The 144,179-nt window shown below is 38.9% G+C and overlaps 4 protein-coding genes across 4 annotated transcripts in view; 2 read left to right on the top strand and 2 right to left on the bottom strand.

Annotated features, from left to right (window-relative positions):
• Positions 1–2,118: 2,118 nt before the first annotated feature.
• On the bottom strand, positions 2,119–42,905 carry LOC140243730 (ceramide synthase 6-like). Its single transcript, XM_072323394.1, has 8 exons — positions 42,680–42,905; positions 25,256–25,492; positions 23,137–23,245; positions 22,046–22,138; positions 7,485–7,613; positions 5,930–6,036; positions 3,893–4,049; positions 2,119–2,888 (listed from the first exon to the last, which is right to left on the bottom strand). Exons 1-8 carry the CDS (start codon positions 42,847–42,849, stop codon positions 2,742–2,744), a joined length of 1,149 nt encoding a protein of 382 aa, XP_072179495.1. The 5' UTR covers positions 42,850–42,905; the 3' UTR covers positions 2,119–2,741.
• Positions 42,906–50,621: 7,716 nt separating this feature from the next.
• On the top strand, positions 50,622–72,810 carry LOC140244097 (cilia- and flagella-associated protein 69-like). The gene is made up of 23 exons (XM_072323744.1): positions 50,622–50,852; positions 53,764–53,826; positions 54,785–54,850; positions 55,676–55,862; positions 56,481–56,653; positions 57,157–57,317; positions 58,008–58,103; positions 58,599–58,664; positions 59,749–59,809; positions 60,631–60,723; positions 61,263–61,340; positions 62,678–62,897; positions 64,060–64,224; positions 64,569–64,684; positions 65,289–65,489; positions 66,375–66,567; positions 67,702–67,839; positions 68,205–68,353; positions 69,435–69,560; positions 70,356–70,442; positions 70,997–71,058; positions 71,653–71,695; positions 72,114–72,810. The coding sequence occupies exons 1-23, from the start codon at positions 50,772–50,774 to the stop codon at positions 72,246–72,248; spliced, it is 2,760 nt and encodes a 919-aa protein (XP_072179845.1). The 5' UTR covers positions 50,622–50,771; the 3' UTR covers positions 72,249–72,810.
• Positions 72,811–75,513: 2,703 nt separating this feature from the next.
• LOC140243503 (transcriptional repressor NF-X1-like) lies at positions 75,514–99,386 on the bottom strand. Its single transcript, XM_072323173.1, has 19 exons — positions 98,171–99,386; positions 97,342–97,581; positions 95,229–95,378; positions 94,353–94,452; positions 93,418–93,629; positions 92,668–92,891; positions 91,617–91,725; positions 89,954–90,153; positions 87,630–87,734; positions 87,041–87,160; positions 85,221–85,309; positions 84,188–84,292; positions 83,488–83,529; positions 82,190–82,282; positions 81,766–81,797; positions 80,776–80,822; positions 79,502–79,647; positions 78,663–78,770; positions 75,514–76,474 (listed from the first exon to the last, which is right to left on the bottom strand). Exons 1-19 carry the CDS (start codon positions 99,384–99,386, stop codon positions 76,381–76,383), a joined length of 3,432 nt encoding a protein of 1,143 aa, XP_072179274.1. The 3' UTR covers positions 75,514–76,380.
• A 27,473-nt stretch (positions 99,387–126,859) lies between these two features.
• Positions 126,860–144,179, top strand: part of LOC140243809 (formimidoyltransferase-cyclodeaminase-like) — a 17,809-nt gene continuing 489 nt past the window's right edge. Inside the window, exons 1-14 of the mRNA XM_072323476.1 lie at positions 126,860–126,926; positions 128,626–128,809; positions 129,317–129,445; positions 130,247–130,335; positions 131,119–131,298; positions 132,008–132,145; positions 132,894–133,025; positions 133,750–133,811; positions 135,556–135,682; positions 136,844–137,005; positions 137,614–137,657; positions 138,396–138,534; positions 139,603–139,698; positions 144,093–144,179. The exon at positions 144,093–144,179 is cut by the window's right edge and continues 489 nt beyond it. Of these exons, the coding sequence (XP_072179577.1) occupies positions 126,873–126,926; positions 128,626–128,809; positions 129,317–129,445; positions 130,247–130,335; positions 131,119–131,298; positions 132,008–132,145; positions 132,894–133,025; positions 133,750–133,811; positions 135,556–135,682; positions 136,844–137,005; positions 137,614–137,657; positions 138,396–138,534; positions 139,603–139,698; positions 144,093–144,179 (1,623 nt within the window). The 5' untranslated portion in view covers positions 126,860–126,872. The remainder of the gene's footprint in view (positions 126,927–128,625; positions 128,810–129,316; positions 129,446–130,246; positions 130,336–131,118; positions 131,299–132,007; positions 132,146–132,893; positions 133,026–133,749; positions 133,812–135,555; positions 135,683–136,843; positions 137,006–137,613; positions 137,658–138,395; positions 138,535–139,602; positions 139,699–144,092) is intronic.

Raw genomic sequence — 144,179 nt, forward strand, 5'->3', positions numbered from 1 at the left:
ATATCATATATCCATCTTACCCAGTAGCAAAAGAAGAGCCAGATAATGTGAGTTACTTTCACAGCACAAAATTTACAAATATCTTCTATGATGTCATTGGGTAAATATGACTACGTTTCCACTTTCACCCATTTCTGTCTTGCTGGGGGAAATGCTTGATAATCTGAACACACTCAAGATTCACACTGTAAATTTTTCAACAATGCACAATAATTATTCAGCAGAGGATTATGATATCATGTTCTGCATTCAAACTCCAACAGAGCACGATTCCACTCACTCACTCACTTTTTGTACTGAATAGCAAAAAGAATATGACTGTCAATTCGAAATCACCAAAATTTTTCCACTGGGTTTCACACCAACTGTGGTGCAACTGCGGAACACATTTCAAGGTGTCAATGCAAATCCTCACCAATCCTCAAAAGCGATAACCAACAAGAATGAAAGCTAGCTGGTACATGTACAAATGTACATGAACTTACTGTTAACTCCATCTGAAATTGTACTATCCCACCCTACAACATTTGGATGGTTCCTCTTTCATCCCTTATAACTCTCCTGAGACTTAAAGACATGAATGTAAGGCATATTTCTTCATATTTATATATAACTTTCTTTTGACACCCGTGCTGGTAATTATTTCTGGTGGAATTCTCAAAACTCATGCCATTCTCAAATGTTTGAATTGGACACAGAAATCACCCCATTCAAAAACACACCACAAAATGCACAGTGTTCCCCCCCCCCCTTTTTTTTTTTGAAATTCCAGTCCTCGGCAACAACCTGCCAAAATTGGATACCTAATACCCATATCATCACAGCATCTGCTCCTGGTCAATGGCCAACAACAGCCTGTGATATGCTAGTTAAGCCTTGGTTTTTTGTTTGTTTGTTTGTTTGTTTTGTCAAAATCATTGTGTGTTTGGTTCACCTTCAAATGAACAAGTAGAATGTGACCCAGTTACATATCATACTTTGTCATAGATAATAATGCTTTCCTATATTAGACAATCGTACAGTGAAACCTCCACAAGAATTGTATTAAAACAGATATTATTTCAGGGGTAGGAAATACCAAATTTGCAGATACATAATATATGTGCATTATGTGGCAACAAGCAGTTTTTTGGTGAAAGCTTTTTAAAACAAAAAACAAAAAATAAAGGACAAAATCATGATAAATAGAGAATGTATGAAGAGAAATAAAGCTCGGCTGCAGACAGATACAGCGAAGTTTGATTTATAGGTGGACCTTGGAAAGAAACATCTTAGGAATGTAAGGTATATGACAGCTGGTAGTAAAAAAAAACAACAAAAATGTCAATATTATGTACTTAAAGACACCAGGATACTCCGGTATTCATGAGATATACAATGCACATCCTTTTTGGTATAGAGTTGACTACATTGCAAAGTCCAAGTGTCTTTGAAAAAAAAAAAAGAGAGAGAAAAAAAAGAGTGTAACCCATGTCATGTAAACATTAGATTAATATTTGTGATGAAATTTCCACCTGAAGAAATGCAACATTACTCTCTTTAATAAGAGACAGCAGGAAGGCACCTGAAGCACATAGTGGCATCCTACATAATATTATGTACATGTATATGGGGCGATTCCCTTTCTTTGTTTTTGAACTGAAAATAAAACACAACACAACAAAAAGGCAATGTTGTTTATGATTAAGAATATTTCTACACTGACCCAAACTGTCACCTATGGATTGAGACCTTGTTTAAAAAAAAACATGGTGAAAGTAGACCACTACCTCATGTATCAAAGTGCAATTGAAGACTACATGTATGTATCAAAGAACAATAAAACCTACATAACCTATAAAAATCTACACGAGACAAAATGCTATCTGAATACCTTTCAGTTTGAAAAATTAAGTACTGTATTGAAATGCTCTGGAATTCTCAAAGATGTCCGTTTTCTAATGGGCCAACATTTTACAGCTGAAAGGTCATAGCACACATAAAGTCGGGACGGTCAGCGTCATATGATGGTCATCATCAGCTGACCATCCGCAAGACTGAGGGACCCTTGACGCATGGTTGGCTCAAGCTTACCTCCTTGGTAATTCTATTTCTAAGAAAAATGACAACACTCGATCATTATCAAAAAACAAATCACTTCATCTTTTAATGTTTTGAAAGCTCAGCATCACTAATCCGTGGATGGAAAGGCATAGCAGTATCAGGCAAATGAACAATTTTGGACAAAAAGCATGTGACTTACTTACGGAATACACGAGCAAACTATAAAGCAGCTATATCTAAGATGCTTGGACTGATGAATGCGATAATCACTACAAAAAATGGGAATAGGGGTGAGGGATTCAGTCAAATTCATAATTCACCTTTAATACATCATCATATCAATGGTGATAATTCCTCTTCCTGAACACGTTACACTGCCGTGAGGCAAACAAATTATTTCCCATGGCTCAAGTGCCATGAACTGGGAATGAGCTCAAACGACTCATGCTTGTCCTACTCGGTGGGAGAACATCATATGGAATATAGCGAAGCCTCTTGTGGCCGCTTTCGTATGCCTTCAAATCTTTACCACGTATAATTCAAAGACGAACGGGGGTGACGCGCACTTGAGGTGGTATCATCGAATGCATGACATGTAAATAATGCTCTCTCGGGAGTAGAAAAATGCTTGTGTTTCACACTGGGATCGAACGTTTGGCGATTTGCCTGGATGGATGAGGCGGGTGGAGGAGCGCCCTCTAGTGGTGGTTGTTTGCAGTAGCTTTGGAGCTGGAGTAGGCGTTGTGGGTGTACTTGGTGTTGTGGTTGTTGATGCCGTTCTCTTCCTGCAGGGCGTCTGAATCTGACATGCTCTCGTCAACATCACTCCTGGCATCCTTTTCCAGCTGGGGTGGCGTTGAGATCCCACAGGATATGAGAAATGAGACAGGATAACACAAGTTTAATATTTAGCAATGTCATCTGCATTCCACTGACCACATCCTCGTTATATTAAAGGAAAACTCCACTTTGCATTCATGCTACAAAGCATGTAGCTTTAATAAAAAGAGTACGGCTCAGCAAATACAGAGGAACCTTGTTATAACGAGGACCTAAATAAAATCCATGACAGTTGCCTTGTTATATCGGGTTTCTCACTACAGCACAGAGCAATAATAGAGAAATATAAAGAGTTTGGGCCTCTAAAATCACCTTGTTATAAGAGGGCACTGTTAGATCAAACCTCTTTAGTACCAGGTTCCACTGTAAAACAGATTAATCTGATACCATTACATACACACAAAAAGAAAGTTATGGCATGTTCAAGTTAAACTTGTTCCACAAGGCAGTGGTATCATTCAAAATTACATACATGCAAATTAGAGCATGCAAATCAGCTCATTACCTTACAACTGTGTACATCAAAATATTACTTCATTTTTTTTTTGCCAATAATTCTGCAACCATAACCCCATTCCCTTAGAAATCTATCATTGCCAAATAGTTGCAACACTACAACAACAACAAAAAATTATTGTTCCTATTCTTCTGACTTTGATAAACCTTTCACTGTACTGTTCCACTTCTTTTTCTGCTTCCATTCACACAAAAGCAATGTTCAGGATGGACTTCCCCTCTAACTCGACTTGAGAATTAGCTTGAACAGCCAGTGGATTTTCCACTTTCAATGGATAACAACTTTTAATCTTTCACTTTCACAACTTAATCGCTCACTCAGGATATGAGCTCTTTTGGGTATTGAGAAGCCATAAGCTTTTGATATTTTTTGTTTTACTATTGTATCTTTACTATCAAAAAGGGCACAAGACCACACACATGGCCCCCAACACCACAGTGGTTCTGAGATCGCCTGAGCAAAACCCAATGCAGGGTGTGGGACCTCTCGTACCTTGCCATGCCACAGGGCCTTGTAGGCCATGGAGACGATGAGATAGAACCAGTAGCAGTGGAGGCCCAGCAGAGTGACCAGCAGTCCGTTGAAGAGGTAGTAGGCAGGGAAAGGGCCCATGATGGACATACTGTGGAATGTGGAGCTGTAGATCACCCTGGTGGGTATAGAAAAGTCAAAGGTCAAAGAACATGTGTTTAAGGGACAGCAGTACCATGGACATCATCTAATACCCCGTTTATACTGCTAGCGGGTTTCAGAGCCTCCTCGAGGAGGTTCGAAAGCCCACTCTGAAAAAGCAGCCTCTCATCTGTTTATACTGCTCACCAAAAGCAGGCCCTAGCAGGCCCTAGCAGACCCACCTGGCTCCTTCCCTCTGATACATGGTGCAGGCTTTTGCATGAAAGTGTGCAAGTTCAAAGGCTTTCTTCAGCGGGGATTGGTCGAAACGGCTGAGTTGTTTATGTAAGCAGGCGATGACCTTCAGCAATTACACGTACCTCCGGGTCGGCTAAAAAGCAGCTTCTCGAACCCCCTAGCGCTGATACTGGTTTCAGAGGCTGCTATAGCAGCCTCTGAAACCAGCCCCTGTAGGTGGTTTCAGAACCTGACCTGATTGGATCTCCTTTTCTGAATTCTGTCTGTTTATACTGAGCTGAAAGGCTGCTTGAGGCCGCTATAGGAGGCTTCAGAACCCCCTTTTTGCTTCTAAAGTATAAATGGGGTATTCGATGTAATCCCTGAGCTGAATTGAATAACTGAACATGTTCCTCTTCTCCCTTCCTTAAACTGACGCCTTTACATTTGTTCTCCCCCACCCTTCTCTCCTTTTCTTCCCTTATATCCTCTGCCTTCCTTCTTTCTTTCTTCCTCTTCAATCTCCTTTTTCTTCCCCCTCCTTCATATTCTTCTAGTCAGAGCTACAAATATGTGATCCAGGAGAGCAGAGCTTGATTTCACAGGCCTGCATTAAAGGTACTGTTTACCCTTGGGAGCAGTTTATTTATAAAGTGTTCTAGTCATCACATTTGATGCATATGTGTAGGTCAGTCGTATCACAAAACATCCACCATATAAAAATTTTGCAATACACCCTGAAATAAGAGGAGATATCACTATTTTTTTCTGAATAAACCATAACCATAACAATTTTATTATAACTACTGTTCACTGTTTGTATATTTAACAATACTTCACATTGATCATACTGACAAACATTTTTACATTGTTTTTATCCCAACTCACATTTTAGAACTATTTTGAAGCACTAAAGCTGGGTTTTTGTTTCATCTGCAAATGGCAAATAATGCCTTTAACAGGGATTAATTGAAATTTTGAAGAGTTGCTGGTTACACAGTATACTACAAATGTACCAACAATACTCAGTAATGTGCACTTTTTTTTCCATTCTCACAAACAGCATTCAATACCAGCTCTGCAGACAACATCAGATCAATTTACTAAGTAGAAAAGCACTCTGAGAGTGCAGACCTCCGCCAAACAGCTCTACTTTCCACTGATGATCTTGCTCTTCCATAGAGATCAGTGATTTCCACCTATAATATGCATGCTGAAAAAATTGCCCAATTTCCCAATATAGAAGCCTTTGTTACGTCATAAACCCTCAGCTGTGCGGCGCTAGCAGAAACTAGAGCACGCACTTTAGTGCGCGTATGGAAACCTGAAAAATACACAGCTTGAACTCCCAAGTTCATCGACCCTACCTGCCAAAATATCGAAAATCCTTCAAAAAATCCATTAACATTTCTGGATCACTACCAAAATTTAATCATCTGTTCCTTGTGTCATTCTCAACCTTCTCTGCAAGTTTAATCCAAATCCGTGCACAACTTTTTTGAGTTATTTTGCACACGGACAAACAAACAAACCAAAGTTAATAAGAACATAACCTCCTCCCTTGGCGGAGGTAATAAGACCAATGCCTGCTGCAACGTCTATGAAAGCAGCATATAAAGACAACCTATACTGAGGACATGGGTGTCCTGACGTTGCTGGGGGGTCAAACCCAAGACTCACCAGAAAGGCAGAAAGATGATGCGGGAGACAAAGAAGGCCACAGTGAAGATACCAAACATGGTGTTGGCTGGGGTGTGGGCCTTGGCATAGTTGCACATCTTCGCAAACTGCACAAAATCAAAGAGATACAAGATTCCCACTCACATTTATAATTGCCAAAGCTTTACGATCCAACAATAAATCACATCTATTCAAACTAGCAAATGATTCTTAATACATGGGTAATTCCATGAAGTTGGGGCAGTGTCCATGTAGCATCGTGATACAATGTATTTAAAAAACTACATTTCAGCATAACTCAATATCATTATATGCTATACATTTATTGTTTGTAGGCTTTACATTTGCATTGAGGCCACACATTTTCCTGGAAATTTTGTGCCATTCAGACTCAATTTTGATGAAGTTATTAAACAATATGTAACAGTGTCCTGTAGCATCGTGACGTGTCCATGTAGCATCGTGACGTGTCCATGTAGCATCGTGATATTTTAAAATTTGGTCGTGAGAGACAAATTGTGGCAATTAGCCTGACCAAAATTTGATGCAATATGCATTTACAAGATATGAATGAGATAGCTAATTATCTCAAATTTCCTGTACACAGTTTTAATTTTAAAAGAAAATTACAAAATGTATCACGATGCTATGCGGTGTCCTTTTTTGTTACATTTGGTGGACACCGCATAGCATAGTGACACATTGTGTAATTTTCTTGTAAAAGTAAAACTGTGGAAAGGAGAGTTAAGATATATAGCTATCTGACTAATCTAGTAATTATGCATATTATATCAAATTTTGGTCAAGCTAATTGCATTAATTTGTCTTTTAGGACCAGATTTTAACTATCATGATGCTACATGGACACGTCACGATGCTACAGGACACCGTTACATATTGATTTAATAACTTCATCAAAATTGAGTCTGAATGGCACAAAATTTCCAGGAAAATGTATGGTCTCAATACAATTGTAAAGCCTATAAACAATATATGTATAGCATAATTAGTATTGAGTTATGCTAAAATGTAACACTTTGTGCCCCAACTTCACAAAATTACCCATGTTATACATTTTGTCTAATCTCTTCATTTTTGTTTTTCCTTCCTCTATACATTTGTATCGTAATGCACCATATCTAATCTCTAACATGCAACGTGGCTATGTACTATAATGCACTGAACTTTGAGTACCTCACTTATGTGGAATAATTGTACTCGTTAATGTTATCATTATAAGGAAAGCAGCACCATGTATTGTCACAGCATAAGATTTTATTTGAATCAGTTTCAATCTCATTGTAGTGAAATACAGTCTGTATGCTGTAATCTACTGCTTAGTAATATAAGCTCACTTGCCCACGGCAACTAAAACTCATTGTTGGTCTAGTAAAACAGTTGGCCACTTGCTCGATGCCCTTGCCAAAATGGCCATACAGGCAAGTGGCAATTATTTATTTATTCATTTATTCTTCTTTTGTTTTTTTGTTTTTTTGTTGTTTTTTTTTTGGGGGGGGAGGGGGGTACGGGGTTAAAGATGACATAATACTCTCACCTCTAGGAAGATGTCTGCCACATCATGCGTTACCATGACGATGCATCCGATTCTGGTAAAGTTGCACGTCCAGGAGAAGCTGATGAGCAGGAGTGTGGTGAAGTGGTGGATGGATTGAGGAACGAAGTCCTGTAGAGGGATTAGAAACAGAGAACATCAAACATAGAGATGTTAGATACAATTGCAAACAAATGTGAAATTCTTGAAGTACAATCTGGTTTTAACAAGCGAGAGCTTGTTATGAACCCATAGGTCTCTTGATAAATCAATGAGGTGTTTGTAAGAATTGACTCCACATCCGTGCTGACACAGAGCTTAAAGATCAATTTTCAGTGTATGACATGTATCCTCTATCAAAAAAGAAAGAAAGGAATTTACAGATTTTAATGCCCTTTTGCATTACATATATTTTGCATCGCTGTACAGATGCTTTACTATGAGAAGGAAAAACACCACACAGTCACAAGAAAAACACCTCACATAGTACACAGTATACATACCAGGTTTACCTTTGAAAGGGTTATCAGAATATGATTCTGAAACATCTAATGTAAAAACACCACGAAGTACACAGTCATATACATCAGGGCTGCACACTGGCGCCGGTCCGACGGTCAAGACCGGCAAAAGTCACTGTCGGACCGGTAACTTTTCAGGAAATCCACAAGTTACCGGTCCGACATGACCAGTAAAAGAAAAAAAGCATTGGCGGGGTCAGTAGAAAGAAAAAGATCAGCCCCGATCAGGGAGAAACAGAATGCAAAATATCGCATTGTTCAACACTTTTTACGCAAGTTTTCGAATATGTCTACCGGTGCAATTGTAAAGTAAACATACAATTGTATATTAGTTTTGAGCACTAGCAGTCGACCAGTTTATTCGCGCTCGCTTGCGCATTGGCGCTGCTCACGCACTGCCATGCTATGCAATACATGCAAAGGATGTACGGTACAATGTAACTGTTGAAATGCATGGATTGTTTCCCCGATCCCGTTTTGTTTGTTCGTTTGCTTGCGATCGGCGGTCATGCCAGACAAGAAGCATTGATAGAAGCGCACGCATTTCTGGGTCATTTTACTCATGATTTTTTTTTTTTTTAACGCAAGATCGATCCGATCCCGGCTTCGCAGCTGCGTGGCAGTTGACATGTTAGAACTATTTTACTTGTGCCGATTTTTAGAAAAAGTAAAAACATATTCTATATTCAGCGATACAGTAAATGAATATTTTCATTCGTTCAGAATGGTCTCATAATGAAGATAGGCCCGAAAAGGATCACGAAATCGGCCCTTAAAAAAATGTAAAGAGATAATACAAGGGAGAAAAAAAAATCATGAAATCATCGCAGTCCCGCTTACATATTTCAGGTAGAAATCGTCCCAAAAAGGATCATGAATTCAGCCGCGTCGTACACCTTTCAAAAGCTCATACAAGTACGAAAAGCGAAGAGATTATAGAGGAGAAAAATAAATAAGGACATATTAATTTGGTGCGTGCATCATAAAAGATTACAGCTGAATAACAATTCATGAAATCAACGCAAATCCGTTGAAATTTGAGGAAATAAATAGGCGCAAAAAAGATCTTGAATCCAGTCCTGCATGCCGTGTCGGTTATCAAAAACGCATGCACAAATGCAACGAGATTATCGGGAGAAAAATAAAGGACACATCCCTTCTGGTGCGTGCATTACAAAAGATTACATCCGAAGTAATTCATGAATTCGCCACAATCCCGCTGATATTTGAGGTAGAAATAGACGCAAAAAGGATCGTGAATTCGGCCGTGTCGTACACCTTTTAACAACGCATGTACTAAATGGTAGGAGATTAGCGGGATAAAGATAATGTACACATTTTCAACCCCTTTTGGCGCTTGCATCATATAGATTACAGCCAAAGAGTAATTCATGAAATTATCGCAATCCCGTTGAAATTTGAGTAAACAATAATAGGCGCAAAAGAATCTCGAATTCGGCCCTGCGTGCAGTGTATAATTTTGAAAACGCATTCACAAATGTGAAGAGATTATCGGGAGAAAAATAAAGAACTTATTTTCAACCCTTCTGTCGCGTGTATCACAAAAGATTACAGCCGAAATAATTAATGAAATATCGCAATCCCGCTGATATTTGATGTAGAAATAGGCGCTAAAAGGACCGTGAATTCGGCCGTGTCGTATAGGCCTACCTTTTAAGAACGCATGTATACGATATGTGAAGAGATTATTGGGAGAAAAATACAGGACACATTTTCAACCCGTTTTGGCGCGTGCATCATAAAGATTATAGCCGAATAATAATTCATAAAATCATCGCAATCCCGTTGAAGTTTGAGGAGACAATAGGCGCAAAAAGAATTGGCGTATATCTTTTAAGAACGCATTTACGAAATGCGAAGAGAAAAAAATAAAGGACACATTTTCAAACCATATTGGCGCGTTCATCATAAAAGATTACAGCCGAAGTAATTCATGAAATCATCGCAATCCCGCTGATATCTAAGGTAGAAATAGACGCAAAAAGGATCGTGAATTCGGCCGTGTCGTATACCTTTATGCATACGAAACGCGAAGAGATTATGGGGAGAAAAATAAAGAACGCATTTTCAACCATTCTAGCTGGTGCGTGGATCACAAAAGATTACACCCGAAGTAATTCATGAAATCGTCACAATTCCGCTGATATTATTTTGAGGTAGAAATAGGCGCAAAAAGTATCATGAATTCGGCGGTGTGGAACATCTTTTAAGAACGCACTTACGAATTCGAAGAGTTTATCGGGAGAAGATAACAGGACACATTTTCAACCCCTTTTGGCGCGTGAATCATAAAAGATTACAGCCGAAATGATTCATGAAATCGTCACAATCCCGCTGATATTTGAGGTAGAAATAGGCGCAAAAAGTATCATGAATTCGGCTGTGTGGTACACATACATCTTTTAAGAACGCACTTACGAAATTCGAAGAGTTTATCGGGAAAAAATAAAGGACACATTTTCAACCCCTTTTGGCGCGTTCATCATGAAAGAATACAGCCGAAGTTATTCATGAAATCATCGCAATCCCGCTGATATTTTGAGGTAGAAATAGGCGCAAAAAGGATTGTGAATTCGGCCGTGTCGTATATCTTTATGTACGGAATGCGAAGAGATTGTGGGGAGAAAAATAAAGAACGCATTTTCAACCATTTTAGCTGGTGCGTGCATGAGATCACAAAAAGTTACACCCGAAATAATTCATGAAATTGCCACAATTCCGCTGATAATTTGTTTGAGGTAGAAATAGGCGCAAAAAGTATCATGAATTCGGCGGTGTTGAACATCTTTTAAGAACGCACTTACGAAATTCGAAGAGTTTATCGGGAAAAAATAAAAGGACGCATTTTCAACCCCTTTTGGCGCGTGAATCATAAAAGATTACAGCCGAAGTAATTCATGAAATCGTCACAATCCCGCTGATATTTGAGGTAGAAATATAGGCGCAAAAAGTATCATGAATTCGGCGGTGTGGAACATCTTTTAAGAACGCACTTACGAAATTCGAAGAGTTTATCGGGAAAAAATAAAAGGACACATTTTCAACCCCTTTTGGCGCGTGAATCATAAAAGATTACAGCCGAAGTAATTCATGAAATCGTCACAATCCCGCTGATATTTGAGGTAGAAATATAGGCGCAAAAAGTATCATGAATTCGGCGGTGTGGAACATCTGTTAAGAACGCACTTACGAAATTCGAAGAGTTTATCGGGAAAAAATAAAGGACACATTTTCAACCCCTTTTGGCGCATGAATCATAAAAGATTACAGCCGAAGTAATTCATGAAATCGTCACAATCCCGCTGATATTTGAGGTAAAAATAGGCGCAAAAAGTATCATGAATTCGGCCGTGTGGTACATCTTTTAAGAACGCACTTACGAAATTCGAAGAGTTTATATCGGCAAAAAAATAAAGGACACATTTTCACCCCTTTTGGCGCGTGCATCATAAAATGTTACAGCCGAAGTAATTCATGAAATCGTCACAATCCCGCTGATATTTGAAGTAGAAATGGGCGCAAAGAGGATTGCGAATTCGGCCCTGCATGTCGTGTACCTTTCAGAACGCATGCACAAATGCGAAGAGAGTGTCGAAAGAAAAATAAAGAACCCCTTGTAGCTCGTGCATCAGAAAATATCACAGCTAAAATAATTCATTAAATCACGGTTATGCAGCAAGTTCGTGCGCCGATGTTTAGAAAAAGTCACAAACGCATGATACAATCTGATTTTTTTTTTCATTATCATTTTACACTGTAATTCGCGAACAAACATTCTATTTTTTTTCTCATTTTTTTTTTATTTCTTGTGCAATAAATAATTCAAGTTTAAAAAGACATTAGGCCTAATCAGTAAAATGTACATGGGGGGGGGGGGTACGTCCATAAAAACAAGAAAATAAGTTTGCAAGTAATTTAATGTTTTTTTTAGGTTGCCGTTGTTGACCGGTAAGTTTTCTGTTCGGACCGGTAAAAAATGGTAAAATGGGGCATCTACCGGTCCGACAGAGACATGTCGGACCGGCAGAAAAAATGGGTTAGTGTGCAGCCCTGTATACATACCAGGTAAACCTTTGAAAGGGTTATCATCTGATATAATTCTGAAACACCCACTGTAATATGAGACTCACTTGTGCATCATACCAGGCTTGATGGTACTGCAACTGGTCCAAAAAGAGAAGAAAAATGACTAAAACGTACAGTATCTCTGTACAGGGCCACCAAATACCAACAACATAATACGTTCATTTAGGATATCAAAATCCAATGTGGACACAACATCCCCTATTATACAGCCAAGGTTTCTTGTTCTGTTGTTTCAAGTTCAATTAATTTTTTTTTCTCCAGCCCAAACATATTCAACAGCACATACGCCCAATGCAGATTAAAGGAAAGAAATGAAAATACAAGTAACCCCAAAGGCAGGGTACAATGCACTTTTGATGAGAATTAAAGAAGTGAAACATTTGAGAGTGATAATTGATTTCGGAGTGAAAATGGGGGACTGACTTTTAAGAAAAAGCATTTGCTCTTCAAGAGGCTGAGAAATTTCTGGAATTCGCCTGCTATTGCAACTGTCAGGTGAAAGGTGTGTAGTGCATAATGTGGAATGGTCACAAGACCATGAAACAAAATTCTTATCACTATCAGTGATACAGTAAGCAAGTGTTTGAACTTGCAACTGCCAGTTACTGACTAGTGGAGGTAAGAGACAATACTAATCAATCAATCCAACAACAATTTGTATTTTCAAGAAGACTATCTTATCTTGGCTTTTCTTTGGAGGGTGCAGTTGCCTAGCAACTTCTGAAGTAAGACGGAGACAAAAGTCATGTTTTGTTTGGAGATGTATTTTTTAATTCTTTATTGAGAATGTCACTGCCCCTCAAAGAAAACATGCAACCCCTGAGGCTGTTTACAGCTGGGCGTGAAGATGTTGTCCACACAATGATCGGTAATATTTTTAGTACGCTGTACAGAAGTCTCTAAAAATGGCATAGAGCTGAGAAGAGTAGTGCAGTTTAATACCCAGAACCTTTTTGCCTACAGTCTTTTTCTTCTTTGAAAACAGAGTGGGTAGTTGTCAGTGAAAATAAGGTACAGACAGTAAATACTTCAAATTTTACTTTCAATTTCTCTACGAGTATAATCAGTCTGTGATGTGATTGATTGATTGTATAATATGCTTAACGACACTATCAACACGTTTAGTGTTATTTAAGTGTCGAACAGTTTAGCTTAATCTAAGTTCATACACAGTTTTAACATGCACAGCAAAAATAATGGGCATCTCAATCATAATATTCATATAACACAAAAAAACAGTGAACTATTTCACCGGGATAACTCCCTACTCTTTTTGAAAAGTGAATAGGTTCTTTTACGTGCAAATGGTGTGACTCTTCTTTACACGGGACCGATATTTTGAAGTGGTTTTATTTTCATCAATGTCATGAGACTACTGATATTTGAAACTAATGACAGGCTCCAATATTGCCTAGCTCATAAAACATGAATGCACATACTGCACTGTCTCATAGGTAAAAGGAAATCACTAACAGAACCATGCAAGTATGCAAATATTCAGTCCAACAAAAGCATTTCCAGTGTGGTGTGTACCCAATTTGCTCATACAATCGTGTAATTGTAGCAGAACTGCACATCCATGCACTAGATCTAAAGTGTTTATTATTAGCCAGAATAATGCATACCTCAATTTACAGTATGAACTTTATCTCCCCCCCCCCAAAAAAAAAAAAAAATAAAATAAAATAAAATAAAAAATGTCCACAGGCTAATCAAACATGACATGAACAATTCCGACAGCTATAAAATCCCCTAATACTCACAAGAATGGATCAAAACCATTTGTATGCATCCGATCACATTATGCACAGCATTGTAATGATTCACTGATTATTAGTTACAGAGAGGCACATTCTTTGATCAGTGTGGGCTACTGTACATAGAAAGTGCAGTGGATTTCTCTCTAAAAGGGGCAAAAAGAGGGGGAGGGAAAGAGTGCAATAAGAAGCCACTTAATTCAAAGCACAGAGCAGTTACAAGAATTAAATTCTTGTCAAGGAGTATTTAGGAAGTACAGGTATTGAAAGAGAGAGAGAGGAAGATTTCCATTTACATCTTAAGGTGCGTTTATCAACTCATTTCTGGTGCAGAATGAAGAATTCCAAACAACTTTCAGGGGTTTTGGGCAGTTGATAAAACACATGTACACGTACCTGTTTTGATTATGGGGTTAGAAACACATCTTTGAAATGCAAAAAAAGTGTGATCGCAAATGCGTGTATAAAGCAAAAAACGCATTTCTGTAGAGTTGATAAACGCAAAGTCATTTTGAAATGTGTTTATAGCTCAGACCTGCCCACGCCAACCACTGCCAACTACATGTTGTACACATCTCCGCTCCTTGGATCAGACTCTGCAATGGAGAGCTCTGCACAGTGACAAGGCCTTCCAATCGCCTCACGACAGAGTTGATGAATGCAACAACTTGAGAAATGCGATCCGAAAGTTGTTTGCAAATGCATTTTGATAGCTGCCATTGAAACACGTTTCAAACTTGGGAAAGTTGATAAATGAAGCCTTGGACCAAGGGCTTTCAGAATCTTAGAGGGGGTAGGTTAGATCATCATGAATGAGGGCCACCTAAAAATCCTATGCCTGCAAGCTGAGATACACTGTTCTGTCATTATTTTGCACAATGTTTCAATTCACCATCATTATTGGCCTGATAATCTACTGTAGATCTTTATCATCACAATCACTGTATACATGCATGCAATCCTATTCTTTTGGTGCAAGCCTGTCTGTCTTTAATGTTTCAGGATGGCTGAAAGAAAGAAACAACTCGCACAAAAAAGTAAGACAGATGCTGAGCAAATAAGAATAACATTAAACAAGCTCTGAACTACCACAGCTACAATGACTGTGCACAAAATCATTTGGTGTAGAGACCCCTTTTCCCAATCAATAGCTGAAACGTCCACACAGTGTGAGAACTTTCTACAATAGGCATTCTGAAATGTCCCCAAAGATCACAGCTACCAGTTTATACACTTTTAAAACATAGCCCTATCCTTTCTACCTTAAAAAAAAAAAAAAAAAAGGTGTGCCAAGCTTTTGTAAAGTGTTCCAAAATGCAAACAGTCAAATTCTTAAAGTATGTGGAAAGACTTTGATGATCTCTGGTTCATGATACATGTGTAGTACAGTGACCTGTGCTGAAATCTCCTATTTGTGTGTTCACAATCCCCATTGAGAATTTCAATTTGAGTTCAGAATGGGGCACAGTCAACAGATGAATGCAATTTCACAATATGCTACATACCAGCACTTACAAGTGAATCAGATTTTTTTTTTTTTTTTTTTAATAAATTAATGTAACAGGGGTGTTCGGTGTACGTGTACTTACAAGCTCAGTACACATGCCAGCACTCAGAGCAGGAAGTTGTGAGAGAGAAGAGAAAGGGGGGAAAGAAAAAAAGAAAGATTGAATTCCTTGCATTGTATGAATGCTAACTGTGCTACCGTTATGACCTTGTTACAATACACCACATACAACTCTTCAAATTTGGTCTGTGCTACTGGTCAAAACAGGGGACTGGCAATGTTCCAATCAAGGGCTACATCTCCACACATGTATGGTTATGGCATTGTAACATTATTACCACCATTAAAGACAGGCCTTTAGAAGACCGGCCTTTAAACTGTGGTCATACTGGCATAACATTACAGGTTTAACTTCGAGAAATTTTCTAGAAGTGAGCTTGTCTGTCTACACCTTGGTAGCCAAACTTCTTGAAGTTTCAGTTCTTGAAGTTATGGTCAATGGAGGGCATGCGCGACAAAACAGAAAGCGCTCGCTGTCTGACAGCGACTGATAGCAATGCAACAATGTGCACGTATACATCCCAATGGACGGAGGCACCGCCCACAAACAGATGGTGATTTGGTCATGTGACCAACTATGCGATGTTTCAGCTCCAACCATTCAGACTGCCTATTAAAATCCCATCGAGGATGGGCTGATTTTGCTACAACAAGCATTTCCCATATATAGACACTGGCCTGAGTATACTCAGAACTCGTCCTCAACAGGTAAGCTACAAGAATATTGGCGGGGTCCAGAAACTTCATTATTTTGAGTGAGAAATTTTGTGAGAAGTTTTGCAAGTCTAAGTTTTTGGGGAGTTTGCAAATGGCAAAACTTCAAGATCTCAAACTTTGCGAACTTAAACTTTCCAATGTTTTGCTAGTGTGACAGCACCTAAAGAGTATCAGGAAGTAGTGAAAGAAATATTAATATGTTGATGATGAGTATCTTTGGTGAGTTCAGACATGATAACAAACGTGTATAAATCAGTGTTATAAATAGAGTAGGGTGTGGGTTCTGATTCAATGAAACTTAAACCAAAGAAACTAATTCAGAGTAAGATACACATTCTGAACTTCAGCAGAAGCTATCATTGAAGTGCAGACCAATACTGTTTATAAAAGTCAAATGTTTGTTGAGTAAACTATTCCAGAATCTTAAAAATTGGGGACTCTTGAGAAGAGGTTCACAAAAGACAATATCTTAATGTTCGACAGGGAATAAAAACAAAATCTAGAGAAAATCCTATTTAATTTTTATATGAATATGGCAGGAAATCAATGAGATACATGTAAGAAGTACATTGTATGTACCACCCACTCACAGTTACTACTATCAGAGTTTATAATATGGAAGAGGTGTAATACAGGGCACTGGGTATGTTGTCAAAAGACATGAATAATGATCTCATCATACGAATAAAGCTATGTTAGCACATACTGTACTAAAGTACAAGTGTCTCCTAACACTATGAGGGTATGTTTCACATGATGTACTTGGGGTGTGCAGCACTACATGTGTGTTAAAGGGATACTATAGTTTTGGTTGAGACCTAATTTCAGGTTTCTAACATTTTTTGGTGAGATAATGAGAAACCTCTTATGAATTATGAAAGAGCATGTAATTCTATGAGGAATTCAACATTTATTTGATGAAAATTGGTTTTGAAATGGCTGAGATATCCAAAAACGAGCATTTCTAATAAAGTGTGGGACCCACACTTTATTACGATCACTTTGTTTTACTTTGTTTTTGGATGTTTCAGTCATTCCAAACCCGATTTTCATCAAATAAACTTTGAATTCCTCTTAAAATGATATGCTCTGTACTATATCACAAGTGTTTTCTTGGTATCTCGCAAAAAGTTAAAACCCCAATTCTCATCTCCACCAATGCTGTACCATCCCTTTAACATGCCCTTGCATAATATGTATTGAGCGCTATTAAAATGTATATTTATTCAGTGCAAATGGAAATTGCCCAGTGTTGCAAAAGGCCACAGGCATTTAATAGTGATGACACTCTTTTACAACTTCTGCCTAATGCTACAAAATTTCCCCTGCTGATGAAATTTTGTGGGAATTAGGACAGACCGTATCAAATAGTTCAAAGTATGCATGGCTTTGGCAGTGCTCAGTAAAAGTACTCATATCATTTTCTTCTGCTTATTGTCAACATTTACACAAGATTTTCTCAACCTCTATCAAAGGCACAATATGTTCACCCAAGTACATACAATGTATGTAAATGACATATTATGCATACATGTATAAAGGTGACATTTCTACCATACACCCTATCATTTTCAGCAAAGCTTGGGCATGAAAGTCTGAACCTGAAAGAAGTGGAAATATCAAATGAATAAGGATTTGATATAAACTACAAATGGTACATCTTAGAATCACATGAATTTTCAGGATTATTCTCCATTCTTTTTTAAACAGAAATGAATGGAACACTCAAAAAAAAAAAAAAACCCAAGAACTAAAATGATAGATTAAATACTGAGTCCTTTCTTTATTAAAAGCAATGTAATCCATACATTCTCTCTTTCAAGCAATGTAATCCAAACATATGTACAGGTACCTGCATCAACCTGTAGGCTATGCTAACACTCTTGTTCGCAACGGAGTAATGCACACACTGCCAGTATTGGCGTTTACTTGTGATGACCTACTGGCTCTATAATTGCACAGTCATTTTTTTTTTCCCTGATCAATATCATTGATTGGTGTTCCAGTCTTCTCCGCTAGCTTCCCAATATGAAGTATTTAAAGCACTCATGCAAGTCCAAACATAATGTGGAGTCAATTGTTACATTGGAGGGTTCACTGCACATGGCAGGTTAATGGCAGTAGGGTCTCTCATCTTTTCTCGCTCACATTTGGAATCACACACACTCACACACACACACACACACACATGCCACACAATTCCTGGAATAATTCATAGACTCAACAGTCATGAGATGGCAAAAACAATGTATCTTCATGGAACGTTTTCCAGTAATCAAGTTTGATGTCTTATGCTGAAACAACTAAAAGAGATGGTATAGTTTCAGTTGAAATGGGGCTTCAGGTTGTCATCATTTTTTCTTCATAATTTTTTGGAGATAAAGAGAAACTTCTCATGATATATGTAAGAGCATGTAATTCTAAGAGGAATCTACAGTTTATTTCATGAAAATTGGTTTGAAATGGCTGACATATCCAAAACTAAGCTTTACTAATAAAAGGTGGGACCCACCTTTTTGTAGGATTGCCTTGTTTTACTTTGTTTTTGGATATCTCAGCCACTTCAAAACTACTTTTCATCAAATTAATTTTGAATTTTTCTTAGAATTGTATGCTCTTTACCATTCCAAGTAGTTTCTTTTAAAGTATACTGCAAAAAGTTAAAAGCTGAATCCTCATCTCAACAAATAACTATGCCATCCCTTTAAGATATCTACAAATGTACAAATATCATCATGCTGTTTGTATAAAATGCTGCATCAAACAATTTATTTTCAAACTACTTTCATTTTTGATAGCATTTAGCATTGGTCAGACGATGCCTAATACGCAGTTCAGATTTTCATACGGGAAACATTGCATAGTTAACACTTTTAAAAAGACTATAAAATACACGAATAGCAACTCTTTGAATTAGGATTCCCCTAATAGCTATTACAGTTAGAATATTACATGATGGAAACAGTGCATTTGGGTGACTGAATTACAATGTAAGTTCCTAAAAAGGGTATTTGCATACAGGAAATTGCCTTTTATATATATTTGAATCTGCCTAATTGCCTAAAAATTAAGTGAAATAGCAAAGAGGAAGGAAAAGAAGAAGAAGAAAAAGAAGAGGAGGAGGAGGAGGAGGAGGAAGCAGAATAGCGAAAGTGGTGTATGACCTAATTGCAACCAAGCAACCGCCCATCAATTTAACTAATTCTGTTCACCTCACGCTACTCATCAATGCTTCAATCAAGTATGATTTCAGCCAATTTGCTGCTAAAAAGTCGCCCTTTGCACCCTTCCACAAAACACATACATCTATATTATAGCGCATTATTGCCAATGGGTTATAGTGTTACACCAGTCGTGCTCCCCACCTACAGGCTTCAGCACGGTGTATATTTGACCTCGTAACCCTGCTCATTCAGTGCTGCGGCTGACATTCAAGTATGACTCCACATGTGACACTGGTGCAGCGCATAACATCAATCATAACACAGAGGAAGGAAATCACACACGAAGATGATACATGAGGAAGAAGAAGAAGAAGAAAAAGAAAAAAAAGTTCCGTAATGCAAAAATTACACAATTTGCTTTCACCTTCTATTTCATGTCTGATTTCAGAGAAGTGAGGTAACATGTCTGAAGGAAAATGACAGTAATGAATATTCAAGTATACATTTCTGTGTTTGTTTGTTGTTGTTGTTTTTTTAAGACAGTTGGGTGGCAACCTACAGATATTACACTCTACGCAAACATAACTGAATATATCAGGGTGTAGTCTCAGCTTTTTATAGCAGACTCCTTATATACTGATTTGTATTTTCCACCTACTGTATCTTTACAGAACGATATGTTAATTTTCCGTGCAAGTACCACAATCGTTATCATGAATCAAAAAGGCACGAGCTATGTTGACACATTGAGTCATGAGGTGCCGGCGCAGCCAAGAAGCCGACTGAGTATGCACTCACAGTGTACACAAAACAAAATTCACACATCCAGCGCTATAATGCTATGCAGCAATAGTTGCATCACACTGTATGTACCCTCACGACTGGCCAGCGAGAGAATGTTCCATTAAATTTCCTAATTTACAAACTCTCTGAAGAGAATGATGCCTCCAGCCACTGCTGATTAACACATTCAGTCACTAATTAATGTGAATGAAGAATTGTATGCATGAAAAGAAGTTATGCAAGAATTACAGATATTGTTTTTTTTTTTTTTTCAACAGTTGACAAACTATTGAGCTACTAGGCTAGCTTCTTTTTCTTTCTTTTTCATCCTTCCCTTTTTTTCTCTTTTGCTGCTGAACAATTATAAAATAATAACTATCAAATGCATGTCTTCCATTATTGAAGCATCAAATCCTTGAAAAAAGTCACTTCTTTACAGCCCATAATTTTTACAGTGACCTATGAAAACTTACCATGTGGTCTGCAGAGTCAGTCAGCTGAAATGCTTATTGCATTCTCACACAAACACTATATTTCCCACACACTATTGCCCTCATAAAGCTCACTATTCTTTAGCCTTTCACCTTGGTTATCATGCTACCAAATGGAAAGAAGAAGATATTTCCCCCACTTCACTTCCATCATTCTTGCCAAATTACATGTACATTCCTACATGACTTTTCTGCCAGAAGATATGGATGGAACATTAAAGGTGCATAGGCCTGGTAGTGTAGAGGGCGCTGTTGATGATACTGCCGATCACCGTAAACATTGATATGAAGATTGCCGAAGTTGAGCTGTCATCAAGAGTAAAGCGCGTAGGTGTTGCTAAGTAATGTTGCCTTCGTTGTCTTCTCTGCGCATCACGCAGTCTGTAGTAATGCCAGGGTGCGTGCATAAGTGCTTCTTATCATAACATCACAAAAGAAGTTTGCTAAAGCTGTCATCCCCATTCAGCCGAATCATGAGCCGAATTGTGATCAGACCACAGAATACAATGGATCAGACTTCTTCGGACTCGGGGAAGTGGGTCACAGTGTAAGTGCTAAAGAGGAGTCGACAGCGTAGGTCTCTATAGGAAATTTGCGCCGTGCGCCCGCGTAAACATTTGACTAAACCACCAGGACCATGTGCCTTTAACTTAGCCAAGGTTTGTGACCTTTGACCTTTCATCCTCCTCATGTCACATCATTTCACTTGTCCATATACAATATATCCCATGCATACATAATACTCCAAATGCCAAGCAGAATAGCTAGAATTAAAATTTTTAACAAGTGACCCATAACTTTTTCCACAGCAACCCATTTTTCACTCAAAAACAAACAATCAAACAACTCAACAACACAAATGTCAGGTATCAGCCAATCAGAATTGAGTATTTTAAGACTTATGTTTGATTTTCTAACACTTGGGTTTGATCTCAAGTTTTATACAACAGGGCTCTAGTGATCAGTTCATGCATGTGAAATTGTGCTGGTCTCCACAAACAAGCAAGTATAAAGCAAATCTACATTGTAATCTGAGAGGAGCAGCGAAGTGTGCTCCCCTCAGGCTCAGATCATAAATCTTGTTACAAAGCACAGACGAATTTGAAAGTTTCACCTTGCAGCCTCCTTTCATTACTTACGTTTCTGATGACGAAAAGAAGAAAAAAAAAAACCACCTGTCTTTCAGGTTGCTGTACATATTTAAAGACAAGCTCACTGTAGAGACGTAATGGCATACTTTATGACAATACTGACACCTGGTATTCCAAGGTGCAAGGTTTCATGTGAACTGACGTGAATGGCTCGATGTTGACAATGCTTTGACGAAACACTCCTTAAATAGAAGTACATTGTGTATTCAAGTTTACCCACCCCTCCTTCCTCAAAAGACAGGGGTTACCACAAGGCATTGGAAATGTTGAAACAGACACACAAAGTTATCAATGATCCTGACATACCTTTCTCCTCACGTCTGTGAAGAGAGAGAGGACAAGGGAGACATAGAAGGACATCTCCAAGATGTAGTAGTTGTAGATGGCTGGGGTGACTGCCTGTTGATGGGAGGACAAGGGAGAACAAAAATCTTACACCAGGAATCATACCTTCACACGATTTCAGACATTTTATGTACTGTATGGTACTGTGACACGATAATTTTTCCTGCAACAACTGCTCTGGTCTTATTTTATCCAAGGACTAAAACATATTTCACTGCAGCAATTGTTACAGGAGCTAATGTCATGGAACTGTATGACACAGGCATGATCATGGGTTTACGAGCAATTCGAAAGGTTTGAGGTTACTCATTGTGATACCTATGTGCATTCACATTTAACATAAGCAAGCATGCACATAATACTTTGTGTGTACACATTTTGTACAACTTTGTATAATATGAGATGTATACATAAATGGTATCATTAAAATCATCTCATATCATCAATGCCATCAGAACTCTTATCATTTCTGTTACTATTAATATCACCATAATCATTTCTATTGTTATTTCAATCCAATAAGTTTATAAGCCTCATGCACGAGTCAAAATTCCTGATCAGGGGAATCTATCACACGTACTGTACATGTACACAAGATGCCTGCACTTACATGTACACTGCAAACCTTTGATACTTGATTTGATCTGATCTGCTGTACACTCAGCATTGTCATTCACACAGAAAGACACAAGGTGAGACTGACAATTATCTGAAGATGAAGTACATGTACAGTGAAAAACTGTGTTTCACTGAACTCATCCATAAAATTTGGTAAATCAACTTTGCTTTTGTTTTGCTTTGCTTTTCTGTTTCATCATGTTTGTTTTTCTGGATTTTCTTTCAAGGGAAAGGAGATTTTGAAACCAAAACAAAGTTAGAATACACCTTGTCCTAGGGAGTAGTCAATCCCCTGGGCATCTGTTTTACTGCAAGAAATTTTATAGCCATAAACGTGGTGTCATGGACGACATATGGCGATCGTTTCTGAGGTGCACTGAGAAAGTCCTCAAAAGACCAAAGCAATGATTTCACAAGTGTGATGTATGACGTACATGGAATGGAAACTGGTACCAGCACAGCCTCATGTCCCAGAACCACGGCTCCCGCGGAACGCTGATTACTCCATACGTAAACGCACAGGTGTAGAACACACACCTCCAACTGTGGAAACAGGGTGGAAAGGAAGGATGCGTATAAATGTGAGAACGAAAGAATGCCTTTCCTTTTTTGGTAACTACTGTCGTAAGCAAACATACACAGTCATATCATGCACAATGAGTACACAGCATGCGGTGAACAAAGTACAGATGATTCTCAAAGCTTTGAATGAACACCAACTATTGATGGGTGAAATATTCACAATACCTGATAACCACTAAAGTACACAATGACACAAAAGAAAATATGTAAAAATTCCCTCCGTTATAAGAGAAACAGACTCAAATTCCGTACATCCCGGATGTTACGGTGACAGAATTTTGAAATTTTGAATAAAACAGAAATGAGGAAGTTACAGGTAAACTGTCTCAATATCTCTGAATTGTATTGCATGGGTGCCTCAGATACAATAACTTGGTAGAATTGTACTGTTTTTAACATATTTTTCATCTATTTTTTTGTTTTTAGTGCTACATCTTGTTTTTAGTGCTACATGTTTATTACAAGTCGCTTGATGTGGATGATGGAATTAACACTTCTCATCTCTCTTACCCAATGAAAATAATAACCTTCATATCAACATTGCATGAAACAGTCATGAACAAACACCTGTTTTTGTGTATATGTGGCTTCTCCAGCAGACGGAAAGTCAAAACTTTATAAAGCCAGTTTCCTCAATGTATTTTCTCCCAGTGGGGAACTCAGATACACACTTTTGCTACATGTATATAACAGTATTCCGACTGTGGTGTTTGACTGAGGCATACATTCGCATTGTACCCTACATTATAAATAGCGCACATGGGGAAAAAAGGAGAATCTGAGTAAAAACAAATAAACAAGCACACAAACAAAACAGCATTAAAGGACAAGTTCACCTTTATATGTATACCTGTGGATTGAGTGAATGCAACAATATAAGTAGAACACATCAGTGAAAATTTGGGGAAAATCAGACAATCCGTTCAAAAGTTATGAATTTTTAAAGTATCTGCGCAGTCACTGCTGGATGAGAAGACTACAGTGTATGATGTCACATGCGTACAACGATATAAGGAAAATAAACAGAGAATTTCACAAGAATTCACTTTTTGAATAAAGTGCACATTTCTTCAACTTGTTACTGACATATATGCTAAGGGTAAAATTATTTCCCCTGCCTCCTGAAAGAGAGCAGTTGAGTATTCTTTTGTTATGCGAGAAAAGAGAAAATATGTTGATTTTTCTTTATTCTTTCTTTCATGTATCATTTTCCTCAAACTCTCAATGAAGTATTCTACTCTACTAATATTGCTGCATTCACTCAACCCACATGTCTATGAAGGTAAACTTGTCCTTTAAAAAGCTGGGCAAAACGATGACAACAACAACAACAACAACAACAACAAAAACAACAACAACAACAACAACACCACCACCACAACCCCCAAACAGATAGTTTTAAATGGGACTACAGTGCATGTTTCAATAATCCTGATAAATGTCTACTGGCTCATTCCTGACATTTTATGCTGATCCATTCATTGACATGGACGAGATAAAAGTACATTTACATGGTAGATAATGGCCTATCAGGCCAGCGGTTGCAATGTGAAAAACAAAAGGGCAGTCTGGTCTTCTCGATTTGTAACCACAGCAACAGCACTCATACATCTGTCATACAGCATCCCACACTCAAAGAGTCATTTTGAAATGTACAGTGTAATAGAATTCTGCGCACTCATGCATCATGCAATGCCTTGGCATCCCACAGACTTGTTCGTAAAAAGTACCAGAAATTTTATCCACTTTGACATCAATTTAATAGAAATACCATTATAACCGTTTAATTGAATAGCTTATTTATAACCACGCCATTATGGGCAGACATCTGAAAACGCAAACATGACATGGCACTAATCTGATCAGTCTGGGAACAAAAAAAAGGAGAATCTACGAAGAGAAAAAAAAAATCCCTTCAGGCTTGCCGCACAGCTACATAAAGAGGTCTGGTTTGCAATTTTAATATTTTACCTCGTCTCAGTGAACTTGACGAGTATGCTAGGTCTGTCCTGGTTCCTTCGCCTTCTGAACCATCTCTCCACGCTCCTGACTGACCAGTCCAGCTGCTTGGCAAGACCCTCTAAGTGCTTCTGCTCCGGCCGCTTTGACACGGATCGGAAGACCTTCTCCAGAATGGTGTTGGGTGCGGCAGCGTGGTGTTTCCTCGACTTCACTCCAAACAAGTGACCAATGGGTGCGGCTATACATCTGAGCAAAGAGATGTACAAGTGAACAAACCAATAAATTGGCTATCAAAAAAAAAAAAAAAAATGTATTTAAAGCTTTGGTACAGTATCTAGTAAATTCACAGACATCTAAATTGGTGCGGATATTTTGGGTTCTACTTTGTGTGGTTTTGGCCCTCCCTAGCAAGAAGCAATACTGTGTACACTGTAACTGACGTCTTTTCATGGCAGTGCTATATTCAATGTACCCGTACATCTTTACTTACATTTTTAATAAGACAATGCACTTTCGGGTATGGGCACACACATGATGTGCTCTGTTTACCTAGTTTTCTACATTGCACAACTGTAGGAACTCCTTCAAAAAAAAAAAAAGTAGAAAAAAATGAAGGACGAGGTCGAATGGTAGAAAGTCTCTTTTACCAATTTCTTTTTAATAGCAAGCACACAGATCATAATGCTTGAATTCCCCTTCTTGGAAATGAAGCTAATATATAAATGTTTCAATCCTCATTTACCCATGCAAGATATTGCTTCACAAAACTGTACATCAAATGAAATGCACAATATATCACAGATTTTTGCAGAACTTGACTTTACTGCTAGCTTTAATATTGCATATTGTACAGGTTGTTGTACAGTGTGTCTAGAGCAAACTCATCTTGATCACTTGGTAAACATCCACATTGTATATACCAGCAAGGCAGTTGTAAAAGGCATCTCTCTGGGTGTAGTTAAATCTGTTTGAAGATGCCTGCTTGGTCATCACATTGAACAACTCGGGTCTTTGCTATTCTGAGCATTAGAACAGCCAAGAGTGAGCATTAGAACAGCCAAGAATGAATTACAACCCTACATGGTATGGAGAAAACTGAATAGTGTGTTTCATCTTCTTTGATAACAGAAGACAAAAGCAGTCACGTATACACTTTCATTCAAATAACTTTGAAATTTCTCCTTGTGGGGGATTTCAGTGTTCATTTGTTTTCTTGACGACCGTGACATCAGAATGTACCCCCAAATCATTGTGCTGTCAGTACATTGCACCTGCAGAGGTGTCACACCAATGAGCACACTAATGCTTTGAAATCTCCCATTATGCTCCACATCACACACACAGTACCTACCAATATTGGTGCCATTATCACTTCATAGAAGCTGCCATGTTGTAGATACCATGTATGACAGAGGTACTGTAAGAGTGGATATTTTCATGCGACTAATTTTTCGCGCTCAGCGGGATGAGAATAGCTTCACGTGTTTTTAATTCCGCGGAATCAAGACATCAACTACTGGAACATATGGCAAGCAAAAAATATTCACATGCTTTTATTTTCGCGCTAGTTTTGAGTTGCACGAAATGCGCGAAAATTTCAACACTGCGAAAATTTCCACTTTTACAGTACAGCCAGGATGTGTGTTATGAGCATGTTGATATGACAAATGCAACTTTGATTAGAACACTTCTCTACCAGATGCTACTGTAGCTGCCAGCCTCTCTCATTTCATGTGATACACCCAACCATCAGCCCTAATCATCAATCACCTAAATAACATAGGGCAACAAGCCTTCCACGCAGCTTCCATGTGACATACAATTGTACATGTGAAATGTTATTGCTAAAAGGCCCCTAGAGAAAACAGCTACTGAGAGAGAAATGTCACTGGTGTCTTGTCTCACCCACACAGCTCTCTCATTCAAGTTCAAGTTCAAGTAGATTTATTTCACTTCCAACAAACAAATAATAAGAAATACAAAGAAACGCTCATATACACAGACGTCATGAAATCAGTACCACAATGCGATGAACAGAATAACATTATAAAAGAGATACAGGTAAATTATCAACAGAGATACAAATAACTGTTACGTCACTGTGGTAAATGCATAAACAATATTGCTGGAAATGGAGGGGACTGCTAAAAAGCAGAGCTTGTAGAATGCAGTCCCCTCACAGAGAAAAAAAATATAATTGCAAAAAATACAATTGCAAAAAAATATAATTGCATCATTATCATCACCATGAAATTGTTGGTTCAGGACACAAGGTGAGACTTCACATTACTTTCCCCCCATGGAAAAGTGCGACAAAAAAATAAATGAATAAAGTAGAATGGAAATGCAATGAAAAAAAAAATGAATAAATAAGTAGATGATTTATCAATAAATGAATAGATGAATAATAAATTAATGAATACCTGTTCCACTACAGTATCTACAGAGTGTACGTGACACACACGTATGCTACTTTTTCTGGGCAAACATTACCATTTTTGATATCACTTTTGTGTGAGTTTTTTTTTTTCAGATATTAGGAGAAAGTTTTTTTTTTTCAGATATTAGGAGATCATACACAAATAGTGTGTCCACTATTGAATTAATTTTTCATTGTGCCAACTAACGATTCTGCTGGCAATATTAAGCCCACACTATTTTCAACACAAATGCAGTTTCTAAAGCAGCAAACTTGGGGTGTGGCCTATAATACACCACCACAGTAAATCATGGTCTCACCAAATCATGGTCTTTTCAAACCAGCGAATCACCTGCTTCAATTACACACATTATGATGTAGATTCGAAGTGCAGTGTATACATGTATGTATTAGTCTATAATAATTGTACATGCCATGTGCCACTGAGCAACTACAGTGTACATACTATACAATTGTTTGTGTACCATCCAAGGAATTAATCTATCTTGACGGACAATTGATGCCACATTCCACAATCGAGAACTTGTTTTGTTTTGTTTTTTGTCATCAGCTACACTGTATTATTATAAATCACTAAGATATTGCTTCTGTGTCAATTTTCAGGAGATTAAACAGTCTAACTGTACAAAGCACAGCATGAACAAGTAAGTTTGCACACTTGTTGCAGTGATCGCAATTCATACTGCCTGCATGCATCACAGAATGGCACTATCTCATGCAATATATTGCAATACACACCATTCAATCGTTTTTGCATGCATGCTCTTTTCACACAAGTTTTATTCTCAAGTTTGATACATCAACATTTCGTGCTCACATTGCCAAATCTTTTTCAAAATTCTAACACAGAGCTTGCATCATTACGGTCATACAAAAGTCGTACATGTACAGTAAATTGTATGTTTCAAACAAACCCAGAGAATGAAATATTATATTAAATGGAAACTTGCGAAAACATGCCGCAAATCAAGAGATGATTTTTATCAAAATTCAAAAAACTGATGAGAGTTTTGAATGCAATTGCACACAAAAATGAAAGGACAAGGAGCCTTTTTTTTTCATGGATGCCTTTTACCTGGTGTGAACTTCTATCCATTCTCCATTACTCTTTCACAAACACTGATTATTCGGGGCTTACGGGCTTACAGCCAAACAAGCTTGCTGTCATGTAGGTCCCATCATACTTCTCTTTGTACAACCCCATTTCAATTTCGACCAGTTATCATTACAATTACTGTTATTATCCTGCATGTATATATTTTTTTGTTGTTGTTTAGTACATTGTTGACAAGGTATTAAGAACTTGTGTTACTATTTTGTTGATGTAATATTGATATATACTGTATAAGCTGTTATTTTCGCGAGGGTTTAATTTTCGTGAATTTCGCGAATCACAGTTGGATCGCGAATTCAACAACACGTGAAAATGTCTCCATGCGCTTGGGTAATAGCACGTCAATTCGCGAAAACAACATCTTGCGAAAACGTCCATGGCCCCCTCATTCGCGAAAATATCTGTGTACACATGAAAATAACAGTGTATACAGTATGAGAAGTATGAAAGTGAAAATTTGACATAACGATACTACAGATGGATCAAACTTGTGCCAAACTTTACGTGTATACAAATACGGCATCATTCGTTGTTGGTTTTTTTTATTAAGTGCAATCCATGATCAAGTTGACTGTACATATTAAATGAATGGAGTAAAATCAGACAGATACATGTAGCAGAGGTTTCATGATTGATATGGAATCTTTACAGAGGTCACAAGTCTTCATGAAACTTTGATAATATTACAGAACTACAAAATTTGGAGGATGCCATGAATCATTATCTTAAAATCTCCCACTTTCCTGGCTTTTTACTAAATTTGCTTCCATGCCATGAAATTAGAACAACAAAAAAAGGAACCCTTCAAATTAAATCATTGTCACATTGTACCAACCAAGCAATAACATCTTAGTGGGTATAGGGTTGAAGTTGTTCAATTATTCATTGAAACACGATTTTAATTTCTTCTCTTTTTTTTTTATAAGGCAATGGTGAGAGTTATGAGGTGGTGACAACACAAGATCTCCCTTCTAATCTGCTTGAATGGTTCAACCAATAAATTGCAAGCAGCTCTTTGGTAGTAACAACTGAAACTTCCATAACTTCTTGACTTTACGTCCATCTAATATGAACCTTGTACCATTCTGATCATCTGAATACTCTATTTATCTATATTGTATAGTCAAGACATATTAAATGTGGGGTTGATATTTTAATTCTTGAAATCATGTACAGCCGGTATACATTTGTGTGGTTGCATTTTTCGCTCTCTCCTTCAAATACACACTGCGTACATTCTGTACACACATTATTTTTTTCTCTCTCACCTTCAAGTACTTTGTCATTACCAATTACGTTGCAGAGCCTTTAACAGACTACCAATATTAAGTACTAAAGGAGTGCTAGCATCTCCATTCATTCAAGTACAATGCACTGCCTACACCTGTTTCTTAAGATGCAGAAGAATGGCCCCTATCCAGTGACCACGCTTCTTGATGGTATACAATGTACTTGTAGGTCCTACTATTTATTACTGGCAAACACGGGTGCCCATTCAGATTGCTCCGCAAAGTCTTCTGTTTACCATGCATCCACGCAGGCTTTCGGCGGTCAGGGAGAAAATTGGAAATTGGGAGGGAGGGATGGCTAGCTGTCCATGCACAATGCATCATAATGCTGGGTGACAATATTCTCTGGCATGCATAATGGAATTCCATGAAGAATGACAGAGCTCATTCATTAAAAACTGACGGCATGCTCAATGTACCGATACCTTTTAAATGAGCTGTCCTTTTATCTGCAAATCATGGTGCTCCCTGCTTGAAATATAAGTATATCAAATGACATCTTTTTGATACATTATATTCATCAATCACTTTATGACAACTACAGACAAATGACTATTAAAAGTGAGCACTAGCCTACACTCTTATCTGATCTACAATGTATATCTCATCAGTAATATGAACAAACAAAATGCTTGCCCATATTCTACAGATACTGGTGAAAAGAAGAAGAAAAAATAATAAGACATTGCATTGTCTGTAATATCATTAACATTGATTCACTTCCCTAACTGTATCTAAATACAACAGGTGCAGAGTACAAAGGTAATTTGTAATTACACAGTAACAATATATAAATGCCCTCAAAGTTAAAGCTTCCTTTAATCATGGTAGACACATCTCATGTGTATGTATTAGATCTATCCTCCCGCTTTTAGTTTGCTTGTTTAATTGTTGTCTAGCCTGTTTTGCCAGATGGTCGTGCCATCCTGGGTATGGTGGAATGTACAATTTGTAGCTCATTTCAGAATACCTTTCACGATGGGCTTTATCTTTATGCTAGAGGATGGGAAATAGCATTTAGGGGAATGTACTGCTGAAGTGTGGGTATGATAACAGAGCAAAAATTATGATGATGATGATGACGACGACGATGGTGGGGTTGATGATGATGCTGATGGATGATAACATCAAAATTGGAAGAGGATGAGGAAAAGGAAGGAGATGAGAGGGAAGAAAATGAGAGAGAAGAGGAAGAGGTGGAAAAAGATGAGGAGGAGGAGGAATACTGACACACAAGGAATATGATGGGCAGTGAGTATTGCAATACAGCACAGAACAGGGTAACTAACAGTATGAAGAGGGTGCAAGAATGATTGAGGAGGTATGATAATGGTGGAAAGGGGAAAAGTGTAAAGCTGTGATAATGACAAATTGGGTTGATTATAAAAATCACAGAGTGTGATCGCAGCAATTGAGCTATGATAATGTCTGATACAGAAAGTGTGAAAGTGGGGCAGAAGATTAAGATGATACTGTATGATAATAGTGAATTGGTAAAACAATGAAGATGGTTTGATGATGACAAACGGGATAAAGTGCAATGGTAATACAAAGCACAGGGTGCAATTTGAATGACAGTGATGAATATCAAAGGTACTTTTATAGGATGAAAAAGGTGAGCATGTAACACTGCATATATATGGAGCGCGATAATCAGTAATATGCAGTTCAATGACACAGGTTGAACAATCCATACGGTAAACCCACAGATGCTGGGAAGTTCACCATGACCCTCCAGACGACCCTCTAGTGTAAATGCTACATGGTATTTTTCTTCTTCTTCTCTAACTCTCCCTGTATTGTGCAGAACCTCCGTAGAGTGTCTGACTCACACATTTATTGGTACAGTAGATATGAGATACCATTCTCGCCTTCTGTTCTTTCTTGCTGAAGAACTTCTCACCTTTTGACATTAAAAAAGAAACGAGACTCTTATACTTTGCCAGGTCTCTAGGGCCATGTACATCCTTATCCCATTCAAACAATTTTTGTGAGTATTGAATTTCATTACAACTAAAAGATTTAGAATCAGGGGTGGCATACTTATGACGAGATAATTTGATGATCTCACAGTGGTCTAGAAGGTAACAGCAATATCACTCTCATTTCAACAACTTTTAACATGATTTAAACAGTTCACTGCATGTTTATCTTTGTCTATTATATTAAGTTATGATTATTTGAAAGCCTATCAAGACATTATCAAGAGACTGGTGTGTCACACAAGTGATTCTGACATACTTTTGTTGACCCTTGACATCTATGAAAATAAATAATTATACATGTACACTACATGAAAACAAATAAAAACATTATCAAAACATAAAACTATAAAAAAAAACGGACGGGCGGTTTCACGCGGTTCAGTTGCTAATGGGTTTAATAATGGACTAGTGGGTAAATTAGCATATGAAAGCCCCAATTCGCCATGGTAACATTCACTCAACCTACATCTTGCAATGGCATGCATCAGCACACTTCACCGTCAATTAGATAATGCATTGCATGACTAATCAACTCAATGCCTTCATCACAAAATGCTAGAAAAGGATTTTGTTTTTTATGTTTTTCCAGAGGCCCTACTGAACAAGGACTGTATATAATTGTAGGTTACGACAGTACATTGTACTTGCTGAAAACAGACCTGTCCCTTCTGATTTAAAAAAAAAAAAGAAGAAGAAAATCATAATGAAATCACACAGAAATAATTCAATATTGGGGGGTTGAAAGTCATACTCTGTGACTTCACTTTTTTTGGCTGTAATGTTACAGCAATGTAGCTCTCCGAAATCTATGGATTTCTATATGATTTGGCACGCCGTACCCCAGGGTACTGTCGTAACCCTGGATACGGCGTTGTGTAGCGCCATCTCTTGTCCATAATCACACAGTTTTGCAATGTTGTCATGGCGACTATTTTCTCATCATCAGCACCGGCATAAATCGGTGCAGCAATAACGATCCCAATGCCAATTATGTTGCATATAATCACAAACGAGAAAACATTTTTGTGCATCATGATAATAATAATTTTTACAGCGCTGCAAAAAAAAAAAAAAAAAAAAAAAAATTCAACAAAATGGTAAATTTTCATTTGGTACCCCAGGGTACCAAATATTGCATCATATATTTCTCATTGATCATCTACCCTAGCTACACAGTATGTATACGTGTAGGATCCATTGTGGAGCAGATAGTGCTCAGTTAATACTTTGCCAGGCAGGAGAAATATTTCCATTTGACTTGCCAAACAATTTCAAATTCTAGTTTCCACAAGGAAGAGGGATACATGTAGGTTTTGTGCAATTTTAATTTTTTTTTTTTTTTTATGGGGGGACTGCATACTACAAGCTCTGCTTTCTAGCAGTCCCCTCCATTTCCAACAATTTTATTTTGGTGTTTACCACAATGATAGAGCATTTATTTGTATCTCTGTTGATACTTTGCCTGTGTCTTTAAAATGTTATTATGCTCATCACATTGTTGTACTGATTTTGTGACATATACATATACACGAACATTACAGCTGTACATTGCATCCCTCATTTGTTGGAAATGAAGATAAATCAACTTGAACTTGACCTAGCAAAAGCATCCTCTACTATTGTAGGTTTTCTCTCTTGGAGTACTTTCTACAATTCTGCTTGGGCCTTCAGTGAACTGCTCTTCCATTTTTGTATTTTCTTTTTTTTATAAAAGTATCTGCAAATATTATTATCTATCATTTTTATGATGATAGAAATGACATCAAACAAAGATTTGACCGGTGACAGAATATATAGGTACTATAGACTCCAGAACCAATATTTGAGGATATAAAAGTTTGGAAATGAGGTGAACGAGCAGCAATGATTTACCATTAGTTTATGATCTACATGTAGTTCTCCCATTCATGTTGTCAAGCCAGACAAAATATGACGGGATCTTGTCCCTGAAAATATATGACTCCTGATTGTAAAACACAATTTATGATACAGGTGTACCTCTCTCAGACATCAAGAACTAAACAATGTTGCTCATTGGACATGACAGCATTCCAGCTGGTATCAGGAGAATGGAATTTCACCCTTTACATGATATACCACTTCAGCAGAACACCCTGACACTTGTACATAAATACATGCACAATGTATGTGTGGCCAGCACTGTACATTAAAAATCATTGGAATACATTGTACCATTTATCACTGACTTGCATGTCAAACGGATTTGATCAGAGCAGCTTGTGGATCGACAGCCTTTGCTATAAAACCACTGTACAGACATCTAGACATTCTTTTCTTTGAGAAAGAAAATGACATGATGTGCCTATTTTCAACTTTGTAATTCTATTTGCCTCAATTTATTTCAACGAAGTTGAAGACACTGTGAAATTACAAGTACACTTTAAATCAGAGCTATAGCTGACAAAAAATATCAACAGTAAACTGTGAACTACCCATATCTTGTATTCAATTGAGCTTAAAAAAGAAAGAGTCCAGCTTATAAGGGATACAGCTATGCACTGTATGTGTGCCATGCTCACCACTGAAAGCAAGTTACATACAATACAACTGACTGATCCATAGTGTTTTTTTTTTGTCACTTTTGGGATACTAGGCATTTTCCTGTACAGTTTCTCTTTCAATATCAATCACATGATATGATCATGGGCAAAGAATATACATATTACCAGTACATACATACAGCATAGATTGGAGTGCACATGTACCTGAAATACAAACTGTAGATTACAGTGTATGTTGGGACATGTACAACTGTACATACTACAACCTATGATATGTTTGTAACAACGACAATGATTCAGTTTTTCCCTAATGTATTCCCTACTGTACATGTACCCTTTCCCCCTCTCTATGTGCAAGATGTACAATCTACTTCCCTCAAACAAAAACAAATCATAATGATAACTCATATCAGTAATGTCAGTACCATAAATGTATAAGTGGAGCTGATCAATGCCTTTTAATTACAATGCATAAAAGACGAAGTGACACCCGAGGCATTAAATTAAATCTTGTTCACACTTTCCCATTATCCCTTATCCATCTCCATTAAGAAGAGTAATTATGCATAATATTAAAAGCCTGTCAACATTAATTACACTACTGTACAAGAATTTATGAATAATGGGCAAAGTAACAATGGGGTCGGGGTGGGGGGGGGGGGGCTTAGAAAATTATTGGAACAAAAAAAGAATCAGGCAACAATAATGAAGGCCACCATACAACAGAGTTATTCTCAGAACCTCCAACTATGAACCAACAGTAAACTGTGAACCTCCAGTGGTGAATCAAGCATACATGTACATGTACCGGTGTCACAGAATAATTGTGTACAGTACTTTGTGTCATATTCTGCACAGTGACTGAGACACGAAAGTGGGAAGTTTACCAGGAGCCAAATTGCAGCAACATGGACTTTGCAGAGTTCATACTAGACTTTTGTAATTTATTGAGCTTTTTTTTTTTGTATATTGTACATTGTATGTTTACGTACACTTATGAGTCTGTGAAACCTAAAATTCAAGACAAGAGCCTTATGTTTATCATTGTAGTCATACTGAGTAAAGCTGTTCAACATAAACTTCCATTGCGTGTATTATGCAGAGTGGGACTTTTCACAAATTCTTTAAAACTAAAGAACAAGGTTCAAAAACAAGGTACAATGCACAACATGGACTATGGTACTTACATGCAATTCAATCAACAATTATTTCAGAGAATAAATCCGAGTTTTACACATCACAAAGCACTGTATGCCACTACAGTTACTTTCCATTTCAAGCCTGGAAGAATACATTGAAGGGGTACATGTACAATGTATGGTTGTAAAATGTAAAGGTCTGGTATGTACTTGGCACAGAAGCCCACAGTACATGTTGTAGAATGTAAAACAAGCACAATGTACACATTAATATGAAAGTCTACTTCAATTGAGCATACAAATGTACTGTACAATTTTAAGGCAGGTCCAACAGAGTGGCCTACTGTTGACCAATAGACACTGCCAGTAAGCCTTGTATTGTTGTGGTCAGCTTAATTCAAGAGGGGGCTCTCCTGGGGGGAGGCGAGGGAGAGAACTCATTTTAAATACTGATAATGGAGGGTATTTTTAAGAGTAAAGGATGCTCCACAATCTGGCATGAGAAACCTGCAAGTTATTTTCACTTTTCGACACTTGTAGGGAATTACTTTGTAATTATACACAAGCATCATGTGGAAATATGCTGTCGTCTTTTTCTTTCATCTAACTTGTTTTCCATAAAACACAGACAAGTTGTTTCTCAAGCTTTTTTCTTTTAAATAATAGACATTATATTATCATGTGCTGCATGAACTTCGTCTTGTACGTATTAAAAAAGTTATACTGGTATGTTTGATTGAATCTGTGCTGAGAAATGTGTGTAAATAGAGCTTTCTGTTTGAAAACCAGATTCTTCTAACGAGGAAAATCAAGGACTTCAGGCTGGAACTAGAAAAAGTATTGAATGTAAAGTTTTAATTATTATCATTATTTTTACAAACAATCTACAAACTGAATTATTTACAGTATATCCTGACTTTCCTATACTTGTTAAAGACAAGTCCTGAGAATACTCGGGCAAGTGTCTATTATGCGTGTTGTAGCAAAATCAGTCCGTCCTCAATGGGTTAAAGTGCAGAAATATTTGTTGAGATTTGAACTCACTGTTTTTAAAACTTTAGAAGTGAAAGTGTAGAATTACAGCATGCAAATCCTGTCCAAGATAATGGTTTTACAATGTACATTTCTGAACTGTCAGTCTGTCAATTTGAGTCAGTAAAAAAAAGAAAAAGAAAGAGAGATCAGCTTCCTTATCACTTGGTTTTCATTTGCAACACACTTTTAAAGGAGGTTGTTTTACACGAAAATGCAGAAACTAGATTCTGTAAAGACATTAATCTTTAATTAGAGTTCACCAGGATGGGGGGGGGGGGGGTAACTCTATCACTTTTTAAATCAAAATATGTGTGATAATAACCTACAACACTACAATAGATCAGAATATGATAACAAATCTGTACGAACAGGGAACAATACAGACTGTACATGATAGTGCATCACAGGAAAGAGTGAGGCAGATGGCTACTCTGTGTTGAAAATTCCACAGTCATAGGTCAGTATAAAGTAACCTACAATTGAATATCTCAGCTACATGACAATTTCTACTACAATATACAGTACATGCATTCCCTTTAATGATTTTACAATAAAGGCAAAACACAAAAAAGGCACCATGATACTTGTAAGTTGTATACATTTGAATAAAGTTCCATAAATTTAAGCAGAAATGTTTGAGAGAAGTACAGACTTTGTACAACATGTATAATGTACAATGTGTAGAAAATATGTATTTGAACTACATTGTACTGTATACAGTGCTTGAAAGAGAGTATAAAGATCAAACAGGCTACATTTTAAAACGTAAAACGTATGCCTGTTGTCTTCTTGGGTGTTTAGTATGTACACACATGTATTATAACTGGTTTTTTTTTTTTAAATCATGGCAGAGACTCCAACTCTCTCGCTTTCGACGGGAAATCTCCCGCCGAAAGCCCATTTTTGCAAAATCTCCCGTTCTCCCGCTTGAGATTTAATTTCTCCCGCCCTAGCTCTGTGTCTCCCGCTTGAAATGATTTCTTACTTAGTGTCACTGTATGTTGAAAAGTAAGCCTTAGATAGCACGAGAGAGCATCTAGAACCCTAGAGCTTCCAGGGCCCTTTAAGTGGGCCCTGACCCCTGCCGCAAGGAACTTCGCGCTTCGCGCACATCAAGTTGGAGTCTCCCGTTTGCTAGGGGTTTGCTAGGGGTTTGCTAGGGGTTTCAGGCGGGAGAATCTCCAGATCAGAAGGTGCTTGGTGTTTGAGTCTCTGTCATGGATACTATTAAAACACTTCAGTGCTTATCAAATGTCAATGTAGGGCGATTTGTCAATCAGTTTCCAAACTATCATTTTGCCATGAATTTTGTACTTTGGCAACTCTGATCCAATTTATGCCTGGAGACAGAAATTCACCTATAGATACATTAGATATTAGCTTGGTGCAATTACAGACATTCTATTTTTCTCTCATCACATGGTTGTAATTCTCAGTATATCATCAGCGTACACTGTAGCTGAATGAGGAACACAATGCTAGCTTGGGTTTATAATGCCAGTCTACATTTGTCACAAATCATCACTGGTACATACATCCATGATTAGAATCTGCATTACGTTACAAAGTTATTTTTATGTAATGGACCATGGTCTACAGGCTGGTCTATCAGAGGAAAGGAAACACTATTAATACAAAGTAGGCCTGAAACTTAAAGGGACTGTACAGTACTGGTTGAGGTGGGGATTCATGTTTTGAACATTCCTAAGTGAGATAATGAAAAACCTCTTATGAAATATGAAAGAGCATGTAATTTTGAGGATTAAACGTTTATTTGATGAAAATTGGCTTTCAAATGGCTGAGATAGATATCCAAAAAAAGTGATAATAATATAAGGCGACAGGCCACGCCTTTTATTAGGATCTCTTTGATTCATCTTCTTTTTGGATATCTCAGCCATTTCAAAAACGATTTTCATCAAATAAACTTTTGATACCCCTTAGAATTGCATGCTCTTTGACATCTAGAGTGGTTTCTGAATATCTCGCAAAGCATTTAATGTTATATAAAGCTAAATCCTCACCTCGACCAAAACTGTACACACCCTTTAAGACCATGGCATGAATTCAGACCATAGCCTAAAATAAGTTTGAAATACAAACCATATAGGCATACCTTTGACATGCGTTTATCAATGTGCGTTTCTTTCTAGATGTCTGTTGGTGTACGCAATCTGTCAAGCGTATTTATGCAGAAGAAATTTGCATGAACCATGGTTTGAAATTGTACCATCTTCGTGAATTCAGGCCATAAGGTTTCCTTTCCAGTGCCAGTATAGTCTGCCTGGATCAACAGAACTAGTTAGAGGGTGCATTTGCAATAATGTACTTTGGAATCAATTACTGTCACCATTATTAAAAGCATTTAAATATAATGTAAATAGTTCTATGGCACATATACACACACACACACATAACAAATCAACAAATAAGTGACGGGCTCAAATGTTGGAAACAATGGCAACATATTGCTAAACAGGGGTAACCACAAATGTCTGATATTGGCAGTTTTTGCTATTCAGTCTGGTTCAATGGAAAATGCTTATCTTCAGCTCCATTAGTAAACCCTCTTTACAATTTTAAATTGTGCACTGGTGTGTGCGAGTATATGAGTGGTGATTCTACCGCTTTCTCAAATGAAAATGTTGGCGAGTATGGTGTTGGTGTGTGCGCTCATCAGTGTCGGTATCAGTAGACAAGCACACACCTGTACATTACACAATTGCACAGAGCGTCCTTGAGTCCTTGAATAGGTCTATTATGGAACATTGCGAACCAGTACTACTATTTATTCATTCATGCACTGAACACTGTACATAGTTTGCTTGCAACTGTCCACTATAGTCAGATCACTTAATGAAACAATATCTTCCCAAAATAAGTATGACTTGTGTGTACGTGGCAAACAAACTAATAAGGTTAATGTCTTGCAGAGTATGAGCAGAACAACCTACAATATTGTGCACTACAATTTCAAACATACCCATCTGAGATCAAGACATAAATCTTTTTACAAAATTTTAGTTCTTTTTATAGTGATTAAATCCCCCCCCCCAAAAAAAAAAAATAAAAAAATAAAGAAAAAAAAATCTTAAATGCATAATTTACCATTTGCAGATAAAACAAAAACCTGGCTTTAGTGCTTCAAAATAGTTCTAAAATGTGAGTTGGGCATAGAAACAACCAATGTAAAAATTTTAATCTGTATAATTAATGTTATTAAAGTATTGTTAAATACATTTGTATATACCAAATGTGAACAATAGTTAAAATGAAAATGTTTCTAGACTAAACTGTCTACAGTTACGGTTTATTGAAGCAAAAAAAAAAAAAAAAATAGTACTATATTTTAGACTGTATTGTGAAATTTTTACATGGTAGGATGTTTTGTGATACAACTGACCTATACATGTGCATTAAATATGTGATATCTCGAATAAGGCATATTTGAAATCACTGCTCCAAAAGGTAAACAGACTTAGGCTACCTTTTATGAACACACTACACATGTATCTGGCATTATCATTTTAGTGATTTAGATTACAAAAGAGAATAAACAAACACTGGAATTCACAGGGAGTAACATGTGTACAAATTCAGTTTTAGAGAGCCACTGAAAATAAAATTCAAATGATATAAATAATGACAATATGATGTATGTACAGGTTCAGGCAATGCCAGGGAGGTACCCGGGTACTAGGGCACGTATACATGTACAGGTGTAGGCAATGTACATGTATGTAGGTCAGTAGGTGTACCTCCTAGGAAAGTTTTAATATTCAAAATTAACAAGGTACCTTGTTGAGCACTGTAAGACACAATTGTTGCAAGTTCATCGTTCAATTTTTTATGTTTTTTTTTTTCTTTTTCCTTTTTTGGCATTGTGGTCTCTGATAATTGCAGTAAGCATCAAATTTCAACTTTTAAAACCTGTTTTCCAAACTCAGGACCAAATATCTTCAGCAATCATACACTTCTACTTGCTCACATAAGACCTACAGTACATGTACACCAAAATTAGCTTGAATGGGCAAGGTTTTGTGTGTCTGTATACTAGTACTTGTCTCAGTTGAATTTGGTGATTTTTTTTTCTGAGCTCAAAAGCTATTTTGATAATAACAGAATTGTACAAACAAAAACATGCACTGGCCGGAAGGTGCTAGAGACACAGGTAACAAACAATGAAAACAAAAGTTTTATGTCCCACATACTTGTATACAACAACGACCATTTTATGTATTGATATTAAAGTGAGATATGTATTCATGTACAATACAATCCTTATTCATGATACTTTGCTACCAAAGGGTTATTGCTCATTCAAGTTACAACCAAAATGGTCATTGATATTGTAATATCATTTATGTACACTTGTATGGCACGATGATGTTTTACTTGGCCAGGGCCCCGTTGCTAGAAACTTTGCGTTTAAACGCAACTTGCAACTGATTGTCACTGGCCAATCAAAATCATTGTTGCATTCATGTCTCCTTAATAGGGCAGACCCTGAGCCAATCAGAATGGTTGTTTCAAAATTAGCAATTATTTGCAATTGATTGCAACTTTCTTGCAACGGGGCCCAGTAGGCCTACAATGTGTGGTCTGATAAGGGTTCTAAAACAAACAAACAAACAAACAAACAAACAAACAAACAAACAAAAGGTAAGCTACACACACTGTAGACCATTGCAATACTAAAGGGGTTTTTGTATGTTGCCAACAATTTTTCTGTGCAATTGTAATCACGCTGAAAATGATGTTTCATCATTTAAATGTATGTACATACGTACGTCTGGAAATACATTTGACACAAATGTGAGTGGTATTGTACCAGCATTCAACCTTCAATCTACACTGTGTACTATTGATGTGTGCTATTGTAACTGATCCATACACTGAAATACTAGATCTCAAGTTCTGCATGCCCAAATTGCACCAATATCACAGGAAATACTTTTGAATATATGGCTTATTCCTATCACTCATGTAAATTCAAACCAAATGGGAACTTCGGAAGCCACTTTCATGATGTCACTCAAAACAACTCAATTTTTGTGAATGACTGTGGCATCCGCTGTCTGCATAATCTGAAACTGAATGAAGTTATGTAACCATCTATAAAAAATTTATACAAATGTGATCATGCAACATATCTTTTAAATGCAACCAGGAGCTACAAAATTGAGGACCTACAAATGACATATTATACAGAGCAAGTTGACTAGGCTTTCTAGAGGTCTGTTGAAAAATGCAGTTCCTAGACTCTAACGTTAATGTCGCGAGTTTTTAGAGCCCACACAAACATTAACAGACACACACACACAGATAGAGGCAGAGGTTGAGCAACGACATGGAAAGTCAATGTCGATATCAACGCTTTGGTTTGGTGTGATGTTATTTTAAGGTTAGTGATTGGGAACTAATAGTTAACGTTAGTAGACTAGCTTTAGTCGAATCTATGTCAATGAATGATGTTATAAATTATTTGCATATCGGAACTTAGCTACACGCAGCCGCTGTCGCGAAAGACAGCGTGTCTTTCGCGACAGCGGCTGCGTGTAGTTAATCGGAACTGTGATCATACTCATAGATTCATGGCACATGCTGCAATTTGTTTGTTTGTTGTTGTTGTTGTTGTTGTTTTTTATTTTGAATGACTGGAATTTGAAATATTTGGGGGCTGCAACCAGGGTTCCATGGATGTGCAGCAGCTAGCGGGTCAGTCAGCTAGCTCAGAACAGGTATTACTACTGCCAACGCGCTCGAAATACCACCTCCCTACTCCAACCATTGCCAACCAACCGCGTTCACCGGCCCACCCCCGGCGGCGCGGCGGGTGTGTGTAGGTAGGCTAGCTATGTCATCTCCATATTTTCTTCGTGCATCATCCAAATAAACAAGCAACTTACCTTTCGAATACGAAGCGAATAACGAGCAACACAATGGCAAGAGGAAGAACCGCATAGAAATCTCCAAGCTTCGGATAAACTGCATGATCCGTATTCTTCAGATCTGCCCAGGTGACATTGGCTGGCAACCAGAATCTTTCGTTCCAAAACCATGAAATTCCTCCTGCCATTTTCTGTTCCTTCTGCCTGCTTGATGGTCGTCAACCGATTCTAACGTGAGCGGGGTCGTCTGTGGCACTACCCACCCTGTATCTATCGTGATCGTTTTCACTGCACTGATATGAAGAGAATCGCTAGCAACTTTCAATGAGATACAACCCACTATGGCCTACTACCGATTAATACCGCTGCCGCCACCTGTGAACCAGCTTCGCGAGACAAGACGAAGAATTTTGAACGCCACGCCACGGACCTTACCGCAAACAGAGTAAAATCGCGCAAAGTATGCGCATGCAGTATCACTAACAGAAACCTAACACGGTGGACAGGGCTTCTATCTTCACGCAGCCCAAAACATTGCAGTGCATCAGTGCGCTTGTGTGTATTGTGTAATTCGTGGAGGTTCCATTCCAAGCCAAAACCGCATTTACATGGTGATCACACAGCTACACAGGCACAAGAGGCTTCATCGATCCATTCAAAGAGGCGAACTTTGAGGGCGCAGCCGCTGGCACACCGACGCGACAAATACAACACGAACGCCGCAGCTGCAGGTGCTTACTGGAGAAGATGTAGCGAAAGTGATGTTGCCGAGGGCGACGATGATGATGAAGATAATAATGGTGATGGTGGTGGTGATGTTGATGATGATGATGTTGATTATGATCTCATGATGGTAGTGAGGACAACAGCCAAAAGAAGTTCTCGTAAGGATGAGATGGTGATCATAGTGGGCTGATTTTTATAATAACTATAATAAATCAAAGTAGAAAGTATTGTTGACGATGTGTAGTGATATTGATAATGACAATGATTCCAAAGTTGTCATAATACTATAGTAGTTGACGTTAGAATTATGCAAAAACTAATGTGCTGTTGATAGAAGAAGTTTTGGGATGCAAAAGAATGCCATAAATCCACCCCGAAACTAAATAAACTTCAAAAGAACGATAAGAATATTCCCTACAAGATGATTTAAAAAAATGACTAAAATCGGATAAAAGATTTGTCATTTTTTTTTCACAAATGTTTTATATGAAATTCGGAAACTTTGTTATTTTCAGCTGATACAAGTAAAGGCATGTTCCCATACCAAGATATATCAGAGTTAACATTTGTTTTTTGTTATTATTATTATTTTGGGTGGTTTTCAGACAAGTTTGATATTTACAGGCCTATACAGCTAAAATATGAGATTTTTGTCATTTCTGTATATAAAATGCATAAGAAATTGTGAGAGCATGACAGCGTCAACTTGCTGATTTGAATATTCATAAGGGCTGGTCAAAAACTGTTTTCCGAAAAACTGAGAAATTAAGTTCAAAATGTCATATCTTCCTTATTTCTTATCCGATTTTTGTCTCTTTTTTTGTATCGTTGTGTATGGACTATTTTCTCTTTCTTTTGAAGTTTATTTTTTGGGTGGATTTCCTCTTTAAAGAGTACTGGACTGATTGATTATGAACATAGATGTTTACTATAAAGACGAAAGACAAAAAATAAAGGCAACAATCACCTTGACATAAGGAGCCCATTTTTGTGTGTAGGACATATACTCTCTAAAAAATCGATTGAACATTTTCACTCTTGAAGGAGTGAATGACAGAAAAGAATGAATTTAGAGTGAAATTGGAGTCATGAATTTTGAGTGAAAAATGTCGTCATTTCCACTCATTTTGGAGTGACCTCAGGGATCACTCGAAGATTCTGGAATGATCCCTCAGGTCACTCCAAAGATGTTGAGTGAAAATGAACATTTTCACTCAAAATTCACTCCAATTTCACTCTAAATTCACTCTTTTCTGTTATTCACTCCTTCATAAAGAGTGACAATTTTGGCTCGATTTTTTTAGAGAGTACTTGTAAGTTGATGCAGTGGGAAATGTGTATTTCGTAATATGAACGATCTCAATTAATGTCAGATTCAAGCTCGCATTTTCCACTTTTAAGTTGATTTTAAAAAATAGTATTCATTTTGTTTGTATGATCGGTAGCGGATGGGGGGGGGGGGGGGGCGCCCGGGTGCGCGCCTTGTTTTCAATAATGTAGTCGCTTCCTCGCAAAAACAAAGAGGTCCTAATAAAATGTGGGACCCACCTTTTATTAGGACCACTTTCATTTATCTCAATAATTTCAAAACCAATTTTCTTCAAATAAACTCTGAATTCCTCGTAGAAATGCATATTATATATATATATGCTCTTTTTATATTCATGAGTAGTGGTTTCTAGTTATCTCGCAAAAGGTTAAAATCTGAACCCCACCCCCCATCTCAACCAAAATTGTACCATCCATTTAGTGCAGTCATTTTTATTCATTATCTTTTTAAGTCAAAAGGAGCCTGAGCTTTCGATCCTAGCAACATCTTCGTCAGAGGCAAAATGACAAACGGGCAGGGAAAGCAATCACATATTAAAGGACTACACACAACAAGAACAGTCAGGGGGATGGTACAGAACTAAGAAAACAAAAGGGAAGAGTTGGAGGTCATTTTTTTTTAATGCAAGTTCTGTATGCAGTAAAAAGACCTTCATCAATAAGTATAAAATCTGAGATTTTATGGAACTTTATGCACAGGACGAATGAAAGGTGAGTTCACATGCTATATGCATCACAGAGTTGCCAATTTGTGCTTAATTGATCACAACTTAATTTCTTAAAGCATTGATCACAACTGAAAAAAAAAAAACTACCAAAACTTTGCTTCACTTTGATCAGAATTTGCTAAAAACTTGCGCTGTTCCGTTCCTCTCATTTTCTGCTTCTGTTCACACAAACTAATTTTAAGCAACTAGGGGTGGTGAACTTGCCCTTTAAGTGCTTCCTTACATTATGGTGGCCACGTAAAAAGACCTATATCCAAACACACACAGAATGTTCGATTTTCACTTTGTTTTGTGTATTGCAGGATTGACTCAACTCGTATAAACATTATTTTGAATGTTACATAATATCATGTCATATCACACATTTCCAACCTTCATCGCATGATGTATAAATTTATTATGTCTTTGCTTCTCTCGGCAGTGAATACAGTGTGGAACCACCTCTGCCAATAGTTTTTGTTTTTCCCCAGAAATTCTCACGGCAAAGTATATTTTTGTATATTCTGGATTTAACAAAAAGTAAGCAAAAGAAGGGGAATATGAGAATCGAAAGCTGGCGCTCTTTTGGTATCAGGCCGGCGACCATATAGAGCCAGTGATCAGGAATGGAAAAAACGTTGTCAGTGGTTGTAGTCGTGACAACGCAACAATAAATTGCTCATGGCAAACAGGCATTCGAACTCTCTATGGCAGCTGAATACTATTACGTTGCACTGTTTATTTGTAAAAGTTGATTGTTCATCACGAGTTATAGCTGTAAGATCATCTAAAAAATGTACTATTTGGAAAATATCGTTCGTCATAAATAGTAATGTCATTTTCCACTGATACATTGTGAGTGTCAAACATGCCAACATTCTGAAATACTAGTAGTTTAAAATATTATTATTGTATCGGCTCTTTCAATCACAATAGAGGACATATTTTGAGGACATTATATTTTGGATAAAAGCTACATCTTGCAGTGATTGGTTAAAAGTGCTTTACGAGTGATTATAGTATACAACTATGCACTTTGCACTTTGCACTGTGAAGTGAATTAGAGGCCTACTTTTGGGGACACCGAGGCCCATATTTTAAACCAGACACCCGAAAAGGGAGGATATATTTTTTATTTACGATGAAAAAAAAAAACAAAACAAAAGAAGGGGGACATATGAGACCAGAAGTCGTGTAACTTTGTGGTCGGTGATGTGACGGACGAAGCAGTGCGCGATTTTAGAATTGTTTTGTGATGCACAATTACTTTGTGACATCATTTTTACAAAATAGTGCACTGTTTGGAAAATTTCATACGCATTGACGTCATTTTTAAATGGTGTACAAATGAATGTCAAACAGGCCAACACTCTGAAATAGTGGAAGTTATAATATTTTGGATTTAAAAAAAAAGATCTCTAGTAATTGGTTAAAATAGCTCCATGTGATTCTTTAGGTATTTCCAGCTATGTCAGAATGTTGGCATGTTTGATACTCTATGAAGTATAGTACATGTATTTGCAAAATGACGTCTGCCTTCTATAAAGACGACATTTTGCAAATAATGATACCCCAGTAATTGCAAAATGATGTCACAAAGCAATTCCAAAGTTGTGCGCAGATGTGTACCCTCACTTTGTGAAATGTAATGATTTTAACAAAACAACTGTGACATCACAAAGCAATTCTAACATCGCGCACTGCGTCGTACCGTCACTTTGTAAAATGTAACGATTTTAACAAAACAACTGTGACATCACAAAGCAATTCTAACATCGCGCACTACAGTGCATCGTACCGTCACTTTGTGAAATGTAACGATTTTAACAAAACAACTGTAACATCACAAAGCAATTCTAACATCGCGCACTGCGTCGTACCGTTACTTTGTGAAATGTAACGATTTTAACAAAACAACTGTGACATCACAAAGCAATTTTGACATCGCGCAGTGCGTCGTACCGTCACTTTGTGAAATGTAACAATATTCTTAACGAGACTATTGTGACGCCACAAAGCAATTTTGACACTGCGCACTGCTTCCTGCCGTCACTCTGTGAAATGTAACAATTTTTAACAAAACGATTGTGATTTGAACTCTAAAGCAAGTTTAACATCGTGCGCTTGATCCCTTCACAACATCGCATCCACCACAGGACTTCTCGCCTCGCATTTTTTCCAGTTCCCCTTCTTTTGTTTAACTTTTTAATCCAAAATATATATGAAACAAATATACTTTGCCTAATCTCGAGTTTATGGTTAAAACTACAGGCCTCGGTGCCTCGCGCGCGACTATTCACTTCGGGGCTGCGCCCCTCCGTGAATAGTTCGTTTGGAGTCAACTCTGCGCACTCTTGAACCGCAAACTCTCATGACAAAGTATATTTTGTATAATATATACATTGTAGATAATTATACGTAAAGCTCTTTAATCGATTACGAGAAGATTAATTTTTGATCCAAAATATAATTACGACTATGATTGGCATGTTTGACTCTCCATGATTTATGATATTTGTGAAATGATGTCGCAAAGCAATTGTGACATCGAACGCTGCTTCCTAGTTACTTTGTGACTTGTGACTTCTTGCCTCATCCCCCCTTTTCAAGTTCAATTTTTTATTCAAAATAGAAAAACAAGTACTCTGCCGAATTTCGAATTTCTATTAAAGCCACAATATGGGTGCCTTCAAAAGTAGGCTATTCACTTCGGGGCTTCATCCCTCTGTTATAGTAGGCATATTATGAAGTGCCAGCAGTCTGATGTGCTATCCATACACTGCAAAAAGTCCGGTGTTAAATAGTGAACACCGAGCTGGTGTTAAATTTTCGGTGCTCATTTATGGTGTTAAATTAACACCCCCGGGTGTCATTTCCAAATTTGAAACTGTTTTTTGAAGAGTTTCTTAGTAACTGCACTTCTTGTTGATTTTTAATTTAAACAAGACGATCAAGAATTTTACATTAAAATACTAGATTTTTGAAAAAATGTGAAAATAATTTTACACCAAAGTAACACCAGCTGGTGTGGTCCCTTATTGAAGCTGGACGGGTGTTAAACCATTGATATTAACACCAACAAGTATCAAATCAACACCATGTGGTGTCATTTTTTAATTAACACCAGTACAGTGTCAAAATAACACCAGGTACAGTGTCAAATTAACACCACGAAGTGTCAGGTGAACACTTTTCAACACCATCACAGTGCATTTTAACACCTGTTGGTGTGGTCCTTTATTGAAGTTTGATCGGTGTTAGATTTAACACCCGTGGTGTTAAATCTAACACCCATGTTTTTACAGTGTAGGGTTAGGGTTTAGGCCCTCGTCACCTCTGCCATAGTTTTAATCAGAAACTCTCTAGGCAAGGTTTATTTTATCCTATAATACATCGAACTTTAACGCCAACAGTATAGCTTTATCATTCACCTCCACATAATTGATATGTCTATATACATTCATATGCGTATTGTGCATTTAGTGACTCTGTGTGCAGCATGTGACATCATAGCAGCTCATAGCTGTAGTATTAGTCCTCAACACCCAGCAATTGCGGCACTGAAACTTCCAGCATTTATAACTTTTGATTGTCCAATTTTCCTCAAACTTTCACTGATGAAAATGTGCTCTATTGATATTGCTGCATTCTTCCCATTGTAGGCCTATAAATGCCGCTTGTCTTCTAAACTATACCTTTGATATTTGCGCAGAGACTCCAACCCCAAGCAGTACCTGCCTCCGATCTCTGGAGATTCTCCCACCTGAAACCCCTAGCAAACTTGAGACATTAACTAAAGCGCACATCACGAGTGCGAAGTCCCTTGTGATGGCCGTGGTCCTGGAAGTAGAATTCTTCCCACCTCCCTGATTCTACGTCAGGCTTGTGCTATCTCAGGCTTATTTTTCAACATACGATGGCACTAAGTATGTAATAATTCAATTATTCGAATGTTATGTTTTAGCTTTAAAAAAATCATTTCATATTATTTTACTATATGCAGACGCATGCTACAATAATTACGCTCAACCTCGGATCCCCTTGGATACGTGAAAATTTCAGGTTTTAATACTTATAAAAAGGTGTTTGGATGGGAGAAAGATCATTCAAGCCGGAGAAAACACCCAAGTGGGAAACACAGACTCGAGCCAGGGCGGGAGAACTTAAATCTCAAGCGGGAGAACGGGAGATTTTGCGAAAATGGGCTTTCGGCGGGAGAGTCTCTGTTTGCGACAGTTATCGCCGTTTATCGCCGTTTATGGGAAACACACGATGAACTGAAATCTATATTTCTTCTTAAGTAGAAACGAAGAATCCTAAACGTTAAGATATTTCAAATTTTGTTGTACAAAAAAAAAATGATCACCGATAATTTTTACTTCATCCACATGTGAATTCGCGATTCACTTTTTTAATTGTACAAAGTGGCCAATATACAAAATTAGACTTTCATTCTAAGTTCAAACCCTCTGATTTGGCTTTTCAATGATGTGGTATAAGAACCCTATAATTGAAACGTTTATCATGAATAATCATGGAAATTGTCAGAGATTAACAATTATTGTACGACATTTACAAGATGATAATCTCAAAGAAAGTTTATCGACAACAATGTGTTTAGGCCTTTTCCTACGTGGACCCAAGGAGCTATAGCTCCTTGGTGGACCTAAAGAACTAAAACCTGCTTACGGTAGATAAGAGACTACGCGAAGTGGAAATTACCCAGAATGCAGTGTGCGTATTCCCTGGCAACTGTAAATATGGCGATACCTCGACGGAAAGTGAATTGTATAGAATCGTAAATTACTTCACGTATGTCATTCCTCTGAGTGACATCGTAGATGCCCCTAATACTGACGAATCGAAGACCCAAGTTTTCAAATTTGTAAGTCAGGTCATTTGTATATTTGAGGATAACTGGAACAATTATTATCGTTTATTTGTCGACCGGGTTGTGGAATTGCACCCCGCTGCCCGTCGTTTGTACGGCGATAGCTGTCATCGTGCGGCGCCGGAGCTCTCGGCTTCTTCGCAGCTCAGGAGCAGTGGCGTAGCTGCAGGACGCAGCTGAGCAGTTCAGCCTATTCTACACAACATAAGGTCGGACGAATTTAACGGAGAGGACATATGCTTTTGGATTAGAGAACATATTTGTTGTATCACCGGATAAAACAATATTTTGGTAAAACAATTATATTTGGAGAACTCCATTCGAGAGAATTTCTACTCCACTTCGTCACTCTTTGCAATTTATTTACCGCTGCGCTGTGCGTGGAGTTTTCCGATCACCCGATGAAACGGATGATTTGAACTCATCCGATGAGAAGTGTTGAGTATCACAAAGGACAATGACAACTAAATTACAACCCAAACCACCTGTGCCTGTGGTAGGGCACATCATTACGGATGAAGAGATGGGCTTGAAGCAGGTAAGGTTTTGAATCGGAGATAAAGCTGAGTAATAAAACTTGGAGGTCATGGCTGAGGAAATTTAGACTTTAGGGCCCTATAAAATAATGGGCGGTATTGCATCATGAGAATAACACAATTAGACTACTGTAGAGCCACTCTTTTGCAGATGTTAACTTGTGCATATTCATACCGTAAGGGATGGTACAGTTTCTGCTGAGATTGGGCTTCAGGTTTCCAACTTTTTTATGATGATTTTGTTGTTGTTGAGATAATGAGAGACTAGCCCGACCAGACACTGTTACGCTATGCGAAAACAGCGTCTGACACGCACGGCATGCAGCCTCGAAGTGAGGAACCTCAACACAACTACAAAACTTAGGAACATGTATACTTTTCTCCTTTAAACAGAATACTTTACTCACGTTAAATGCTACAGAAGAATAGTTCGCCACACTGGGTCCATGGAGACCACTTGCGATAAGTCCGTGGAACAAATAAATGACACTTTCTGGCGCAATTCCTGACCGCCGGGCTTCGTCGTTGCAGGATTCAAAATGGCGCCTTGACTTATGCGCATGCGTGACCGGATGTGCTCCAGAGCGAGCGCGTGTGCGTTGAAAGTGTCGAACAAACCTTGGCGTCTGCGACACAATAACCCAGTACAGTTTATAGCTGTATACCTTATACTAGTAACCGTGCGTACGCTGCTTGAAAGGGCATTCACATCACGTGACCACCCGATATCTGAGCTTGGCCTGGCGTGAAAGATTGTGTACGGTGTGGACATGCTGGATATGATGATCAATTTCGGTAAGTTTCATTACGTACATTTGAATATATATAGCATCAGATGTAGAGTAAATATTGAAGAGTATACTCGATGAGTTTGAGGTGACAAAAATGATCGTAAGTATCAAAAGTCAAAGCTATCGTGTACGATTACGTCGCCTCTCCTAGTGATTGGTGGTCGCGCGCGTACAGCCCTGTCGCGACGTACCATGTACAGCGACTGGGCTGTGTATAGTTAATGAGAGACCTAACCTCTATGAAATACGAAATCTGGAGCATTTAACTTAGTGGTCTAGTATAGTAAGGGTACTAGGTCTCGCGCAGGGACTTAATGATCGAGCATAGCGTAACTGCGTATAGCAAGCAATATTACGCGTAGGACTAAGTGCAAAATTTGCCGATACGCCCATGGAATAAAAATACCTGACAACCGCTAAACATGAGAAGAAAGCAGGTAAGAAATTTTGATTTCAAACAAATTTTTCACTAAATTTCCAATTTTTTGGAACAAATTTTTCACTAAATTTCTTATTTTTTACCTTATAATTTACCTACCTTAGCTTGAAATCTTTTTTTAAGGATGTTGTAGCCTAGACGTGTCGTCTCGCTTGTCTCGTTCGTATGATCGTAGCCGATAGAATTCGTAATTTGTTCGATCGATCGTTGATAATATTCTACGAAAGCCGAAGCACGCTACAGCCGCAGAGAGGGGCAGACACTTTCACGCATGAAACTACATAGGGCAGCTGCGCGATCTTTACATACCGCGAGAAGGTGAACGCATAAAAAAAAGTCCGACATACAAACGGCGACAGCGCACTACTCCGTCATCGTATCATCAGATGATTCTGGGAGGTGATTTTTCTGTATTTTCGTGATATTCATTGAGAAATTCAGGTACGATTATGGAATAACTTCTATTATAAGAGCATTTCAAATTTTCGTGCGCGATATCTAGACCCCTCAACCATACTAGTAGAACTCTACATAGAATAATTACAAAGTTTATTTGGGGAGATGAAATTGGTTTTGAAATGGCTGAGATATCAAAAGCAAAGGGAATCTAATAAAAAGTGGGACTCGCCTTTTGTTAGGATCGCTTTGTTTTACTTTGTTTGGGATATCTCAGCCATTTCAGATTTTCATCAAACAAAACTTTGAATTCCGCCTAAAATTGTATGGTCTTTAAAGTAGCATTTCATAATGTGGTTTCTAAGTATCTTGCAAAAAGTTAAAAGCTGAATCCTCACCTCAACCAAGTAATACCTAGATCTATGTACATACGTTGCTAGAGTATCTATTTTTCTACAGTTAACTGGTTACTTGTAATGTTGACATTAATGACAAATTGTATCATATCGTACACGTGGAAATCTCAACTGCAAATGACATATTCTACTCTTGACATGTGTGAGCTCATTAACCAACTACGGTACCTGTCTTCTATTGATTTTAGCATTTAGATACTGGTTCTTGGTTTAGAATATCATATACATGGACAGTGGTTCTTCTTTATTTCTCTTGGTACTGGGGGGTAATGAACTTGTTTAAACACATGATGACATAGATTGCCTACACCGTGTATGAATATCCTCTCTGCTTTATCATGGGGTACATGTACTTGGTTGAGATCCTCCTGAATACTCCTACTTGAATTTTAACTGGAGGTGCCGGAGGGTGGACGTTTAAACAATTATTCCATTAAGTAACATCTTGAATTTAACTGCTCATCATTAAATGTAATGATTTACAAAGCTATATTACAGAGGCTAGAAGACTGCAATGTAATTTGTAGTTGTGCTTGCATTTGACAAGATTACAGATGTATGCTGTAATTTTCCATTTTGTCTGGTTTCTATCAAATTCGCACCATGCACATAAACTAGGTGACTACATACAGTGTACTATGATATCAAACTACCCTTGTAGAGAACCCTGTTAGTTTTAGTAGCAGGTTCTGTAAAATATGAATGTTGTTTGTAGGTGTGATGAGCAATGTATAATTGTATATATCAATGTAAAATTGATATATGTACACTAAAGAATATTTTCAACAGTTATGTTGTGCTGTCGCATCTAAACTTTCAGTTGTTACTCATGCATTATTCCATCAACTTGTAATTACTTTTATTTTCACAGGGCATAAAGATTCAACCAGTCAATTTTGCTAAGGTCATCAAGCTGTTAACAGATCCACATTCAGTGAGTATTTTATTCTTTGCTTGTCATTTTATTAATTATGAATTCATTGTCATGTTGATGAAAGGGAGGAAAAGTAATTTTGAAAATATCATCCCGAAGTAGCATACTTGTACAGTGTATATGGTATGGTATGATGTCTATGACTTCAGAGTCACAGTTGGGGGGGGGGGGGGGGAGGGTGAAAGGCAAAAAGAAATCAACTTGTATGCTTCTTGGACTATGTTCAAGAATCAGATTTTCATTTGTGCAGTATTCTGCCGATGTTATGGCCATATTTAGGAAATAATTTCTTGAAAATGGTAAGCTACTTAAAGTGTTACATGTAGGATATATTTAAACCAACAAAGGGTCCGTCTTCAACTACTGAGTACTTTGATTTTTGCTGCTCTTTAGTCTGCAAACAGTGTGGATTGCAGAAATTCTAATATATTAAAAGAAATGAGACCCATATTATCTGCATATAATGAGAATACCTGTCCTGCTTTCAAAATAATGTGCAAGACAATTGCAAATAATGCACCACACTGAATTTCTCAGATGTTGTTAAAAAAAAAAAAAACCCTGAAAGCCTCAGTTAGAATGGTGATACATTACGAACAAACCAACCAGTGTCCCAAGTACCCTTAGGTTTATATTTTTTGAATAGTCTGAGAAATTGAAAAAAAAAAAATGCAGTTTGCAGAACAGATACATGTACAGATTACATGCATTTGAAGGTTAGGAAAATCAATACTTGAAACTTACTGTAGAATGCAGAATCATTGATATTTCACAATGTACAGTGTATAATATGTATCACCAAGGTGTACCCAGTATTCAGAACATGTATCCATGTAGCCCGACCAGACGCTGTGCGAACGTGTTGTGTACAGTGACAGGGCCGTTTATAGTTAGTGTCCATGTAGCACAGTGTATGTACACTGTATACAACTGTATTTCTTTCCTTATTTCATTCTAGGTTGCTCTATATGAAAGACACAACCATGCTCTTCAGAGGCTTATTCGTCACTTCAATGCTGGCTTTGTATCCTTTACTGTATAATCCAACTTGATATCGTTGAGTGGTCTCATTTTTTCAGGACTTACAAAATATAATCGACTCATGAAAAAAGCAGAAAAAATGAACATATTTAAAAGAAGTGAGAATGTGCAAAGATGTGTTGTCTATCTTTGAATAGTTAATTGCCTTTTTAATCACTACTTTATGCTAGTCAATGATTTAACAACCAACTGACAGGAAAAAGATATTAAAGGTGGTAATGCATGTAAATAATCTACAAATTATTTGACATACATTACATTCCTGTATTGTCAATTTGCTATTGCCTTTTATAGTCATTTTTATGGTCTTTATAGTATCTTCCTATCTCTTCACAAACATGATTGAACTATTTAACATGCACGTCATTCACCTTTTTTTGTGACTTTTGTTTTGCTTGTTCGTGCTATAAAAAATGTACTAGTATATTGGAAGCTCACATTATCAGTCATCAGCAACTTAGCCAGTTTCTTTCAAAATAAGTTTTTGTACCTTAACTGCACTAGGGTTATGAGCCTGGTTTAATTTTGTTGTCAGAATTATTTTATTGAGCACTGGAAATGATGGAGGCAGGTTTGTTGAGAAGTAAATTTCTGTCCACTTTTTATGCATTGTTTGTCATTTTTCTTTCATTTTTGGGAAAATGAATATGATTTTGGATACAGTAGATTAGTGTGATCATCTCAGACGCTTGTGATAAAGTCAAATCATACCAGAGAGCTTGTGTTATAGAGTCACATTTTCCATAGAGTCCCATTCTTGCGCTTTTGTGTGTTGTCCTTGACTCAAGTCTTCCTAAACACCTATCAGCTCCTCAAAGACCTGGTGCAGGTGTTTAAGATCCTCAATGTGTGTGCCGACCGTAGCCACGAGCAGCCCATGTACATCAAACCCATGCTTGAGATGCTGCGGCTGTGTAGCATGCCCTTCCTCAAGGAGAAGTCATCAGACGAGGCCACCTACTCCCAGATCGTCATTGAGTCTTTCTCCCAACTCGGTTAGTCTGTTAGATTTGTGAGAACATGTCTGAGAGTAGAAGGATAAACTTTATGTTGTGTGCATACTGGTTAATGACACTTTTAGTTAACTGATTTTATCTCCAGTTCTACAATCTGCTCATGGATCATACTTTAAAGCAAAATAAATCATAATCCAGTTTGTATAGTGGTCACTTTTAGCTTGAAATTTCTTTTAAATTTTCCATCCTTTCAAAAAGTAGAAAAAACATTATATGTCACAGATCATCTCATGAAAAAAAAAAGTAAGAGTTTAGTGAATTTTTGATTGTGCTGTGATCAATAGTTTTCCCCAAGTTACAGCTTGAGGAGGAGAGATTTGCGGTAACACAGTGTGTTTGTAGTCCTTGAAAGGACTGTTGTTTGGCATAAGAGGACCCTAGCCATGCAACAGTTCATTCAAGGACCACATACACATGATATTACTGCAAACCTCTCTTCCTCATTTACATCACCATGCAGACTTTCCAATAACACAGTTATAGCTTGACGGTAGGATGCTCAAGATCAAACATTTGGAAGATTCGGACATGTACACGGTGTAAAGACCTCGCAACTTGCATCCAATGTATATGTGTGTGTGTTTCCCCTGTGTGCAGGATACCTGATGCGAGTACCCAGCAGAGAGGTGCGCATCCAGCTTGCCGACACCCTGGAGGCCATCTACACCAGCAGCACCAAGGGGCTGCAGGTGCAGGACCACCAGCCGGCCACCCGGGCCTACAATGTGGCCATGGTGGAGAGGAGTGACATTGCGGAAACGCTGGTCAAGGTGATCTTTCAGCTTACTCTGCTTTGTGAGGAAAAGGGGGATGGAGGGGGAGGGGTATTCTCCACAAATTGTCAGTTTATGGCTATTTCTCTTTAAAATCACTATCTTACGTGTAATCTCTATTGTAAAAGCTCTTATTTTTATGAGGGTTAATTTTCAGGAATATCGCAAATGCTGTCGTGGGCGGCAAATATCGCCACCTGATCTCGATCACATTAGATTTGCCGAATGAACGGACGGGCATTAGCACACTTACGCTAGCCTCGGTCTCAAATCATAAAAAAACGACATCTCGCGAAAATGTCTGTGACGTCATTTGTGTAAATTTCTGTACGCGAAAATAAAAGCTTTTACAGTATGTGTTTTTTGTTTCGATTTCTTGATCCTGCTTTTCCTACTTTATATTTTTATTTTTACGTGGAAAAGAAAAAACAGAAATACAGAAAAGCCTATGGATTTTCTTGCTCAATTTTGTTTTGTCTTTATTCTGTATAATTTTCCAGTCACTGACCTTACTTGAGAATGACCTTGAGGTCAAGTTGCGTCTGATGATCATCCTTCAGCACTTCTCGACATCCTCGCCCATCAACTGTAACAAGATGCTTTCAGCGGACGCAGCCAGTCGCATCGGCAGCAGGATGAATGACCCCGACCCATCTGGCAGGTCAGTCAGACTTGGCGCAACTCGAGTAGTCACTGTAAATCTTGACAGTGTGAAGAGAAAGAGGAACTCTACTCCATGTTTAAGTTTCTTGTAATAAGTGGTCCATGAGAGAGTAAAATGAAACAAATAGAGCTAAAAACAGTCTGATAACATCAGATAAAGATAGTTCGTTTGATGCTCATGAAATAGAGTGATAAATCAATCTTCTTACTAAAAAAAAGGGGGGGGGGAAGGAGTTTCCCAGCTTATATGAACTCGTGTTCTGTGATGTATTGCTCGAGGCATCTGTGATACTATTTTCAGACTTTTATGCTACGACAGGCAATGCATACAAAATATCAATAGAGTAATACTGGTTCCACCATCTCTTATCTGTAAAATGATCCATGGGACATCCTTACCCAAATGTTAAAGTGCCACTTGTGTTAGCATGATTTTGTCTGTAACAATTTCTGTTTTCAACTCCAAAGATTTGTGGAAGCATGTGTCGAGCTACAGGCAAGTCAAAAAAAAAAAGTCAAAGGAAGTTAAGTAAAATTTTCAGAAATGCCACAACCATTCTCACAGTGTCTTTGACTGAATCTTGGCAAAGGACTTGAAATGAATTCTCTCACAATGATTGTAAGGAGCCTTCTAGCAGTTAGAGTCCATAAGCCTGACCTTAAGATATGCCTCTATTCTTTCCTGCAGATTGCTGTTCCTCTCAATTGAAATCCTGTGGAACCTGATGGCTAATGGAGATAGGGTGGAGATGGCCAGGCAACTGAACTCCTTCATTTGCATCGAGTTAGTATAACATTGTGTCAGACTCTATTCTACGAATACACCCTCTATCAGACCACTTATCTAAACTTGTCGTCTGTGTTGATTCTTGGCTGGTTGAATTCCGACACCAAAAGTAACAAACAAAACCATGAACAAAAATCCCAAGAAAAGTTTTGGAAACACATTTTATTTTAAATCTTTTGTAATGAGATATGAATATAATGTAAATAGGGATAACAACGTATAACGCCTATTCTCTGCTACAAATTACCAAGCAAGAATTGACTGACTGAACAAATGAATTAGTCATCAATTGATCTATAATTTGATAAATGAACTGAGCAAAGTCAAAAATAAAAACAGGGGATACTAAGTCTATCATACCCTAGTTTATAGTTTTAACACATTTTGAAAACTTTTTCACTTCAGTGATGTACAGCATGGGACAAAACATACTTTCAATTTATTAGAACTTCAAAAAGGATTAATAAGAATATGAATGTTGTTGTATTGCAGTGCCCTGAAAGATGCCTTCACACATCAGATGACAAATGGATACAGCCATTACGACAGACAACTGAGGTATGCAACTTAAAGCCAGCTTCTGTCAGACTGGAAATTTTTGTATGATTTATTTATTCATTACTATTTCTTTCTTTTTTTTTTTTTTTTTTGCCCTCCGCTGGGTGAGGTGAATTTTCTGTGTTTTTGATTTCTGGATGGTCAAGACCATGACGCAAACACTTCAAATGGCTTTACAGCTGCTACAACTGCTAAGGGCTTGGGCAGCACATACATGTACCGTACTGTGATTAAAGGTAGCAGGTCAGCATCGTGAAAGCAAAGTCACTCACGCTACAGGACTGGCGAACTTGAAGAAAACTGCAAATAACATAACAGTTATACCCCACAATGTACCTACCTTGAGGTTAAAGATATATGATTGTTGATACCGTATAAGCTGTTATTTTCGCGAATTTCGCGAGTCACTGTCGGGCTGCAAATTCAACAACACGCGAGAATGTCACCATATACTGTGACAACAGTGCATTTATAGTAGCTTCAGTTTTAATTCGGGAAAAAAACACCTTGCGTAAATGTCTGAGACCTCCTCAGTTGCGAAAATATCTGTATGCGAAAATAACAGCTTATACAGTAATGTATATGCAGTCAACTCTGCGTAAGTCAATAATGATGGGAGTGCGGAAGGAAATGCATCAACTTCTGCTTGTACAGAGGAATACACACGTTAAGCTGTAGTTATGTAAATTAGGACTTTTCATTTTCACTGACCTAGCCAATTATTTGACATACGCACAGTTGACTTATGCTGAGTTAATTGTATAACCAGCAAAAAGTTGCACACTTTTGTGCTATTTTCATGTTGCATGAAATGCATGTGAGAACATTTCTGTTCTGAACATGTCGTCTGTTGAGAATGAGAAGGGCGTTAAGTGGTCGTGAACACTATGGGTTTAGTGGCAACTTAACGCCCTTATCATTCTCAACTGACGATGTGTTACACATATTCTGTTATTTGCACAGATGTTAAACATGCAGTTTAAGCATTAATGTCAATGTTGGCTTGCTCTCTTTTGGTAGCACACAATTCTTTGCATACCTTCTATTCAAAGAACCTGATCTTGAACTTGTTTGCCTCTTTCAGGAATGACCTTCTGGTCATCACTACGCTGGCTGCAGCAAACAACCCAGAGGCGCCATTCATTGTAAGTTAAATCATCAGGACTCTTTGATTGTGAATATTCACTGTTCATTTGCTGTATTCTGTAATATAATACTTCTTATTCTCTTGATATACAGTGTGTTCCAAGCAACCCCTGTGATCAAAGATAGCATTTAAGATAGGAGATTTTCTTAGAGCTTTATTTATCATCAAATTTGGTTGTCATGGGACTTGTGCATTTTGTTGGTCAAATGGAAAGCTAATCTGTTGATACAAAGATAAGAGATATTGATTTATCTCATTCACTCAGACATGGCTTATTGGTTTATTCACTCGCTCATTCATTCATTAATTCATGCATATATTAATTAATTGATTCATTCATTCATTCATTCATTCATTCATTCATTCATTCATTCATTCATTCATTCATTCATTCATTCATTCATTCATTCATTCATCCATCCATCCATCCATCCATCCATCCATCCATCCATCCATCCATCCATCCATCCATCCTTCCATCCATGCATTCATTCATTCATTCATTCATTCATTCATTCATTCATTCATTCATTCATTCATTCATTCACTCATATAAAGTACTTTTACTCTCTTTAACTCATAATCACATCTTGATGAAAGGTTGTCCATTCACCAACAGGTGGTTTCCACTGTGTCATGTTTAGGGAGCTAGAAACTTGTAGTGTCAGATGTCAAATGCAATACATTCAAATCAAAGGTGACAAGATTATTTCAGTGAATGTACCAGATATGACCTGTTTAAATTAGATTTGGACATACATGTGTATATATGTACATTCCACTAACTTTCCTTTATCTTTTTTTCTCCCACACTAACAGGAAACTGGATATGCCAAGACTTTGATTCTCTTTGCCACGTTCCAGGAGGTGCGCAGTCATAATGCATTGGTGAAATACCTCAAGCTAGGGACAGTAAGTCACACTTTAATTCTTCCATGAAGAAACCCCCCCCCCCCAAAAAAAAAAAAAAAATAAAAAATAAATGAATGAATAAAATACAAGTCATATTCTCACCAATAAATTGATAGACCAAAGTATAAGAAGCATTTTCTTTTTTTTTTCATAATTATCATTCCAGCTTTTAAATCTTTGCAACATTCATCTTATCGTCACAGAAAAACACCCAGAAAGAACAACAAACAGTCTATGACAGACCAAATTATTACTCGAATGTATGTTCATAAGCTATGATGACTTGTTCATTCATTGAGCTCAGATGCGACTTTTATAGATGTGATATTTATTTCTTTTGCCTAGTCAGTGTTAGACTGACAACAGGAGTTATTTGAAAGCATGGAAAAAGAGTTTTCAAGATAAAAGAAACCTTGTCATTATGCCTTCATGTAGCACAAATCATTTGTAGCGTAGGGGCCTGAATTGAAGGCTAACTAACTCCAGATACTGTTACATCTTTTTTGATTGACAAGCTTTACTTGTTTTCTTTGCTATAGAGCCCGGAAGACTTTGAACTGAAGAAGCTTCTCATCAACGTAGTGGTTGTCCTGAGTCAGGAGCCATCTGTCATCCCAGTAAGTACAACTGAATCATGACATTGCAGCTGATTGCCAAATTGCCCTACATCAGTGTAAATATGCACTGGTTATTCAGTGTTATTGTTGTAGCCATGATAGAAAGAATTCACTGATTTGAATGAATCATGATACTTCACCTGGATATGTTGGGAAAGATGTAAGGATGGTGAACATGCATGGTGTGGACACAGAAACATGTAATGAATAGACAAGTTAAACATAAGACTCCTAGATCACTATACTGTATGTTGCTCGAAAAGATGTTTTACACCAAACAGCTATTAGCTGTTTTTCTGTGTAGGCATCATGCTGTCCCAAGAAGTTAATATTGAATATTGGGTCTTTCCTTTCAACTTGTAGATATTTTCTGCACTTATGGTATGCTGTAATACCCTAAAGCTTTGCAGATTTGTACTGTGTTCATGGTAAAAAAACAGGTCAGATGAATTCATAGTAACCTGTAACCACCATATTGGCAATATTGATATTTACAAAATAATGCTCTTATACATAACGAATGGATTCCATTTATGGAAAGCAACTGTATGTACCATCATAGCTAGGGTATGTTAAAGGAAGTTTGTCAGTTGGTAAACTGATATTGCCTTTTTTTCCTTGTTTTGTCTGGCCACACACCCACCAGCTGCTCAGCAGAGGCCACCAGAGAGTACCAAAATTTGGTCTTTCTGTTATTGTTATCAACCTGTTTTTGTCATCTCAGTGGCTGTTGCTTGTAATCATGTGAAGGTTTGTGGGTCGGGTAATCGACTTAACCGTTTTCCTCATTTCATCTGGCCCTGCCCACTTGTCGGCAGTCATCAATCATTAGAGAATGGGAAGAATTACCCTCTGTGGTCATGGTACACAGCTGTAAGTGTCATTACATCCCACATTCAAGCTGCGGGGGAAAGTCCCCTGCTACTGGACTTTCCCTTCCAAAACCATAGAGTGGAAACTCGGACATGTTTCCGCGTCCCCACAAAGTAAGTCAGGTGCGGGGACAAAGTTTGGAGGGGAGAGTGACCTTGGGTCATAAAGTGATAGCGCCCAGCTGTATAAATCAAATGTGTGCATGCATGAAGTCTGGCGTCAAGTGCAGGGCTTGCCCCAAGCCCTGATTTACAATGTACCTCGCAGCTGGGGAACGGTTGAGATAGTAGTGTGGACGATCAGTTGTAAAAAAGATAAGATCTTTCCTGGCGTACTGTCCCCATGATGCGGGGTCTAGTTTGGATGCGAGGACAGTGTCGGTCAATTTTGTGTGAAGGTATGTCTGTCACAAGACCAGTATTACTCTATTTTTTTCTCCTATTCTGTTTTGCTCCACCCACCAGCTGCTGAGCGAGGGTCACGTGATCCTGGCCCTCCTCTCCTTCATCCGCAGCAACGAGAACTCCAGCCAGCCCCAGGAGTGGAGCCCCGCCCAGTTTGAGGAGATCCAGCTACATGCCATGGGGGCGCTGTGCACCCTGGCCCCACTCTGCATCCAGGACTACATGACGTGCCAGGGCAACACCAGACTGCTGCTGCTCCTGGAGTGGTGTGTGGGCAAAGGTAAGCTCTGCCGTCAGATTTCACATAAATTCGTTGATTAGTTGAATTGATTTGATTGATTGATTGATTGATTGATTCGTTTGTTCGTTCATTCGTTGGTAGGTTGGTCGACAAAAGCTAGCAGATTTTGCGGCCGAAATGCTGTAATTCTTTTTCGTGTTTACCTCGCCTCGTGTGACAACCCAGTGACCTTATTCTTTCAACACTTTTTTGTCATTGCCCAGTCTTTCCGAGGGATCTTAACCCTAAAGGGGCCGGGCTTTTTTGGCTATGCTCAGACCGGGGGGGGGGGCGGATTCCGCCCCCCCCCCTGAGATCTTGGCCATCGGTGGTGCGATCGCGATGAAATTTTGCATGCGTGAGACCCGCGTCATAATCTACAAGATTGTGTTATAAGATTTTTTGAAACAATCAATTTCTAATTTTAATTAATTAATTATGCAAATTAAGCTCAAGGTGATATTTTAGCTTAATTAAAAGCATTGAGAGTCTAATTTATGATCTGTAAATCTGTTTTAGCATATTCAACAATTGTACATCACAAAAACTTCCAAAACTCATTTCAATTCTTATGTATTTTATTGTTTTCAGAATTTCTTATGGATTTCCTTGTTTTTCAACTTTTGTTTTTTCTTTGTTTTTTCATTGGAAATTGTCACTGACCACTTTTCTACCATAATTAGCACAAAATTAATCAATGAAAGTGATTAATTGTAAAAATAATCCGGTTTTTATGCCTTTCATGACAGAGCGCTGTTTTCCATAGGAAATGTACACAAAATCACAAAATTGTGCCCGTTTTGGAGCGACATTCCGTTACAAAAATGGGCGTGGCTTCGCAAAAGTATGCGCGGACGTTGCAAATTTGGTCTCAAAAGTTGCGCGAGACTTGAACGAAGAAAGTCAAGAAGCCTCGCGATGAGGCCTTCTCGCGTTACAGAATTATAGCGCGAAACGTCGAGGGGGGGCGGATTCCGCCCCCCCCCCCCCCCCCCCCCCCCCCCGGCCCTTTTAGGGTTAAGCTGGCGGTCCTGTGGCTACTTACTTTATAAGCATTCATTGCTTTCGTAGTGACCTTGTAAAATAAATCATATTTCAAAATACAAATTCAAATTATGAAAACTTTATTGTGAATTGTTCTCATTCTCTCTCGCCATACCAGACGACTTTGCTGGACATGGCAATGCCTTTCATGGAAAGGGTGGTCGCGGCAACAAGCGAGCCCAGATGCGGTACTGCCTCCACCTCATGAGGAGCGTGGTATCACTTAACGATGCTGAGGTCAACCAGGACCTGGTTGACCAGGGAGCCATCAACCAGTTGCTAGGTAAGGCAAAACAAAAAAGTTGAAGAAAAATTAGTCGGCTTGGTTTTGAAGAGTTTTGCAGAGGACACAAATGAGCTCGAGAGAAATAGTGCAAGTTTCGACATATTTTTGTCCTGTGGAAGAAAATAACTAATACCTCATTGATATTTTTCTGTGTGTTTAGTTACACATACAAATGAGAGGGTTTAGTGAATACAATGTCAATTATGATGACAATCTTTTGTATATAGCTCATATTCTTTTATAGTAATACCACAAAATTTTTATATTAGTGTGAAGAAGAGTTGAAATTATTGTGACATGGAAATGCTGTTAAGTATGATTAACTCTTTCAATATTGGCAGACATCCTGCTGAGTGCGACGAGGTCCAGCATCGAGGACGACGCCATCGATGTCGAGATGCAGTGCGACATGCTCTTCATTCTCTCTGTTCTCTGTGAGGGTAACATGCACAGAAAGGTAGGCAAGAGTGTATACACCACTCTAGGCTGAAAATGGCTCACTCTAGCTACTCAAGTCGGTACCGCCAGAAGGAAACTCACAGCATCCGTAGCATTTCTTATTTTCATTGTACATTCTATTGCAAGGGTGCGGCCAAATAACTCAGACCGTCTCCTAATTATATTCAGACTTCATACAGGATGCATTTGATACAGTCACCCATATCAACAGAGTTCATAGAAATGCATTGACATTGAAAGAGAATAGGGTGAGTTGTATGCCATGAGAGAGTATCAAAGTTATCACTTGTGTTGACAGAATGAAAAATCAATTTTAGTACAAAATAAGATGTATGTTTGTAAGTAAGAATGGTCACAAGATTGATTTATTCAGATATATAAAAAGTCCGCTTAGAAAGTAAGTGCCCAAGTTCACTTGAAGCTGTGCCTATCTGAGTGATAATCAGCGTTACCTTTGAAAAAAAAAAGCAGCAAAAATCTAAACCAGTCTGCAGGAATTACTTAAGCAGCTTTTTTTATAAAGATTCATCTAAGGTTGCTTGTGAGCCGTCAAGTCATGGCACCTGAATGTATTCTGATTTTTCCTTTTCTTTTCTCTCCAGGAGCTGTATGGAGAGAAAGGGGTGGAGGTGGTGCGGCGCTACCTCAAGACGGACGCAAAGAAGCTGAACCGGGGCCTGGGCTACCACCGACTCATGCTGGCCACAGTGGACAACATCTGGTGCTGTGTGGTAGGAGCATACATCAACGAGGACCAGTTCCTTGAGGGACAGGGAGTCTTCCTCCTTCTCAACCTACTTGAGGTAAGGCGATCTAGGCCCTGTCTTATAAAACTTGAGATAGAAATCAATCAATCACAAATCTCTTGAAAGCTGCAATCAATCGCAACCTGTGATTGATTGATTGCAGTTCTCCGTCTTAATTTCAATCATAACTTATTTATAAGATGGATTTGCATTCAATCGTATAGTTGTGATTGATTTGAATCAATCACAAGTCTTTATAAGACTGGGCCCAGGGCCTGTTTCATATAACTTGCTATCAATAACAAGTTATGATAGTTGTTGCAGGCTACTGAAATCCTTGCCTGTGATTGGCTGAAAGCACATTTCTCATAGAAATGTGGCAGTTGTTACTGATCATAAACAAGTTTTATGAAACAGGACCCAGGTGGATTTCTCTTACCCTCCTTTTCTGTAATGAAAATCTGGTCTTGGGTGAATCTGGAATTGTGTAAGATGAGAAATTTTTGCGTGCATGAAACTTTCGCAAACTTCGCAAGAGGCCAGGGTTCTCGAAAGTCAAATGTACGCAAAAGTTTTTGTGTACACAATGTTTTTAGTGCCACTACAATGCTGTACACCATCATGGATGGCAATTTGCAAAAGTTTCATGCTGCAAAAAGGCTGTTTGTCTAACTCACATTCAACAAAAAGCTGTTTTGGAATGTTTCCTGTCTTGGCAGGTACAGGAATGGTGAGAATGTTCAAGTTGAATTGTTCTCTCTTAATGTTACTGTAGATATAAGAAACTTGTTGGTTCCAACTGTGAATAGAGGAAGATGAAGTGCATTATTATTATGATGTCCCATTGGTGTTGTAGTTATGTAATTCAGTTAGGATCACTTATAAATCATTTGCAAGCAAACCAAACCACCACATATTTCGTCTTTTTGTGTCTTACTATAGTCCTCGCACCGGAACACACACAACCTGATTCTGGGCTGCCTGACAGACCTGTGTGAGAACCCCAAGACGGTGGGCCACCTCCTGGCCTGGAAGGGGAGCAAGGAGCGGGGCGTGGCCAGCCTGCTGGTAGACGTCTGGAGGCAAGAGGAGGCTAACATAGGGGTCAGACGGGATGAGAATGGGGTCCTAGCAGGTGAGTGGTAGGATGTAGTGTGTTCACGCGCTCTCAGCCATCATTTTGATCAGTTTTCCATTCAAATTCTCAAATTTATTGCCAACCACAGCTTATTTGTACACATCTGTGTGTGGAAGAGAGGTAGACTTTAGTACTAGAAAAAGAAGACATGATTTCTTCATAGAGCAGAACAATGTTTAGTTGTGAAATACCCCTTGAAGACACTAAAACTGGACAAAAAGCTGGACGAAAGGCCACAGGACTGTTTTTTTTTTTTAATGTCAGTTGTTACATTATCAATATTTTCAGCTTATTTTAGGTAGTGTATTACACTTTTCATGTACCTGGTATTAATGCTGAAGGTGCTGCTTGTGCCATCTTTACTAGCCAGGCAACTATAATGCAGTACATGTAGCTCTGACTCTATCTTAAAATGGTAGCAAAGAACTCTCCACTCTATCACTGATATCAAAGCAAGCTTCACTATCCCTTTGTTTAAACCTAATGAGATTCCTTTGCTGGTCGGCGTAAGAGTGCTTCCTTCACTAATTGCCTTGGATGTCTGGAAACTTACTGTCAGTGAATGGAGATTACCTAATCCCTCTAATTTCTATTGTGCCACCAAGACTTTCCTGTTGCACTGAGGCACAGTGCTACACCTGAGTGGGCTTGCTAAGCCTTACAAATAGGAGAGGTTTGGAAGGATTAGTAAATGCTTTTAAAAACGCTTGGCAAATTAAGCTTAGTGCTGGGTACAGGTGCAGTGTACTGAGTAATCTAGTGTCTTTCTAGTCATAATCAGCCTCTCAATTTTGCAAGCTCTCGCTGACTGTAGGTGTGTAGGGATTGCTTCTGGGCACAAGACGTGCATATTCGTTGCTGGGGTGACAAGACCTTGTATCTGAAATTTTGGTGAAAATTACTGGTCAAATAATGGGTTAAGTGATGTCCTGACCAAATCCCAACTGTCTTATTTCAAAAATGAAGCCACCATGGCATGTCAAAAGGAAACGCATGCCATTCGCTATAGTGCTTTGGCCGCCATGTTTTTGGGCTCTCCTGAACATTTGACATTTTGTAGATGGGAGGTCTTGTCTCCCCAGCGACGATATACACCTTGACGTTTTACTTTCACCCAATCTGCCACCCTAGATGCCAGCATCCCCCTGATGGGAACCTTCCAGCTGGAGGCAGGGATCCAGCCTCTCCCAGCCACCCAGCCCAGCCACGCCATCACCGACATCTCGGAGAACATGCGGGCCAAGATCTACTCCCTCTTCTGCAAGATGGGTAAGTCCGGGGCCTAGCCTGTTTCACTACTAAACATGGGAGCTATACACACCTCATTTTAATGGACTCAAGCCCCATTCATATTTAAAGTAGTGAGATTCTAGGCATTCACACTTCATCCCAGCTGTTCAATACACATTCTGTAAGAGTGAAATGACTGTATACTAAACCTGTAATATGGATATGTCATGACAAAAACAAAAACCAGACATTGTCAACTAAGACCCAGAAGGGCATCAACACTAAAAGCTGTCCATAAATACCAAGTTTTTAGCACTCTTTAATCAGACAACATGTATAGGTCATCTTCATGTTGCAAGAGAGAAAAGGCGCTCACACGTTTGAATGATTTGTATGATGCACAGGATTCGATAACCCCAAGGGCCTGTCGACCGAGGAGCACGTCACGCTCATCATCATCAAGAGGTTCATGGACTTTAAGGAGGGAGAGATCTGGAACGAGATCGCGTCGGAGCTGGACCAGGAGAATGTCAGGCCGGTCACACCAGATAAGGTACTCTTTCTCTCTTCTCTTGTTCAGTGTAGAAATCATAATGCAGTAGTGGATCACATGTTTCACTGGAATTGGGGCCTGTTGATTGAGCTCTTATTGAGCTCAGTGTTAATCATGAAGGTGGTCTAAATTTAGTCGTTAGCTTTGAATAGTCCATGGACTAAGTTTGAACCATTGCTTTGATTAAAGCCACCTTATGGAAGCGAGTCACTCTGTCTGTGTGGATATGTGTGTGATCTGCACTTACACTATGTCTTTAACCTGTTGAGGACAAGCCCCAGGTATACTCGGCCAAGTGTCTATGGGAAATGCGTGTTGTACCAAAATCAAACTGTCCTCAGCGGGTTAAGCGAAAGTTTTCAGTTATTCTACAGTCAGTTTAGTCAAGGTTACGAAGTACTTGTTAAAATTTTCTTTGTTCTGCATGAAATGAGTAATTCTTTATACTAAGTTAATGTGTAGTACTTCGATCTGTTTGAATATCTGTGGCAGTCCTGAAATTAAGGTTGCTCCCATAAAGATCATCACTGTTTGGCTCAAAGATACTGTAAATATACTCGGAGAGCATCTATGAATATGTCACACTGCTACTGTAGGGTCTATTGAGTTTAGTTCATGTGATGCAGATCTCTTGTCATGCTATTTCTTGAGCAGTTGAGTTCAGTTACTTTTTTTTCTGCAGTTCCATAAGCAGTTGTTACCATGACTTCTGTGATGACATGACAAAGTTAAAAAATAGCCTAAACTGTTTCTTACCAAGGGAGTATTGTATCATTATTATATTTTATTTTTATTTTTTTATTCGCTGGGGAAGTGTTCGCGCATTTTGTGTGACGTGCATCTAGTAAGAAAATAAAGCACGAAAATATTTTTGCTTGCTGTATGTAATACAAGTTCATATTTTGATTCTTTGGACTTAAAACCATGTGAAATTCACCTTACAATGTACCTGGCTGAGCAGGAAAAACTACTCACGCAAAACTTCTACTTTAATAGTGCCTGACCCAAGAGTTTGTGCAAGGTTACTACATGTATGCGACCTTTCAAAATGTACTGTTTTCATTTTGCCCCCCTCCTGCAGGAGTTGTTGGAACTGCTCGGCCGCTCCAGCCAGGAGCTGGCGGAGTCCATCACAGAGGAGCAAAATGACCTCCTGGATGCCCAGAGGCAGCAGGCTCTCCTGGAGGAACAGGAGCTCTACTCAGAGGTGGGCCTTGGGGGATATGTAAGGCGAGACCAGGGGGCAGTGGAGGGGGGAATGCTTTGATGGGTTTCCAATGGAGCAGGGTAGGGGGAAGGGGAATGGCTGGATGGGTACCCATAGGGACAGGGTAGGGGAAGGGGGGAATGCCTGGATGGGTACTCACCAGGGTAGGGTAGGGGGAGGGGGAATGGCTGGATGGGTACCCACCAGGGCAGGGTAGGGGAAAGGGGAAGGGGAGGTAGCTTGAGTAGGTACGTGGTAGACAGCCCTAGAAAGGACCTATGGATCTATTTGGGAAATAAATACTCCATAATGAAACGGTTCGTCAGTAAAAAATATCATGGTGACCAAAAATCAGATTGTGCCTCCTATTCTTTTATCCAATTTTTCTTTCCCCCAGTCATCCAGTGAGAGCTGCTCATTAATGTTATTGCCTTGACATATTCAGATTGATTTACCTATTGACAATGTTTTAAAACTCAGTGTGAGTTGAAGTTATATCCTGATCCTGAGTTTGACTTTACTTTTGACTCCTTTAATAAATCTGGGCACATATGTTAGCCTAGAAGCAAGATGTAATTAGGCATACAGATTTGCCATGTTTTTTTTTAAATCTTCCTCATGAATGTGTAGTTGTCAGACAAAAAGCATCAAACTTTAGTGCTGTTCAGAGCTTAGGGAAGTGATTCAGTGTCACTGTTGCAATGTAGTGGCATCTAATTTTTTTTTTTTCAGTGGTGATGGTTGAAGGTAATAAGATGTTATTATATTATATTGTGTTTGTTTCACTCCCAACAGATCAAGGAAAATCATCGGCAGCGAGAGAAGTCCATCAAGAAGTGGAATGACTTTGTTGCTAGGACTTCCAACTATGCCATTCTCAAGGTGAGACTCTCACAACTTCTTTATTAATTTTTACCTTTGACCCCCAAGAATGGAATGTTTTGATTATTTTGAAACCCATATCACTTCTTCAAAAGTTGTAAAAAGAAAAGAAATACATAACAACTTAGTTTTCTGCTTGCCCATTACAAGTGTGCATGTTTGAAAAATGACAGATATTACAAGATGTGCATGTACAATGTACATTTTATCTCAACTCCTAGTACAAAGCAAAATCTTGCTCTGATTATTAATTCTTCAGTTGCTTTAATGTGGTTACTTCCTTTCTTCTTTTTCTTTTACTTTTATGTTCTCTTATTTGAACTTTGACATATGATTATGATTTATGTGTATATTTCAACTATCTGACTTACAAAAGTTAATCAAAGACTGCAAGCATGTAAATAAGTTAATTTCAAGACGTGCTCCAAAATGTTAAAATCCTGTGGTAAGTCTTATCAACATTTTGATCTGTTCTACAGAAATATTTTCATTATGCAGATCAATTAAAGCTTTTGTATTAAGGTATTTAATTTTTTCTTGTTTCATTGCTGCAGTCGTCCAAAGGTAGACAAGACATCGCCATTGACCAGTCCAGAGCAAAGCAGATGGACACAGAGTAAGCTTTTCCACTCCCTTATGATTGATTCATGATGCTGGAGGGAGCCAGTTGCATCACTGCATCTTGCTTTTAGGCACAAAATGTTCCTTGTTGAAAGCCGAGGAAGATTAATTAAAAATGAATAATGCCTTGCATTATTTGTACAAAGGTTCATTCTGAAGTCATCAAAGCATAAAGCTCACTGTGCTCTGCAGCTTTAAGCAAGTCAAAATTGTCAGTGGATAAAAATTACTACATGTACAACTACCACGCCATTGCATTGTAGAATCAAGAATTTTGAGTAATTTTTTTTCCTTTTTTTTTCTGCGCAGTAAAGTAAGCCAAATTTTATGATTTAGATTTCCTAGCTGTTGTCATGCTTCTGTTGATAAATGTAAACTCATGTTGACATTATCTAGTTCACGAAATGTATCCACATGGCTGTCATTATGTTTACAATGATGTAACATTGCGCAAAGTGTGTGAAAATGTGACTTCACCAGATACTTCATTTGTATTATGGAAAACATTTTTATATCCATGTTGTCTTAGTTGCTACAACTACTTTACAATCGATTTGTTGCATTCTGTGTATTTTTGTTTGCATTTCAGGCACTCATTCCACGACGTTGATCTTCCCTCCCTGCAAACCACAGTAAGTTCTGCTCTTGTGTTGACACCTGTTTCAAATTAATTGATGTCTACAATGAATATGAAAATACATGCAACTAACCTTAGGATGGTGAACTTTCTGCTTTATGTAAATAAAATGCAGAAGGACCTATTTGTTGTTTGTGTTAACCATACTGAAAGAAGTTAAAAGTACCTGTGGTATCAATCTTTCTAGAATCACCGAGATTTCAGTTTTTCACAGCTAAATGCTTCAGTCTGTAACACACAGTGTTGGAATGGGAGGGGGAAGGTTTTACCGGTACCATTTTGTCATCGAGGAAGATCGACATTGGCCCCAAACTTGTTAGTGGTAATACAATACTGTATGGTGTCTCCTTGTGTAGCATCATTTTGACTCGACATCCATTGACTCTGCTTGACACCATCTCTCTTCCCCGCAGACTTTCCAAGGTCGCAGCATCATGGTGGACAGCACCCCTCGAGACATCCTGGACGGATCCACCCTCATCAAGAGCCACACGGAGGGGGAGAAGGGCGTTACCCTCAGCAACCAGACGTCCATTATCGTCTCGTGATAGCTTCCAACCGAGGGAGAGTTGGATCAGCCGAACCCTTTGAAATTAGGAGTTTTACAGGATCCAAGCCTGTCACCCACTACCACCTTGAAAGAGGACGTTTACCAGTATTACCCATAGTGACTCAATGAACATTATTTCTTTATGATGATGATGGAGGATAATCATTTCAATCAAATTTTACCTGTGTGATGTAGGACTTTCATTGGCTCTAAATCTCAGCTCAGCATTCTGACTTAAAGAGGAAGGCTATTAGTCCTAGCAACTACATGTTGATGTCCATCATTGTTTTGTGTTGCAATCCCATTCAATATTTTCTCTTCATCCTAGAATTCACCAAGGAGGACTTCAAATTCTATCCTGGCTTAAAAGTTTTCATATCACCTCCAAAACAGAAATCCACGTCTGATAGTTAAGATGTCTGAACTTTAGATGGAAGGTCTAAAATTTTGCATGCGTTTGTCTTGATGTGAGAAACTTAAAGCTTGTTTTTCAACCGTAATGATGAAATTCTCAAAAAATTTAAAGAACTTCAGTGCGCTTCACCAGCTGCCAACATGGAGATTTGGGTGTTATTTGTATCAACCAGTCATGCATCATAGTGCAGTCACTGTGATTGCTCAAAGAACACGATCTAGGCAACAGTTCAGCTGAAAAGGTCCATTGTGTGGATTGAGTAATATGTAGCTTAAAAAAAATATCAGTAGCTTGTTCGAATCACACAGTACTTAAACTGCACATGATGGAACATGACAGTGATGTACCATTTCTGAAACGATCAAAACATCTACACATGTATGCTAATCATATAACCCTAATCAAACATGAGACTACCATATACTACACATTGTATAATGTCATTACAGTATCTGATATCTGTCTGTACAGCTGAATGTACGATGTGTACGTATTATTGCTAGTGTGAACTGTCTGCACTCTTTTGTGCAGAGGGAGTATTTCTTTGTTGAAACAAAGTGGGCAATGCTGTGGAAAGAAACTGATCTATCACACTACTCTCTGTACAATGTACATTTACATGTATGTCTTGCATTTGCTGTGTGTACAGAAATGTAGCAGAAATGTACAGGAATGACAACACAAGGAAGGACAAAATTACTCCTTCATTTATGGTACCATTCATGTCGGAAGGCTCCAATTTATTTGGAAATCATAAAGACAAATATGTCATGACAAAATAAATCTATGTCCAGCTCAAAGTCTTGCATCACAAAAAAGAACAACACATCAATCCATCGATGAATAAATGCAATCGGGCAAGGCACTGATTTCAGATATTACTGCCAGCTCTGTGCAGTTAAACACTTTGCTACAGTGAAGCGTCTACACAAAGTAATCGCTGGAAGATATGCTTTTATGATCTTTTCATTTTGGCCAGTGATCAATGATTAGGCCTAGAATTTGTAAGCTACAGCTGTAACTATGAACACCAAAACGCTGTATTTTTGTTCTTTAACACATACATACGTACACCAGTTCATCACTTCTGGCTGGAATATGTTACTGAACTTCTCATTTCAGGGGTTTATTTGCATTTTGCAGCATCACACCCCTTTCTGTGCCTCTTAGCTTCCAGCATTCCAACTCTTTAAATGTGACATGCAAAGAACTTCATTTGTGCGCATTTACGCAAGACTGATTTTCATAAAGAAAAAACAATAACTGGCTTCTGATTTCCTCCAAATATTTCTACTGGGAACAAACACTTGTACCAAGCTTGAAAGAATTACGGTACGAGGATAACCAAGGTGCATTACATTCGCAGCTTGACTCTCTTTTAATATAGAGTTGATTGTCAAACAAGAAATTGAGTAATTGTGCTAACTGGTCAGTGAGTGAAATTAATTAATTATGACAGATGAGTCCTTTCCCCTAACAAACTTGGTAGATGTGAAACCAAAGTGTATGAACAGAACTAAAACCCCCCAAACAAGTAACTTATATAGTTAAATAATTACTTTCTATTGATTACTCCCCAATTTTGTTTAGTTGCATTGGCTATGGGACACACGTTCGTATCTTATACTGCACACCTCTTTCAAATAGGAAAACGCATCCTCTAACAAGTGTACATATGATTGTACATACAAGCCACATGTATATTTGTAAATATTGCAGCTACAATTCTATACAGATTCCGTAATGTATGAAACCCTATAATTATTTCTCAGTGTAGATTGTAGTGTTATGATCTTATCCGTCCTTTTGTACTATTAAAGACACTTTATGTACAAAATTATGGTTGTCAGCAAAACTGTGTGTACAATAAAAGGCCTTGTCTGAGAAAAGTACTCGTTCTGCTTTGTTTTTTGTTACATGCTATCTTGTGTTTGCTGCCAAACTCAATGTAAGTGAATCACAGCTTAATATCTTTGTGCCTTCATTTTCTTTGCATGCTTATGTCATTTCTGGGAGCTTAGGTGTCATGTCTGCAGTAAAACAAACAAACAGACAAACAAACAAACAAACAAACAAACAAACAACAGCTGAGGAGGTATGACGTAACGTGTTGGATATCATATCATATAAGCAAATGTAATCAAGTCTTGTCCACTGGATTTTTGATGACTGAAAAATAAACAAATATCTTTCCTTACATTTCACTTTATGGATATGCAACTTTGTACATACCGGTATTTCATGCTAACTTCACATGTCCGTAGTGAACTTTTACATTTACGCAAGCATTCAAAACATGTAATGACATTGCAGGTCGATGTGAATATAAATCAGAATGAATGATGCCTACATTTATGTAAAAAAAATCTACGAACACTTTTGACGACTGAACAAGATTTATCCTGCAGATTCATTTCACTTCTCCCTAGTACCCCACCCAACCCACTGAAAGAGCGAAAGAAAAGAGTAAGATTATGGTAAAATAAATTGGGTTTACGTTATTTAGATGCATGCCTTCCAATATTTCAGACAAATTTGTGAAACTTACATGGGCAATAAATTTTGTACTGGCAGTACAGCTTTACTGAAAAACTCCACCATTTTATGAGCTGTAACCCTTACAGCGACATCATGACATAAAATACCACACATGATTATGAATAAAGCTCTGCAAATAATGAAAAACAATTTACAACAACAGTGTCTGAAACTGCGTGTTGATAAGAGGTCAAAGTTGAACAAACTTATGCAAGCTGGGTCCCGACTCTAAAAATACAAACAAACAAACAAAAAACAACAGTAAATGTCCTCGAAGATCCATTCATTCCCCCCCCCCCCCCCCCTTTCAGACACTTGCTTCTCATTTGAGTTCAAATTGCACATCACAAGCACGGAAAAGTACTGTTTTAAGTACATGTATGTAACATATTTGTTGCTTACTGGTTGCGTGTACAGTCACAAAAATAATGTCATAAATTCTTGGCACAGGAGAACTTGTTTACTGCATTGAGTCCAGATGGAAGTACATTATCCATTCTATGAAAGTTTGTGGTAACGAAGAGTTTTAGGCAGTAGCACTCAAGCAGTCATCCAAGATAAGTAACTATTTCATGCAATGGCATTTCATTTATCAGAGTAGCACGGGTCACATTGCTCAAACTCACTGAAAAAATATTTTTATTTCTAAAATCTGCTCTCATCTTTCCAAAAATGCTTCCAGTACATACCAGTTGCTTTGGTACATATGTCTATATACATATATCTATGATATATCTGTGAGGTTATGTTCATGATGGCCATGAACTGAATACTGTGGTGTGTGTACCCCGTTTATTAGTTTGAGGTGCAGCTGTTTTCTATGTCGAGCCACCTGCCTTGGTTTGCTCTGCAAAGGCGTATGTGCCGCCAACTAAAATATGAACCATTTTGACAGACACTACACAGAGAGTGTATCTGAACGCTATGTAACACAAGAGTTTGTTCGTATACAATTTTGTACTTGTTATTCTGCTCTGATGTACACTGCATGCCTCAACATCCATACACAGGACACATTTAAATACCTCATCTGAATGTGAAGGGTGTAAAATATTTTCGCACAACACATGATGTCCCATAGCGGCTTCACTTTTAAGACTGCTCTCGACAAAAATAAAATCTTGGTATGCATCGACATGATGTCACACAGAAAGACTAGGTTGCGACTCTGTCCCGACTAGCTCGTCATGTCAAAGTAGTCAATGACTTTGTCCTTGGAAGAGGAGGAGCTGACAACATCTGTGGAATGTTTGATGGCTTTGGCAGCAGATCTTGGTAGAAAAGAACAAATGCAAACGGCTTGGAGGTAAGAATAAATGTGGACTAAAAAGATCATTGACATACTGTATCTCTGGAGTAAAGATATGGTATCATTCATTGAAGAGAGAAGCGATCTATTAGTTTCTATGAATTTTGCTGTCTTGATGAAGAAACAAACTTGTGATCACAAGAGACTGCAAAATGTGAAAGTATTTTTTTTTTTCCCCTAACAAAGCTAGTTCACAGATATCTTGATGTAGAGTTCTGTCATGGAATACATATTTACTTGCTTCAGTCAATATTTTGATATGTTACAGTTGAAAAAAAGTACATGTATACATACACATACATATGGGCCACAAGAAATTTCATGAAAATATAAATGACATAAAATAAGAGTAATAACAAAATTCAAAACTGAAGACCAGTGTCAACAAAAGAACTTTGTTTCTTTTGAGAATTTGTTACCACTGTCATTTTGGTGATCTGCCTTGAAAGAATTGTGTTAGTGGAAATCATAATCATGTGATTCCTTGATATATTGACAGAGTTCTACGATCAAGCCTTAAACGTTTTTTAATGTTTCTCTTTAGACTGACATAATATACATTTCCTTTTCCCCCGAGTGGAGTTCCGGACAAAGAATTTGTGTGTTTAGTAAGCAGTCATCAGAGAAATTGGATTAGATTCAAACCCTTACAGAGTTTTGCATACATATCATCAGTGCAGATGTTCTAAAAATAAACTGTCAATAAATAGGTACAGCATAATGTATTTCTCCAAATACCATTGCATTATTATGATCCTAGTGTGGCACAACTGCTTGATTACACTCAAACTGGCTTGCCTTCATCCCAAATTTGGAGAAATTTATCTTAAACCTCACACTGCAAAATTAGCTTGGAAAGTCATGATAAAGTGCATGGGCATGCAAGTGTTGGATGAAAAACTCCACAATATATTCGACTTGTGAGAAGTAATGCCATACACATGGTACAGTGAAAGCATTGCTCCAGATTCTATAAACAATTTAGTAAAATAATGGTATTCAAAGGTTTAATGAGCCACAAGGTGTTTAATAACTTCCCTACCCATCTAATTTCAATGTGTTGTGAATACAGTTACTTTAATGAAAACATAAGCAACCTCAATGGCTTCAAACATCTTTGCATATTTAATTTTGCTCAAATGCACAACTATGCACGAACTGAATGATAAATCGCACTGTGCTACAGTACACTGAAAGTGTCATAGCCACAACTTTATTGTGAAATTTACTGTAAAACTGTTCGTGTGCATTTTGATTTTACGAATTTCCCGTGTGTCAACATTTGCGAAATTAAAATGCACACGAAAGTTCTTGCCTACACAATATGCATTGGGTACCGGAGGCAATTCGCGAAAATTTCATGCTGCGTGAAAGGCGGTCGGCACCAATTCTTGAAATTCTCATGCCGCCTATACATTGTGTTTTACAGTACATCAGAGCACTGCTTACAATATTCTCTGCAACTTTGCCATTCTGCATTTCCAGCACAAATGCTTCCATGAAAACTTACATGGCTTTGAAAATCAGAATATTCGCCAAAAGCACTCATGGCATTGCTGTCTCTGAACTACTCTGCCAAGCCAGCACCTCATTTCCACAAAACATGCATGCAAGTTCCCAACATAGAAGCCTTTCATTTATGTCATCGGCAGAACATGTGTTTTAGTGCGCATATGTACATGTAAACCTCCAGAACGCTCAGCTAGAACTTCCAAGTTAATTGACCCTATACGCCAAAATGGAAACATCCTTCAAGAATCCATAAAAATTCCCAGTCCACTACCAAAATTTTATCATCTATACCTTGTGTTTTAGTGCGCGCATGTACACGTAAACCTCCAGAATGCTCAGCTAGAACTTCCAAGTTAATTGACCCTATACGCCAAAATGGAAACATCCTTCAAGAATCCATAAAAATTCCCAGTCCACTACCAAAATTTTATCATCTATACCTTGTGTCACTTTCGACTTTTCCTCCAAGTTTCATTCAAATCAGTTCACAACTTTAAGAGTCATTTTGCAAACAGACAAACCAACGCCGATGATCACTTAAACTCTTCCTTCCTTGGCGGAGGTAATAATGTGACATACAGGGAGTTTGCACCGTGGCACACAATGAGCTAAAAAGTATTAAAGCAGCTGGATCTTACCTGATTTCATACTCTTGGCTGTGATGGGGGATCGGGAGAGGGGCCCTGGGGTTCAACCCTCGCTGGATGACAGCTGTCAGTGTCATGGCTGGCATAAAACATCTGCCCCTGGTGGATTGAGGAGGAGAGTACACAGTGGAGGAGGTATCAGTGTTTGGACACAAACACAAAGACTACTGTGTATGCCATATAGTTAGCAAGTCTAATTTTTTGCGAATCGCAACTTCCCAACAATTCTGCGAGTTGGCTGCAAAATTCATGATCGTGAAATACAGTACAGTTGTATTATTTCATACCTTGTTCATGTATTGTTTTCTGCGTGCCAGTACATGTACGCGCACACTTCGCATTCACATTGGGGTCAGTGCTGATATTTTCGTGTGTTCTTTAATTCACAAATAGCAACCGACTCACAAAATTTGTGAAACAAAAATCCTGCGAAATATATCGCATATACAGTAGTTAATCTTAAATTTAACTCACTTTTCACTCGTTTTTCTTTCATGAGACACATCTCACACATTCTTACATGCTCAATACTCATTAACCGCCACAGAACGAACATCTCAAACCCCGCTTTGTGGGATGGCATTATAATTAAAGCACTGCACTGTGATAAAGCCCCGCAGAAACATATCCTGAAGTATAAAAACTTGTATACTTCATTTTGACAAGTGTGTATTCTGACAAGCGTGTATGCATTTAAAAATGCATTACAAAGTGCTACTGAAATCATCCATATTATTGGGAAAGGACTACATGATTAGAATGATGCCTGCAATGGGGAAAACGACCTACATGTATACAGTGCAGATAATCAACCTGGGAGGCAGACTCACTTTTTCGCCGTGGTGACGACGTTCCTCTTCGGCTCTTCATCGTAGCTCTCCGAATCGCAGCCGTAGAACTCGGCCAGTTCATGGATGATGCGCCGATGGTTGCGAATCATCGGCGGGAAAGCGTGGCTGCGGCTGGACTGCTTGGACTGTACAAGAGAGAGTGAAAGGGAGGTGAGAGTGAAATAGTTTTTGTGATTCAGCACAAAAGAAAGGAAATTTAACATGTTGCTATTCATCATGGAAACTGGAATGTTGGATTTCAGAGATAGAAAACACACATATCGTCGCTGGGGTGACAAGACCTTGTATCTGAAATTTTGGTGAAAAAGACTTTTTTGGATTAATGGTCAAATAATGGGTTAAGTGATGTCCTGGCAGAGTCCCAACTGTCTTATTCCAAAAATGAAGCCACCATGGCATGTCAAAGGAAAGGCTATCCCATTTGCTATAGTGCTTTGGCTGCCATGATTTTGGCTCTCCTGAACATTTGACATTTTGTAGATACAAGGTCTTGTCGCCCCAGCGATGATATATATGTTTATAAAATGTGTATATGATATTTGAATTGAATTGTGGTTATTTATGTAGTACGTAGTATTAACAGGGTGATTTAAGTAACTGGGTTGTAAGTATACAGGTTTAAATATTATGTTTTTGAAATTTGATAATAGTAATGATGACAGTTGCTATTATATGTATGAATACAAGTGGTATATTATGTGTATGCATATAATTGTATACATATTGTAAGTTTGTGTGATTGTATTTGTGTAATATATTTTTTGTTTATATGTCACCAGTGAAAAATTTAATTTCTGTCTCAATGAATGAGCAGACAATAAATACATCACATCACATCACATCACATCACATCACATCACATCACATCACATCACATCACATCACATCACATCACATCATCTGAGCCACACACACAATCAAATAGTTGTTATTCATCAAAGAGACATTCTTTTTTTTTTATTCTTTACAAAATCATGGGAAATTTGTCACTTTCTAGTAGGAATTTTGCAGGGTGGAAATATTGCAGCATTTCACACAATAATAAACTCGCACGAAAATAAAAGTATATACATTTTTTCCTTGTTATATGCGATAGTAATTCGGATTTGGATTCTGTGGCATTACAAACATGAGAAATTCATCTTACCAGGCCGAGTGTGAGAACCTACTTGCAGAAAAATGTCCAATTCTACAATAAATTCAACCCCAAACACCGATCAGAAGAGTAAATGATGTCATTTCCTTTTACTTACACTCTGTGCAGACACTACAAGAGCAGATAACTCCTTCTCAATGCTTCCTGCGGAGGAAAAAAACAAAAACACCAAGAATGAATATAGTAAAGTGTAGACATGAAATCTAAAGTAGCAGCATCAGACAAAATGGGGAGGGGGGGGGGGGGAGAGATACCCATTCTGTAGCTTATTGTGAATAAAGGAATGAACGGAGGAAATCAGTATAAATTTCAGAAAATAAACATGGACAAAAACTCACAACATTTCTAAGCTTATTTATTATTGACCAACAGAAACATTAGAAATAATATATTGCTATTTGTCACAATGTACAGTGATACATTCATAACAAGGCCCTTAAATAATACCTTTTTTCATTTCATTTCTATTTCTTTTCACGTAAATTCTCAATGAAAAATACATCAAATAAAACAAAATAGGTTGAGAAAAGGACTCGGAGAGCGCAGACCTCCGCCAAGCAGGTCATTTCCACCCGTACATGCATGCTGAAAATCGTCCAATTTCCCGATGAAAGGAGCCTTGCATTTACCTCATCGGCTTCCCGCTGCGCGCAGCGCCTCGAGCAGAGCACTCGCGTCAGTGCGCATATGCAAACCTCAAGTATGTGCGGCTTGAACCCCCAAGTTCATTGACCCTATTTGCCAAGAGATAAAAAATCCTTCATAGATTCGTATTCTTGGATCATTACCAAAATTTAATAATCTGTTCTTTGCGTCATTATCAACTTTTCCTGCAAGTTTCATTCAAATCCATTCACAACTTCTTGAGTTATTTTGCAAACAAACAAACAAATAAACAAACAAACCAACACTGAGAAAAACATACCCTCCTTGGCAGAGGTAAAAATTATGATTTGTTTTGAGGATACCCTTCAGCAGTAGTACAATTACCAGTACTATTAAAAACTGTTATGGAACCACACATGAATGAAAGTCACAAATTGAATGCTACAAATATATTTTGGTCTACAAAGATTAGTTTTCTTACCTATTCTGTTGTACTGCATGGCCTTTCTGTTGCTTTCATATGCATTTTGAGAAATTGACCAAATTTATACTGTTTGCTTGGCAAACAGTCAAAAATGCATAGAGTGTAGGTGCAAACATAATACAGCCATCAAAGACAAATTTTCAAGGTTCGGCCTACTATTTAATTGGAATATCTCACAGTGAAGATTTTAAAAATTGTTTTCAAATATGTACAGAAATACTCTTTACACATGAGATTCATTGAAATGGGAACAGTGCCCCCCCCCCCCCCAAAAAAAAAACAACAACAACATCCAACTATAACAACAACAACAACAGCACACACACACACACACACACACACATACAAATCTTGCATAAGTTTCTACTTTCACAGTATCATATTACAGTGTAAGTATAAAGTTTGTCCTCCCAAAACTGACCTGGCCTGCTCCTTGAGGAAGTCACTGTAGTTGGTAGTCTTGATGGTGGAGGAGAGGTCTGGATTCTTAATCTGAAGGGCCTCAGCAAGCCGTCTATGTCGAGAAAACACAGATAACTTATAGTTAAAGGGATGGTACAGTTTCTGTTGAGATGGGCCTTGGATTTCCAACTTTTTTTTAATAATATTTTGAGATAATGAAAAACCTTTTATAAAGTACAAAAGAGCATATAGATGATAAATTTTAAGAGGAATTCAAAGTTTATTTGATGAAAATTGGTTTTGAAATGGCTGAGATATTCAAGACAAAGTGATCCTAATAAAAGGTGGGACCCTCCTTTTATTTTGTTTTACTTAGTTTTTGGATATCTCAGCCATTTCAAAGCGGATTTCTATCTAATTGAACATCTAAAAAGTGGTTTCTAAGTATCTCACAAAAAGTTGAAAGCTGAATCCTCATCTAAACCAATACCATACCATCCTTTTAAAGGGGATGGCTAGTAACTGATCAGTGGGAATCAGTGGGAATGCTGGAGGATGATTGTTCCAGTCCTTGTGGAATTCATTTAAGAGTACTTTATATATCTATTGTTGTGTGAAAATTATTTGCTTCAGAATGGTTTCATATTCAAGTAATGTGCAGTTTAAGGCCCCGTCACTGTACAGGCATGCTAACCCGGAAACACTAAACTGCACATTAGTTGAATATGAGACCATTCTGAAGCAGATAATTTTCACACAACAATAGATAAAGAAAGTACTCTTAAATGAATCCCACAAGGACTGGAACAATCATCCTCCAGCATTCCCACTGATTCCCACTGATCAGTTACTAGCCATCCCCTTTAAACTAGTATCCCAAAACAAGGAACCTGTGAAGACTTTCTGACCAGCATTACATTGTAACACATCTTCTGCAATAGCATTAGACTTTGGGGGAAAAAAGACAGCTGAACAGGACAAGTTTCCCCCGTGGTGATAAAAGCTGGTCTGTATGTGCTCATCAAACATATATACTTCTTTTTATCATATGAAATGAGTCACATTCTAACAACAAATTAATTCATCGGACACTGTCGCTAAGAAACCAGAACACGTAGATTATTAGTTCAGGCAATAAAGTTTGATTCTTCTCTGAAAGTATTTGTCCTGCAGGTTCCCTTCTTTAGTTTGACTGAAAACTCAGCAAGGTGCCAAGTCATTCAATGCCTTTGTTTAAATAGAAATCATATGTTATGGGAGAACAATGTTTTGCAGCCCCTGACATGAATATTTCAAGCAAAATTTCGAGACACAAACCTGTTCCTCTCTTGGATGCTACACTCCTCATCACACTGAAGCCTGTTAACAGTAAACAATATCACACAGAGTGATCAAGGGCAATATATAACATCATACTGTATATCAAGATGGAATAACATAACAGAATGTGTGCATGTTTGCCTTACCCAGCCGCAACTCCCTTTCACACATCTTCCCCTTACACGTACTGCACATTTCTTTGACTTTCCTGTTTGGCTAAGAATAAAAAAACCAAAAAAACTCCCATCACTAACATTATTGTGAGTTTTATTCAGAACAGATGAGTACTTTTCTTTGGCAAATGCCTACTGATTTTATTATTATTATTATTATTATTATTATTAATTAATTAATTTATCTTATTTATTTATTTATTCATTTACTTTTTTTTTTTTGGGGGGGGGGGGGTTGCATTAATGTGAAAGTCTGACCCATAATCTTGTCAGAGAGATCATTGACATCATGATCAACAAACTGAAGTATTCTTCTCTGCACAGCCAAACACAGGCCATCAAAATTTTATGAACATATATATCTAGTCACAGATACATGGACAAAGTGTAAAACTCAACTAATAACACACAGGAAAATGCACCCTAAGACAAGCACCCTCTTGTTTACAAGAAATATCAGAATCAATCACAACAAACGTCACATCAAAAATAGTAGGTAGGGCAAGGCTCCTAGAGGGGCTTACCTGCTAGCCCTAACAGACCCCTTGGCACCTGTCATGTCACGAATGTCCAGATCTTCATTTTGCTGAAGGGTCTGGATCTTACCAGCAAGCTTGGACACAGTCAACCTGGGGGACGGGGGCAAGGTTTAGAAAATCATATATCAAAGAAAGTAATGATTGAACACTCTTTGTCATTTATTTCATCAGAGTGTGCAGGAGGTCTACACACTTTAAAAAACAATAACATCATTCATGGGCAACACAGTTTAATCACAGAGTAAACCTGGACTAGGTGGATAATTGCACAATTTCACTTGAACATTGACTGTGTGGACATCTGACATAAACACATATCACAAAGGCACAAAACGCACTGCATGTCTACATGATAGTGAACGGAAATAGTTATAAAAGTTTTGCAGCATTTTTCTGATGACTTCTAAAAAGATAAAAATGGCTGGTTATCTATACAAGCTCTTCATAGATACAAGAAGTCCTTTGTTATTGTTGTTGTTATCATCGTTAAACTCTTGAGGCTCATGAATGCTGTTGTTTCTACTTTGCCACTATCTGATCACCATCGCCTTTATCACTACATTACTATCATCATCATTGCTACCAACACCACTACCATCAACTTTATCTTGATCAACAGCACCTTCATCAACAGAATCACCATCATCATCACCATCATCATCACCATCATCACCATTATCATCGACAGCATCACCATCATTATCATCGTCACCACCACCACCATCACCACCATCATCATCGTCGTCATTATCATCATCAGCAGCAGCAGCAGCAGCAGCAGCAGCATCATCACCATCAACAGCATCATCACCATCACCATCACCATCATCATCACCACCACCACCACCACCACCACCACCACCATCATCATCATCATCATCATCATCATCATCATCATCATCATCATCATCATCATCATCATCATCATCATCATCATCACCACCACCATCATATCATCATCCTCATCATCATCGGCATATCAAAATGAAAGGAGTTTCTTGTTCACTGGGAGACTCACTTCTGCATGGCCTTGGTGATGGTATCATTCCCACTGGCCTGACACTCCATCATCTGGCTGCGTCTACCACACGGACAACTCATTTTCACCTGTGCAGTGGAGAGTCCAGAGGGTTTGAGAGAGATTCATGGCACTTCTCTCTGCTCTCTACATTATCAACAACAATGTTGAAATGCATAAACGTCTACGTAATGAACCCAGCTAATGATAGCCACTACATTATGCAATCATCCCTACATGTACATCAAACTTTAAGTATTCATTTTAACAAATTATGTGACCCTGCATCACAAAAACAACAAAAAGTCGCCAGACACAGATTTTTAGTGAAGGGCAGATTCTGAAAGAGCAGACTCTAAGCTTTAAAATGATGTATAACTCAGCGCAAATGGACACTCCTAACCTGTCTGAATGTTGGAAAGAAAGCACACACTCTGGAAAAGTGTGAACGGAGAAAAGAGGCTCTGAAGTACAGGGTCTATTCAAGCGCTTAATCTTTAGCAATCTGTGCTAGCTGTGCGATGAATGCGACAAAAAAAAAACAGACGTAAACCATCGGAGAATACACAATTAAGGGATTATCAGATTAAGCTGAAATTGGGCAGGCTTTATAAACATCCTTTGTCCATGATTAGTGCCAACTTTCAAAGCAGTAGCATCATCCTTCCTAAAGTTTTATTAGAGTTGAAAGTTAAGAATGTGCAAAGGGTTTTGAAGAAATGAAAAGAGGACACTTTAACCCTAACTAGGCCGGGGGGGGGGGGGGGGGCCTCCGAGGCCCCCCCCTCGACGTTCCGCGCGATGTATCGCTAACGTGAAAAGCTATCGCCGCGACGTTTCATGACTTTTTTCTGTCGAGTCTCCCGCATCTTTTGACACCAAATTTGCGATGCCCGGGCGCGCGGTTCCGAAGTTTCGCATAAATATGTACATGCATGTCAGACCAAAAATTGCTCAAAAATGTGAATTTGTGTACAATTTCAATGGAAACTGTGCTTACAGTCAAATTTCATAAAAGCATGATTATTTTGGGGTTTTATTGATTAAAATCAACTAACAACATATTTTCTCGTTCAGAACAATGTCGCGGACAAGTTTCATCGAAAAAACAATGAAAAACATAAAGTCGAAAAAACAAAGAAATACAAAAGAAATTCAAAAAACAATAGAATACTTAAGAAATTTTTTTGGATTGCTCAATTTTATTCTCTTATATTTGCTTAGGACACTAAACAGAATATCTACACAAAAAAATGTGCCCATTTCGGGCTTTATTTAGTGATTTATACCAAATTGTCTGATTTCATGCATCATTATGCATAGATTAGCATAATTTAGCATAAATTACAATTTTTCAAAAATCTAACTTCGTAGTACTTAAGATTACATCATAGGCAATGTGTGTGCCAATTTTCGTCGCGATCGCGCGGTCGACGGCCGAGATCTGGAGGGGGGGGGGGCCTGGGAGGCCCCCCCCCCCCGGCTCTATGATCTACCTAAATAGCCCGGCCTAGTTAGGGTTAAGACACACCTTCTCACAGTGCTCTACAAAAAAGTGCTCAAGAAAAACTGTTAAAAACACAATTTCCCGACTGTTTTATGATCCCAAACTTTAGCACAATAAAGAACAAGATTTGGTCTTTCAGAAAATATGAAAAACTCAAAACTGGCGAGGTTGACCCATTTCACTTATTTTCAATTCTCACACAAAATCAATGTGTGCGACTTTTTGTTTGTTTTGTGATGCACGGTCACGTATGGACAACCTTAGAGGGTCTCAGTTCTCTGGATCTCCCCCTGTCACGACTAAATCTACTCACCTTTGCCTTACAGGTGATTTGAGGGCAGGGCCATCCCACATGGCACGTCACACCACAGGGGTGTCCGCAGTCTGGTCGAGGCACTTTACAGGGCTGTTTGCACTCTGGGTTACACTCCCCCTGGAAACAAATTGAAGATGCTTGTTATCACCCGGCAATCTCATCTGCACATTATCTATCCTATTTTTAGGCAATGTTTTATTTCCATAAAGCAGCACAGGCAATGACAAGATACGTAACTATATAGTTTTCAACACACAAACACATAAAATTCTACAACCATGACCAGGGCCACAAACACAAACACAAACACAAACACAAACATAAACATAAACACCAACACAAACACAAACACTAACACAAACACAAACACAGAGAATCACAGTCATAAACACACACACAAAGATATATGCAAACAAACAGAAACACTCAAACAAACAAAGTCACTAGCACAAGAACAAACACTGACAACACACGGAACCATCGACACAAACACACGGGAAGAGAATACAAATTTATGATAACGAGTCACTGGGGCCAAAATTAAAGTTTACAGAAATTCAGCAGCGTCTGTGGTCACAGTACTTACGGCATGACATGTCTTGAGGCACGTGTGGTAGCCACAGGGAAGCAGTTTGCCACAAGGACGTCCACAGGATATCCCCTGGACATGGCATGGAATGTTGTAGCGTACCTGAGAGCCAGAACAACAATGACAGACAAAATGGTTGGACAATGGACAAAGTGGTGTGAATGTCATTTCCCCCTTTTAACTTTCATAGTAATACTAGATTTTTTTCCTTTTCAAGGGAGAGGGTATATTCAAAATGGCTGCATGACACTACATCTAAGATCATTCCAGATTACGCATGTACTGTAAAAGTGGGAAATTTCACCCTTTTTTTTTTTTGCAACAAGAAATAAGCATAAAAATAAAAGCACGCAATTTAAAAAAAATTGATATATGCAGCATAATCTTATATTCCGACTCCGCAAAATTGAAAACACACAAAATTACGAAAGATGGACCTGTGCGCCATACAAGTAGCCACTATTATTATCTTACCTGGCTGAGCATAAACAGTTTTTTGCACAAAAATTTCTGCGGTTTCAGTAATGGACTCAGTTACAATCCTATGCACCCTCACTAATGACAAACAGGATTCTTAATCATATCACAATGCTCCATACTCGCATGTATGTATGTACTGCCTCCTAAGAATAAATCGTCTGTTGAGAATGAGAAGGGCGTTAAGTGGTCTTGAACACTAAGGCCCGTATTCTACTGTAGACCAAGGTTTAAACCCATTTTAGACTCACCTATGGTTTAGCTAGACCCGAGGTTTAATTTTGTATTCTGCTAGCGAGGTTTAGTTAAACCCAAGTCTATTTCGGGTTTAAGTTAAACCCGAAATAGTCTTGGGTCAAGCCACCATGGTGCCCTCTATGGAAAAAGAAATTCTCCCTCTCTGAGTACTTTTCTCTCCACAAATCCACTTAAATTTATCATTGGCAGTGTATCAGCCACATGAGCGTGACTTTCTTGGATTTTGAATAGTTTTTACTGGTATTTATGTTGAATACGGGCATGCTGTATTTTTGCTTGCGACGACTCGTGAAGCACTGTACATTTACTGTACAGTTTGTGTACGTGTGCGACGCACATCACAGGATACATGGTAAGCGTATAGCGTAGCGCTATTATATTCCTGGCCAGCTAGCTTTGAATGCTCAGTACCAGCAGAGCCATCGCGCCGCACCGGCCGGCGGCACGGTTGCTGTGTGCGCTGGATGGGACATGGCTTTTTATGTCGATTGAATCGTGAATTCGGAATGGATTGCCGATTGATCAAACCAGTAGGGCTTTGAGGTAGGAAAATGAATAAAAGCTTTTCTCTTAAGATTAATGTCAGTTCATAAAAATGGAAACCATTCTAAAATTTAGAAATAGATCTAGACCCTAGGCCTATATCAACCCTGTCTCAATATAATTCACAGTATTAGAAGTAGATTTTACCTACCGTACCACACTAACCTAAACTTTTAATAGATCTAACGTTAGTCCTATAAACGTTACAATAATGTACTCTAGCTATTCGAACAGGTTCTACTGACGTTAGTAGGACCCTACTCCTGTTAGTCCTAACGTTAGTCCTACGATCTAGGTTCTCGATCTAACAGTCGATCTAACAGGCTCAACCTACCCTCTACTAGTCCTACATTGAGTTCTTGGTCTAACGTTAGTCTTCATCGTAACGTCTAGACTAAGTCACTAACTACAGGTAGTACTAGGTAGTAGTATTTCTAACATTTAGATCTCGAGTCTCTTCTAAGTGTACAACTACAAGTACTAACAGCTAGATCTAGTACGTAGTAGGCGTACGTATCTCGTGTGTACACACGTGTGGCCGGCAAGCTAGCTGCTGTACGTATCCAGCCAGCCACTCCTTTTGTGCCATGGCATTGGCATTGATCTGTGTGCTGGTACCCTTACCAGTCATCGTTCGACTCGATTTAAACTCGAAATAAACCTCCTCCTGGGTAGGTTTAATTTAAACCCAATTTAGACCACAGGTGGACTTAGTAGAATACAAATTAAACCTGGGTTTAAACCTGGGTCTAAACTGGTGGTTTAAACCCAGGTTTAAACCCCAAAAACCCACTTTCGACCCAGGCGTGGGTTTAAACTCGGGTCTAAGTTTTTAGCAGAATACGGGCCTATGGGTTTTTGTGGCAACTTAACGCCCTTATCATTCTCAACAGACGAAATGTAGTTAACACTATCAACACAATCATCGCCATGGATACTACAATAATTACCATCACAATGAGACCTGTTATCAGCATGACTGTCGTACAGATTGATAGTGACAACTCTTTGCTGACTCTATGAGAAATTTAAAGAGCTGTTACCTCATGACCTCCAATACAAGTCTTGCTGGTCAGTTCGACGCAAGGCGGACATTTCTCGTCACTATGGCAATGGTGCCTGACCGGATGCTGACAGTCGTGCCGCCGGTTGCACAGCTGGCGGCACTCCGGGGGCGGGGTCCCACATGGGATGGGGGGAAACATGACCTCCGTGCCACAGTGACAGGTCAGCTCATCAAAACCTGGAGGTCAAAAAAGTGGTAGGAGTGGCACACATCAATCACGAATCAATAGAGGAATGTGAGAAAAACGTCTTCGGGTGCATTCAAGCACTCAAAAGCGAACAAAACCAAGGGGTACCATACCATGCTGTGCCAGATTTGGAGCATTCAATCGCTCTGTGGAGAAGCGTACCTCATGAGTTATTCTTAGTGGGGGTCTCACATTTTGTGCCAACAAGGTCATTCACCTGGCGCGCTAAGCTATTTCAGATTTCCCCGAGTAAAGAGAATGATATCTTTGCATTATGACGTAAGTGCGTGTTATGTGCATTCTTCACATGCTAACTTCTGGTAACGTTTTGGTACACCTTTAGAGCACATTGGGAAGTGGTCCACTTTTGGCTCGGTTCGGTTTGGTACAGCAAATACGTGCATTGAAGCACATGCTCCTCAGTTAAAGGTCCAGTTTACCTTTGGGAGCAGTGATTTCAAAAATGTTCAAGATATCACATTTGATGCATATGTGTAGGTCTGTTGTATCATAAAACATCCTACCATATTAAATATTTGCAATAAAACCTAAAATATAAGGAGATATCAGGGTTTTTCTCAGTAAACCGTAACTGTATACGGTTTAGTCTGGAAACATTTTTATTATAACTATTGTTCACATTTTGTGTATTTAACAACACTTAACATCGATTATACGGATTCAAATTTTGACAGTGGTTGTTTCTATCCCTAACTCACATTTTAGAACTATTTTAAAGCACTAATGCTTTCATCTGCAAATGGTAAACTATGCCTTTAATGAAATTCTTCAGCTGTGTGTGTACTTACACAGAGATCAGTGATAAAGTTGTAAACAATTTGTTATAGGGATTCTCTCAGACATCCAAACTGGGTCAGTCTTCCCACTCCCTGATGTCCATACACTACCAGGTCCATTAATACCCCGTTTATACTGCTAGCGGGTTTCAGAGCCTCCTCGGGGAGGTTCGAAAGCCCACTCTGAAAAAGCAGCCTCTTGTCTGTTTATACTGCTCGCCAAAAGCAGACCCTAGCAGGCCCTAGCAGGCCCAACCTTCTCCTCCCCTCTGATTTATGGCGTGGGCTTTTGAGTGACAGTGTGCAAGTTGAAAGGCTTTCTGCAGCGGGGATTGGTCGAGATGGCTGGGTTGTTTATGTAAGCAGGTGACGACCTTCAGCAATTACCTCCGGGTCGGCCAAAAGGCGGCTTCTCGAACCCCCTTTGCGTTTATACTGCAGTCGAACCTCCTCGAGCCTGCTATAGCGGGTTCTGAAACCTCCCCCCATAGGAGGTTTCAGAACCCGACCCGACCCGACCCGATCGGATCGCCTTTTCTGAATTCTGTCCGTTTATACTGAGCTGAAAGCCTGCTCGAAGCGGCTACAGGGGGTTTCAGAACCCCCTTTTTCCTTAATATAAACGGGGTATAAGTTTATGAGAAGGGGTGACTTACTTGCATGCAGACACGGAGGGCAGTTTCCAATGTGGCACGGCTCCTCACAGGTGTGTATACCACACTTGAGTTTCCTCCCACACTGCTGAAGGCACAGGTGTTCTTCCTCCTGTCATATGAGCGAAAGAGAAGTCGTCACAAAGTTAGACTCCTTGTTTGCAGAAATGTTAAGACAGCTGAGGTAGTTTTGTGGTTCAATGGGATACGAACACAGATTCTTGACCTATAGGTTTGTGGTTCAAGTCCCTTGGCGGAAGTTGTAGTATTTACAGGCAAGGCATCTCATCCACATTGCCTCATACTGCTATAGTTCCTGGGTGTTTGTCTGTTTTTTAGCATTAATATTAATGTAGCAATAGGCCTAGCACTTCATTTGACTAATAACCCGTATTTCTACTTACCCTACTCCAAAAAAACAAAACAAAAACAAAACAAAACAAAGATAACTGACAAATTACTCATGTGAAAAACACAACCTGTCAATCTTGTATACACTGTGATATTTTTTAGTACAAATATATCAAGTACTGAATGTGCAAATTCGGGCATACAACGAGGAGAATTAATACACACCTTGTGTATAAAATGGTGACACAACATTTGCTTCTACAACAATTGCTCCAGTCTTATTTCTCCAAGAACTTTTGGTCAGGGTTGTGATAGTATTTTAGGTTTAGTTTGATGTGAGGATTAGGCTTAGGCTCAGGGTAATGTTTGTGGGTAGAATTAATGTTTGGCTAAGCGTGCAGATATTTCATAGGAGGCAACTGCTGCAGGAGCAAATGTCACGGAACTGTATAAAATATTAAGAATCTACATAGAAGTATTTGCTTACAAGGGCACAGATCCCAGAAGCGTACATTGTATGTAATTTCTGTGAGAATATCGTCGGTCTTATGCCAAAAGGGCCTTAAACCACTTCCACTGTTATGCCCAAAGGCCCTTAACGCTATAAACTTTGTACACTATTAGTGCCCTTTTGGGATAACAGGGGGAGTTCTTTAAGGCCCTTTTGGCATAAGGCCGACGATATAAGGCTTGCACTGCTCACCACACAACACAGCTGGCCACACTTGTGCCGTCCACACTGTTTCTTCTTGGTGCACTTCCTGTCGCACAACGGGGGCGCCATACCGCCCTCTGCCTTCACTGCCGCCTGCAGTTCGCTGCAGGCCACATCGACGAAGCGATGACCGCACCGGCACTTGATCATGGACGTCTGCTCACACGGTGGACACGTACCAGTGTGGCACGTCTGTTCACACTTGTGTGTATCTGTAAGAAGAAGTGTTTGGAAATAGAGAATGGATGGTAGCATCAGTGAAATACTGCACAGCTAGAAATCAAATATTGAGCACTGTAAGACATCGATGAAGTACAGCTGAAACATTATCTCATCGTTCATGGCAGAGCTCTCTCACTGTCTCAAAAGAGAAAGACCTTACCGATGATACAGACTACAAGATCAAATCAACAAATTTGCGGAAATGACAAGATACATTTGTATATTTTGCTATGCCTCAACTGTGTTGATGGAATATGATTTTCTCCTTCAGGTACATTCTCCTCTGCATTCATGGTACTTGTACATAATATTAGCACGTCATGACCTGTCCTATGACACACACTGCCCAAGTTCTGCATGAATCTTCAAGTCTGAAGGAAGCAGACTAATTCTAAGAAGAAAAGAAGTAGGGCCTTCTTTGTATCAAATAAACTTTTACTGCACAGAGAGTGAAATAAAGAAAGAAAAATTGAAGGGAAGGGTTACTATGATCACTAAAGATGTTCTGATACAGACCTCTCCCTCCACAGGGAAACATCTTGCCGCATTTCTTGTCACAGGTGGGGACGGGGTCTGTGCACGTGGTCCTCTCAGCTCCGCCCTCGAGGAGCGAGAGGGGGGTCTGTCCACAGGGGCAGTGGGTGATCCGGGCGGGGTCCAGACCGCACGGCTCGCAGGGGCCCTGGTGGCAGAAATCCTCGCAGCTGTGGTGACCACAGTCCAGTGTCCTGTCGAGCAAATCCATGCCAAAATGGTTACAATTTGGTCACAAATGCAAGTAGGACTACTGCCATATAAGATACGATGAACATGATTAAGTTTGTGATAACCTAGAGACCTACTCAGCAGTGGAATTTCTACAAATCAAGTTTCAAATTATATGTTGATACTAAAATGTTGTAATGAATACAATAGATTAAGTGATGATGATTACAAAAAAGTTCATATTCACTATGGCAATTGTACAGTCTAATTGTAAATTTCTTGGCTTCTTTCCTATTGCTGATGTGTGCAACTGGAATGTGTACAAACACATAAAGTGGGAAGAAACATCACATCGGGTAGTAGCAGCAAATTGATTTAATCATTCCATATTCATTCCCATGAAGTCATTAGATACACAATACACACCACAGTTAAATAGGCAATTGCTTATTTGCTTTTCTTATCCATTAGTCCAATCATTAAAAGAAAAAAGTCACTTATCAATTTATTCATCAATGAATTTATTTAATCAGTCATCAATATGTCAGTCCACTGGTCTCTAATTCAGTCAATACTTAAAAAAAAAAAATCAGTGAGTACTTTTTGATGATTCAATAGTTTGGTTTTGATGCAAGTTTTTGTTTGTCTACTTTTATTCTGTTTTGTATTGTATTGGATGGGAGGGGGTGGAAGAGTGCAAGTGACCCCTCCTGCCTCTGAGGTCCAATTTGAGAAATAGGACTCACCTGCCGCAGACAGCCATGCAGGAATAGCTCCCGGCTGGATCCTCCTTTGCACTCTCCTCCGTGCACGCCACCTCTCGCTTGGCTCTTCCACAGTAGCAGACTGGAGAATGGGTTACCATGGAAACACAGGAGAATCGATGCATCACTTGTTTAGAACTCAGGGAGGAGAGAATGATGGTGCATTTGGAGGGCATCCTTCGTTACACATGAGTCTTGAGCGTTTGGCTGTAAGCGATTTTAATGACCCTTTTAATTTTCAATGCAGATGTTGTTTAGATGTGCAGCCTCTGTTTCTCTTAAGAATCCTTGCATATCCAGAACATTTATTCATTTTTCATACTTACCGACACTTCTTTTCATCAACAAAGTGGTTTACTTTGAAAAATTTATCAGTTGTATTACATGTGAATGTGTTTCTCACAGAAAGAATATCAAGCTGGAATAAAATGATATCCAAATACTGGCATATACGACACACCTTGGATATAATCATCCATTTATAAGCCTGTCGAATAGTCTCATCAGTAACCTGAAGATGACATCAGAAATGTGCAAAACCTGGGTACATACAAGTGAGGAAGCAGAATTTATGCTTGAGTAAGTAGCATCTGAGCAGAAGTTCTAGTCCAAACCATTTTTGTGTGGCTTATCAAAGAAATAAAGTACAATCAGATATGCAGACTAGTATGTAGAAGCTCTATCAAAAATTTGATATAATATAAGAAAGTAACAGACTTAAAACATCTCCTGCATAATCGCTAAATAATTAAACTGTTGCAAAAACAAAAACATCTGTATATACAAATCATATGAGGGAGATGATGTCATTCATAGCCATGGAGTTGAACTGCACTTTAAACAATCACAGCAACACACCTTGCACCACCACCTCCTCACAGGGCTGGCATGGTCCCGAGTGGCAGATCTCCTGGCAGGAGTGGCTGCCACAGTTGAGGAGTTTCCCGCACTGCTGCTGGCAACGGATCTCGTTCTGGCTGCCACATCTCACCGTCTGCTGTGTCTTGCCTGTGTGGTGGAATCAAGGAATCATTTGGAATCCCTTAGCCTTTGCACAACCAAAGTAAATTTTATACAAGTTATAAAAACATTTACCCCTCCCCCCACCATCAAAATAAAACCCACAAAACAGCAATAAAAACAACAGTAACACACAAATAAACTGTCCTTGGTCAGCAAAAAGATGTGTGACATTGGAACAAGTACAGAAGGAATTTCCAACACTTAGAATCCAAACAACAGTGAACTAGCAGGAAATGGCACTGAATGGGGAATCCCCAAAGTGCCATCTTGGTTACGAAATCATGCCCTTAATATGTGTATAGACTTCAGCCAGGACTTCAGCATATGCTATGAAAATAGCCCAAAGAAAATATAATTTTATCTACAAATTCATAACCATTTCCTTCATTCTTATGATGGATTTACTCATAAAAACTGGCAAACAAGCCATAAGTCTTGACTTTTAATCTTTTAATGTTAACCCTAAAAAGACTGGGGGGGGGGGGGCCTAAAAGGCCCCCCCCTCGACATTTCGCGCGATTACTCTGCAACACGCAATGCTCTCGCCGCGATGCTCTATGACTTTTTTCTTTCGAGTTTCCCGCACATTTTGACACCAAATTTGTGACGCCCGGGGGTACGGTTCTGAAGTTACATAACTTTTTGTACATGCACGTGAGGCCGAAAATGGCTCAAAAATGTGATTTTGTGTACAAAGTCAATGCAAATTGAGTTTTTTCACATGGTTCATATAAATATGCTTATTTTTACTCTCAATGGCTAAAATTAATTTGTTTTAGGAGTATTATGCTTCAAAAAGTGTCTGCCACAAATTCTGCTAAAAAAAACAACAAAAACAAAAGGTCGAAAAAACAAAGAAATACATAAGAAATTCATAAAACAATAAAATAGATAAGAAATTAATTTTGATACCGGATTTTTTTTCAAGTACATTTGCTAAGAATGCCACAAAGAATAATTAGACCAAAAATGAGCACTTTTGGAGCTTTATTTACTGATTTAGATCAAAGAGTCTGATTTCTCGCATAAATTAGCATAATTAAATCAAAATAAAATAAAAGAAGACTATGTTGTAAAATCTAAATATACTATCTTGTAGATTACATTGCACACTACCATTGTGCAAATTTCCGCGGCGATCGCGCGATCCAAGGCCGAGATCTTAAGGGGGGCCCTTTAGGCCCCCCCCCCCCCCCCCAGTCTTTCGAGCTACCAAAATAGCCCAGTCTTTTTAGGGTTAAGGCTGACACACAGACTCTCAGCAAAATCAGGCAGAGTTCTATGGCTCTAACTGTCCTAGACAATACAGACAGGTTGTAAATATTATCTTCTTGATATCCAGGGATTTCACAGACTGGATGAACTCTTCATAGAAAGACAGAACTCTCCACAAAAAAGACAAACATTCTGGTACAGATTGTCAACATAAAATGCTTTGCCCAACTGCCTACATCCTCACTAACAAAAGGGGAAAACCGAAATACATGTTTGACCACAATACAGTATGTCCCCCCAAAAATCACAATCTGAATTTTGCATTGATAACACCCAATATTACTAAACTGTCTAAATGCTACTTCAGGGTTTTAAAATATAACATCTTAACTCTATTTTGCAGAAAAATCCATTCAATTTGACAAAGAAACGTGGATTGTTTGAAAGCATGTTATGAGTCTCATTGGAACTGCATATTTATGTGTGAACATAATAGACAGAATTGGACGGAAGAGATTCCCGACATGCTCTACAAAATTCCTCATTTCTCTTTGACCAATAAAGCAAATCGAATGGGGTTTTCTGTAAGATGTGGGCAATAAGTTATATTTTCATACCCTGAAATTGTATTTTGACTGATTCACTATTATTAACGTTACCGTTGCGGAGGATACCGCTGTCATTTTTTGGGGGGGACATACAGTACATGACAGCTACAGGTAGGACAACTCACCACATAAGCACTTCTGTTGGACATTGGAGGGGCAGGGCGGGCAAGGGCCGGGGTGGCACAGAATGTTGCAGGGATGGGGGCAGGAGGTGGGGCGTTTGCGACGACACACCTCCCCACAGCTGTGGGGCGTCTCCCCCGGTTCCCAGGGGGGCTCTCGCTGCTTGCCGCAGAAGCAGAAGTAGACGTGCGGGATCTTGATTTCCACCCCACGACAGGCCGGGCATTGCCAGCCATCAGTACCTGAAGGTATATGAAATGCAATGCTAAATGTCTCATTTGAAGTGAAACTATAGCTCTGTGGAATGGATTTTATGCTGCACATTTCTTTCTGCACACACCATTACACATGTTTTTGACATACCCATTACAGGCAAAGATCCCTTGAGCTCTGAGGACACCATGATGCTAATGCTCTGTGTTTCGAAAAAGCGGACATGCATGGTTGGAAAAGGTGAATGGCGATTTATACTTTTAACCCTTTGCTGTACAGTAAAAAAATTAATGAAAACTGAGCTATATCAGCCATGTGACTTGTGACTAGTCTGTTCTTTCCTGAAACTGGTGTACAAGTAGAAAAATTAGGAAGTGCATCTCAATCAATATTTGACAACAATGACCCTCTGTTCTGATACTGAAGTGAAATATATCCTTTTTGATTCTCAGCTGCTGTTTAGATTATGCCACTGACATAGTGATAGCCATAACTGCTGATAATATTTAAACAATAAAGCTACTCTCATCTTGGACAAGAAATAGCACAGATTCATGGACAAGAAGCAGAAATTCTTGTGCAATTCTTGGACAAGAAAGAGGAGATATCAAAAATTACCTTCAGCTGTTGCTGCAGGTGACTTAGCCCACTTCTTGATGCAGCCAAGATGGAAGACCACGTAGCAGGTCTTACAGCTCCACACTCTGGCCTCACACCTGACCCTATCGCAGCACACGGGGCACTCGTACGTCCCCGACGTCAGATGCTCAATGAGGGCACCAGTCTGAGTCTCGCTGCTGTACTTCTTGGCGACTTGTCGGCCCTGGGCAGATTGCTTCCCCGCACCACCCCCGCCTTTCTTTCTGTCCTGACGCTCGCCTTTCTGACTGGCGTTGGATCCCGACCTGCTCCTAGCCTCTGCGTCATCGAATCTGTTCCCACTGTTGAGGTCGGGATTCCCTCTGGGTCGATTCCTGTTACCTTTCCTTTTGTCCATGCCTTGAGAAGTGGCGTTTGACTCTGCACTGTTGACAGACTCCCTGTCCGATGAAGTCTGCCGGGTAAAGAAGAGCTCCTCTGGGTGCTCGTAACGCCTGGAGTTGGCTGATCGATCGGCATTTCTACGATCATTCAACCCCCCGTACTGAAGATTGTACTGAGATGTACCAGTTTGAGGGTAGGTTGCTCGCTGCCCTCCTTTTCCCCTCCCCCGCCCTCTCGGCTTACCGCCCCTCCTGCCCCGCTGTTCGTGTCGTTCATTATACCCCGTGCTGTCTGCCCCGCCATACGAGTCTTGTCCAATCTCGGAGTCTGCAGGTCCTTGAGGATATCTGGAGTGTGAATCTGAACCTCCTCCTGTCCTACTGTAATCTTGGTATTCCTGAGTTTCTCTCGTTTGCATTTGAGGATTCCTTGACTGGCCCCTCCCACCTCTAGCCCTCTTGACCCTCCCCCTCCCTCCCCTTCCCCCTCTCTGGTCTCGCCTGCCGTCCTGCCATCGCCACCTCTCTGTTTCACCTCCGGCTCTGTCCCACTCTCTCTGATCTGTCCTCCAGTGATCTGTCTGCCAGTTACCATGGCGATAGCCTTGCTCCTGACCATAGCTATCAAACGGTACAGCATCTCCGCCATAACCTCTTCCCCCATCATAATAATTTTGTCCTCCGTCCCGGTAATCTCTTTGATAATTCCCCTGGTACCCTCCCCCTCTACCGTAGCCACCATAGCTGCCTTGTGGATATCTCCCTCTGCTGCTCTGTCTACCGTAGGCTTGATCCTGTGGTGACATCCTTCCCCCTCTGTCTCTCTCAGCAAACTCTAAAGATGAAGCCATGATTTTTGGAGCAGTCTGAAAGGAGAACAATGATGAATACTTCTCTGCAAAAATGATGATGATGATGTTCTATCAACTTACAATAAGACTCAAGACGTGTATGTACTGCATTTCAAAACTGGATGTTAGCACATCTGCTAGGATCTACTAAATTTATATCTGGTAAGTCCTACTGTACTTCAAAACCAAGTCTCTCTGTTGATGGACTAAACTTTCAGACTAACATAACTGCTGCCACCACCACTGGACACTTACACAACACAGGCCTGGCACAAGAAGATCTGCCACTTTGCTACGAGACAGAAGTCGTAGACCCAACAAAATAAACAAGATTTCAAGAAGGTAATTTGTTGCATGTCTGCTGGATATATTGTAGTTTGTAAATTACCTGTACACTGTCACTGTGTAGAGTTTCTACACTGACTGCAATCGCACCGACACCATGCTATTTACAGTACAGTGTAATTTCTAGACTAGTCCATAAATTTTACCTCATTATTGGCTCATCCAACAAATGCAAAGCCATGTGTAGAACCTAACTTACAGTCAACAGATTGTCAAACATATTTGTAGTGCCTGGAAGGTTAAGAATTTGGCTTTAATACTACTTTAGGATGGGCACTATTTTTAAATTGTAAAATTTTACACCACAACAACAACACTCAACACGCGGAGACTCTTACTAATTACTTTCATTATGAACACCAGAACGGGTTAGCTAGTGGGGGTATCCCTGGCATTTGTAGTATTGGCTAGATCACTGAATTCATCGTTACTTTTTATTGTGCTGCATTGCACTGATAACTAGCTTAAAGGCAATTAGCCCGACCAGACACTGTTACGCTATGCGAAAACAGCGTCTGACACGCACGGCATGCAGCCTCGAAGTGAGGAACCTCAACACAACTACAAAACTTAGGAACATGTATACTTTTCTCCTTTAAACAGAATACTTTACTCACGTTAAATGCTACAGAAGAATAGTTCGCCACACTGGGTCCATGGAGACCACTTGCGATAAGTCCGTGGAACAAATAAATGACACTTTCTGGCGCAATTCCTGACCGCCGGGCTTCGTCGTTGCAGGATTCAAAATGGCGCCTTGACTTATGCGCATGCGTGACCGGATGTGCTCCAGAGCGAGCGCGTGTGCGTTGAAAGTGTCGAACAAACCTTGGCGTCTGCGACACAATACCCCAGTACAGTTTATAGCTGTATACTAGTACCTTAGTACAGTTTATAGCTGTATACTAGTACCTTATACTAGTAACCGTGCGTACGCTGCTTGAAAGGGCATTCACATCACGTGACCACCCGATATCTGAGCTTGGCCTGGCGTGAAAGATTGTGTACGGTGTGGACATGCTGGATATGATGATCAATTTCGGTAAGTTTCATTACGTACATTTGAATATATATAGCATCAGATGTAGAGTAAATATTGAAGAGTATACTCGATGAGTTTGAGGTGACAAAAATGATCGTAAGTATCAAAAGTCAAAGCTATCGTGTACGATTACGTCGCCTCTCCTAGTGATTGGTGGTCGCGCGCGTACAGCCCTGTCGCGACGTACCATGTACAGCGACTGGGCTGTGTATAGTTAAAAGGCAATGTGGTACACGCGTAGAACTCACTGACCTGCTGATCTGGAACAAACGAGTTAAGTAGTATGCACGCAGTGCAGTGCAGTGCAGTGCAGTGTGTTCTTGATCTTACCTCTTTTGCAATTTGTTTTGGCCAAATTCTGTGCACACGTTTACCACCTGCTGATGCAGAAAAAAGCGTCAAGTTGTCGGAAATGCTTTTATGATGACTGAGATGACTTTTTAGGTCTACGCTTCACTTCGAATCGACCAGCAAACCTGATAATTATGGACGATGACGTGATACTGATACCGTGGTCCGTACGGATTGCACCATATCACCGTCACTCACATCGCCGCATCGCTTTCGATGCAGACCAGTGCCATCAAGGGTAGAACATGTGTGTACGCACAGCTACTTGCTTGCTATATTACACCTTGACATCCACCGGAATCATCAGCACACACATCATGCATAGCTCTTTGACATAATCTATATACACACACACTGACGTTCCTCATTCACACAAACGAGTTTATCTTAGTCTTCTTCAAGACGTAATGTTCATGATAAATTGCACCCTCACCCAACGAGCATGTTATTGTGTGTTTCAAAATCTACATTAAGTTAGGCCTGCTGTTCGTCTTCATCGTAACTAACATTTGAACACAATATTATCCCCTGCCACTGTCAAAGCAGTCTTCAATATTTTCATTAAACAGCACATCAAAACATCATCAATTCTAATTTAGGCTAGAGCCAAGGCATATTTTTTTTTTCTTTTCCGGGGGGGGGGGGGGGGTGTGCAGAAATCTTTAAAAATAATGATTGCAATAATACACAGTGGAATACATGCTAACAGTGAATGAAAGTCACCTCGCATATCTTCTTGTATATGTACTCTAGCGACATGATTGATTATGTATCAAATGACTTTATAGGTGTGTCATGATAAGTTTGACCAAAATGATACTATGCATTCCCTGAAAACTATCTATCATCGGGTGAATGGGTGAAAGAGAAAAATAATATATAGAGTAAAAAGCTGTTGAAACGAAAGAGAAGGAGAGAGAGATTCTGAAATAAGGGCAGATTTTTCAACTTCAGAAGAAAGTCTGATAAACAATCGAGACCATATCGGATAGCTTTTTTTTTTTTTTTTTTTAATACAACGGATCTATGAGGACATTTCCATCAGCGGAGACATTTTGGTGTGTGGATATGCATCAGATGTTGTTATCGATGTTTTGTTCATAATGATAATCATATTAGTTAAGATGAACAAAAACGAAGATAAACCGATGAGAATATCACCAGGGATCTACAATGTGAAGTTACCTCCTTGGTATCACATGTCATGCAGTATCTAAATTGTGACTATTATACCATAGAACAATATAGAGTGCTCGTGGTTAATTATTATTATTCATGATAGGTCGATGATTACTTCTATTTACCTTATTTTCTGTTACTAAATTAAGTGAAACATATGTTTTTGTTGAAAAATGAAATAAACTTTGAACTTTGAACTTCAAGGATCAATGTTTCCCCCCGTCCCATACCTCCCTCCCCCTCCAATGGAACCCTCTGAAAGTTATGGGTGTTCTTGTTTTGTTTTGCCCCCCCCCCCTCCCGCGGATCCCCTGCCCCTCACATTTATTGTCCCCCCTTGGGCTAAATCCCCGGAAAGTTCCTGGTTTTAGTGGGTTTATATTTTCTGATTGTTTCTCCATCATTTCTTTTCTTTTATTTATCTATGATTTTTCACCTATTTCTGTGGTTTATTTCTTCAGATCCTACCAGCTACAGGGTATGTCGGTCTATTCAGTTGTACAAAACTGCTTTCCAAAGGCACGCTTTTTTTAGGTATACCAATGGTTTGTGTATCACGGGGAGGAAGGAGAGGGGGCCGGGGGGGGGGGGGGAGCTCAAGCCCCCAGCTCCCGCCCTTCCTGATTATGCCGTCCACTAAAAGTCCCTTGTCCTGTGCTGATTATTACAGCTGCTTTTTCTTTCTTTCTTTTACATCGTGGAGAGTAGTTCGTAAAGATCGACTGTCTGTCAACACTGTCTGCCAACAGAACCCTTTATTACAAAAAGGGCTCTGTCTGTCAATCAAAGAGCTTTTCCCCTGTATTAATAAGTACAGAGGAGAAAAATCTCTTGGCTGTCAACAGAGCCTGGCTGTCAACGGCTGTCAACAGTGCCGTATACGGCACTGGCTGTCAATAGAGCAGTGCGCCATCTTTCGTCCGTCAAACTGTCAGGTGAAAGGGACTGGCAATCACGCGAGTTTCAAACTATGATGATGATTGTCATAACAAAATATTGTATCTTCTCTTGTATTCCATTAAAAAAAAAGCCTGATGTGTCCCGAGTTAATCCCCTTTTTTCTCTGAATAATCTTTTAGAGGTCAGTTTTATGGTTCTATGAATAATAAACGTAGAGACTTTTCCTATGCATTATTTCCTCTTGTAAGGTCATATAAAATCTCTGCACGACTCCACAGCGACTACAGTCAAAATTGTATACTTTTGGATCTATAATCCATCATCACGCAATCATTTAGAATTAACAAAATTTTAGTTTTCTTTCAAATGCAAAAAGAAAATGAAAAACAAAACAAAACAAAACAAAACAAATCAATGGAAAGAGTTTTTTTTTTTTTTTCACATTCGTCACACACATAACACAGCTCAGTGAAGCGACCAAGCGGGCTAAGGGTCTAAAAGTGGCATGACCGTAAGCAGGATTTTTTTTTTTGTAACATTAAATGTTGTTGATGTTAACTGCAATTCAAACGATTTAGTGCACACTTTGTGTCTAATATTTGGAAAAATGTTTAGTAAAAATAACACAAATGATAGGATGTAATTCATTCAAATTTCAACAATCCCCACAAACTAATCTTTTTATTGTTTTGTTAGTTTCCTCACTTACTTATCAAATTATCATTTCAGATCTCAACAACAACAACAACAACAACTCAAAACAAACTAAATTCCTAACCCCGTTGCGCAATTTCCTCATTTACCAATCAATATTATTTGAAAATCTAACGTCAATGCGCAGCGATCGAGAAGGGAGGGGGGGGGGATGTGGGGGGGGGGGGCTTTTGTATTTTTATGATCGAAATCCAATCTGGTATACACACTGGGTGGAAGATATGAGAAATTTTCAATCAAAAAAGTAAGACGTTTCGTTTTATTATTAATAAAATAACAACTATCCAACCCCATAGCAAAATTGATGTTTGAGTTGTTGCGTTATTTTCTCATTTACTGATCAAATAATGATTTGGAAATCTAACGTCTAAACGCAATCGATCGAGCAAGGGGAAAGGGTGTGGGAGGGGTGTGTCCCCCTCCCGTACGAGGGAACTTTTGCATAGAATTGGAATCGGATTCAACAATTTGGAGCACATGTACATTGGCTGCAGTATTTGGGAAATTTTCAGTGAAAAACAGTAAAACGATATCTTGGTTATTCATTTAAATTTCAAAACTGAAACCGAAAACTACATTCTTTGATTGTTTTGTCAGTGTCTCATTTACCTATGAAATCATTCTAAAAGCTGATATTACGTCTAAGCGCAACGTCCGAGCGGGTGGGGTGGGGAGGGGTATTTCCCTTCGGTCACAGTTAATATTATTATCACTTATTCTGACGGTTCGTTATCGTCCGAAAGTGAAAAACAGTTCGTTAATCTTGAAATAAAATATAGGGTTCGTTATTCCGGAGGTTCATTATTATATTTCGAAAATAAGAAAATTGTATAAAAACACGCACACCCCCACCACACACACAAACACACGCAATCATGGATATAAACACGCACGATGCACACATTTATTGAATAACTGGAATACAATCGTAATCTCTGATGAAAAAAGACGTATTTTCTCCTTCACCTCCTTCGTATCTATACCCCTAGCTTCCTCCTCTACATCATCTGGGTGAGCCGTGTAAGACGTAGAAACAATATCATAAGAGGCCACTTAAAAGAAAGAAAGAAAGAAAAAAAAAAAGGTCACACGTGCTTGCACAAGATCATTCCCTTTGAAAGAATCCTCCGCGTTCGCCCCTGGTCATGATAGATCAGCCCCATCCCACCCTCACATCATACTCAATGATTCCCTTCCCCTCTCCGATCCCGGCTTCTCCACAGATTATTTAATTTTCAGACTAACGAACCTCTGTTTGTTTGTTTGTTTTTTCACTTTCGGACTAACGAATCTTCTTTTTTATTTCATTAATATTATCATTATTATTCTTTATAAGGAATAGCGAACCTTTTTTTTTTCTTTTTCGCATTAACGAATTTTTGTAATAACATCAAAATGTTCGGATTAACAAACTATATGTATATTTTGTTTTTGGATTAACAAACATTCAGGTATACGGAATTTGTGTGTTTCGTATTAACGGTAATCAGTATAACGATCATCAACGAGCGTCACGGAACAACCCCCCCCCCCCCCCCTTACGTACCTATAGGCCATAAACAGGAATTAGTCTATAATGTTCGGCATATTATCATGCAAAAGCAATAGCGGATGTCTGATCTTTTTCTTCATTCATATTTATAAAATGACAGAGTAGATCTCAATCCAATGATTGGTTAAAAGCGTAAGCGTGACCACGCCTTTATTTTACCAAGCTTGTAAAATTGCTTATGAGAGGTCATTAGTTATAGGTCTATTAATATTCTGTCATTCACGTCAGGCTGGTGACCGGGGAAGATTTCATCATTTATTTACTCGCGAAGAGGATAATCTATCAAACAAAAAGGGTCTGCTTCATCGTGTTATAAAGCAAATAATCAACATCGTTTTGTTTTGGCAGTTTTGAAACAGTCCAAACACCCTCGGCTGTGAATCGCCTCGTTCTCTTCCCACCTCCCTGGTTAGACTGTGCCAAATGCATCGCTGAAACTTTGGAAAAACTTTCAACCGAGACCTGGACCAATAACTCACTTTCCTCAATATACGATCCCATTCTCTCAGATCGGCGTGCGCCAGCTACGTCGGCTAGTGGGAAACTGGGCTTCTTCAGATCCGGTAGGCGAAAGTCTCATCAAACAGGTAATTTGCAACTATGATTGTGACAAAATGAACTTTTATCCAGAGATGTCGGAACTAGGGTTGGGTATTGGTATAGCAGGAGTAGATTGGTGGACTGGTAAGAAGATATGCTTTCAAGTTTCCAACAAAGTGCTTTGAGTACACCTCATTAGTTTGCGTCTTGGTTCTTGCTCAATTATGGCACAATGATTTTGAGTTGAGTGGGTATTTGAATCACTATGAAATTTCATGAGAATGATTATTGGGCCAAAGGTACGGACAGTTGAATTGCGTAAGTGAAGTTCCATCCTGATATTGCTAGAAAGTGAAAGGTAATAATATATCTCTTGTGGAAATGAGTTGAATATAATCAGATGCCAATGAAAAATCTCCTGTCTTTGGTGTCATGTCACAGATGCTGTCATTTTTTTATGTTGTCCAAGAAAAGCATGTATGCTCTGAATGAGCACTTTACATGAGACGTGCACAGTTCGTCGGTTGCCCTGCAGAAGGGCCTTAGCTTAGGTAAATGTTCCTGGGTCAATATTCTGAAAGTGTATATTTTCGTGTCCCTACAGTTCCGTGTAATATAATTCATCAGATATTGAGCATTTAACTTTGAATTTTCTGTATTTATAGTCTTGAACATGTATTAAATAAAATTATATTGTGCAATTGTGAAATTATCTTCTTTTTTTAAAGGAATTTCATTAGTCTTATATCCAGACCCCCCCAAAACCCCATGTCCCGATGCAAAAAATTAAAATACATGACAGCATTTCTAATTTATGCTGGAAAGAATTTTTCATTCTTTTAATGCGTGAATGATGTAAATTGTATAATCTCATGAAACTAATACCTTCGAACTCGAATGCAGGGTGAAAATTGACATTTTTAATATGGTTCTTTCCTGTCCCGATGTTTGGCATCAGCTCCGTCACGTTATGTTATTGCGCCATCTGCGATTATCAATAATCGAGTTATTCGAGAAAAACTATCATGGCGGGTCCGCACAGTCCTCGCGGAGCGGAGTTTTCTTCAAGGTTCCTGTAATATTTACAGGTAGGTGTGAAAAATACCAAATTTCTTTCAAAAGTCTGTGCGTACCTTTATTCAGCGTCATCTCCGAACATGTATTTTGACATATTAAATTATGCTTATTGTATTTAACTTTGATTTATTCCGAAACCGATCAATTCCCACTGCAACCGCACACAGCCGCTTCGCAGCTGCTATACGCTAACCCGTGCTTTTCTCCCCGCGAGTCGCTCGGGCATCAGCTCCGTAACGGTCAGCTCCGTCACACTCCACAATCTCCGTCGTGTGACGGAGATGACGATTGTGTGACGGAGATGACGATTGTGTGACGGAGCTGATGAGATATATTTGTTAAATTTCATAGATTGTTAATTGTTATTCTGTAGGTATGACTTATGAATAAAAGTTTGACTAGAAAAAAAGTAGAAGACATACCTTGAGGTGAACTGAATTATTTTTTGGTGCTTGTCAGTTTGTCTATGTAAATTCTAATGCCTCTTCTCACCCAGCTGTGCCAGCCCAAATGCAGAGCGTTCGGGCAGTGTAAAATCACTAATCTCATAAGTCAGAATGAGGTTCCCCTCAATCGAAGAACATATCTTTTAAGGCAGCGTAAATTCATACAACCGCATGTGCGTCTTTATCTAGCTCTAGCCTCTAGGTCTAGACTTTGGTCTACAGTAGAGCTACAATGGTAACGTTAGAGTAAGGCGCCCTGAATTACACACAAATATATATACATACAAAAAAAAAACATGAAAAATACACAAATACTAATTCCCCTGAAGAAAAATACAGATCTATAGAGAGTCTTTAAAGGGTAAAGTATTCTGAACTATAACTTTTTCATCGATGTACATGTATATCTTGGCTCCGAGTTAACCAAACAAGTTCATATTTGGTATAGGTATCCTTGAGGACCTTCCTGATATCAAGCTCATTTTTGTTTTGAGGTAGACCCTCTGTCTGTCTGTCAACAATTTTGTATCCACTTTTTGGTATCCACTTTTTCATCATTTGGTATCCACTTTTTCATCGATCTATATCTTGGCTCCGAGTTATCCAAAGAAGTTCATATATGGTAGGTATCCTTGGGGACTTTCCTGATATCAAGCTCATTTTTGTTTTGAGGTTGAGCTGAAAGGTAAAGGTCAAAGGTCATTCAAGGTCACATGGGTCATGAAAATGGCTCTTTCTCGCAAAATCTCAAGAACAGTTTGGGCAAACAACTTCAAACTTGGAATATGTATACCTATGGAGGTGACAATGATCTATGACCTCAACCTTTGACCTTGACCATTGACCTTAATTTAACATGAAAATAGCTCTTTCTCATAATAGCTCAAGAATGGTTTGGGCCAGGGCAAGCAACTTCAAACTTGGTACATGTGTACCTATGGAAGTGACAATGATATGTACATTCATAAACATTTTGCAACATTTGAAACATTTTTGGGGGGCTTTCTAAATTGCACTGAGATCAAGGGTATGCCATAATACAATACTGTAGTCCCAACTATAGAATTTTCTGAGTTAATGTGCATAGATGAGATGTCATTTCTGATTATTCCAATGCTGGAGCATCGGCCGATTATGGCTGGCCTGAAAATTCCTGAAAATTAAGAATATGGTTGTTTTTTCTTTATTCATTTCGTATACAGGTTCTGTTCACTGATGACCCAGAAACCGTGAAACGACGTGACCTGACCTGCTTTTGTTCCGACACCTGCGAATGCTACAACACTAAAGAAGCCAGACTAAAGAGAAAATCGAAAAAACGGACCAAAAGCAAGATGGGAACGTCCCAAAAAGAAATTGACTTACCCATAGCTGTTGAGGGTTCAATTCCTAAGCCACTCAATTACAGTAATGCAAAGGTCAATGACTTTTGTGTTGTGAGATATGATGGAAAGCCTTATCCAGGGAGGATAAGAGATGTGAACGAAGAGGAAGTTGAAGTAATTTCCATGGCAAGAATATAAGGGAGAAACCGTTTCTTTTTGGCCTCGGTACGAAGATTGCATATATGGTACTCATATGACGACATTTGGACATGGATACCAGAACCCAAAAAAGTGACGAATAGGCACCAAGAAGTGGACCCTGTAATTTGGGCAGCTATTGATGAGGCAATGGGTGTGGAATTATAGGTTACCTGAAGTCAGGTGAACCATTGACAGCCTTTTGCCAGATTCATTATATTTGTAGGTTGTGTGTTTTCTGTAATAAGTGGAACCTTATTATAAAGATGTTGGATGTTTATAACAAAACCCTCTTCTAACAAGCTCTGTATACCCCATTTTTTTTTACCCTGATATAAAAAAGAAACAATCATTGATTGTTCTTGATTGAAGGGGATATTTTGATTGATTTTCAAGTTCTTGTTGGCACAAGAACTCAAAATTGAGAAATTGTTATGACTACTATACACAGTAGATCCTCGTTATTAACAAGAACCTTGGGACTTTGGAAGTTCCTTCCATCTGGGTAAAAAAAAAAAATATAGAGAGTTGGGAGTAGCAAAATGGACTTTATATGATGGTTTTGTTATATCTGACCACTTCAAAATAAGGTTACATTGTATACAACTGCTTAAAATACACACACACACACACATGCACGCACACACACACAGAGACACAGATTTACACTAAAACATGCACACACACACACACAAACACACACATACACAGACAGACACAAACACACACACATACACACCACACACATGCTCTTTCACCTATACTTACAACTAACACTAATATCTGACATACTTATACATTGTACAATGCATATGTCTCTTGGACTCAATCTAAGACATGCAGATGTATGTACCTTGACGATGTATGTTACCCAAGATTATTTTGTGTATGCATGTATAATATTCAATTATTCATAGATAAATTCAACATGCATACATTTTTATAATTGATAATGGAATTATGTGATAAATGTATATTGAATTTGATTATGAAGACTGGTACCCTAAACACAATGCTAATTATGCAATCAAAATCTTTATGCATCAGCAATGATCAAATAATAAAGTGTTCAAAAGAAGTACTGATTTCATCTCAATCGAAAACACAAAATATTATGTATTATTGAACAGTTCTTTATTATAAATCACCTTCCAGTTTTTAAGATTCACAGTTTACCTATACTATATGGCTTTAGGAGACCACTTTCATTTGTCATCTTATGTAATCACAAAAGTGAGTTGCATAACCACTGTCCTCAACTCTGCTGCCATGTAAGTGTTTATGGAACTCACTTTTATGAGCATAAAGATTTAAGACAATATCTAGCTTTATTTGAAGAGTATGGTTCCATTATAAACTTACTGAACAACATGCATGAAACTCTTAAATAAAACATGGATCAAATATATCTCATAGGTACATATTGCATGTACCAAAGTATTTTTTTTTTTTTTTTTTTTGGTCTCAATCCTCAGAAATTTGTATTCTATTTTTGGGCCATTTCTGATATAAGAACAGTTCAATATAACATAGTAAATATAAACATGTGTAAATATGTTTGACCATTAAAACACATGAAATAAGGTACTGTTTGCTCCTGCTTTGAAATGTTATAAATAAAGTGAGACCTTAGTCATGTTTCTGTTGGGTTTTAAGGTTAGAAACTTTAGAAGAGGAGTTGTGTTCTGTTGCACAGTGGATTCAGTCTTATAATTAGCTGTATTTTGAAAATATGTCTTTGTATTGTATGTTCCTGTCCGAATTGAATACCAAAAAAAAAATGTTACAAGTTCCTGTTTAATGTTGAGAACAATTCTTAAGCAGATGACATGGGTATTCATTGAGTAAATACTATTCATTGAGTGAATACATGTACCACAAAGTCATAACAACATGTGGATATGTTTGACCATCAGTACACACACAGTAGGGTGCTGCTTGCTACTGTTGTGAAATATCTGAAATACTGTAAGCCGAGACCTTAGCCATGTTTTGCTGGTTATTAATGTTCCAATCTTAAGAATATTTTATTGTACAGTCAGTTGGTTCAGTCTTATCATGAGCTTTGACTGTATTTTGAAAAAAATATATTTATATATTTGTATTGTATGTTCCTGTCAGGATTGAAGACAAATAAATAACAAGTTTTGAGGTTCCTGTTAACTGTTGGAAACATTTTATTCACAATACAGTTCTTGAGCAGTAATCGTAAGAACGTGTAGATATGTTTGGCCATCAGTACACTCACAAGAAGGTGCTGCTTGCTCCTGTTGTGAAATATCTAGAATACTGTAAACCGAGACCTTAGCCATGTTTTTGCTGGTTATTAATGTTTCAAACTTGAGAAGATTTGATGAGGAGTTGAGTTCTCTGTTGCACAGTGGTTTCAGCCTTATAATGTACTTGGACTACCTTTTGATGTTCATGTTTTGATTGAAGACATAAAAAAGATGATTTTGAAAATACTAAGTATTTGTATTGTATGTCCTTGTTTGGATTGAATAAAAAAAAAGATTTTCAGATTCCTATGCAACGTTTAGAAAACAAAATTTTAAATGATATGAACTGCTATTCATGCTGCCAATTTGTTGAGGCACTTGGGTACATGTATTACCTTTTCGAAGAGTGGCAAATTTATTAATGGACAGGTTGGGTAATCAAATTTCTTAAATGTATTGATTATAATTAATAGCATAATTTAAAGCCTATTCCACATGAGCTTTGAATTGGTATCAGAAGAAAGAGTAAAAAATTTGATGAAAATGTTAATGTTTGAAAATAGGGGAGTTAATGTAACTCCGAATGCGATTAGCACAGTGTCAAATGGCAAGCAACCACAAACTTGGGGCCAAATATGTCATGGGCCGATTGCACAGTCCCATACGTGCAAAATCATGGGGCATTTGTTGTCAGTTACATGTATTCATTTTCCAAGATAAGAAACTTGGTTGCAATGGAATTGTAAAAGTTACATTGTTCATGTACAGATTTGCAGAATTTTGAATAAATTTGATTTATCATGAAGTGAAAAGTACTCTATTTATTCATTAAAACTAAGCAAAAAGAAAGTAATTACAAAATGAAACTATAAAATTCTTAGAGTAATTCATGATTGCATAAATTCACACGAAGCAATGATCATATATGTACATGATTGCATAATTGCATAAATTCACACGAAGCAATGATCATACGTGGACAGATGCTACAAAAGCCAAACGCCAAAAGAGAGATCAAAAATTATTTAAAAGAGAAGGGAGTTTCAAGTGTAAGTTAGAATAGATATTCTCATTGAGTCTTCAATGGAAAATTAAGTCCTGTTGCATGACCTGCCAACTTCGTCATCTCCGTCACACTGATCTGCAATCCCCCATCATCTCCGTCACGCTGTGTCAGCTCCGTCACGGTGGTATCTAATCTAGAAAAATGTGGTAAAGACTTAAAAGACTGACAAGATTTCAATTCACAAATTGAGATTAAAATACCACCCTTTGATTAATTTATCAAACTTTTTTCAATCTCAATGGCATGTGCTCATGAAAGTGAATAGAAAGACGTTTTTTTCGTAAAATTCGCAATTTAGTGCTGTGGCATGGTTTTATATCTACGTAAAAGATTAACAAACAGAAACTATCCACCGTGATTTGATTACGTCTTTATAGAAGTACATTACTTTCTGTACATGGAATGTAAGGACTGTGATGTATAAACTGAATTATAAAAACAAATAAAAAAAAATTGTGCAGACCTTTCGTGACGGAGCTGACTCAAATTCAGACAGTGTTGTGAAAAGAGCAGAAATATAGTAGCTTAGTCCCCAGAGATAGCGTGCCAAACTATATTTTCCATTTTCAGGGATAGGTATCAATATAAAAACACTAATAGGAATCATGGGTGAGTCGTTTGGATTTCCCTTGGTACCTATCTCTGAAAATATACACTTTCTGACTATTCACCCTCCTAGCAGAAAGGTCTTAGCATAAAAGTGAGTGTAGCGTAGAAACTATCATAAGATTATTGATTCAAATTCTGAAGAACAGTGTACAACAATATTGACTAAATGGAGATAAATTCCTAGCCCAGAAGATTAAGAACTCCATTTTACAGAGACATTCGAACATCAAAAATGTGATTATCTAAAAAAGTACTTTTTTGTGTGAATAACGCATCAGGCAAGGCCCTTCTGCAGGGCAATTGACAAGTTGTATGCCAGAATCATGCAATTATAAAAGTGAACAAATTGAATTTAAATTGAGATATTTGCTTCAAATGAATATGTTATGAGTGCACAAGATGAATGTTGCAGTGAACTTTGAGGTAGAGTGAAATTTGCCATGATTTAGTTAAAAATTACACAGAATGTGGGAATGTTTCTTTTCGACATTATATGAAAATTGGAAACATGGGGATGCCTATGTTCCTGGTTGTTTGGAGGTGAGAGGATGCATTACCTTAAGGAAATGCACCCTCTCACCTATTGACTTCAAATTTGAAATGATTGGATATTTGCAAATGTGTACATGAGCATTGTAAATGCTGCCCAAAGGAAATGCATCCTCTCATCCTTATCTATTGACTTGAAACTTGATATTATTGGAAACAGTAAAACTGCGATTATAGGCGGATGTGGACACATTGTTCTTTAGGGTATTTTTTAAGAGTTACCAGATTCTGGTAAAGAATAATACAGCAACAGCACAAATTCCTTTTGTGGGAGCCACCCAGACATATTCTTAAGATCAAAGTGAAATTCTAATGTGGGGATGATTAGAATATAGTGTGGATGAGAGATGAGTTTGAAGGGACCTAAATTGAGCAGCAGAGAAGTCTCCCGCATAAAGAACTTATTAAAATTTTTTTTTTTCGTATTCATACCTATCATGTTTTTGATTAGAAATGGTGTATTCCTGGACATTTTCAAAAGTGTTTCTTATGGCAATGAATGGCCCACAGGGTGGCAGGAAAGCAAAAAGCCAACAGTAGGGAGGCCAATGACTTATTGCTTGGATTCTTTGATAAAAACCAGACAAGTTTGGTATCACTGGATAGGTCCTGCCTAGAGAAAGACAATCGATCAGCTAAATCGATAAAAAACTTGGCAAAGTTACAATCTTCTGACTTAAAAATTACATTTAAAAATTCTGCTGCAAAATCGGACCCTCTAGAACAAGACTAGCATTAAAATAAATGATCGGAAAATGATCCCCATACTTCCAAGCTTTCATTTGATACCAATTCCATATGGGTTTTTTAAAGTCCTTCATATCCCATTCCCAATTAGACAAAAACTAGAAAATTGTTCAATAGGACATTTTTGTGTACTGACAGATATGATTTCAAAATAACCAGATTTCACTGTACTCCCTACCAACAAGCATTTATTTTGGGCCACCTAATTAAGTATTTCAATTTTTAAATTGACATTTTTTCTGTGAAGTTAAACTTATTTTTTTTTTTAACCTGAAGAATATTTGGAACTCGTATCATTTATGCCCCCTAAATAAGCTGGAGATAGTTTGAAGGTACCCCAAAATCCATTTAAAAGTACTATCTGCAGCAATGCTGAAAAAAAATACACATGTGTACGCAACTCTTTTCCAAGCCTGGCCCAAGCCTTCGCGAGGGAGGTAAACTCTGCAAGTGGTGCAGAACGGCTACAGCTAAGTAGCGGTACGTAACACAAATTTTTACCTTGAATTTTATTGAAGGCAACACCTACATGTAGTCATTCTTGGCGGCAGGATATCATCTATAAACACTAAATGTAGCACGGTGTGGCAGGGTTAAGGGGTCCCATGGGGCCCATGTAAAAACCCAAGTTGGATAGTTGCTTCTTGAGGATAATGAGTGTAGGGGCATGAACAGCCGATTATGGAAGCTTAATTGTTCCACTCGTTTACTAGGCCTATTCTCTTTGGCTATAAAAGTGTTGTTTTTTTTCCCGATGTCCAGGCGACTCCTTGCTTTGGCTAGTTTCATGGAATGGCCTCTTGTTCTATGATAACCACGACTCACGAGTGCGAGTGGCAAGTTCTCAATCTCAGGTTTTGAATTGTCAATGACAATGTTTTTGAATATTCTGCCATGTTCTGCATGTTCAGTGTTCTGTATGATTGGAGTAGACTATGTCTTCATCTTCTCTCTTCTTTTTTGAAAAGACAAAGTGTTCAGCCTTAGTCTTTCTTCGGTAGGCCTAAACTTTAGAGTGAAGTAGAAATATCATCTAGGCTATTTATTACAGTATTAATATTATTATGATAATAATGAACATGTTGATTTGGCTTAAAATCGTGGTTTAGGCTTTGGGCCGCCCTCATTCACCTCGCACACGTAACACTAACACTATCGCTATACAGTGTACGCAATGGGGACTTCAATCGGTACCCTTCAATCCACCTCCAATGACTTTGCGTTAGCCATGCTTCACGAAGAAGACTTGATAATACAATACAGTTAGGTCTAGAACCACCGTGCAGCGGTACGCAGGTTGAAAGATTTGAACGCTAACTATAGGCAACACAGATGTTTATATGTGGGACATGGACAACAATCCAGTAGCATAGTACGCGGCACAAATCGTAAATAAAAGGAATGCGTGCGCTCTCACTTTCAGCGAGTGGGGACCTAAACCACGAAATAGCCGTTGATTTTGTACTGTATGTGCGACAGCGTGACATTACAAATAATTAAAAAACTTCAGCTTACTTACAAACACACCAGATTACTTTCATTTCTCACTTCTCATGAACTTTGTATTTGATGAATGTTGTCGAATGCAACACATGCGATGATGACCATAGCAACAACCAATGCATCGACGGCGTTCAACTCGTTCGTTTGCGTTATAAATCGCCAAAAAATCGCACAAAAGATAATGGTTTATAAATAGGCAGTGGCTTACAAGTCGCTTATAAATCGCCACTGACGGCAACAAATCACACCAAATGCTTGAGAGAACTATTATTTGGGATATAACTCGCCAAAAAATCGCACTCGGGATAGTGGCTTATAAACAGACAATGGCTTATACACCGCTTATAAATTGCCGATAACGTTATCAAATCAGGCCAAATCGCAAACAGTCATTTCCTTATGAAAGCATTTGCAGTGTTCCGATAGAGTTTTCGACGAATGGGGGCGCCTTCGGCGTTCCGGGAACTTTGGGTCCAGTGTGCCAAAGGTACCTTGAGTGCAAGGCTACCCTTACTAATTCCCTTACCGATGTGTATTACAACATTTTGTATAGCATATCTATCTATACCTGTCTATCTCTCAATCATTATTTCACTCATAATAATGTGTGAATTCCTTCTTTAAATGGGGGAAAAGTAGCCAACTCAGTTAAGAAAAGTTTGCATTCCCGACTGAAGAGTCCTGTGAATGGTTGATCTATATGGCTTTGGATAATACACTCATGTCAAAAATGTTGTACACCACGTCACTATCAAAATTCACTGATTCAAATTTTAGAAAACATGCAGTGCTTCACAGCATTGAAGTAACCTCTATAATTCGATGTTAAGTAACGTGAAAAATTGTGAAAATGAAATTCAAAGAAGACAAGACTGATAAGAAATCTACCAGTTTTCTATACCTTGGTGATGAATCGAATAACACAAAACTGGTGCCACTGTAAATAAGGAGATATATACGAAGAAGACTCTAAAGAGCAGTTCATATGAATTCATATCAAATAAACACTAAAATTTGAAGGACAGAATATGTGAGCCCAACACTAAATTAGAACCAATCATAGGAGCCTAATCTGGCAGGTAGTTATAAATGGATTTGAGATTTGGAAACTGAAGAAAGCTGATGAGATTAAGCTGACGGCTTTTGACATGTGATATACAGAAGAATGCACAGGATTATGTAGGCCTGCTGTGATAGAAAATCCAGTGCAGACGTTTAAGTATAACCTATATAGGTGCTGGATCAATACTGCAGCTTCAGTCTGCCATACCAAGAACATACAGTATTTTCAATGGTCAAGAGCAGGTACTCTACTAAACATCCCATTCTCAAAAGTAAAGCCAATGATCCCAAATGACAGGCAAAGGGTCACTTTCATGGATGCTGGACAACATAAAATAATAAATATCCATGTCGCTTTTCATGTACAAATTAAAGTTCATTATTATAACAGACAGGTCAGATAGGTGTTCACCAATGCTCTGACACTGATGGTGACAACACCGCTATTCGCTCCCCATAACTTAATACGAAAAAGGGGGATATTATTAGCTTAAGACAGTGATCATGATGAGGAGAGTATGCGGCAAAATGTGATTGATTATGACAAATCTATACATTACGGAGGGGGGGGGGGGAGGGAAGGGAAGGGAAGCGAGAGGGAGGGGTGGGGAGGAGAGAAATGCAGGGAGAGGGGTGTTCGCGATCACCCTGACGACGTGTAGCAGCCGAACTAATTAAGATTGGTTGCCATGCGATATGCCTGTAAACACGCACAGATATTCTGACAACCAAGGTCTTTACCATAGAAGCATTAGTGCATAGGTATCCTCCCGAAACATTACTGAGAAGTAACGGGTTAATGCGTACCTGTACGCTTAGCGCCCGAAAGAAACATGAAAAAACAGAAACAAGAACAAAGGCTGGCAAAGGGGTGCTGGAAGAGGGGATTCGCTGCACTACAACCACGCCCCCGTCACTCCTCCGACCAGCCCCCTCCCCAAAAGTACGCCACAAATCCACCTGTAAACATGCGGTGTACGTAGGCAGCAATCAATTGTATACGCGTTCGTCGTACGAGCAACGAGGCCATCGGATTCCTTACCTTTCTTGAGTGCTGTAATGTAAGGCCATCAAGCGCGTGTTGATATATCGATGCACATTATTGGCACACACCGTGCATGCATACTGTACTCGCGGGCATTGAAACGCGACGCTGGGACAATAGTGTGCACTTTCTAACCTCTACTATACTGTGCCACATCCTTCTAATTTCATCTAGGGCCTACCTTTGGTGGTAAGAATAAATTCTTTTGTGGTGCGCAACGCGTTACAGGTTGCAAGCGGAACGTTGAGCACACTACAGCAGACGAGCTGTAACTAATAAGCTGTAAGTGAACCGAATTTTGACACGAATTTTTCCTCGATTGTAGTTGGTACCTGTTCATCTTGAGAGTGATGATGTTATATGATGCAGGGCTGCCAACTCTCACTCATTTTGGTCCTTTCTCACTCTAAAACTTTATTTCATTTGCATGCATTTCTATTGATCTCACTCATTTTGACTCCTAAATTATAGCATTGGCCTATGGGGGTCTCACTCTCGCTGAGAGCAAGATGAGGTTTGCCATTTTTGCTCTTTGGTCGCCAATAAATCGTTGTTGAGCTAGATTCTAAGTAATACTGGCTTTGTGTGGAAAGGCGAAGGCATCTTTGTACACAGCATCACATTTGTGAATGTATGTGTGTGTGTGTGTGTGTGTGTGTGTGTGTGCATGTGTGTGTATGTGTGTGTTTGCAAATGTTTTGCTTCCATCTTGTGAGTGCTAGATGAGTACGAGTCTACCGATCTTCGCAGTTCTAAGTACGGTACTGCAAACGTCGATATTTTCATGTGATTAATTTTTCGCACTGCAAGAGGCTCAAAAACATGTTCGCGGGTTCTTGATTTCGCTGTGCCCAATTGTCAACCCGTTCAAAATGTGCAGAGAAAATTGTGAAGATATTTTCGCGGGTTTTAGAATTCGCATTAGCCAGAAATAGTGCGAAATCTGTGAAAATTAATGTACTAAGAAAATTTCTGCATTTACAAATTGCTGAACTGTAGCACATATGCGATGTATTCTTCTTCACGTCAGAAAATTGCTAACTTTTCACTTGTGACAAAGGTTAGAGGGATATTTCTTCCTCATTCTGTCAAAATGGTCTGTGATGTGATTTCAACTAAGCCTAAACTGTTTATAAGCAAGTCTCAATTTGCAAAATATAGTATGTGAAATATATGGCATAATCTACAGTACTTTAGGTCTAATGTTTAGCTAAATATGCACTGCATTTCTTCTATTATGGTAACACTTCTGCTGTGACAAGCACTTGCACAAGATACTTATATAGCTACATCGCTAGTACATGCCGTCTACGGTGTTTATTCACAGCATTCACAGCATAGCACCACACCTTCAAATACTTAGGATATGTGCTCAAAGTTCTTTGTCCCATGTCAAAATATGATATCTAAAACTGTGCTATAACCATCATTGACACACTCTAACATGGTAGTAGAGTACCAGTATTGTCTGTTTTGTCTGTATTGTGGAAGATGTTGTGGCTGAGTGGATGAGAGCACTCGTCTCTAGTCACATTAGTGTGGTTTGGTTTAGGTTATTAGGTTTGAGCCCAACGAAGCCAGATGCATTTGCCCTTCAGCAAGACACTTTGTCCACATTGTTGCTCTCCACCACAGAGTATAAATGGGTACCTGGATAGAACAAGAATGTTTGAAATATATAGTCGGCTGATCAACATGTGCGCATCTGTAAAATGGCTGTGACTGTCTGGAATGTTTCCCATATGTGAGTGGAGAGTGAGCACTGTCAGTGCATGTTGGAAATAATGTATCCAGTGACTGAGGTAATAATAGTCTGTAAAATGCATTACTGGTATACTTCCCTGCAAGTATAGAGCAAGGTTAAAGTTCACATTGCCAGGTCTTGTGATTAGCTGTAGCTCTGTTACAGAGCTAGATTGAGTTAATCTCAGGCCATGAGGCCACAAGGCCTTGAAAACTTGTGAATAATTTAGGCCTACCTCCCACTAGGTTAAAAAAAAAAAATCAAAAAAAAATCAAAAAAAAACAAACAATAGGCCTATCAGTCTGTGTATTTGGAGGTTGTGAGAGCTTGGTTTTCTTAGAGACTTACTGATATATTGACTTCAGTTTTATGCATTTTATTTCATACTGGAACAGTTTTCATGTCTTGAATATTACCGTTCAGAGTTTCAAATATCAGAAAGCCGTATGATTATTTTTTCCCCCTACAAATGCTGATTGTTTTATGAAGTGACTGAGAAAGGTATTTGCATGCTTTCGCTTCTCTGGTGGCTGCTCATAATCTTTATTAGTCACATTGTATTAAATGAAGTTTGTCCATGAGGTTAAATGCTTCCAAAAGTGCACCTTGTCAAAGCTACAAAATGTAGATGACCATCTGTCACTGTAGGAAAATTCTATGACCTATATGGCAATTGGCAATCGACTGCTGGTTACTGGAGATGTGTGTGTGTGTGTGTTTTGTGACTCAAGTGTGACTGTAGCTTTAAGATGGTATGTTTTTTTGTTGTTTTTTTTTAAATTGTAGATTTAGTCATGCATTAACATTGGCTTGGTCCACTACATAGTAATCATGCATAAAGTCTGCATTGGAGCTTTATGTTATGAATCATGAATCTCCAATACAGAGTGCATTACCAGCATGATTATTAACTCATTCCCAGTGAGACTGTAAACTCACCATTTGATAGACTTTTCAAGAAAGAGCCAACCTGTTTGCCAAAGGCAATAGAGCTATTTGAACTTTGTGATGGTGGACATACACATGTAGTGGTCATGCACACAATTTTAGATTTGGAGGTGCAGATGTTGTATTCTAATGCTGGGACATTTGGGTATGTATGTGACACAGGGTCACAGTCACAAAACACTGATTCAAAACTCACTTCTAGAGTCAAACTCAGGAAATTTTTGAAATAGGGGGATGATTTTGTGAAATGTTTTATTTTTTTATTTTTTGAAGGTTTGCTATCAAAAGATAATAATAATAATATAGTAAAAAAAAAAAAAAACTTGCTAATTCTCTTCAGCTGATGTGAATTATACCCCTTTCAGTAACTCGTGCATTTTTGGCAGGCTCCTGGCCCGAGCTAAATTGGCCCGCGCCAAGCAGTAAAAATTGCATTCAGTAAACTACATGTATAGCAGAGCAGCACTACTTTCATGATGACCCACTCATGAACTCGGCCACGTAAGGGATAACTACCATGGTAACTGAACGCGAGCTCTGGCGGAGGCACGACCAGGTAATTGTGACCCTTGACCGTGCAAGGAATTTTGGCCCGAGCCTGGTGCTGCTGCCGTTCATTAACTCTTCGATTGGCGCCAGGCCTGAGTCTGATCCGCGCCTGGTGCTCGGCTTCAACAGTGCCAAAAAAATCTGTGCCTGGCGCGGGCCACTTTGGCCTGACCCATTCATAAACTCAAAATTTTACGACTTAGCTTGGGCCTGGCCTGAGCCAGGAGGGTTACTGAAAGGGGTATAGGAAATAAATTATTGCTCTAATTCGCAATCACGAAAAATTTTTTAGATTGAGTCGACTTGTGTTGCGCGTGAGAGGAGGACGTGCTCCGGGCGGCGCCCGTTTTTTCGTTCAAATTTATCTTTTTTTGTTAAATTTTTGTTGAAATGGATTCAAGGTTTTGTTAATCCATTTACCCCGTCATGTTATCGGAGCATTTATTTTATTTTGGTGTTTAAGAAAAAGTGTAAAATTCGACTGCAAAAGCTGGCCCCATGTGAGCTGTACTGTGCACCGGAATACATCAGTCCCACCCATTCGATTTGATGTCAAGCTGTCTCCCTTCATCTGAGACGCATGCGCATTCAACCCCTCACTGGCTTTTCGCGGGAAGGTCGGCCATTTTGAATTTCATTTTGGATATCATTTATCAACGATACAAGGAACTGACGGAATTTTTACCTGTGTTTTGTGTTCCTGACTTGGTCCACCATGGTATCCTTCACATCTACTGTGATTTTCCTCACTTTTGTTGCTGCCATTTCCAGCATTTTTCCCAAGACCGGATCCTCTACCCACATCCATGCCCACCATCATAGCCAAACTCAACTTGACACCCAAGAACACTCTTCCAACCGAAGTAAGATCTTTCCTTTTTATCTTCAATTGCAAATACGAGCTTTATGTGTATTGAATCGCAACCCCAGTTATGGTTATGCTAAGGCGAAACTGTCATGTTTCAAGCATGATTTTTTGAAAATCGACAAAGCAAAGCTTACATCATGCATCCTCCTTCTAGCTCTATCATTATCCAATGATGTGCAAGTTAATCCAGGTCCTATTAAGTATCCGTGCGGCCTCTGCAAGAAATCAGTAAGATGGAATCAGCGTGGTATATGCTGTGACTCCTGTGATCTTTGGTACCATGCAAAATGCCTGAACATGACTACACCATCATATGAAGCTTTACAAGCCTCACATGTTAGCTGGATTTGTTACTCATGTGGCATGCCCAACTTTGCATCCTCACTGTTTAGTAGCTCTTCGGATATTGAATGTTCAAATAGCTTTTCACCCCTCTCACCTCCGAGTGATGAGTCTTCGGTGTTCACCCCATTGGCAACGTCTTCCCCAACAACTGGAGATAAATCCAAGACTAAGCTCCCTCCATCTAGTACTACAAGTAAGAAGTCAAATCAAACGCACAAGCGTAAACTCAGGACTGTTGTAATTAATTTTCAAGGCCTTAGAAGTAAAATTGAATCGCTTACTGAATTTATTCATTCTGTTAACCCTGATATAATATTTGGAACTGAAACTTGGGCGAATGACTCTATCAGCAATTCAGAACTCTTTCCTTCACACATCGACCTGTATGATATATGGCGGAAAGACCGCAAAGACAGCCATGGGGGCGTCCTTATTGCTGTTAAGAAAACTCTGCTAGCCATCCCCCTCCCTGAACTTGACGCTGACTGCGAAGTATTATGGGTCAAGCTGAAGTTTACTGGCTGCAGAGATATGTATTTGGGTACTTTTTATAACCCTCATCACAATGATCCCCACGGCCTTCCAGGACTCGAGACCTCAATGAGTAAACTTCCTCGTGATGCTTATAAGATTCTAGCTGGTGATTTTAATCTACCGGACATCAACTGGGAGTCTGCCTCAGTAACGCCCAGTTCAGTAAGGGTATATAAAAGTAGTGAACAGTCATGTAACCTACTTCTCGACATTGTCAGCAGTCATAATCTTCTACAAATTGTGAATTTTCCAACAAGACAGCAGAACATGTTAGATCTCCTGTTCACCAGTAATCATACTCTGGTGGACTCGGTCAAACCCATCCCAGGGATTAGTGATCATGACTCCATTATTCAGGTTGATTTTAATGTATCAGTCAAGTACCAGAAAGCACATGCTCATAGAGTCTACAATTACAAGAAGGCTGATTTTGACAAGATTAGATCGGAATTGTTGTCCTTCTCTGATGAATACTTCAGTAATCATCCTGACACTACTTCTGTCAATCAGAACTGGGAAGCCCTGAAATCGAAATTGCTTTATCTGAAAGAAAAGCACATCCCTAGTAAGATGAGTAGTACAAGGTTCAATATACCTTACATCACAAGAGAGATCAAAGGTAAAATCAGACAGAAACATCGTGCGTACAAACAAGCTATGAATAGCCAGACGCAGGAGGACTGGAGCCTCTTCAAGAAACTAAGATCCCAAGTTCAAAAATCTCTCCGTTCAGCTAGGAGGAGATATCTAAATGAGGTAATTGGTCCAAGTTTGAGAGAAAAACCCAAAGCCTTTTATCAATACGTCAAAAAGCTTAGGCAGGACTCCACTGGTATTCAACAACTCTTCCACAAGGGATGTCCTAAATCCTCTACAGCTAGTCAAGAAAAGGCAGACATCTTAGGCTCCCACTTCGAATCAGTCTTCACTTTTGAACCAGACACTCCTTTACCTAACATCCTTCCTTCCAAGTATCCACCTATGGAGGAAATAGTTGTTCATGCAAATGGTGTCAAAAAACTCCTCAGAGGATTGGACCCCAGTAAATCAACTGGCCCTGATAATATCCCAGCCATCCTTCTGAAAGAGGTAGCTGCTGAAGTCAGCCCTATTCTCACCCACATCTACAACCAATCACTAAAATCTGGCGAGCTGCCCAAGGATTGGAAGAAGGCCCATGTTGTTCCGGTCTTCAAGAAAGGGGATAGGACGAAGGCTAAAAATTACAGACCCATTTCCTTAACCAGCATTGCCTGTAAAACCCTAGAACATATTGTTGTTTCTTCAGTGATGAAACATCTCGACACCTACTCCATCCTTTCTTCCTGTCAGCATGGATTTCGAAGAAAACATTCCTGCGAGACGCAATTGCTACTCACATCACATGATCTTGCCAATTCATACAGGAAGAAAAAGCAAGTTGATATGATCATGTTAGATTTCTCAAAGGCCTTTGACAAGGTTCCACACAAACGCCTTATACTCAAACTCAGACATTACGGAATCCAAAACCAAAACCTCCTGTGGATACAAGACTTTCTCTCCAGCCGTCAGCAGTCCGTAGTCATTGAAGGTGCCACATCCAGGGCCTCATCCGTCACCTTGGGTGTTCCCCAGGGTACCGTTTTGGGCCCTACACTTTTCCTTCTCTACATAAATGACCTGCCTGAAGTAACCTCATCTACAACCAGACTTTTCGCAGATGACTGCATGTTATACCGGGAAGTCAGCAGTAGCACAGACTCCCGGATACTACAGAAAGATCTTGATGCACTGCAGCAGTGGGAAAACACCTGGCTGATGTCATTTAACCCCAGCAAGTGTTTCGTAGTAAGATTTTGCCCCTCCCGATCCACAATGAATTGCAGCTACTACATCCATAACACTGCTCTTCAAAAGTGTGAGTCTGTTAAATATCTTGGTGTCACGTTATCTAATGACTTCAAGTGGTCATCACATATCTCAGCAATCTCCATGAAAGCTAATCAACAGCTTGGTTTCATCCGGCGTAACACAAGGTTCTTCCCTCAGTCATTCAGGGAGGCAGCCTATAAGTCCCTTGTACGACCCCATCTAGAATATTGCTGTAGTGTCTGGGATCCACACATGGCCTCGGACATCCAAAAACTGGAAAGGATCCAACGCCAGGCAGCTCGCTTTGTCACAGCTGATTATAGAAGAACGAGCAGTGTGACCAGTATGATTAATAAGTTGAAATGGCCCAGCCTATCTTCACGACGTACTGTGAGCAGATTAACTATGGTGTACAGAATCATGAACGACTCTGTTGCAATTCATCCAGATACATTCTTCACAATCAACTCGTCCAAAACCAGGAAAAATCATGACATGTGCTTCCAAACATACCGTCCCAGGGGCAACATCGACAAATTTGCATTTGCCCAGAGATCCATACCTGAGTGGAACAAACTTCCAAGCTCTGTAGTTTGTGCAGCCTCACCTGAGCAGTTCAAGGAGCTCTTAATGACCCACCTCAAAATCACATCCTGTGATTAAGCCCACACCCCTCCTCTCATCGTGCACACAAGTTGTATTCATCTTCGTGATAGGCTGCATTTTATAGCCCTTTGAAGATTATAGAAGAAGAAGAAGAAGAAGAAGATTTGATTTTCATGTGAAAATAAGGCCTTTTGTTGTGGTTGTGTCACCTATGATGCTTTGATTGTATTGTAAGGAATCATGTGAAACTTGTATTACTCCTGTGAGTAAGTGAGTAGAGCTACAATCGTAACTGCAAGATGCACACATTTGTAGCTGTAGGTGTCAGAGGGTTAACCTTGGCATACAATATAGTGAATTAGGAGAAGACAAGGATGTTCTCTGTGGTGAATAGTAGATCCTGCCCACTCAAAATTATTATGCTGTGAGAGGTACAAGCTGATTGCATTGCCTTCCTGTGTTACCGTACATACACATACATGTACAGTGTACTGTAGGATTATTCTGAATCAGTAGCTGATGACAGTAAAAGAAAAAAAAAAAAGCACCCAACAATATAGAAGCCATCAAAGTTTAATCAAATTAATGATTCTAGCGTCAGTCGGTTTTTATAGATGCAACTGATTGAAAAATTGCCCTTCATGGATGTCAGTGAATACAGATTAATCAGCGTTTGAGAGTACATGAATGTGTTAGCCCGTGATTTTTGTCATGGCTATTGCTGAAAAACACTTTTATCGGTGTTCATTTACGTCAGTGAGTGGCAATTTAATGATCTGTTACAATCCAATCAAGGTTTGCTTTTCACATAGTGAGGCAGGTGGCTCTGCACTGACGAATAAGACCATTAAAAACAAACAGTGCAATAGGTTTTGTGCAGTCGGCATCAGAGCTAGCTCAATGTAAAACACACTTTTCAAGTGCCAATTCAGACCCTTTCACTCTAACTACCCAGTTTGAGGTGCAAAGGGGCGCACTTTGCATTGCACGCATCAAAGATCCTGCAGAAAAATGAATGGATGAATGAGAGAGAAGAATAAAGTACAATTAAATGTCATGACTCACTGAGAAGGTGGCATTTATTATGTTAAATGATGAGGCCAATTTCTGATCAGCGACCCTTGAATTATATACCAGAGAACTGAATTCAGACATCAACGGACCCTTGAATTATACTGGAGAGATTGCTGCCCCATGTAAATGTTAATGTATTTTTTTTTTTTTTGTAAACTTATCTTTTATTTCGTATTGTGATTTATGTATTCATCTTTTTTTTAAATATCTATTTGATGTAAAATAATTATTCATATTTATGTAAATAAGGAATGAATGAATGAATGAATGAATGAAAATGTACAATGTATATATTAATCGCTTGTGTCACCATGTATGTAGTTATAATGATTACACCCTGTGCTGATAAAGATACTGTAACTGTGTGCTCAATGTCAGGGATATAACAGTATTGTCATGGTGTATTCTACCTTTTAAACAACCTTCACAGACAAAGGGCACTCCTAAACAGGATTCAAAGAGCGTAATTGGAGATCTGTGTCTCTTGAAAGAAAGATGTCGCAGATAGTGGAATGCGTGCCAAATTTCTCTGAAGGTCAGAGCAAGGAGGTAAGTGTAGTCTATAGATGACAAACTGCAGACAGTTTAAAGGGAAAATCCACACTCAAGTTGACAGTGATAAGCAGAGTAGACTTAATGACAGGAAATTCTAATTAAGTCAGACAAAGAATGAGAAAGTTATGGAATTTGAAAGTCTCTCATTTAATTTCGTAGAGATGGTAAATTTTTGGTTGAGACGGGGCTTCAGGTTTGTCACTATTTTTGTGAGATGATGAGGAACCTTTTCTGAAATATAAGAGAGCATACAATTCTGGAGCAATTAAAAGTTTAGTTCATGAAAATTGGTTTGGAAATGGCTATGATATCTAAAAATAAAGAAATTGTGTGGAACCCACCTTTTATTAGAACCACTATGTTTTACTTTCTTTTTAGATATCTCAGCCCTTTCTAAACTGCTTTTCATTAAATAAACTTTGAATTCCTCTTGGAATTGTCTGCCCTTTAACATTTCATATGAAAAAGGTTTCAGTTATCTCGCAAAAAGTTAACATTTGAATTCCCCATTGCAACCAAAGCTACAAGCCTGTGTAATGTCCCTCTAACACTTTGTGTGCTATGAGGGCTGATTGGCACAAAAAGCCCCATGTTTTACAAACTCTCCAAAGTCTCTCCAAGTGATTCTTATCTTATCATGATTGAATATGTGCAAATCAACTGAAATGACAATGCCATGGCTTTTTCAAGTCTTCCATTGCTTTGTGAATTATCTGCAGAAATGTATAGTGATCTGTCATTTGTTATGTGATATTTTATTGTGTTTAACTACATGTATCTGGTGAAATTTTAGATGATTTTTTGACTTGACTTTCATAGCAGTGTCAGCCTCACCATGTGATGGAGTTTCTCTTTAACTTGCTGCTGACTAAAAGCCATATGTAATTAATGTCTTGTGTTCCCTGAAGTCTAAGACAGGAAGTCCCTCCCCTAGGGTGTCTTCCGTTTGTCTTGAACGATTCTCTTGCTGGAGATGAGAGTGCTATTTTTAGGCCTACATTATGTGATTGGATGCTTTGCTGAAGATACCCTATGCATGTTCATTCATAGGTATGAACATTACCCATGAGATCAATATTTTAGCCTGTGACAGTTACAGTTAAAGATATCGAATAATTTTGCATCAGCAGGAATTGATTCAACTTTTGTGCAGAAATTTGGAATTAAACATTTTGAAATAATTAGCTACCGTGTAGTTGAACGATGACTATGGGCTGTTTCTTTTTATGTGTCATGAATTGTTGTTTTCAGTACTTCGTAACTTGTCTTATACTGACCCACCCAAACTTGAATCACATATTTTCCACAGTAATATGGGGCATCAATGTTGTCTTTGTTTTAGTATCTGTTTTCATATTCAAGGTACAAAGAGAGTTGGGAACCAAAAATGCATGGCTCACCTTGCATGCATGATTGAATACATCCATTTCCGAATACCCGGTATCCCCAGAAACAGTTAAAGCAGTTAACTGCAGTACTGTGTTCCAGACTGTTGACATTGCAGTGAGGGCCAGTGAAATGTTTCTTTATGGTCACTGTACTGAACCTTCCTCTGGTCACGGACCATTTGGTCAGTATTCAGAAAGCGATTGTCATTTCAAACCATAAAAATACTGGAAATGGAATATTAATCAGACTTTTCTTTGGTGGATGTTTGTAGTAATGCTTGTATATTTACTTTCTTTGACCACAGATTATCGATGCCATTGCCAGTGCAGTGGCCCAGACTCCTGGATGCCAGCTACTGGATGTGGACCCCGGCCCGTCCACCAACCGGACGGTCTACACGTTTGTGGGCTCACCGATGGCTGTCATTGAGGGTGCCCTCAACATGGCGCGCGTCGCTCGCAGCTTGATCGACATGAGGATCCACAAGGGTATGGCATAGCTTTGTGCTACCATGCAAGTTGGCATGGATGGGGAGTTAACTCAGTCCAAATAATTCTTTCTGTTGATTCCACCATGTTCATATGTAGTACACATATAAATCAGCACTTAAAAAAAAAAATGGTTATTTCTAGATTCTGTCAGGTAGATGGATTCTAGATACAATTGTATACACATAGTTGCCCTTTGTGGTGGACATATCTACATGTATAGGAATGTGATATTTCGTGAATAGTGATTTGACCATCATACTTGCCTGAAGAGGTAATTGACATGAAATATTTCTCATCCACTTCATGTAGTTCGGATTACTTTTAACCTTTGCAGAGAAGTGACGCCACTGTGAACATATGTGATTTGTTGATAACTGGCTTTCATGAGGTCTCGGAAAGATTGAGGCTGTAGATATTGTCCCCCAAGAGAGGTGAAATCAATGCAGTGTGACTTTGATGGAAGTAAATGTACACTATTTATTCTTATTCTTTCATATTCCCCAGGTGAGCATCCTCGTATGGGGGCGCTAGATGTGTGTCCGTTCATCCCCATTAGTGGAGTGACCATGGAGGACTGCAACCAATGTGCAGAGGAGTTTGGGCGTCGGCTGGGGGAGGAGCTACAGGTGCCTGGTATGTATTCTGAAGCGCCCCAGAAAACCAGATGAGCATACACAGAGGGCATAGTGACCCGGCCAGCAGTGATGATTAGTGCTATGTTGGAGATTCTTGTTAAAGTAGCAGTTCGGCTTGATTTAGGTAGAAATGAAGTATATGCCATAGATAAGTGAAAAATTTGGTGAATTGTGCACAAAGGAAAGTAGTTGTAAGAGTTTTTGTTTTGCGTATGTAGCAGAAGCAAGACAGAAGGCATCACTGCCGGTCAAGCGCGAATATCGGTGAAGTTGGACAAGGTCATAGGTCAAGAGGTCAATGTACAGGTACTTACATTTAAAAACATCATATTCACAAATTGTGATATGCAGGCAAGACATTGCTTGGCATTTACCTTGTTATATCATGACGTGCCCATTGTATCATCCTCTATGTACATTGTATATTTTATGCCATTTAACCTGTTGAGGACGGATTGATTTTGCTACAACACGCATTTCCCATAGACACCTGCCCGAGTATACTCGGGACTCGTCCTCAACGGCTTAAACATGGTGAATGTTGTCACTGGAGTTAGTTTTCTCTTTGTTTATGTATGAATTTCCTGAAACTTCCAACTTCACAGCTGTTAGTCATTAATCATCACAACATTAACACATAACATGCTGACAAATATATTCAGCCTTGATTAATCTAGTAGTCATTGTTCAGCTTGAATATCCAAATAGAATTCATGGTAGAATACAAATGTGACTTCTAAAGAGACAGAGCGTTTATAGCATCGTTATGTGTGTGTGTACATCTTGTGTTTACCACCAGTCTATCTCTATGGCTACTCAGCGAGGGAGGAGAAGAGGCAGAAGCTGCCCTCTATCAGGGCTGGAGAGTACGAGGGCATAGAAGCAAAGGTCTGTTTACACTTCACTGTCCTAACCCTTTGTGTGCATTGAGAGCTAATTGACACAGAAAACCTATTAGCATTGTAGACACTGTCCAAAGTCCATGATATGGAAAGGGTTAAAAATCAAACAGCCACCCCCCCCCCCCCCCCATACATCGCTTTCATTCAGGTGATACCTCGGCATTGTCCCATTGTATAGTAGATGAGTCATAATGTAATAATGTTCATCATATTGTGTACATTATCTTGTTGAGTGCTTGTAAAATGAGCTCCCCCAATATACACTACCTCCCTCCAAGATGTGATGGTTTACTGTAGATTCAAAACATACACTGTATGGCACATCTGTTTCCTGTGTTAAGCACTGGGTAAGACTGAATCAAGGGGTCAGAGGTCTTCATCTCTACCCCTCCCCAGGGAGAAGTGAAAGCCAAATTCTGAGCTGCATCTAACAAGTTAATTCTATGAGCGTCTGAGAAAAATGATCAGCTGCTCAAGGTGATATTGTAGATCAATGTAGACTCAAACAGCACAGTGACTCACAATGTTTGGACATGTAATGAAAAAATGCACAGGTGGTTTATAACCTTTCACCCCTCCTGCCCGAAAGCAATGAGATCACACAAATTTGACAACCAAAGCACTCTGTTTATCCAGGAAGACCTTTTTGGATACGAGTTCATGTGTTTATGGTAGAGTTTTACCTTGGAGGGTGAGAAATTCTTTTATTGAAGGACATGTTTTTAAATGAGGGACATGTTTGTTTGTTTTTTTGTTGTTGATATGACAGGTGGTAAGCCTGGATTGGAAGCCAGACTTTGGCCCCGCCAAGTTCGTGCCAATGTGGGGCGCCACGGCAACGGGGGCCAGGAAGTTCCTGATTGCCATGAACATCAACGTCCTTGGCACCAAGGAGCAGGCGCACCGCATCGCACTCAACGTTCGGGAGCAGGGTAGGGGGCCAGAGAAGGTGAGATACTAGTCTCGTCTCGAGGCGTCATGGCCATTTAATGCTTTTGAAAAAAATATAAGGTGATAGAAAAATGGGATCATGGAACGATGATGCTGTTGTAGTGCATTGTGTCTGTTATTTGTAACATATGTGGGAGCAGAGTAGGGGTAGAAGCAGTGCAATGCTAGTCTAATGTCAAGGCATTCTGCCTGTTTGTATTATCTATTACATGGTACTTTTGTTTTGTTTTAACACTTTCCCCCTCCAGGTGAATTCCCCTTTCATAAACTTGATGTTAATATCATTGAGATGTGACTATAAGCCCATATTTTTCTCGTGCTAAATGTAGCTTCATGTGAAGTTTGATGAAAATTTAGAGAGACTACATTACCTTATAGTTGAGTCAAGGTTTGTAAGAATGTTTAGAGAGCCGAACTGTGATGTCATAGCCATTTATCGCTATGGAGACTGGTTCTAAATGACCTCACATCACTCAAATATCTGTGAATGCAGTGGTTGCTAACCATGTTCGGTTCCAACCCTCTGGGCTAAACTATATTGTGTAGAACCAGCACTAAGCTATCACAAAAGATTGTGAAATCATCACTTTGGTACTTTATTGCAGTGACAATATACAACTTTGTGACAGCTTTAACATGATTACTAGAAGCTAAACTCTCTGTCTGTCTGTCCGTCTGTCTGTCTCTCTGCATTGTCCCCCGAGCAGCCAGGCAGGCTGAAGTCTGTGCAGGCCATAGGTTGGTGGCTTGATGAGTACAACCTGGCCCAGGTGTCCATGAATCTGACGGACATTGACGAGACTCCCATGCATGTTGCTTTTGAGGAATGCCTCAAGGACTCCAAGGTATGTACAGTAACCATCTGGAAATCTATGATTGGCCGAGATATTGGTTTGTGCCACTGTTCTCTGTAGGAGGTATCTAGATATCTCATTGGCCAGTTGCTTTGAAGCTGCCATGATGCCATCTTACCAGGCACATTGCCCATACTGTTGTGTACGGAGCTCATGACATAACGTGATCTTGGTTACAGTCTCTGCTAGAAAATAAATACAAGTCCCCATAGAACGCGTCTGGTAAAGATGGTGGCATGGCGGCTTCAATTGTTTGTACAGTGAGAATGGGCCAAAGTGATATCCACATACAGTGTACTTCCTATAGAGAGCAGTGGTTTGTGCAGAATATGTACATGTACTTGTACATGTATATCAATGTCAGAATATGTACATGTACTTGTACATGTATATCAATGTCAATGTTATGGAATGCCTCTTTTCTATGTTATTTATGATAAAAAGTTAGGCATTTTACAACAAAAAACACAGCTTTGCTTTCCTCATCAGCATGTGCATGAGCATCGTGATGGCATCCAATGTGACTACCAGGTACTGAACTATACCAATCAATTCGCCTTTGCTCTAGGAATTTTCATATTGTAATGAAAATCAAACAAAAATAACAAAATCTGACGTACTTTTCCCACTAAAGTTTAGTAGTAGTGTTCATATTTTGATTTTGCGTAATAATAACTCTCATGTGTCTAGGCCATTGTCTTTATTAAAATATGCTGCCTATTCGTGTTTCCCCCGACAGGAAATGAATGTCGCCCTCTGTGGGGCCCAGCTGGTGGGTCTGGTTCCCCTCAAGGCCATCCTAGAAGCAGCCGAGTACTACATCGAACGAGATAATCTCTTCATCGTGGAGGAATCCCAGAAAGTCAGACTGGTGAGAACCTTTGGATAAGCATATTTTTTTCCCCTGTTCTGTCATGGGCAAGTTACTGTCTTACATGTTAACAGTGTACTGTATGCACCAAATATTTTGTTAGGTTTTTATCTTTGCGAGTCAGGTGTTATTCGCAAATTTGAAGACACCCAAAAATATTGACTCTGATCCTGATATGAATGTGATGTGCACATATACATTTCTCCGCTCAGTACTGTACTCCGCAGTCGCAAATTTAACTACACTTGTACTTGCAAAATCGTCAGGAAGTTACGATTTGCGAAAATTTAGGTCTCACTAAATCTAATCATGGCGTATACAGTATTCTATTAGTACATAGCACATGTATTGATTTTCAAAATTTTAGCGTATCCCAGGTACTAAAGTAGCCTTTCTCTTATCAACCTATACAAAGTGTACCTCATTACTTCATTAATGCTAATAGAATTCCGATTACCCTCCTTGTCATAGGCATAGCTCAGGAAGTTTATGAAAACGCAAGTTTCTTTGTGAAGAGGGATGATGTTCATATCTTATTCCGTCACAATGGTTTTTAAGCGTGACATCACCCATCACAAAATTGTCTATCAAGTCTCAATTATTTATGGCCCATAGTATGAAAAGATTTCTGTCTCGCAAAGTGACTTTTAGTGTTTACACATAGTATCCTTACAATCTGAGTGTAAACATCAGTGATAGATTAATTGACCCTTCTCCTTCACAGGCTATCAACCGTCTCGGCCTGAGCTCCTTGGAGCCATTCAACCCACGGGAGAAAATCATTGAGTGAGTTTTTTTTTTTTTTTTTTTCCCCTGATATTCTTCTTCTTTCCTTTCTTCTGCACAGGTCTGACAGCACTCTGATAAGAGAATGTCAGTTAATATCTTGAGCAAAATTGTGCATTGCCCATCCAGAGTTGTCATCACTTTTGTTGTTCTATTATTCATGGGAATGTTTGTGTCAAAATCTTAGCAGTCTGTGCTTTTCTTAAAGGGACTGTACAGTACTGGTTGAGGTAGGGATTCATGTTTTGAACATTCCTAAGTGAGATAATGAAAAACCTCTTATGAAATATGAAAGAGCATGTAATTTTAAGAAGGATTCAACGTTTATTTGATGAAAATTGGTTTTCAAATGGCTGAAATATCCAAAAAAGTGCTAATAATAAAAGGCGACATGCCCCAACTTTATTAGGATCTCTTTGTTTCACCTTGTTTTTGGATATCTCAGCCATTTCAAAACCGATTTTCATTGAATAAACTTTTGATACCCCTTAGAACTGCATGCTCTTTGACATCTCATAGAGTGGTTTCTGAATATCTCGCAAAATGTTAAAAGCTAAATCTACACCTCGACCAGAACTGTACACACCCTTTAAAATGAAATTTACGGGATACATTTCACTGCCTAGTGTGAGCCTGTGATAAGCTGACTGACAGTGAGCGATTATAAGTGCCAAATTTACCTGCTTGACTTGCCATCTGTGAACATTCGATAAATCAAGTATGTGATTTGTGTGCACTACATAAAAAAAAAAGAAAGAAAAAAAGAAAGAAAGATTGTTACCAGCACTTTGTGGGGAAGATATTCAAGTGCTGTCATAATAGAGCCATCCTGGTGCATTCCTATCAATCAAGCATTAATTGTCCTTGTAGGAGAAGTTTGTTGTCATCACAGGGGTTCAGTGATTCCATGAATTTTGTTGTGGGGAAACATACAATGTATACAGATAGATTCTGTCTAATCAGAGAGTTTTGTGTGTCTTGGCATATGTTTCTTCCCCCCCCCCCCCCCCTCTTTCTCTATCATGTGTATCTCTCTCTTCTCTGAGGGTCTGGCTGTCTACATTTTGAGTGTAACTTGTCTTTGTCTTTTCATCTGCCACACTAAATGCTCGTAGTGTGTATGATTTGGTGAACCACACACTGTGCCATAACCGACCAGTCTACAAGAGTGCAAGATGGCTGACTCATCTGCCTGGCATTCTTTATTTTATGCTAAACAATCTATAACATGCTACACTTCCAATGTATTCCAAGCATTCCAGCATATGCCAGTCAGTCCAGTATAATCAGTGTATTCCAGTGTAAAGTATTAGTCAATCTAGTGCATGCTAGTCTACCTAGTATAATTATATTATGTACTGTACCAGTCACTCCATTGCATAGTCAATACATTTTATACCAGCAACCAGTGTATCCCAGTCTATCCAGTGTATACCAGTCAATCCTGTGTGGACCAGTGTGGTACCATGTATTTCAGTCAAAAGTGTATACCCAAATGGTTGAGTGTGTACCTATGAACACAATGTACAGAACACCAGCACGTGTAAACTTAATAGTGTATACCAGCTAGTCCATGCTGTTCTGGGAAACAAGTTGACAATTAACTACCATTAAGTATTCGCTGTCCTAAGGCTCCACTTTTTGATACTTGTACATTGTTATGAAAAAGGAACTTACACATCGGAACGCTCCATTGTACACATGTGTACACTGTGTACTAAACCAGTGTTGTGTCCCTCCCCAGGTACATGATTGATGCGGATGCTGATGGCCCTCTGGCCTCCATGAGCCTCAAGTCCTTCATCATCAATGTGGGAGCAAGGTCCTCGGCTCCAGGTGGAGGCTCAGTGTCTGCAGCTATTGGAGCCATGGTAAGGAAGGAATCTTTCTATGCCAGTTAAAGGTGTTGTGTAGTTATACTGGTAGTTATAGTACAACAGCGCCATCTGGTGTTTGGGACAATATACCTGTGACTTGTACCGCTGCTGGGTGAATACTGTAAAACTTGGAATGTTCGCGAGCATTTTAATATCGCGAGTTTCGCGAGCTCCAAGATTAGCGAAATTAAAATGCACGCGAAAGTTCTTGTCTACACTATATGCATTGAATGCCAGTGGCAGATCGCGAAAATTTCATGCCGCAAAAAAGGCCGTCTGCTCCAATTCACGAAAAATTAATGCCGCGAATATATCATGTTTTACAGTACAAATAAAGCTGTTGCTATGTGATCACAGATCAACCGGGATTCCTCACATTATTGTGCTACTTCTCCTTTCTCCTCAGATTAAGAATTGGTAGGATGGTGGGGGGTATGATGGGGTTGGAGGGTAAGGGTGGAGGATATAGAGAATTTGCCAGCATTTCAGCTAATTACAAGTTCTTTTTCACTTTGTGTTAATAATAATACAGATCTGGCACACAATTTTATGTACAGAGAGTAACCATAGAAACCAAAAAAAGGTCTATAAGGAAATATTTGCTGCCATGTCAGGCTAGTCTAGGGCAAGCCTTCTGACTGTTAGGAATAGTTTTGTAATGAAAATGGACATAAGATTTAAATACAGCAGTCATTGCATTGGCATTGTGCATAAAATTTGAAAATGGGGGTAAAACTTGTCTATGGCAAAGAACTTATCGTCTGTTGAGAATGAGAAGGGCGTTAAGTTGTCTCGAACACTATGGGTTTAGTGGCAACTTAACGCCCTTATCATTCTCAACCGACGTTATGAACAACTTACTGACCCTTCCATTGTTTTTGATGAAGATCATTTATCATTGCAACTGATTAACAAATTGCCCTACATCGACATACATTGTAGGGCGATATGTCAGTCGGTTGCAGTGAAAAACATCTCGACGAAAGATTGAAGGTCATTTAATTCTCGACAAAATGTGGTTTTCCCCGCTCACTGTCTGTATATCTGTCTCCGCTTTTCTTCCTTTAGCATCAAGAAAGTTACACACATGTATCTTGGGCAGAGGTAGTATTTATGTGAATGTTCGGTTTAATGTACAATGATGCATCTCTGTAGGGAGCTGCCCTCGGTACCATGGTCGGCTGGATGTCGTACGGCAACAAGAAGTTTGAGGCGATCGACAGTACGATGAGGAAGCTCATCCCGCCCCTCCGTCAGGCCATGCACGACCTCATCCCCCTGATCGACGCCGACACGGCTGCCTTTGCTGCCTACATGGTGAGCAGAAATAGATGTTAAATGGTGCAAGTCATGTACTGTTCTAGACTTTCATGTAATTAAGACCTTGATTGATATACTGTCTATGCCATGTATTTCACAGGTTTTTATCTTTGCAAATTTTGCGATTCTCGTGCTATTCACAAATTTCAAAACATGCAAAAATATCAGCTCTGATCCTGACATGAATGCAACCTGCACACACACATTTCTCTGTCCGTTGTCGTACTCCACAATCACAAATTTGACCACTCACTATTAAATTGTAGGGAAGTCCCCATTTGCCAATAATCAGACTTGCTGTTGTGGTGTATACAGTAATAAGAAGCAGTCTGTGTAAAAGCTTTTACTTGATATCCAGTGTAATGTAGAGGAGATCAACCTCTACATATGATACCAATATTAAACTCAATACCCCGAAAATTGCAATGAAGCCCTTCTGGTTCTCATCTGATAATGTATTCTTCCTGTGAATACTGGTACATATATGTTTTTCTGTCCTGCACTCGAATCAATGACATAATTACAATTACTCTCCTGTTTTCAAATATTTCTTTGTAGTCTCTGAATACATGCATCCTTTGCAAATATCTCTTTGACATTCACAGAGTGCCATGAAGATGCCTAAATCTAATGAGGAGGAAACAGCAATGTATGTATTCCATGTTCTAAGTTGTTGGTGCAACATGGGTGCAGTGAACAGTTTTTTGGGGGGAGGGTGGGGATGGAGGAAATTTTGTCCTTTTGTGGAGTTGGTGGGAGTTTTTGAATTGAAGGTAGTTGTGATATGTGTCTATCTATCATATAACAAATGCAATGTCCTTGCCTGATGGTACCCTTTAATGCTGTAAAGAATTACTAACTGCTATGAGGATAATGGAGCAAATCCTTGACTCAAGTTGATACTGATACACATGCCATCACCCAAAATGGACTTATTGGTCTTTTAGGAAGAATCAACATGGAAGAATGATTAACAATATGACCTGAATGATAAAGCAGTCAATATTTTGGTTGACCATGCAGCGAATTTCAACATACACGTGTATATTTTATTAGGAAAACGTCAGCAAGCGTTCACAAGTTTTACAGCTACTTGTATTTGATGACATTAATGATTCATTGTGTGAATATTTTTATTTGATAAATGGAAAAAGGGAAACTGACTAGAAGATATGAATGAAAAATGAGTAAATCCCATTTTCTTTGCTCAATTTTCATTAAAATTTCTATGTGTGGAAATGTGCTGGATTGTAGTCACTGCTCACAACGGTTAACTATTTATCATAGTGTTGCTAATAACGTATGTGTGTGGTTGCCGTACTGGTCAGTTGAAATGTTGATGACTGAAAAAGTACTATGGAGATACCTTTTGATTTGTCCCTGACAGTCGTGATGAGAGCATGAAGTCAGCCATGAGGGGTGCCATCGCTGTCCCCATGAACGTCGCCATGTCGGTCAATGCATGCTGGGATACCATGAAGGAGATGGCTCGCTATGGCAACGTTCAGTGCAAGTCTGACCTTCAGGTGACCCTTGAGCTCATCTTTTTTCATCTTTCCACTCTTGCTTGAGAGACATAATGTACATAAATTATGTGTGATCTTTGTCAAGATCATAGCTGCCTCACAGTTGTGATCTTACAAATGACTTTGTACAGAGGGAGACAACTGATTAAAATCTTTCATAGTGCATCTTCACCCCTCTGCTTTCACCCCATTGAGGACTTGCTGATTTTGCAACAACATGCATTTCCCATAGATCTAGATACCTGCCCAAAATTACTCGGGACTCGTCCTCGACGGGTTAATAATCTCTTGATTTCACAGTGGAACCTTGTTATGCAGACGTCTGATATAATAAAACCCTCTTATAACAAGATGATTTTGCATGTGCCAACTCTTTATATTTCTTTGTTTTTGCACCCTGGTATTGTGAGAAACCTAGTATGACAAGGTGCATGTTGTAATTGTCATGTTTTTTTAATAGGTCATCATTATAATGAGTTTCCCCAGTACAGCTCTCATTCTTTGGTTGCTGAATAATATTATTCTTAGGATTTTATCAACACGACAACATTCCATGTTATGTATTAACCTTGGCAACTAGTTTTTGACCTTGCCTTTAGTCTCGAAGAAAGTTGCGTCAAGAGTAAGCCATCTTCATGTCTACAAAATTTCACTTGAGGATTGACTTTAGTATTGCAGTGTCTATTGCCAAAGTGACTTGTAAGCACATGCAAGTTTCATTTACGTAGATTCATTTCTGGAATTGAAAGCGTGACATCCATTCACTTTATTTAGTCGGTTGTTGTACAGGCAGACTTCACAATCTAGACAAAAACTTCTTGTTTGTGCATTGCAATAGATTATTTTAATCTGTTGCGGATGGGCTGATTTTGCTACAACATGCATTTCCCATAGACACCTGCCCTAGTATACTCAAGACTAGTTTTCAACGAGTTAAACCACAATGAACCATTGCTGAAGGACAACCAATTTGAATTAAGTGAGGTTTTACTACCTCAAATGGCTTTGCTATTGCATCCCAAATTAGTGTTTTCTGACATCTGTTCTCCCTTTGCTTTGATCCTACAGGTTGGGGCCAAGGCTATGGAGCTAGCAGTCTGGGGAGCGTATTACAATGTGATGATCAACCTTCCCAGTGTCACTGATCAGGCCTACAAGGATAAGGTTAGCACAGGTGTTTGGTCTTTGGTGTAAAGTCAACACTATCTTCTCTTTTTTTTTTTTTTTGTTTCTTCAGCTTACGACATGATGTGACCCTATTACACACTACCAACAATCAGTGTCATGCTCTACACCAGGGATCTCGCCAGCGTATATCACCCCCGACAAGCGTGCGGTTTGAAGAAGCAATTGCCGACAAGGGTAAAACTTGCCGACAAGGGTAACACCACGCGTGAACTTGCCGACAAGGGTAACTTGCTTGACGAGCTAAGTTCGGACCAATTTCTCGCCTTTTTCAGTCTTTATTATCTGGCTAGAAAAGAAGCTGGATGTTTAAAGCAGCAGCAGTTTACATACTTATACAAGCGCAAAAATTTATCTACGCAGTCACCGCACCGATCACAACAACGCGGCTCAACAGAGCGACGTACATACTAGCTGATACCATGGACCTACATACACACCACATCACACACTTGCTCACTCACATGCGCTCTGATTTTGGGATCCACACACACATGCACAAGCACCCAGCCGGCCACTTACAGCCGCCTGCGTGTACAACGGTACAGTGTATTGTGAGAGGGAGAGAGAGGACGGAAAGAGAGGGTCGGAGGCCGAAGGAGGCTGAGGAATGCTGACACGTGCTCGCTTGTTGTCACGCTTGTTGTCGGGTTACGCAAAAACAAACGATATGAAATGCATGCCCCCCTCCGCCAAAGGTTGTATTTTTTTTTTTTTTTTTGGCTGCTTTGGTTTGTTTGTTAGTTTGTCTGCCTGTCTGTCTCTCTATTCGCAAAATAAGTCAAAATTTGGGAACAGATTAGGATGAAATTTTCAGGAACAGTTACAGTTGGTTGGTAAAATGGCGCAAGGAACAGATGATTAAATTTTGAAAGTGAGCAGGATTTATAATACCATCGAAATTCACCGCCAGGATCCAGGATTTTTAGACTTTGTTTCGTATATTTGAAAGGATTCGTATCAATTCTTTAGGAAGCTGGCCATCGGCAATGATGCAAAATTAGATGCGTTCAAAGCATTGCCGCAGAGAGAAAATTAACTCCATTTTTCGTAAAAAAAAAAGAAAAGAAAAAACGTGCGATGGAGTAAGCAAATGCAAATTGTTATTTAGGTTTTGATAGTTTCAGTGGGTTATTATTTTTTTTTTAATCTAAAAAGCCATGCGTTCCATTTTAGCCTTTTCAATTTCCATGGATTTGTAAACGTCATTCGTGAATATTCCATTTTCCTTCTCCGGGCCGAAATTTATAGTAATTCTGTCATGATGGTCTTTCAAGTTCAACATACATAATGCTCCACGTGCTTCTGGGTTGGTTTGTTAAAAGGTGGGTTAGGGGGCCTTCATGGGCAGAAAATAAATGGATGATCATTCATCAATATTCCCAGTTGGTTTACATGCTATGTACACGCTGTTTACGACCACTGAAGCAAGGTGGCAGTACGCGCGACATTCTTTATCTGACACCTGGCTTTCGTGGAAATTTCATGGAAATTTCCACAAGCCATGATATCAAGTTTCCCCACTGCTTGAGGTCGTGCTTTTTTTTTTATTCTTCATTACGAACATCAATTTTTTCAAGTTGAAAATTGTAGATAATTTGCTTCGAGGACGTGTTTCTTTCTTCTTTTTTTTTTCTTTTTTTTTTCATTGCAGCGTCGGTAACATTTTGTTTTGTTCATCGTCCGTGCATGGCAGGGGTTCATGGGAGGAGAACGATAGGAATGACTTGGGAGAAAATAAACTGAAAGAAGGAAGCATCTTTTGAGCGAGCTGTCTTTGTTTTTCTCTACACCAGCATCACTTATCGCCACCAAGGTTCATTTTTTGTCGTTACTCCGACAGATTAATGATAAAATGATGCTAGATTCTTTATTCTGAAGGTTCGTTAATCCAAAAATGATTAAGAAAAAATGTCCGTTCATTTCACGACGAAATCAGTTTTGCTATTTCGAACGTTCTGCCAGTGAAATTTCGGAATAAAACGACGGCACAAAACAGCGTGTTTTCGTACTCTAAGGGTCTGTTATTCCGACAGAAGTAGTTATGATAATATATTTGTAGATTCTTTATTCTGAAGGTTCGTTAACCGAAAATTGAATAAAGAAAACTGTCCGTAAATTTCAAAACGAAATCAGTGCGTCATTTCAAACGTTTTGCCAGTGAAATTTTGGAATAAAACGACTGCCCCAAAACAGTTGCAGTTTTCTTACTCTGAGGGTTCGTTACTCCGACAGATTAATGATAAAATAATGCTAGAGTCCTTATTCTGAAGGTTCGTTAATCCAAAAAATGATTAAGAAAAAATGTCCGTTCATTTCACAACGAAATCAGTTTTGTTATTTCGAACGTTTCTGTCAGTGAAATTTCGGAATAAAACGACGGCACAAAACAGCGTGTTTTCGTACTCTATAAGGGTCTGTTATTCCGACAGAAGTAGTAATGATGAAATAATAAATTGTAGATTCTTTATTCTGAAGGGTCGTTAACCGAAAATTGAATAAAGAAAAATGTCCGTAAATTTCAAAACGAAATCAGTGCGTCATTTCGAACGTTTTGCCAGTGAAATTTGGAATAAAACAACTGCCCCAAAAAACAGTTGCACTTTTCTTACTCTTAGGGTTCGTTACTCCGACAGATTAATGATAAAATAATGCTATATTCCTTATTCTGAAGGTTCGTTAATCCAAAAATGATTTTAAAAAATGTCCGTTCATTTCACAACGAAATCAGTTTTGTTATTTCGAACGTTTCCGTCAGTGAAATTTCAGAATAAAACGATGGCCCCAAAACTTAGTTTTCTTTTACTCTGAAGGTTCGTTACTGCGAAAGAATAACGATAACACTTTAGATTCTTAATTCTGAACGATCGTTAATCGGAAAACGATAAAGAAGAAATGAAAACGGTTATAGTTTTCTTACCCTCAGGGTTCGTTACTCCGAAAGAATAATGGCAAAATAATACTCTACATTCTTAATTCTGAATGATCGTTAATAGAAAAATTATAAAGGAGAAAATATTCGTTTATATCCAAACGAAATCAGTTTTGTTATTTCGAATGTTCTGCCAGTATAATTTCGGAATACAACAACGGCCCCAAAACGGTGTTTTCTTATTCTGAAGGTTTGTTATTCTGAAACAATAACAATGATAGATGATATATTCCTTTCTGAAGGTTCGTTGATCGGAAAATAATAAAGAAAAAATGCTTGTTAATCTTCGAACGAAATCAGTTTTATTTTGAACATTCATCTGTAGTACCGACCTTTGGTGTTGTTGTTGTTTTCGATTATAAACCTTCGAAGTACTCAGTAATGAATCGTTTCATTTTATGATTAAACAAACCTTCGGAATAATGACCATCATTACATTTAAAATTGTATGATATCTCTTTGATGTCACGGCCAAACTACCGCAGTATACCCAGAAAGGAAAGTGCAACGATGTCCCGAAAGTTCTCGATCGCTTCTCACGCATCTGCATGCAATAGGCCTACCACGTGGTCGAGCAGACGGCGAGAAAGCAACACGGCGCGCGTTGTTGCGATGCAGAGGCGGCTAATTATTGCAACAGTGAAACAGGAAAGGCCTAAAAGAAATCGGAACCTCCACCATCGGCACCTACTTCTCTTTCATTTATTATTTAGGAACTGCCACTAACAAAAGGTATGGAGTTTCTGCATTGTTTCTGTGAGAATATGCCCCTCACAACGTTCATTACATCTCCGTGAAAATGTCGCATTTAGTGGCATTTTAGCGGCGATTTATCTGTGTTGTATTGAGCATTAGCGAAGGCTTCCGCCCCCAGAACAGCGCGCATAAATGCCGACAAGCGTGAAGAAATTCCTGGCGAGAACCCTGTACACTGTACTCAGACTGATACACTACTCTACACTTCTTGTGCCATGTTTCTATGCATATTACCTATACTACACTATGATTTGCTACACTACACTTCATTGTACTACACTACACTACACTACACCACACCACACTACACTACAGTACAGCGATATGATGCACATAATGCCTTCCTGTGTCATAATGAAATGAAAACAAAATTTCAGTTAAACTATTTGTGTTCGAGAAATACACATGGAGAAGCAGTTTGGCACTGTAAAATGTCACTTGACATTCACAATGACTTGCTTTAGTTATAAACAAGCAGCTGTGTATAATGTTTTCTATACTTGCCCTTGAAGTTTCATCAATGGTTGTTTGTAATGATTATGATATTTTGAAATTTGCCTTTTTACAATTGACCTCTTTGCATTTCGTATACATATACAATGTAGTATACATTTGTAGATGAATTTTTCTTTTTTTTTTATTGTTTGTTAAACTTTTGTTCGTTTCATTTTACATGTTTCTCCAGGCCACTGAAGACATAAAGGATTTCCTGCACGTGGCTCAAGAGGGCGCCAAAGAGGTTCTAGAAATCGTGGCCGACCGCAAGGAGTGA

Source organism: Diadema setosum, chromosome 20 (assembly GCF_964275005.1).
Source record: "Diadema setosum chromosome 20, eeDiaSeto1, whole genome shotgun sequence".
Lineage (NCBI taxonomy): Eukaryota > Metazoa > Echinodermata > Echinoidea > Diadematoida > Diadematidae > Diadema > Diadema setosum.

Bases quoted from the DNA above. Each gene is read 5' to 3' on its own strand.
- LOC140243503 (XM_072323173.1), bottom strand. From the start codon at position 99,386: ATGGCTTCATCTTTAGAGTTTGCTGAGAGAGACAGAGGGGGAAGGATG. The intron at 81,798-82,189 runs GTCAGTTTTGGG...TGCATATGAAAG, and splicing joins TTCCTCAAGGAGCAGGCCAG to CAACAGAAAGGCCATGCAGT. The intron at 78,771-79,501 runs GTGAGTCTGCCT...TCAATCCACCAG, and splicing joins GTCGTCACCACGGCGAAAAA to GGGCAGATGTTTTATGCCAG.
- LOC140243730 (XM_072323394.1), bottom strand. From the start codon at position 42,849: ATGGCAGGAGGAATTTCATGGTTTTGGAACGAAAGATTCTGGTTGCCA. The intron at 25,493-42,679 runs GTAAGTTGCTTG...CTCTTTGCTCAG, and splicing joins ATTCGCTTCGTATTCGAAAG to ATGTATAGCCGCACCCATTG. The intron at 2,889-3,892 runs GTACGAGAGGTC...ACGCCACCCCAG, and splicing joins AGGCCCTGTGGCATGGCAAG to CTGGAAAAGGATGCCAGGAG.
- LOC140244097 (XM_072323744.1), top strand. From the start codon at position 50,772: ATGACAACTAAATTACAACCCAAACCACCTGTGCCTGTGGTAGGGCAC. The intron at 58,665-59,748 runs GTATGCAACTTA...TGCCTCTTTCAG, and splicing joins CATTACGACAGACAACTGAG to GAATGACCTTCTGGTCATCA. The intron at 71,059-71,652 runs GTAAGCTTTTCC...TTTGCATTTCAG, and splicing joins GCAAAGCAGATGGACACAGA to GCACTCATTCCACGACGTTG.